The sequence below is a fragment of the Dermacentor albipictus genome, chromosome 5 (genome assembly GCF_038994185.2).
Source record: "Dermacentor albipictus isolate Rhodes 1998 colony chromosome 5, USDA_Dalb.pri_finalv2, whole genome shotgun sequence".
Taxonomy (NCBI): Eukaryota; Metazoa; Arthropoda; class Arachnida; order Ixodida; family Ixodidae; genus Dermacentor; species Dermacentor albipictus.
This window is the reverse complement of record NC_091825.1, coordinates 52113698-52235593: the sequence shown is the minus strand read 5'-3', so window position 1 is coordinate 52235593 and position 121896 is coordinate 52113698. Positions and strand designations below refer to the sequence as shown.

General features: G+C 47.4%; 1 protein-coding gene and 1 long non-coding RNA gene across 5 annotated transcripts; one reads left to right on the top strand and one right to left on the bottom strand.

Annotated features, from left to right (window-relative positions):
• Nucleotides 1–619: 619 nt before the first annotated feature.
• Nucleotides 620–3592, bottom strand: LOC135899212 (uncharacterized). Of its 2 annotated transcripts, XR_010563561.1 has the most exons (4): nt 3507–3592; nt 3126–3375; nt 1066–1140; nt 620–1001 (listed from the first exon to the last, which is right to left on the bottom strand). It is a non-coding gene; the product is annotated as an uncharacterized lncRNA (long non-coding RNA). The 2 variants fall into 2 exon arrangements; XR_010563560.2 differs by having other exon boundaries at nt 3126–3581.
• Nucleotides 3593–16738: 13146 nt separating this feature from the next.
• On the top strand, nt 16739–58911 carry LOC135899213 (proteoglycan 4-like). Of its 3 annotated transcripts, XM_070538381.1 has the most exons (6): nt 16739–17095; nt 24026–24822; nt 27520–27701; nt 35863–36385; nt 38971–39366; nt 57966–58911. In XM_070538381.1, exons 1-4 carry the CDS (start codon nt 16830–16832, stop codon nt 36139–36141), a joined length of 1524 nt encoding a protein of 507 aa, XP_070394482.1. In that variant the 5' UTR covers nt 16739–16829; the 3' UTR covers nt 36142–36385; nt 38971–39366; nt 57966–58911. The 3 variants fall into 3 exon arrangements, with proteins under 3 accessions (XP_070394482.1, XP_065284541.1, XP_070394483.1); XM_065428469.1 differs by lacking the exon at nt 38971–39366 and having other exon boundaries at nt 27520–27650; XM_070538382.1 differs by lacking the exon at nt 38971–39366.
• Nucleotides 58912–121896: the final 62985 nt, after the last annotated feature.

The following is a 121896-nucleotide window of genomic DNA, read 5'->3' as shown; positions in this document are numbered from 1 at the left end:
GCATCATGACAAATGTAGCTCGCGTCGCCTGGCGTCTGTAGTAATATCAGAGTTGGTTGTATGAACTTTATGCATAATACGCTTTGTTACGGTACCTTAACGGAATGGGTCTAGAGGACGGTGTTGGTACATTTTTTCGTACCGCCCTAATCCTATACCCCCACTACGAACACACACATACCCCCTTTTTTATGTATACATACAATTCCTTGCCATGACGGATCATAGCCTCCTTTATTTTTGAAAAATAGAGGCGGCTATGGACCGATTGACCAGTTCAAGTTGTCAACTTCTCAGTAACTGTCGTAGGAATCACTGTAATAAACATAATTCCACGATCGGATTGTTTACTTTCATTTTTTGTTGTAACACTGAGGACTACATAGAACTTTATTTTGTATATGTGAGAGAAGTATGTGGATATCACGAGCTTAAGCCAATGTGCGATACACAGACAAAGCAGCTGCTACAACATGAACTGCATTGAGGGCCACACAACACATACGTAATTAAAGGTGCAAAATATAGGGGGAAGCTTCAAAATACGCTCTGTAGCACTGCAAAGTATAACATGTATTGTATGTGTACAATAAATGTTCAAAAATACAATGCATCAATGTCCCATTTGCCTTCAAGTTTATTATGAAGTTCAGGTTTACTGAAGTTTATTATGAGCATATGTACAACAGGAATCTACTGACACAGCCGCAGTCAAGGTGGCTGTTCGAGGTGTGCTGGCTGCCTCAGTGCAAGAAAAAGAAATTGGGTAAATGTCGACACCAGTGCCACTGCTTCTTGCCTCTGACCTGCACGTGCCTCTGCGGCATCTTTGTGCACAAGTGTGCTGGCGTGGTGAGGCGTAGGAGTCATCCGAGAGAAAGAGTATTGTTTACATGGAGAAGTGGCTGTTCACATTGCCTGTCACTTTCCCTCAAATGTTTCCTTGGCGACTAGGGTGACACACCCGCAGTCAAGGTGGCTGTTCGAGGTGTGCTGGCTGCCTAAATGAAATAAAAAGAAATTAGATGAATGTCGATACCAGTGCTATTGCTTATTGTCTCTTACCTGCATTTGCCTCCACGGCCTCTTGGTTTGTGGAGTCTGTATGAGGGAGCTGCTGTGGCTAGGCGTAGGCATTGTCTAAGCAAAAAGAAAAGGCCATTTAAATGGGGAATTATGGAATTAAATGCAGTTATGTCTGCTTCTTGCACTCTTCTTGCCTAAAAGTTTTCAAACATAGTGTCCAGAACACACCAGCACTTTGACTGCTTCTGCTTTTTACCTGCAGGTGTTGTTGCGAGATCCTTAGTATGGCTGCATGCAGCATTGTAACACTTGGTGGATGCATTTGAAGTGGTAGCCAAAAATATAAAGAATCATCCTTGTCTGCACGAATGCTTTCAATTTGTAAATGCAGTGGTAACTATCACTATTGGTGCAAGGCCACCCCACATCTATGCGGCAAGTGCCATAGCTCGAAACTGAATTATTCCTTTAGTGTTTCACAAGGCATCTGATATGTCCACATTAGATGTGATGTGTTTGTTTTTATTTATCCCAGTGTGGAGAGAGCATCATTAAATGGCTGAAGTACTATAGTGCCAAACAGACGACACACGGACGAGCGCTTATGTTCGTGCCTCTTCTTGTGTCGTCTGTATGGCGCTATAGTACTTCAGTAATATGCACCAACTAGCCCAACAAAAAGTTCTGCTGGAATATCATTAAATGGTTTTTTTATTTTTGGGTGTCTTGTTTTTTGGTTTATTTCTGAATTTATCATGATGCTAAAGTGACTTATGCAATGGCAATCAGCTTTTGTTTTGCAGAAAAACAATGCATTTCCTGACCCATTGTTCGAAATCCCCTCACTCGCATAATTTTGCAGAGTATTCTACCTATATTGACTTGCTTGACCTCCACTAAAGAGTCTTGCATTTTCAAATACGACTCTTTCCTTAAAATCATTCGACACTTCTCATCATTTCTGTACCTTGGGCTTCTGATACTCTGCAGTCACCATTTTTGCTTGTTTCTGACTAGAAATATCTTATTTAATTTAGAGCTTAAATTTTACTTTTGGAACACATGGAAGGGCTTGCCATTGCATATCTGCATAAAAGGGAAACATGTTTCATTAAACATTTGCAAAATCCAATCGAAGATTGATGAATGCAGCTTGCAGTGTGATATGACTGAATGAGCCATAAAAGTAACTCATCTCACTTGGTAAATGAAAGCACATATTAGTGTGATGCACAAGATACGTTACACTAACGTGGTGGGTTCTCTTGCTTATACAGCAAAATAATCGGTTCGCAAGAAAAAAATTATTTTTGCATAACCCTTGTATACACTGACTTAAGGAAAATGAGCTGGAGCTGTCCACATGATGTACTTATTTTACCTGCGAGTATGGTCAACAAAAATGTGTCCCAGCTGCTTAGTGGTATTTGAGATTATGTCAGTATTGCATATGTGCCTGTTGTCTATAATAATTGAATTTTGAAAATGCTCGCAGGGATCTGGGGTGCGATCTTGTACGCGTTCCGAACTCGAACGGAGGCGGTCCGTTCTTTCCGTCGCGAAATTGGCAGTCCGTTCCGTTGCGTTTGTCCGGTAGCAGACAACACGGAATGATTGACAGCAGATATCACTTCGCAATTGACGTCCTGGCGTTCTTCACCTTTCAAACTGACCAACCATGTGCGGCTCGGTGGAACGGACCGCCTCCGTTCTATTTTGGAACGCGTACAAGATCGCACCCCCAGATGTGCACATCTGCAGTTTATGGATACATGTAAAAGACTCAGCATCAAGTGCAAGTGAACGGTCCAACAGGCCCGGAGTCGATCATGCAAATAGATTCGCTGCACAAATTTGTGACCAGAAAAGATATTCCACATGAAATGGCATGCAAGGAAGTGTTGAAAATATTGCACAGTTAACAAAATGCCTACGCTATTAATATGTGGGTTGATGCACTCGTTATGCAAAACGGAGGTGAGGCGTGCAGACAGGACACAAGAGTAGAGTATTTAGTAAACAACACGAGCGCCGCCCACTTCTCTACTCTTGTGTCCTGTCTGCACGCCTCACCTCTGTTTTGCATAATGAATCCTTACCAACTAGCTCAGCTTTCTGTCGTTCTAAGTCTCGATGCACTCGATTTCGTCCGCATTAGGCACTCGCCTCTTGATTACTTCGTGGCACAGAAATACTCGGCATCAGGCTGTTGATCTGCTGTGGCCTTTGTAGAAGCATGATTGTTCAAAGTGCAACAATTAAACAGATTCTTTGAGTTGCTTGTGGCTTCGCCAGTACAATTCCGGTGCGCTGGTCCGCCTGTCCAGCAATTTCCTACTGAAGGGAAACCTGCAAATAAAAACACCGCTCCGGATGCAGAAAAATGCTCTACTGTGACGCTTCTCAAACGATTGTGATGTACCACAAGAGCTGCCTACTCGCGTGATATTCTCAACAAGGAGATACATTCGTTTACTTACATGTGAAGGTATATGCCAGACCACTTCGGGGCTTCGGTGGCACATAAGGCACGAGTGTGCCATAGCGTCCGATGTCGACGCGCGATCGCATATGTCAAACCTAAACGAAACTACTACGCATCCAAAAAACAGATTCGAAACCGAAATTCGCGTCATCTTTTATTGCATGAATGCGTACATCGTGATTTTCATAAGTCACGGACTTAGCGATCGCTTTCTGTAAACTTAATATTAACGTACCGCCTTCATAAAGCCATCAGGTATGCGTTTTTAGATGACAAAGCATAAGGTGAACTGTACTTGTTCTCAGCTTTTTCAATAGTAATTGCGCTGGCCACATTGACCAGTAGCAACAGGGCGGCGCCCTAGAGGTTCCCACTTTTCCGGCCCAGCTTTTCCTCTAGAGTTGTTCTACTAACTCTATGGGTATAAGAACAAGAAAGTGGGTTAACCAAGTGGCCCGATTTTTTTTAATCATATCATAAGAAGCCAACGAACAAAGGCACCAAGGACAACACAGGGGAAATTACTAGTACTTGCTAATTGAAATAGAGAAATTATAAATTAGTGAAATTGAAAGTAGATGAAAAAACAACTTGCCGCAGGTGAGGAATGATCGATGCGAAGATGTGGGATCGTTCCCCACTTGTGGCAAGTTGTTTTTGCATTCACTTTAAATTTCATTAATGTATAATTTCTTTATTTCAATTAGTAAGTACAAGTAATTTCCCCTGTGTTATCTGCAGTGTTTTTGTTTGTTGGCTTTTTATGAAATGGGTATAAGAGACATATGTAAGGAGCTCTTATCGATTAGCAGCACATGAAAAGGTAAGAAGACGCTGCTGGGAGTAGCTTATACATGTTTTTTTTTTTATTATATTAGCACCCAGTTTGTGGCCTATTTCCCACAGTGGGCTTGTGCCATTACATAAGACATCATTGTCAACATCATCATATGGACAGTAGAGTGATAGCAGAGAACAAAATAAAGAATGAGTGCTGCATCAGAGGTAATATCAATGAGCAGAATATCAGGGTGGGTGGAAGTAGTATAGGAGATATGAGTGCACTCATGATGAATCCATATCGATATACCGTTTCCAATGGTTGTCTATGCCAAATCTCTGTGACGCACAACGTTTTAATAGTAAACAGGAAGACTAAGTGTCCTGGATAGGTAATGTGCCAATGCGAAAATAGGCACTCGTGTCTCTAGTACACCGTCGTCTGAGAAATGGTTTAGGAAGATTTGACCTAATGACGTTAGACGAAGATTGAAAACATACAAGCAGCGATTATGAACGTATAACCTGAAACTTTGGGGAAAATACTGGAGCAAGACAGGAAGCAACAGCAGCGTAATATTTAGGAATAAATGACCAGCAAATAGTAGATATTGCAAGAAGGCACGTACAGAGGAAAATGTAGAGGCCCTTCCTGAAGTGGTCTGTGATCAGAAATAGCTCGTCGATGTCATGTAGCAGGAGATAAGAGAAACAAGGCTAAAAATTATTGAAGTGAACCGATGAAAAAAAAAAATTCTTCGATGCATGAGCATGGAAATAAAAATTTATGGACAATTACAAAGATGGCCAAAAATAGATCTATAGAGAAAATGTATGGCAACGCAAAAATTTTCCCTGCTGTTTGAAGCCCTAGACGGCTGCCTGAGCCCCAACTAAAATGAAAAATAATGTTCTGGTTTTGCCCTCCTCCTAGAAGAAAAATTGCAGTGCCATTTGTCACCGCGCCTTCTATCGCCGCACGGCAAAACAAGCCAAGCGGTGACGGATGGCGCCACCGTTTCATTGCAGAGAAATCGGCTTCCTTTGGGCCGTGTCACCGCAAACGACGTTACACGTCGACTGCAAATGGCGTATGCTGCCCGAAGCAACCTCTTGGATAGGCGTTGCTTCGGGCAGCATACGTCAGCATGTCGGCCGCGAGATGGAGTGGAGTCACCGGCCCTCTTGCGGACACTGGCTGGAGCACGATAGTGTGGTTGGCGCGTCACGTCGTCTGCTAGCCGCTACTTGCTTAAATGCGCGCGTACGGCACACATATCCTTTAAAGTCAGTTTGTTCCGTGGTTGTAGCGCAGTCGTAAATGTTGGTATGCACATTTCTGATGTAGCGACTCATTGGCTTTGCGATATAGTCCTTGCGCGGCAATAAAATCGGTGACTGCACGTGTCGAGCGCGCGATGCGTCATCGACGCGCGGCCCCTCCGTTAGCCAGAATCATTCGAATTTTATGGTCGCATGATTCAAGCACATTCAAGCATCGTGAAACATCAGCGAGGGCCGTGATATCACTCAGGAGTAGGAATGGAAACCTTTAAAAGGGGCTTTGAACCAGGCTTGGTGAAAAGACGCAGTCCGCGGTTGGCATATACGCTGCTGTGAACATCTCAGCTGAATTTTCCAGTCGTGCGCAGTGCGTTGAGCTCGCAAGCTGAGCACAGTCACCTTTCTCTCGAACGCTCTCTTTTCAACAGAAGCCTCACTCTTTTCTGAACGTACCCTTTATTTCGTAACGTAGCCCAATACCGTACGCGGATATTGACCAATAGGTAGCATCAATCAAGAAGGGGGTTTGAATCAGTGCGCTTCTTCCCTACTGTTATTGTGTAGGCTCAAATAAGCGAAAATCTGCTTTAGAATTTCGACAATAATTTCGTGCTTCCGGGAGAAGCCGACAATCGTCTGCTCACGTACGCTCGGCCGCGACCGCCCGCGTAGGAATTAAACCCTGTCTTTCGGCGTTGTCGGGTATCGCTAATTTCGACTAGTTTAGAACGCCTAACTTGCCTTAAACCACGCGAAAATTAAGTTCAGACCACACGCACGCTTGCCAGCGTGCGCTCACTCCTGCAGCCACTCCTGTTAATACGCCATGGCGGACTTCGCTTCGTAATGCGATTTTTTATCAGCGACAACTTGGAAAACGATCGTTCGGTCTCACAGTTTGCCACGGGTATGCTTAAGTACATTCGCAAAGCAATAGAAAGGTGTTCGGAAACACATCAATAAGCTTTCTTTCGTGCAGTGCAACTTCATTATTCACAGGGGACTCGTGTCCTGGTACACAGATTTGTGCAGAAAGTTCGCAAACTGAACGATTTCAGCGGAAAATGCTGGCTCCAAATCATTTTTGTAGGTTTTCGCCAACTTCTCAGCCTGCTGTGCCAGAGAGGCCTCGCTCCGAACTTCTGTTAGCAATTTTAAGAATCCGTACCTTTCGCAGAGTTCAGTTAGGCAGCCTTTCGCACTTGCAAAGCAGAGCCTAGACTGTAAAGTACAACATTGTAGGTATCTACGATAAACTTTTTTCTACATTGTAGCACTATCACTTTTTCCGTCCGGGTGCTTACTCAAAACGATGCGTTTGCCCTCGTCCTGATAAGATTGATCGGTACTTAGCGTGCGTGCTCTCTCTTCAAAGGTATCAAAGAGAGGTTGTAAAGAATTAACAAAGCCTTCTAGAGAGCTCAGCAGGTCTACAGCAGTTGAAATGTCTAGGCCTGGTTTCTGAAGTGCGACGCTCGTTTTGTCAAAGCGCTCCAAGATTTCACTCCAGAAAATCGCCATGAATGCAGTCTCTAGTTTTGTCATTTTCTTGAAGAGAGAGTGCGCTTCGTTCCTAGTGTCACCGTTTTCTTCCTCGTTCATTGATTAGCTTCAAGGCAACACAATTAGACTGCATTGAATTTTTTAAGAATGGCCTTACATGATTCAGCCTGTCTGGACCACCTGGTCTCAGAGAGACTTTTCAAAACAAGCTGGCCAGTTCCGCCCATGCTGTCCAGAAGATACCTCCATCGCTTAGGTGAGGCAGCAAATAACACATAACCTCTGAATTACAGTGAAAAATTGGCTGCCTCAAGGCAACTGTCAACGCTACACATGCCAACTAAGTTCAGTGAATGACCAACACACGGGACGTAGACTGCCAATTCGTTCAGGTGTTTGATTTGAGCATGCAGTCCTTTGTATTTTCCTGACATATCACTCGCATTATCATAAGCTTGGCCCCTACAATCATCAAGTGAGATGCCATTGGTCGTCAAGAGGGACATCACGGTATCGAAAAGATACAAGCCGGTATTCGATTCAATTGGAACAAATCCAAGAAAGCGTTTGTACACTTTCCCAATTAAATAGTATCGTAAAACAACTGACAGCTGATCAACGTAAGGTCTGGAGTCGAATCAACAATTAAAGAGAAGTATTTTGCGCGTTTCACTTCGTCAACGAGGCGTTAATTTCTTGACAGCATTTACCATATGCTCGATAAATTCATCACAAATGGTTTTTGACAGATACGATTGGTGACTTTTTCTTTTGTTCCCGTAGCGTTTGATGTGCTCCTCTAGATAGGGATCAAGCTTGGCAATGGCCTCAAGCACTCCCACATAATTGCCATTTCTTGGTGAACCAAAAATCTCCTCACTGCCCCTAAACGCTAGGTTGCGCTCAGCTAGAAGCTTAACTACAACGACTACGCGCTTCAACACCTCTGTCCAGTAAGCGGTCTCAGTCACAAGATGCTTAACCAGCTCCTTGTCAATTGTGCTGCTCGAGTTAGAGCGGGCGAGTCATGCTGCCACGTAGTTCCTGTGCTCGACGCTATTTTCATGTGCGCAAACATTTCCTTCTGCTCTTTTCTAATCAGAAAAGCCGTGCGTGGTGAAAGCACTGGGATTGCTTGAAATCGAAAATAGTTTGCACATGGAACAGTAAACGGAATCTTTGCACTCCGAGTACATTAACCGGTGTCGCTCGTATGCCTCCCCATTTACAGCCTTTGGCACGAAAAATATGAGGTGACATATAGCGTTTCTGAGTTTTGTATTGCCTTTCGGAAGACGGAAAACGTTCTTCCCGATTTTGAAAATACAATGGTCATTTCTCAAAGCATACACTCCAAAAGCTGTCAGTAATAACGTCCGGTCACTTAGCCATTAGAAAGAATCGAGAACTTCGGAGAATCTCGCAACGAACGAGAAGCCGTCTCATTCGTCCTCTCGAGGCACACTTTGTGGGTGGGAATATGATTATTTGAAGCCAAACTAACAGGAAGCAAGTGAGTCCGTTCTTGGAGCGTTGTTTCCTGGCGCTCGTCAGTAGAAGGAGACTCATTGGGGAGGTTTGGCACCAGTTGATGAGCAGTAGTAGAAATCGGGCGTGGCGGACCGGACACCTGGAGCTCTGTGGCAGGGGCCCGGCCGAGTAGCATAGACGTTGCTGACTCAGGAACAGGACAGGGCTCGGTTATCGTCGGTTGCTCAGAAATATGGACGACCGAGGTTGGCACCGTTTTCACAGGATACAGGCAACCAAGATGAGTCAAACCTTGCTTCTTGTCAGGAAACCGTGGTGATTGAGTTGGCAAGTCCTCCACAGAAGCACAGTCGGTACTACTGGGAGTTTGACACGGACTCTGGGTACAGCGATCATACTTGTCCACGGAAGCTGCATTCAGTAGGTACTTTGTCATCGTTCGTAGCTTCTTTTCACGCTCTTCTCTTTCTAACTTCGCCTTTCCTTTAGAAGCTCCACTTTGATGCTTCCGACCGAGCATTTTCGCATGAATGGATGCTAATTGTTCACCGCGCACTTCGTCAGTCCGACACGACCGCAGGTATCCAACGGCGGCCGTCCCGATGACTGGCGCACGCTGCCTGCATGGCCCGTGGCTGGCCGAGTGTGGTGTGTCCCCCGGAAGCTCCTCAGCGTGCGGGCTTATGCGAGCTTAAACCGGCAGCTCGGGGATGAATCGCAGCCCGCGATCAACTTCTTTTTATAGACGCGCGCCGCGTCTGTCTGTTACTAGCGCCAAAGCAGGCGTTCACATACGCATAGAGTTCCTATGTACAAAGTCCCTCCTGCGTACAAACTCACTCCTTCTCCCGTTCCGGTCTCGCCTTCCTATTGGCTAGGAGTAATCGTCTGTTCTGGGAGCTAGGTTCTCAATTTTTCTTTCGCCCCATCGACGCCGAACGCGAGAACGAAGGGGAGAGGGCGACTCCTAGCGCGGGCGAAGTTACGCGCCCTCCCTCGCCTCTGAGTCATATTTTTCTACTTATTTCTGGAAAGTTCTGCGGCCAGTCTGACCTACTTTTTCCGTCGAGCGCGCGCGAGGGTGCGGAGCCACTAGGCAGGAATGGGCCCTGGAGACAGGCCTCTGTGTCCAGCTCTCCAACATCCCCCTTCACTCTTCCACAACTCTAGCCCGAACAGTGAACATTCCATGCCCCACGGCACGCGGACAAAATCACGTGTGACGTCTTTCCTTTCCTGGCTAGACTCTACCATCAGACTCATCATCATCTGCTATCGGACTCATCCTCCCCCCCCCCCAAATTACCATCACGGTAAAGAAAAATCGAATGGGAGGCTAGGGTACTGCAGCACATCCTTTCCATGAGGACGGCGGCGGAACTATTTGAGAGGTGGAGGGTGGCGCGGTGGTGACGAGGGGCAAGGAAGATTTAGGTCCTCATCCTGCTTCACATGTTTTAGGTGTTTCCCCCTTGCCCCTCCTCTCCAGGCAGCACTTGACAGAGGGACTGACAGGAAACTACGAAAACTCTTCCAAGCAAACGCGCCTCGCTTCGTAAGAAAGATGGCCCCGCCGGTGTGGCGGGGGATTCCTGTTTTTGCAGCTCGACAAGCTCTCCCCAAATCATCAGGTTAAACGCATGCTGTTACATTAGGCGGGGGACTCCGTCTGCTCGTTCTGGTTTTCTCGCTTCAAACATGTCGCTCGAAGTTCCGTTGCCCATGGTTCCATATAATAAGCAGGTTAGAATAAATGGGCCCTCTTCTGCTACTGTCCGAGGTGAGGCCCTGGGCTGCAGCCCCCTTAACACCACCCCCCTCCCCCACGTAATCCAGCACTGCGTGCCTCGTAACCACATCGTGGTTTTGGCACGTAAAACCCTATAATTTTGATTTTTCTTTGGTTTTGCGGTGGAAGTTTTGCGCTGGTTAACATTTCTTGGGTTAGATGGTGTATACATACATAAATACCCGAGACTGCATGGACGTGGGAACTGTCGTTGTCGCCGTATCACAATTTGCAGTGCAACGCGCGCGTAATGGTTGTGGATTCGGCTCTCACTGTCAGCAAATTGAGTTTTACTCCATTTCCCATTAGCTTCTCATTTTCGCACTTCAATTAGAGACTGCAAATAATTTATCCTATGCTTTCCGTTTCTTCATTATATGTTATTTTCATATGGTTCTAACAAATACGTGCGAGCGTTCTTATTAAATCGGGCCCTTCGGATCCCCTTCTTTTCGTCCAATACTTGACATTCGGCTATATTGTGCTTATGGCCTACCAACCTATGATACCACTTATGGCCTACCTGAAGTAGAATCAGAGTAACTTGCTACTGTAACTTCGCTGTGAAGGAATACAGACGTTTTTATAGCCTGCGCCAAAATAGGAGAAAGTTTATTTGTTGGACAGCAGCACCAGCAGAATAGGGTGAACGGAAGCCGCATACAAACAAAAAGCACCATGAATGTACCGGAACAGAATTAACGTTTTGCGCTCCTTTCACGCATAGTAGGAACGTTCCGTGCGTTTTGCTCCAAAACGTGGCATTGGATGACAATATATTGGCGGCAAGCTCCACCACTGGAAAAGCTGGCGCTGCCATCGGCGTGGCGTGGTATGAGGAATCACGTGGACACAGTGGCCGCGTCGGCTGCTCCGGAAGAGCCGAGGCAAACTGGAAACGAAAGTTTAAAGTCCCACCTACGCTGTGGCTCCGATTGAGTGGAGATGTTGTTGTCCGGCTGCCAAAGCCAATGTCAACGAGACATTTGCATGAAGAGATCGGATTTCCGTGCTATCGCCAGCGTCTATAGCACACAGATAGCCACTAAGCAGCCAAAAGGGTTCAACCTCGGTAGCTCAAGCTCTTCCCTTGTTCCGTCGATGAGACTGCAGAGTAAGGGTGCGAAGATGGCATACATATCCATGATCAGGCTGCCCTTTTTTGCTATAGTTCATGAGTGCCGCACTTTTATTCTTGTTGTCAGATTTCAAAGAGCGTCGTCAGCAGGCACTCTCCGATTTTACTTCGCGCAGACAATACAGGACCCGCGTATTGTAATATGCGAATTCGTGCTACATTGTTTTTATCACGCGACGCGCCGTGAGTCAGATCGCAATGATAATGGCAGCGTGGCGGCGTGCATGCCAGTCATGTCCAAGCCGACCAAGGACAAAGGGGAAAAAAAAGGAAAATTAATATTGTAACGCCTTCGTTGAGTACCCAGAAACTCCACCACAAAACTGTTACGGACGAGGCGTGTTTATTTACAAGTGATGGATGAAATGGATGAGTCCAGGAAAAGCAGTCCAGCATTGGTTTCATTCTGCGCTCCCCACCAAAAAGATCCATTGTCCTCTTCCTCTCCCCTCAACGAAGGTGTTACAATATGTTACGTTAGCAAAGGTTCCTTATAAGAGTCAGTTCAGGGTTCTGCGCTCGCTGCTTTGAAAGTGCGCGCAGTGCATGCCTGGTGCGTGCATCGTGCAATCTCCTGGTAGCAGACGACATGGCGCTGGGTTCTGGCAACCCAGTTACGCTTGCGACACCACCTGTCGGTTTATAATGAATATAATTATATAATTAATTACTTCAAACATTGCGTTAACGCCCGGCACCGCACGATTATACATTAAAACTTGCAAGACAATATTTAATGATGCTTCATATTTAATAAGCAAGCAGGACTAGCGCGCAATATGATGACGAGAAGTTCAGAGAGGGCGTCACCATAGAGAAAGAAATTTCAACAAGAGCGGACACTCCCATAGAGCCCAGCGGCCGAATTGACTGTAGCACACCAAGCGGATGTTGTTGACTCCTTCCGGTTTCGGTTTTGGGCGCGCGCGTTTTGAACACCAGTTGGTACACGCCGCGCCGGCTCCGCTGCTCGGCGCTGCATTCATTTTTTTTTTCGCTTCTGCTGAGCCTCGCGTGGCCTTGGCGTGGAATCGTTTCATTATTAAGTAGAAATTATTGCGATTGACCTTTACAAGACTGCGCCGAATCTGTCAGGTGCAATTTCATAAAGAAAACGAAAAACGTCTTCTGAAATGATGAAATGCTTATTTTGCACTATATAAATGCTCGTTCCGGGCTTCTTCTGCATTCATCCAAAGTTGTGGCACCAGGTAAGCAGCAGTCGTTGCCGTACCATGCTCCACCGGATGCCATCAGCTGAAAGAAAGTAAATTACAAGCATGTATCGTTTCGGTATATTGACCTAACAGGAGTATTGCGTGTAGAGGCGAAACGTGCATAAGTGGTGAATGAGCGGCATTACAAATAAATTCACTTTTACGTACATTTCGCAGCAAAGAATCCTCCCAAACAATGCCATAAAATCTGAACATACGATCTTCAAGCACCCCTCCTTTCCCGGGCATTATTTCCTGCACTTTAAGTGCACAAATACACGGGTGACTGCGCGTTTCCAAAACAACTTGGCCTCAGTAGACACTATGGTATGCCAAGTACACAAAGGTGGCTACAACACAGGCTCAGCCAGACCATGTTACACGCTCGCAGAATACCTTCTATTCGCACTCAAGTCAGACTCGTGGGTGCAAAGCCTGTTTTCAGTCGCTCAAAATACATAAATGTCATGTTCTTGAGCTCCTCCGTGTTATCTTTTACGCGTCCTGCCGGCGCATGCAACACTTCCGTGTTATCACTCTCGGCAATCGCTCGTCGCGTTTTCGGGAAGCGTGAGTACTGAAAGAAGGTATATGTTGTTGCAGGGCTATAAAATGCGTCACAAGCTTGTCCCACTAAAATTCAGTACACGCAAAACTAACTCACTATGGCCGGCCTGCTTTCTTGCTAACAGCTTCACAACACCAGGCGCGGCGAGCAAGCCTCAAGATATCCCAAAAAGTTACCAAATAAATTACAATACTTTTTTCGGGTCAGGGAATGCGTCACGAACTTCTACCAGTAAGATTCAGTACACGCGAAACTAACTGCGGCACACAGCCGAGCTGCTTTTCGCTAACTGCGTCAATAAGCCGGACGCGGCAACCGTGCTTCTAAACTACCCCAAATATAACAACGTAGTTACAATAGTGTTGGGGGCCACAGAATGCGCGAAAACGTGTCTGTCTTAGGCGCTACGACGTAGTACACGCACGTACACGCGCAAATGCGTCACACGGCTGAGCCGGTTTTCGCTTACTGCGTCAATAAACCGGGCACGGCAAGCGTGTCCAAAAACTACCGAAATAAGTTACAGTAATGTTGGGGCTCATAGAAATCGTCGCAAACATCTCCCAGGACGAGGCAGTAACTCAAATTAACTGCGCCAGGACGGCGCCACTCGAACTAAGCCTAAATGTGATTAAAAGTGCGCCGCACACTGTCAAACACAATGGGCGCGTTAAGTTAGCGCGCTCCGAACTGCAAAGGAGCACGCTCGAGTGCGCTCGAGTGCGACGCCTTCGGAGCTTAACTTAACGGCCATTTTCGCCGACTGGGCTTCTTCGATTTTACACTTCTGGCTACCCGCGGGCTGCCAGAGCCAGCCAGAGCGTCTTCGTTTTTCTCGGGTTGCTCCGCCCACCGCGCTACGCACTTCCGCCGGGCGTTCGTTTTGCTCGCGCTGGACGGTTCTGGCTACCCGCGGGCTGCCAGAACCTGCCAGGACGATTTTGGTCTGGCTGCTCTCTGGAAGTTCTCTGGCTAGCAGACGACTAAAAGAGGCGATGTGCGCTCGCCGCCATCTTTACGGGGACTTCACGGATTTCAACGCGGGCGCTTGAGGACTTAAATTTATCTCGCTCAGCCAACTGTATACGGTCATCTCCGGATTTCCTTACTTCTAGCGTTATCTTTTTAGGTGCTAACGCTCCGTTCCGCATCGCGAAGCGGTGTGATGCGAGCCGTGGTGAACCGCTTGAAGCTTTTGTGTGTGTGTGTCCCCCGATTGCTTCTTCGCGGCGGTGAACAGCGCGCCGCGCTCTCATGCGTGCATGTTATCTGCATCGTGTTCCACGCAAGTTGTAGACGCTCATTCACACATTGCGGTACATCTTAGTTTCGTCTTTCTCTGGTGGCGTTCCTTTTCACATATTTCGTGTATGTATATCTCTCCTATCTCTGCAGTTAGCGAAGGCTTTGCAGTTAGCCCGTGTTCGCTCCGTCTCTCCGTCGTATGCTTAGGTGGCAGCTCGAAACCGATATGTGTTCGAACTGCAGGCCGTTGATCTAAGAATACACTGATTGCACTCGGTACATTTAGACACACATACATTGCATGGCTTATTGCTCTAATGATTGCGACCAATGTTGTTTTTCGTGTAAAACGTTTCGCTGGTCACAGGCGACGTGCATTTTCACGCGCCAGCCGCGTCCAGCCCCTTAAATGAGAAGCACCATCAGCCACAACAAACTTTCTGAAATCGAAGCCCAAGCAGGTCGGCGCGAAATTTTATGCGTATGAGACGTACCCGATAACCTGCTTTCTCATGTCTTGTGATGATACAGCGCCAACTCATCAATGTCGCCGGTGGGCGACGTGATCGCTGCGAAAAGGGATCTTCCAGCTATCGCTTTCGAGTATACAATCACGATTTCGCGTCTTGTCATCTGCCGCGTCGGAGGCCACCTGTTGCGCTGCGCAAGGCGAGCTTGGCCCAGTACGCGTCCTGCGACGAGTCGCGCGAAATCGCGCGAAAGCGATCGTATTCCTGAATGCAACTATACATTTTCAAGGTGGCAACGCATAAATGGGCCGACTACGCCGAGCGCGCGTCGGCCTCGACGGGCGCTGCCATGCTGGTAGCATGTTTACATTTGGCCAGCTGTACCGGCGTTCGATTTTGCAAACTTCGGGCAGGTTCGGGTTGTCTTGGGATCCCAGCCCACGTGACTTCCTGTCAGAACCGGAACTAGCTGGCTGCCGTCTGGCTACCAGCGGGCTGCCAGAACTGCGAAAATCGAAGAGGCCCACTGTTTTCTGGCGAATGTTATGTTGCTTCCGCATCCGCTATTGCACTTCGCGCGCTTTTCGAATATGGCCCCGCCGACCGTACTTCTGCAGTCCTTGTTAGACGATGAAGAGGTAGAAGAACTTGACGCGCGGCGACGGAGGCAGCAGCAGCGACTTACGATGCGATGCAAGCTCAAAGCACGCCTACACGTTGCCGATCTCGCCTGACAGCAGCTTCAGACGCCCGGCAGCGCGGCGGCGAGAGGAACGAGTGGGCAAGGAGAACGGACTTGCATTGGTGGAAAGAGTAGGAAACACGTCATTTTTCCGGAAGCCGTAGCAGGCGCGCGCTCCCGCGCACCGTTTCCAGGATGGTGCGCGTAGAGCGCGCTCCGCAATCACGCACCGGAAGTCGCTTTTTAGCCGTTAAGCTTAAAAGAGCGCGCTCTGCTGGCTAGAGCGCGCTCGAGCGCCTTAACTTAACGCGCCCAATTTCTCACCTTGCTGTAGTCCAGTGCCGTGTCGAAATGCAGACGACACGCAAGAGAAGCATACAGAAGGCCGGGAGCCCAATAAAATGGGCTATATCCAAAACAGACGGGTCGCCGAGCACGCAAGCTTCGCACGTACAACCGCCCTCGCTCACTCCTGCGGCTTGTCTGGCGCATGACGTATGCACGCGCGTCTGGCGTGCCGCTAGCTTGTTGCTAGGCAACGCAACCAAAAGTTGCAAAGTATAAGTTCATTTACACTCAAAACGTTTTCACTTTTAGTGGGAAGGAATAAAAAAAATAAAACGTTGTCTGAAAGTTTGTTTCACATTCTTTTTTTCTGATGCTCGCGTCAACTAACGGATGTTGTTGAAACTAGGCGTGACGTGTTTCCTGTTGCCAGTTTTTGAAGAGTGTGGCCCTCTTGTTGAATTTCTTTCTCTATGGCGTCACCCTCTCGTTTATTGGCCGCGTCCTGCCCTTCTTCCACCTTCGGCTTGAGAGCATGGAATAAGGCGTCATGGACGCAAGCTGTAAAATAAATCGTTCGCTTTCCGAACCGTTATAAGAATCCCTTCCTGCATCTTCTACGGAATACTAAATAATAAAGGCGAAATAAACGTCATTCCTCCTGCTACTTTTCTGAAGAATAGAGGGACCAAGTGACGCCCTCTTGTTTCCGCTGTCCCGGTGGGCAATGTCACGAGCAGTTATGACCTGTGTTATTACGATCGAGGAGCGCCCGTGAAAAGGCCACAGGAGGAGAGAAAGAAGAGGAAGCGTGAAAGCGGAATAGGCATCACAGGCTACAACAACGACAACAACAACAATAGGCCATGTCCAAAAAGGCATCGTCGGAAAACCGACGGAACTCCGACGCGACGGTAGCTGCGGCTTCCACTGCCGCGGCAACGCTGCCACCGGAGGCACCGGTACCCGGCGCGACGCACCGGTCACGCTCCAGCCGCGGCCATCAGGCGGCCCCTGAGTGGGGTGCAATACCTCGTCGCCGCTCTGTGCCGGTGGTGGTGCCAACTGACGCCACGGCGCCTAGACGAGGACGTAGAGGCTCCTGCACGATGATATCCTCGTCTGCCACTGGGTAAGCCTCCTTGCGGTTGGCGCGATACGTTAGGCGTGCACTAGTACCAAAGTCACTGAAGCGTAAAGCATGCGCAAACACACACACACACACACACACGCACACACACACACACACACACACACACACACACACACACACACACACACACACACACACACACACACACACACACACAAACACAAACACAAACACAAACACACACACACACAAACACACACACACACACACACACACAGTTGAACGCACCCGTGCGTCCATCGTGGACGTCCACTGTATCTGAAGATACATTGGACACAAGTCAAGGCAACCCTGTACCGTCGACGTCGGGTGAACGGCGGGGCTCCTTGGATCGCAAAAAAGAGGAGAGGCCTCGAATCAGGGGTCCTGAAAACATAACCGAGATCTTCTCTGACTCCATACACATAATACAAAATGGCTTTCATACACTGGAATTGCAGGGGGCTTTTACATAACTTAAATGACATAAAAACATACTAGTCACACTTTAACCTGTGGTCCTGTGTTTACAAGAAACAAACTTAGGCTCTAAACGTGAAAACATACTCAAAATGTATAAAGTCTCTAAAGTAAAAGTAGCGAGCAGGCTATCAGGTGGCGTTGCTATTATAGGTAAAACTAGGATCGTAGCTAAAGAATATCACCTTAAAACTAAATTAGAATCCGTAGCAGCCATCCTACACACATTTAAAACAATTACACCATGCTGCGCATACCTGGGGCTACATCTTGGAATAACTATACATGAATTGCAAGACCTTATAGAACAGTTACCAGAGCCGTGTATGATAGTCGGAGGTTTTAACGAGCACTCCAGCTTTTGGGGTAGTGACAAAACCGATACAAGAGGCCAAGTTACTGACTATCTTATACTCAGTGATAACCTCTGTCTCAGTGATAACCTCTTTGAGGTTATACTCAGTGATAACCTCTGTTCACATAGCCCAGGAAAAGTGAGCTGTTGTGATTTATCGTTTGGGTCACCCCCTATTTTTACAGACCTAAAATGGGATGTCCTAGACAACCCATGTGGAAGCGATCACCTACCTGTGCTGATCAGCTTAACATCCTCACGGGAAGTAATCCCAAGAAAATCATGACGGTAGAAGCTCCATTTAGCCGACTGGGCGCTGTTTCAGGAAAAGCCTAGCCTAGAAAAAATAGTATCAAATAATCTCAGCATAGACGAACTTAATGAGGCTTTCACAAATTATTATTGACGCTGCACACCTAGCTATACCTCAATCCTCCGGTATAGTAAAACAACATCAGAAAACTTGGTATACGCAACAATGTATAGAAGCAAAAACAAAGAACAAAATGAAATCCCGGGGAACTTTTCACAGATTACCAACAGCAGAAAATTTGATTAAAAGAAAGCGTGAGTGAAAGCCATATATGTCAGCCGTAGTGACGAAAAGTTCGTTGCAAAGGTATGCTTCCTCTATAAACAGCTGAAGCACATCAAAACAAATATGGGAGAAGGTACGAAAGCTAAATAACAGCTACTCCCCATTCACAGTTCCACTTCTCACAGCCCCCGGTATACAGAGAAGTACAAAGAACAGGCCGACATATTGGGTGAATATTTCTCGGTAGCTTCCAATACATCGGACTATACAGAATATTTTCTAAAATGCAAAAATGCGGCTTGGAAACAAGGACTACTGATAAATGGCATTAGAAATGAACCTTACAATACTTTAATTACAGTCGAAGAAATACACGGAGTACTGTCCGCTGGTGAACTAACTGCGCCTGGCCCCGATAAAATATATTATCAAAAGCCATCTCTCTGAACCTGCCGTAAAAGCCATTTAAGATTGTTTGACAAAGTTTAGGTATCAGGGAAAATAGCCGAAGCCTGGAAGAAAGCTAATATCGTTCCATTTTTGAAACCCAGAAAAACACCAACCAGCCCCAGTAGCTATAGGCATATAGCCCTCACCAGCTGTCTTGCGAAGTCCCTTGAAATTGTCTTGAATATTAGATTAACCTTTGTGCTAAAAGCCCGTGAACTTCTTGATATTCGTCAATGTAGTTTTAAAGAGGGATCCTCCACTAATGACCATCTACTTCGTCTTGAAAATACGGTCAGAGAAGCTTTTATACACAAACAACACTGTCTTGCTGCCTTTTTCGATTTAGAGAAGGCATGTGATGACACAGCCTGGAGGTTCGGGATTCTTAGAGACCTGGTCGAGCTTGGCATCCATGGCAGGATGTTGAACTGCCTAAAAGGCTTCTTGTCTAGCCGTTTGTTCCATGTACACCTAGGCTCAACCCTTTCGAAGAATTTCTTTCAGGAAAATTGAATACCTCAGGGGTGTATTTTGAGCACAACGCTCTTTGTTATAAAAATGAATTCTATTGGCAAAATAATCGCAAAATTCATTATGCATTCTGTCTACGTCGACGATCTTCAGATTGCCTGCATGTCATCCAACATATCCACGTGCGAAAGATAAGTACAGCTAACAATAAATAAACTAGCAACGTGGGCAGACAGAAATGGTTTCCGCTTTTCTCCAAAGAAAACAGTGGCCATTCTTTTCTCACTCAAACGAGGCGTACAGATATACCCCAACCTACGCCTGAACTAAACCGAATTACCGGTCCAAAACGAGCACAAATTTCTAGGTATAACTTTTGACAAGAAACTCCCCTTCCTTCCGCACATCAACACGCTGAAAAAAAATTACCGACGATTACGTTACTTCCTAATGCGAAATTTGAGCGCAGCAAATAAGCTGTTTCACCTTTTCGATAGATTGAGGCAAAGAAATCGAGCAACACATGTATGCGCTATCACAGAATTCTTTTTTTTATTTTTCACACGTATTCCTTTAACAAAGACTGCACTAACAGTTCTTGACAGTCATGAAGGAAGCTTTGTGGTCGGAGAAATAGACTGATATATGTTCGACTTGGTACACCAATGCTTGATTCTCAAAGACGAGATCTATACAAGTGCCTCGCGAGGTTGTCACAGCCGTGGGACGCGTTACGAGCGAGAGGAACGGGATGTTCTCCCGCATAAGTGTTAGGAAATTGCTGTTTGTCTTTATGTCAACATTAAAGTCCCCCACTACTAACATCGGTGTGGATCGATGGACGGTTAATGCGAGTTGCAGGAAGTGCACGACGTCTTTCGTGAGTGCGGTAGCGGACTCACGAAAGCGGTATCAGTCGGTCGCTGCTAGCGCTGGGGGGATGAAAGGGGGGCGGAGCTGGTTACGAGGCCGACGACAACGCCGACGCGAAACCCAGGAACGGGCGCCAAAGAGCCATGTGTGTAGCCAGCCCTCCTCCACAGTCTCTCCTCCTCCCTTCCATCATCCTCCCTCGCCCGGAGAGCCGACAGCGCGCATGCGCGGCGGCGGCGGAGCAGATTCGTCGGCGAGCTGGTTACGAGGCCGACGACAACGCCGACAACGACGACGCGAAACCCAGGAACGGACGCCAAAGAGCTGAGCTCTAAAAAAGCATCTTGATCTATGAACATACTTAAAGTCGTTTCACGCAAACACTGGGGTTCTGATAGGGAATGCCTTCTCCAATTTTATCGTTCTGTTATACGCTCCTGCTTAGACTATGGGCCTAGAGTGTATGGTTCAGCAAGGAAGTCATACTTGAACAGCCTGGACGCAGTACACAATTTAGGTTTACTTCTTTCAACTGGTGCATACAGGATGTCACCTATAAACAGTCTGTGTGCAGAAACCAGTGAACCACCACTTTCAGACAGAAGAACCATGCTTACATGCTCATACATCCTAAAAATTCGTTCACTGCTGAAACATATGTTACCCAATAGTTACAAGGTGCCCGTCACGAACGCTCTTTACCAGCAAACACCAAGCAATAAGACCACTCCTTCCCCGCTTTGAAGAGAGATGCAAAGAATTAGACATAACGGACACATTGCCTCAGATAGCCCGGAAGCACGGTCAACTCCAACCTTGGTATTGCCAACCTTCAGTGTGCGATTTCACATTAACACTTATTCAGAAAAAGCAAACACCACATAAGCATATTACAAAAATAGCCCTTGACTATTTTTATAGTTATTACGTCTGCTGTGACATCAAACAAAAGCTGTTGGTATGCTTGTGTTAAATCAAGCTTGAAAGAATGCGACCCTTGCCTAAGTTTGCGACTATTCCTTGACTTGGGCATGAAGGGCAAATGTTGCCTGTTACTGCTTGATTGACCGTGCATCGGTAGACGTCGAAGATTCTAAGCCGCCCATTCTTACTACGGGCTGCAATAATAGGGGTAGCCAACCCTGAGTATTGCGCTTGTTCCAGAATTGGCTGAAGTTGCAGCTTTGCCAGCTCCGCAATTACATCGTCTTTCAGTGCCAAGGGACCGCTTTGACAGTTCCAAGAATTTCGGCTGGGCATCTGGCTTGAATTCAACGTGAACGTAGTGGCAATAGAAAAAATATTCCTTTGAACTTGGCTGGCACCATAGCGTTCCCGGTGTTATCACGTCCTTCCATTATTAATTTAGAATTCCATTATAATATCTCCTCCTACTCGCTTACGTACAGCTTCTATTGCTTCTGTTTCAACACTTGGGGATGACTGCCACTGCAAATGTACTCGGCGACCCAGCTATGTGAGTGGCTAGTGTGCTACTTGCATAAATAAATTTCCCTGAGACCGATGTTGTTATTGTTCATATAAATGTTGGTTGTGTGCCAGCACGACCAACGTTTAAAACTCTCATGAATTTTGAGTGTGCTGACGACACTTCTATTTTTGCAAAACTTCCGTCATGTTTTGACGATCCCGTGTCTTGTAGGGAGCATTGTTGATACGTTGACTAAGCAATTTTACAGTGTAGTTATTGAGTGGATAGCGTAGTTTGTTCCTCAAAAGTGTATAAAACGTCATTCTACACAGCCAGGGTATACAAGGCCAGTTATACAGCTCAAACGTCGCATTAAGCGCCTGCGGAAACGACGGAATGCACACGGTAATCACGGGGAGTCCCTAAATAACTTACTTAAATCTGAATTAAACGCCAGTGAAGATAGAAAGTGATGTTTTAACACCACATTAATCTCTTCTATTAAAAATAATCAAATTAGGTTTTGCGAACCATCAATCTTACTAAAACCTGCCCGTCATCTTTCGTAATAGATGATGTGTCCTGTTCCAACTCTCAGTTATTTCAAATCTGTATTTGGAGATGACAATGGTACCACCCCTGACATTGGTATTAACCAGGAAATGGCTCCGTTTCCAGGAATTGAAATTAGTTATACCATCATTCATAACGTCTTCTTGAGCATCGGCACTACTAATGGTGCCGGACCGGACGGCATACCAAACAAGTTTTTGAAGCGTTATGCTTAATGGAACGCTTGTACCATAATTTTTCGTAAATACTTAGAGCTGTACCGGCCATTTGGAAAATCGCCAATGTAATTCCTGTGTTTAACGCAGGTAATAAGCAACTCATTTCCAACTACAGGCCTATTTCATTAACGTGTACCTGTTGTAAGCTCTTAGAGCACATAATTCATAAACATATCCTTCACTATCTCATTGATAATAACATAATGTCGAAGAATCAGCATGGTTCCCGCTCTGGTTTTTCTACAACTACTCAACTCATTGAATTCACTCACGACATCCCTTCGTCTCTGAATAATCGAAGTCAGGCTGATGCCATATTCATAGACCATAGCAAAGCATTTGATGTGGTGCGCCACCGAAAACTTATTAGGCTGAGCGAAATTATTAACGATGACAAAATACTCGGCTGGATAGCTGATTGGCTACGTTTCAGGACTCAATTTGTTGGTTTTAATCACGCACAGTCATTGTCAGCCACAGTCACTTCAGGGGTATCGCAGGGCTCGGTCCTTGGGCCCCTGTTGTTCATTATTTACATTAATGATCTCACACTGGTCATTGGAGACACACCAGCGAAACTGCGATTGCAGACTGATGACTGCGTACCTTATACTAGTGTTAATAACAGACGTGATCAAGAGGTTCTTAAGAATGTATTTTCGTTCTTTTCTGGTTGGAGCGCGACGTGGCAAATGCGTATTATTTATCAAAAACTGTACAAATGACCTTTACTAAAAAAAGCAGCCGCTAAGTTTCAGTTACAGTTACAATGGCCACTACTTGAATTCTGCGCTACGTTGAAATATCTAGGAGTTACCTTCACTAGGGCACTTAGGAAACTGGAATACTTAAAACGAACCCTCAAGGACTGCAAATTAACCGCTTAAAATACCCTCGTCAGACCATTACTAGAGTATGCTTCAATGGTATGGTCACCCTACACTGCATTTGACGTAAAAAAGCTCGAGGCCATACAGAAGAAAGCAATATAGTTCATTTTCCGCCGATATGACCGCAATTTTTCTCCCTCATCTCACGCATGCGCGTTATCGATAGAACCCCCCGCCCATTGACGCATGCTTGGGCGTATCACTTGCTACATAAAATTGTACACGGCGACAGTTGCATTCAAGCACCGATTTTATTCAGTCATTCCACTGGGCGTGCCAGGCGCCGATACCACCCACTTAATATTGCTCCTTATATTGTTCCTTTCCAGCCATTTGTAAATTCTTTGAAGTATTCTTTTTTTCCAAACGTTGTCGACATTCGGAACAACCTAGATGGTTCCTTGCGGGAAAAAACCAAGTGAACAGTTTGTGAAAGAATTGCCTAACCACATTTTGTAATACATTTCAAATGCATTGTATTTGTTGTTTGATTTACCGTCTGGTGTACCCACTCCTGCTATGTCTCGTGTATTGAGAGAGCAGTATCTGTAAATAAACAATTAAGTAAATAAATAAATGCCGGGCGCGTAGCTTTTGTGTTCATCTGTTTTTAGTTCTCAGATCACAGAGTCCCCAACCTTTCTTCCCAGGCAAGTTAATTTGGTCGCAACGGAACAGCAACAGGAAGAGGTGACGACCACGACGGACACCGAGGCATCGTCACCACTCTTCAGCCAAAGCAAGTCGTCGCGCGGCTGGCAAGGCCGCAAGAGGTCGTCGGGGCCGAAGAAAGCCAAGTCAGCGGAAGCGCAAGGGTCTGCGCTAGTAGCGGCCAACTTTGTGGCACCCGCGCAGGAAGCCATCGTGGCGAAGCCATCGAAGCACCACTCAAGCACAGCCAAGCCGAGCTCGGTGCCAGACCCATCTCCGGTGCAGCCGCCACCGCCAAGCGCGCCGCCGCCAGAGTCAAAAGTCGTCACGAGCGACCGCTCCAGCGTAGTTAAGCGACATCAGCACGTTCCGTCCGCCCCGGTCCAGTCACCAGAGACGGGTGGTGACGGCTGCCTACTACGCAGCACGACGCCGGCCGTCGTAGCCGCCGAACAACCGTCTACCACTCCGAACAAGAAGGTGTCGAACCACATTGCGGCCGAGTCAACAGAAGCCCCGCCATCCGAGGCAAAGGGTGCCGCTAGCGATCGCCCGAAATCAACCAAGTCGCACCGTCATCTTCCCGCCGCCCCTGCTCAGTCACCCGAGACTCCCGACCTCGCAACCGGTAACCCGCCGTCGGACGCCGTGCCATCCCAAGGGCCGCCTACCTCACCGAAGATGCCCGAGCAGCCCGCACCGGCTGCGAGTGAACGAGTGCCGGAGACGCAGCCTCAGCACAGCGCTCCCAATCCGATAAACGTCCCTGCATCTGAACCGGCGCAGCTCTTCACATGTAAGATAACTGTCGGCGTGCTCGTGGTAGTCGATTCTCGCAAAATCTGAAAGTTCACGCAGGATCTGCTATTGTATACACAGCGCGGCGCGAATGAAATAATTTGCTATAATTTAGGAGGTAGCTTAGCGGATACGGGGCTCCTCTACCGAGAACCCGCTCATTCGACCCGTCTTTCCTCCTGGTACGAACACGTTCTTACAATACAGGAACGCAAGAACACCCGCGTGTTCTTTTGGCACATGCTTAAGAAATCCTCGGTCAACGTTCTTCGGGAGGCACCTTGTACTATCTCGTGCAGCGATTTGGATTTAGAACGGCACATTTCTGTTTGTCAAGAGTTTGCTGGCAGCACGGCTGTGCCAGTAGAACATAATTACGCTCACTGTATGAAGTGACAAGTCAAGAATGCGGCGGCAAGTGTTCATTGTACGCGTATGCAGGGTGTCCCGGGTGACTTTAGCCAAGCTGTTCAATGAAAAGAAATGCTAAAGAAAAACCCGATGCAAGATAAAATTTTAACACGGTGTTCCGTAGTCAGGCCTCTGAAGACCGTACGCTATGTGTCTTGCACCTTGTGTCTTGCACCTTGTGTCTTTCTCAGTCTTTTTTTTTAACAGCTTGGCTAAAGTTAGCTGGGACACCCCATATACCGGGTGTCCCACGGAACTTGAGCCAAATTCGAATAATATGTAAATTCCACGTAGCTCGACAGACCCAAGGTAATGTTTGCGGTGGCTTGGACATAGTTTACTTTTTGGATTCCGCCTGATTGCATATTGCAGTAATTAACTTGCAATGATTATTATTGCAATTAGATGAAAAGTGTCAATGAGAAAATTGTTGAGCAAAATGAAAAACTCTCTATACATATTTCTGTTGCCCAATACGCGCTACATAAAAGGGCTTTTCCAAGCATGAGAGAGTGCCTGTGGTGCGTGACCCATTGGTTCTTAACAGGCAGGCCACAACCTGAGGAAGACGCCGCTTGAAAGCCGGGGAAATATAGGGCGTGCGCACCAGGCTATTATGAGAAGAGATTCTCCGCCATTTTTGACTTGTCACTGACTATGCGTGTTCTATTGCTCGTGCTCTACGCTCGCATCAGTATACTGGGTGTCGCAGCCAATTTAGCCAAGCTGTCGAAGGCAAAAAATAATAAAAATAAACAAGAACACAGTGCAAGGTACAATGATAAGACTTACGGTGTTCAGTCGTCAGACCTCTGATAACGGGACACCGTAGGTCTTATAATTGTATCTTGCACTGTGTTTTTGTATATTACTTTTTTCGTTGAACAATTTAGCTGAAATTAGCTGGGACGCCCTATGTGGATGAATGGATGGATATTATGAGCGTCTCCTTTGAAAGAGGGTAGCAGCGGATACCAATATCGGCACTTTTACTTTTCTTCAGCGGCTATTTTCAGTCTTTCGGATTGAAAATAACGAACCGTTGCGCCCGAAAGAAATCAAACTTTCCAAGGTCTATTTTTTATGTTCCCTACTTTTGCGTCATCAATACTCCAGTCGTCGTTCGCTATCCTCCTGCGCTGATTCGTTAAGCTTTCTTTTGTTTTCCCATACACTCACTGCGTCGGGCAGCGCGACTACGTCTTCATTGATCTCTAGATGAATGCTGCGAGACGCTAGAAAAGTATTCTCTAACATAGTCAAGTGTTCGACGAAAACTCGTCTGGCGAGGAAACATAATGGTGCCAAAAAACGTGCACTCGCCAAAAATGAAATAAAAATAAAAAGAAAGAACAGATGTTTCGGGCCCCGTACGGGTCCCTTGATCACAATGAAGATGTAAGCATGGGCGCGCGGCTATTTATGGGTGAGGTGGCGCAGTGTTCGTGTGTATATCTCGGGAAGATTACCCCGCGTCCTGTTTATCGTGTGTCTAGTTGATTGGATGTGAAATGATTCTAAAAGCAAACGGGCAGATACGTGTTTTTCTTTTGCGATGATGGCTGCCGAGTCCCAGTCAATGATGTGTCCGGTTAGTTCGTGATGCTCCGCCAGGGCGTTCGCGGCTGTGTGGCCCTTGGCGACGTCATTCATGTGTTGTCTCAAGCGCCGTTTTAAATTTCCGCTCTCGCCGATATACGACACGTCGCACTCCTTGCAGGGTATTTTGTATATCACTCCCGGGTAGTCCGCGTGTTGCAAAGGGTCTTTTGCGCGTACCAGCTGTTGGCCAAGTTTTCGGGAAGGCACGTGGGCGATCTGAACACCGTAGCCCTTAAAAATTCGTGCCAGGGCTTCGCTTGTTCCCACTGTGTAGGGTACCGCTGCGCGCTTCCCTGTTTCTTTCACCGTTTCACGGCGGGGCTTCGCTGCTTTGCGCTCCTGCGTTCCTGCGATTTGACTGCGATTTATGACTACATAAATCGCTCCTGCGATTTATGTAGTCAGCAACGACAAAAAAAAATATTTGTAAACTGTGTAAATAACCGCAGTATTAGCAACGTAAAACCACATGGCTGAAATACGCTAATGAAAACAGAGTTAGCATTATCAGAGTGAATGTATAATGATGATAGGGTTAACCCTAAAATCGGGTGCATCATTTGAATACAACCATTCAAACAAACACACAGGTGCCGATCGATTTCTTGCCAGTGCCTTCTTGCTCCTATCGCTCTGTTGTTTACTACTGCTTGAAGGCGTTTTTCTTTCTTTTTTTCCCTAGCCACTACCCCTTTCGCAGCCACGGATGCGTCCACTGATCATTGGCTCGTGCCATTTGCGGGTTCACTTCCGGCGATCGGCGAGTCTTCCAATTGTGCCTCGGGGCCAGGATCAGCGAACGCGCCACTCGAGGTGGGCGTCGCGCCTCCTCCGAACCGTGTCGCCCAACAGCAACCACAGGAGGCGAGTTGTGCCGACGCGTATAGGGGGCGCTCACACTGGCTAATCGCGCGAACATGTCGGTTGCTTTTGTCGCAAAGCGAATCTTTTGGGCCGGTCGCTATAGGAAGGAGTGGGGGGTGGGGGTGGGGGACATTCACCTGATTCGTTTAACTTTGCGACAGTAATCGAATAGCTCTGGAAAAAAAAAAAGGGGTCGTCGGAGCAGTATCTCAGAATATTTGGATGCTTTTTTTCACGCGTGATTTTATACGAACGGATCTGCTATATTGCGTACAATATCCTGAGTACTATATGCAGGGTGTTTCCTTTTACAGCGAACCCAATTTGGAAAAGATAACCTGCGTCATGCAGCACAGTTCAATCGTTCAGCTGGATTACTCTAAGAAGCGGGCATTACTCCCGCGTGAAATCTAAATGCGTAATTGACGAGTTACTAAAATTCCCGAACTAGATATAAAATCATCGGTTAAAGGCCCATAATGCAATTTCCGAATATAAGCAGGTGAGTTCGCGAGACATATGCACGTAGAACAAATTCCGGGGCTGGTATACCTGCTTGGAAATCTCAGTTTCAGAAAAAAAAAAAATCTGCGGGGAGCCTGAGCATAAAAAAAAAAGTGAACATCAACGAAAGGCACTGCATGCACGTGGCTGCACGAATTACGGCGTGCTAGCGGGTGCCGATCCACGTGTGGGTTGGATGACTTGAGATTTATATTATGGAAGAACACTATGCGGAAAGCTCACATAGCTCTTGTTGGTGTCTTTCATTTATCTTGCTTTTTTAATCACGAAGACGCAAAGTCGTTAGATGCGAAATCCGCCTCGAGTTCGCGAACAGCGCCGATCCTGAGAACTGGTGTCGCGCTCACCGCAGATGGCGCTTGCAGGCGGAAATATCGCTCGAAGCATGTCCCAGCTTCATCGAATCATCGAAAAAAGGTCGCAGTTTTACCCGGAAGCGATAGTATTGAATGCGATGGCAAAGTGTTCGCCTATTACGCGAAATTAGGTTCGTAGTTTTATCGGCCGTATAGCTAGTAAACATTCCATTGCTAACAGACAAGCATGATTTCAAGCGCGCACTAACAAAAATCACTACATCTCACTCGATGACCGCTAGCAATCGCTTCACACAAATGCTGGTGTCGTGATGAGCACCGGCAGCGGGGATCGCCGGGTGCTCGGAGGAAAGCCAGGGCACCATGCTGCCGCTCGCTTGACCGTTTCAACTGTGCCGCGCCTCCGGAACACATATTACGCGACGTCAAACGCTTGGCGTGCTGGAAGGCAGCGCACGCGAATCAACCGGCTGACCAGTCATCTCAGGAACTAATTCGAACATGCGGCGCGCGGGCCGCGCATTCGCTCAGACGTGCGGACAACCACGCGCCATCGCGGCGGGGCTAGACAATGATAGGCGCGCTCAATCACGTGACCTCCAACATTGGGCGCGCGCAAAGACGGCGCGCATCAAGCCACCACCCATTACGGCCCACCCTCGCTCACTTGCCCTCGCACCCCAAGCGTACGTCACGCGGGCCGGTCTTGCTTATCGTACTTGGACTCCATAGGAACCATCACCGCGACGGCCTAAATTAGCCTGTTTTTTAGAGCGCAGCTCTTTGGCGTCCGTTCCTGGGTTTCGCGTCGTCGTCGGCGTTGTCGTCGGCCTCGTAACCAGCTCGCCGACGAATCTGCTCCGCCGTCGCGCATGCGCGCTGTCGGCTCTCCGGGCGAGGGAGGATGATGGAAGGGAGGAGGAGAGACTGTGGAGGAGGGCTGGCTACACAAATGGCTCTTTGGCGTCCGTTCCTGGGTTTCGCGTCGGCGTTGTCGTCGGCCTCGTAACCAGCTCCGCCCCCCTTTCATCCCCCCAGCGCTAGCAGCGACCGACTGATACCGCTTTCGTGAGTCCGCTACCGCACTCACGAAAGACGTCGTGCACTTCCTGCAACTCGCATTAACCGTCCATCGATCCACACCGATGTTAGTAGTGGGGGACTTTAATGTTGACATAAAGACAAACAGCAATTTCCTAACACTTATGCGGGAGAACATCCCGTTCCTCTCGCTCGTAACGCGTCCCACGGCTGTGACAACCTCGCGAGGCACTTGTATAGATCTCGTCTTTGAGAATAAAGCATTGGTGTACCAAGTCGAACATATATCAGTCTATTTCTCCGACCACAAAGCTTCCTTCATGACTGTCAAGAACTGTTAGTGGAGTCTTTGTTAAAGGAATACGTGTGAAAAATAAAAAAAAATTCTGTGATAGCGCATACATGTGTTGCTCGATTTCTTTGCCTCAATCTATCGAAAAGGTGAAACAGCTTATTTGCTGCGCTCAAATTTCGCATTAGGAAGTAACGTAATCGTCGGTAATTTTTTCCATGTAAATGCTGCAGCACTTGCATTTCCTGACTTTACCGCATTTTTACCTTAAGCCCCTGAACCGCCGGAATTGGCTGGTGTCGGTCAAGTGGTCTCTCCATTTTGGAAAAGTGCTCAGGTGTAGTGCAATGAAAAAAAGAGAGTAAAAAATGCAGCACATCCAATGAGTTGGAATTTACATACAGCGAAGCATTGTGCATGCGCAATCCAAAGACAAACACACGCACGCTTGCACGCACACACATGCACGCGCACGCGCGCGCGTGCACTCAAACAGCTATACCGAGCCTTTCGTTTGGCGGAGTTGCTGACCACTAGCGAGTACGACGGACGCCTTGAACGCGTCGTAGTTTCAGAGGCAGCATGCGCATACGTGCGTAGTGCAATTCGCACCCATTCTGCCCGCAAGAAGCGTTCACTTCCTCATTACCATGCAGCTGCGGATGCGCGAAGACGAGCATTCTGAACCTTTTTTTTTCTCTGTCCCTCGTACGACCGGCGCTGCGGTGATGATGACTATGATGATGATTTATTAACATCCCCTTTGCAACGTGCCGGTGCCAAATAGTCACTTAGCCTGCTTCATTTAATCAGGTATACTGTACACGTTTTTTCATTCGAGCATTTTTGTATAAATCTCCATGATTTTTCTTTTCCCTCAAAACTTCTCTACCTACCTTGGATCACATTAAGTATGCCTGAAACGGATCCGGTCGTACCAATTTATTACCAGATTTTTTTCCACCAGTGCTCTAAATGTCGCTTGCTTATATCGACTGCTGAAAGGTTGACGCTTCCGTCCACTTTAGATGCAAATACTTCTGGAAGGTGTACGTTACCTCCTGGTCTCACTCGGTGAATTTCATCGCATTCCATTAGGATGTGCTGAATGGTCTGCAAATTTTTTGCTGAAGCATACACATGCCTTATCTTGTCGCGAGTATTGGCACCGGTGTTTTTTTATTCTTGGTCAATAAGCTCGAGCCTCGAATAGCAAGGCACTGCCCTCTGTGCTATGTAAAGATTTTCCCTTCTAGTTTCTTTCTTTCCATTCTTGTAAATCTCCATAGTGCTCTTTGTATCCATTCTTTGATCTTACCCTGTACTTGATTACTTTCTTGATCTCTTCTTCCGTCGTGTGTCCACACTTTTCAGGTAGCGATAGTTGTGCACTTTAGCTGCCCATTTATTTTGATCCATGTTCCTGAGTCTTCAAAACTATCTCTGCTCTGCAATTCTCTGACTTCAGAAGAGCCCCAACCAATGTCACCCTGCATTGTCTCATCTGTGGTTTTCCCGTGGGCTCGGTTGATGTTTGGTTGATGTCCGAGCGTAAAATTCATTGCCTGAGCTAGCGTCCAAATTTCCCTGTTTACTGCAAGCAATGCATGCCCTTTCAATTGCCTACCCCTGCCTTTCAACCTCTGGCACCGTGCAGACTGTGATTTGAACTTTCTTAAACATTCGGCAGATCGTTCACCCCGTTAGCTATTTTCTTGGCAATTCCTGTCCCTCGTCCTTCCCGTACGTCAATCACTCTGCCCATTATCCCCACTAGGTGCTTCTCCTTACTGTGTCACAAAATCAGTTTTGAAGAAAGACTCAGGAACATGGATCAAATAAATGGGCGGCCAAAGTGCACAAATATCTCTATGTGGAAAGCCTGGACACATAATGGAGGAAGAGGTCAAGGAAGTTGGAAACGAAGTGAAGCGTAATTGAAAGTGCGAATCGACAACCAGGAGTCATCAGAAAAACGGTGAGAGAAACGGAGACAGCGAACTAGATGCAGATAATAGAAACAAAGAAGACTATGGAGATTTACAAGAATGTGAAGCCAGAAATGAGAAGGCAAAATCTGTACGCTAACGCGAAGGGTAACGCGAACACCTTGCTATTTGAGGCTTGAGCAGGTTGCCTAAGGACAAAAACGGAGCGCCGCAAATACTGGCAACTAGATGAGGCATGTGTATGCTGCAACGAAAATACTAGGACCAGTCAGCACATCCTAATACAATGCGAAGTACTTAGATTTAGGTGCACGTTAAAGAACCCCAGGTGGTCGAAATTTCCGGAATCCCCCACTACGGCGTGCCTCATAATCAGAAAGTGGTTTTGGCACGTAAAACCCCATAATTTAATTTTTTTAATACAATTCGAAGGATCACCCAGTGAGACCCGTAGGCAACGTGAACCTCCCAAAAGCTGTTGAATTGGAAGTGCACGGAAGTATCGAGCCGTGAGCAGTCGATATAACCAAGAGACGCTCAGAGTATTGGTGAAGAAAAAAAGCAGGGAAGAGATTGATACGGCCGGATCCGGTACAGGCATAGGCAACGCTACACGGTAGGTAGAGAAGTTTTTAGAAAGGAAAATAGATGTGTACAAAATTCAAGAATGAACAGCGCGTATAGCATACCTGAGTAACTCAAGCTCTCTAGGTGACTATTTGTTACCGCCCCGTTTCAAAGGGGATGTCCACAAGTTATCATCATCACCACATGCGTTCCTTGACATTCACTATCACTTCCCTAATCAATTTTCCCAGAAGCACGCTAATCTGGAGTCGCTCGCCTGCACCGACCCTCTCTATTATAACCCCTTCTACATTACGCATGTTTGAATTCCCAACAAGGGCAACTCGACGCCTTTCCGCCTCCTCGCCGCCGAAAACTTCACCTGAGGCTGCGATTCCCTGCGTTTCTGCCTTATCATCACCCTTCGGTTTGTTGTCTTGTTCCGCGGCTGGCACGTGAGTGTAGCGCCTTCGTGAGAACTACTGACGTATCCATCACTGCTGTCCAGCCCGTGGTGGTTTCGACTGTCTTACCTACTCTCGCTCCGCAGACAGCCCCGTTCGCGGCATTCGTATCGCCATTGCGTGGCGGGGTGGTGGCCCTCAGCTTCATTTCTACGTTATCTAGCTTATCTTCTACCACCCTCCTCTGCTTCGTCTCGCTCTTGAGCTCCTTTTCTAGCTTCCGAATCGGCTTAGCTAGCTTATCATTCTCCTGCATTAGATGGTCTAGTCGCGACCCTAACACACAAATCCTAAATTTGAAAACTGCCCATTTACTTCGCGTAGTGACTCAAACCGCGTTTTTTTTTTCAAACACGCAAGAACGCTCACACTCAGAACACCGCACGCGTGAATTCCTCCTAGTAACCGACTGTCATCTTGCACTAACAAGGCGTAGTAAAAAAGTATCCCTACTTGTAGAGAGAAAATTAAAAAAATACAATTATTTGTTACCGACTCATATCTAACCAAACAGACCAAGAAACTGAAAAGCAGAAAAAATAATATATATAAATTGCTCGGTTAACCCAACACTTCTAACAACCAAATGAACGGAACAAATCGAATAACAAAAACCGTTTTCGCGTGATGCTCCTGCTGCGCTGAGAAGACCCTTAAAGTTGGCACGTCTGTTCCCTTCGGCGTCACTCAAAAAAGTGACGCGGATGCGCGGAGGCGAGCGCCATCTGGTGGGTCTGCGAGCAAACCCAGCGGTGAGCGTGCTCTTCTCTGATTGGTTGGCCTATTAGGCAATGGAACAGCCAGGCCGCAACTCTCACGTTCACGAAACCCGGCGAGGTATAAAAAATTGGGAGGGAGCATGACATGCAGCTTTTGCAAGTCGATCTCCTCTAAAGTCGTCCTGTCCTTGTTTTCACTTGAGGAGTTCTGCTAAGCCCAATTGCGCACTTCGCGGATTGAATCCTGAGAATAGAATGCCGTATGTCGGTGATTGGTAGTAGGCAAGGCTGGACTGTATCGAAGTGTATATTGCATATTACTTTAAAATACTCTTGGATATTTTGTTAATGCATGGTGATATATACGGCAATATTTGTGTCAGTATCTGTATTTTAGATACATAAGGCAAGGTATCGGCCATCTTAAGATGCAGCATACACATATGGCAAAGTCCACAGTGACACCCAGAATTACTAATGGCCGTTAATGTTTGCTCCAAGAGACGACACTTCTATGCTAACTCATTTTTCTAACAACTATAGTCGGATACAACTTTAGAAAAAAGGGGAGGCCCCGCCCAGATGACCGAAGCGGCGAAGTCACCGGCCGTCCGGCGCATGAAGTCGGTCCAGAGTGCGCGCCCATTGGTGGATAATTGTGTGCATCCGCCTCGGAGGAGTAAACGCCCCCTTTTTTCTAAAGTTGTATCCGACTGTAGACATTACCTATAAAATTAAATGCAGTGCGGCACTAGATTTTCTACTGAATATTGTATTACTAATTACAGTCATTACGAATTACAAAAATGGGTAAAATGTACCAGCCGCAGAATGGAAGTAAAGCCGGTGCTCATGGCATACCGTTCGGCTAGAAACTTTGTGCTGGGAAACATACAGTTTCGAGAGAATACATTTTGTGTGTTTGGCAAAGTGTATTCCTCTAGGCGCAATAGTGAAGAATATGTGTTATCGACAAATGTTCTGTATAACACCGCGATCATAGAATAAAACTTCTTTCGTTCGATTTCATTTTTCGATGTTCGATATAGTTCCGTAGCTGTCTGCTTCTCCGTCGCCTTTATCCACTGTGCTGTTTTCCGTCTCCGAATGTAAATTTAACATCCTTTATTCTGCTTCGATCGACGCTTCCATTAATGTAATATTTACTGGTTATTCTCGTGTCACGACTTTTTTTTTAGAAAGCTGTGAACCTTTTTCCAATTTTTTCAACGCCCTCTCCGAGAATATGAAAGACCAGACTGTTGCCAAATGCGGGGGTAGTAGAGATTTCCCGTACATGTTCAAGAGCTTATATTCTGGGCGTTTACTAATGAACTTAGCGCTGATAATAATAGTCGACATGCCGTCTTATATGGAAGAATGTCTGCCGTTATATGGTTTACTGATTCTTAGTCTGGCGGGTTTAAAGTGAAATTGAATGCACATTTTCCTAAGCCATCATCAGCAGTGCGTACTACTCCACTTTGAACTTCAACGTTCGCATAAAGTTACTCACACATTGAACATTGGTGCAAACCAATGATTATTATTATGATGATGATATGATGACAGTGATGGTGATGTGAGCATCTATTTCGAAACGGAGTCATGACATGTACTAAGCTCGTTCTTTTAACTTTCTGATGTGTCTAAGTATGAAAGTATTGACTCATTCAAAAAGAAAAAACTACATAAATATTCTGTCCATAGAACATGTGCAACATATTCAGTGCATAATATGCAGATTACACACGAAACATTCATGAGAAACAATTACGAATTATCACTTACGAACACACAACAATGTAACACACTGATCCGCATAATGAGTTTACTGCAAAGCCGTGCACCGTGCCGATGATGAAGACACGGCAAGAAAATTGAGGAATACACAATGTATTTGCTATGATCTGCTTCAAGTGCGGTCGATCGCGCCTTAAATCAGCCATTAATGACGTCTAAAGTCCTTCGTTGTTAAGGTCACTTAGTTGTGGAGGCGTGTACAATGCGTAAAAAAGAAAGGAATTTCGCCGATACCGTATAAACCATAAGTTGTACAGGTCATTTTGTTGTAAAGGCGTTCGATGTAGGGGCGTTCAACCGCACATATAACATCTGGATGGGCTGAAACTTGCTCTTGCTACCAGTTCTCGCATAAGAACTCCATCGCGAATACGGTCCGAGATTGCCAGAGGTGAATGATGTCTCATTTAAGTGGCTTGTTGCCCTCTTACATTTGCGCTCATCATTTTTGTGTGCTTAGACTGCCAATTATATATGCATGCAGGCAGCTTCTGGAGGTTTGCACTCGATGGAGGCGGCTACTCGATGCAGCTCCTGGAGGCTGCTACTCGGTGGCATACGCCATGACTCGATGCTATCTGCCAAAAGTGGTGTCGGAAGCAGCACCATGGAGGCAACCGGATTCCGGCGTGGCCTAATCATAGGGATAATCATTGGCTGTTTGATTCTGCTCCTGCTATTCGTGCTGCCGCTGGGACCTTCGCGGCCCAAGATTTCTTCGACCGCACCGGTAGGGCCGCCTTCGTCGTCGCCGCTGCCATGACATCCCAGGGCGTCGTTAGAGGGGGTGCTCTGAACTGCGCACCAGTATGACCTGGTTCGTGGCGATGTGACTCAGGCCTACGCGTCGTCTCACTGGCAGCAGCATGACCTGGCTAGGAGATGTGCGGCGGCACCAGCCACGTTGAATCAGCAGCTAACCTGATGGCGGAAGAGCAGCGGCGTCGTGTCGGGAGAGTGGCCTTCCAGCACGAGCTTTGAACGCGGCACGAAGGATGCTTTGACAGGTACGTCACCACAGTAGTTAATATGCTCGGACGGTGGCTTAAGGCTCTGCACGGAGCCAGCACGCCGTGCAGTGAACGCGCAGAACTCGCATCCACCGACAGCTTCGCTGACCCAGCGGACGAACATGGAAACGAGGCGATGTTTGAAGTAGGCAGCATACTAGCGTAAGAATTGGGGACAGAATCTCGATATTTTATTTAAAGCATTAAATGTCTTTTACAGCCGTTTGCGCACAACGTGTATGAATACAGACATTAACACGGGACCTTTTCGCTTTGCCTGTATAGCCCCCAAACAACTAAGCCTGTGACAGCAGCTGTGACTGTGTCTCGCGGTGGGTGTCTTGTAGTCTTGCTAATGCTCCAAACTACAAGCACCCTAGTTCACATTTCTTACCATAATTTCGGAGCGACGGGAACATACCACATGTCCAACTGTGCGTCTTGAAATCGACATAGTCAAGATATAGGGCCCTCGACTATTTTCACGAATGACAGTGCAGATTAAATGTTTTGCCTGCCTTAAAATTATCCGCCCACTCTGCAATGCACATGCCACGTTCGATTATCAGATAAGTACCTCAGACATAACAAAGACGCATCCTTACAACCAAAGCAGTTTTTTTTCTATTGCCGGCAAAACAGGCTTATTGAAGGGATTTGAAACACAATAGTCTCAGATTTTTTGGTGGACGTGAAAACATTTGGCCAAAACATAATATAAAATGTCTGGGAGAAGTATGGGAGATGCCTTTGCCCTGCAGTGGGCGTAGCCCGGCTGCTGCTGCTGCTGATAAATATAAAAAGCTTTTGGACAAGTATCGGTGTTTTCTTGGTGCACAGAAAGTGTTAAGAGGTCGTGACACGCGTAAAACGCTATGTGCACTGCACACTCAACGCGAAATTCTCACATCATACGCTTTGCACATCCATGTAAAAGAGATTTAAGCCCGGCGAGCGGCAGGAAACTGGACCTAAAGCTTGGTTTGAAAAGCACCTACCTGTGCCGCACGCCGCCACATTACGATGGGCGCTGCAAAGTGCGCTCTACAGAGCGACTTCTGGCTTCCAACTGTGAGCCTGACTTAGTTCTTCAAAAACAAGAAAGGGGCTGGCAGATGGAATGGCACACTGTGGTATAAAATTTTTTAAACAGGGTTGAAGTACCTCAGACAGGCTGGCCAACGTTTCGATAGGTGGACCTATCTTCGTCAAAGGCGGCCTCGTCATCCTCGGCGTGTTAGTTTTAAAGGGTTAGTGCAGTGACGTCACGTGCGGGTGTTGTCGCTGGCGGCTGGTTTTAAAGAGAGAGATTACAAGAGGGAACAGGCGCTGTCGTCCGACGTCTGTGAGCCTCATTCTCAAGACGAAGGGACAAGAGCGTGAGAGTGGGCACGCGGGGAGGAAAGAAAAGAAATAGAAGCAGAAAAAAGGGGGAAAAAAGGAAAAAAAAAAGAAAAAAGGAGGGGGGAGCCAGGGCCGTACCAAGACACAACAAAGGGGGGGGGGTGAAAGAAAAAGAAAGAGAAAAATGAAATCTTTAAGAAATACGGGGGCTTGGGAGCGTGTTGGGGATGCGAAAGGTTAAGAGGTATTCAGGGAGAGTCGTTGGCGGCATGTTTTTGAGGCATTAGAACGGCCGGTCAAGCAATAGGTCGAGTAATTTTGAAATAGTTAAGGTGGCGACGAGGAGTCTGCGGTGCAATGTGTGGGGTGACTGAAAGGCAGCGGAATGGTCTTTCAAGGGGCACTGCCCCACGCGCTTAACGTAGGTGTCGTTACGGCGGCATCCAGAAGGCGATACTCTGTGTTGAGGCGCCGAATAAGGCATATTGACTTCGGAATGGGTTGTCGAGGGGTCTTCAAAAAAAAAGACTAAAAAAGGGGGGCAGGGGGAAGGGGGGGGCGAAATCGGTATAGCAAACAGGAGGGTGACGCGTGCAGAAGCGGGCGCGGGCAAGTGTACATGGAAGAAGGGGATCGTACAGTTGGTATAGACGTAAAATCCTGAAAGAGTACATTAAATTGAGTAGTAGGCAGGAAATTTTTTTTCTTTTTTTTCCCTTCCTCCTTTTCCCTTTTCCCTTTTCCTCCGAAATGAAAGAGTAGGTGAGGTTAAGAATTAAAGTTGGCTGGTGGCCTAATGTGTTTTGTGTATTGGTTGATGATATGAGAGTTTCAGATTTAAGTTACAGCTTTTAAAGATTCTAAGTTGCCGCGTGCCAAATTAATTCCTGTCGGGTGTAGGCAATTAAACTTGTGTATGAGGTATGATTTCGTGTACTTCCTTTCGCGAGGGGAACGGAAATTTGTTTGTAGTATATAGAGCCTTGCTTTGTCAAACATATGTCCATGTTCATTAAAGTGGCTGGCTACTGCTTTGTGGTAAATTGTGTTTTGTGTCCGCGCGGTGACCATTGAGTCTTGTATTGATTTGTTGTGCGGTCTCACCTATGTATTGTGTGCTACAAGCGGCGCATTCTAGACAGTAGACTACATTGCTTGATGTAGTCTACTGTTTGCTCTGCGGTGGTGGTGGCGAACGGCATCGCAGAAAGCGTAACCAAGTTCTTCGATACTTGCAGTTGCGGCTATCCTTCCGTGGAAACATCGCCCACGTGGCACCGGCGCTGACAAAGGAATCCTTCCACGATTACATCCAGCAGTGACGTCATCGAGCTACTTAAAAGAACAAGGCTCCCCTGGCATCGGTGCATTTGCTCTGCGGTGGTGGTGGCGAACGGCATCGCAGAAAGCGTAACCAAGTTCTTCGATACTTGCAGTTGCGGCTATCCTTCCGTGGAAACATCGCCCACGTGGCACCGGCGCTGACAAAGGAATCCTTCCACGATTACATCCAGCAGTGACGTCATCGAGCTACTTAAAAGAACAAGGCTCCCCTGGCATCGGTGCATTTGCTCTGCGGTGGTGGTGGCGAACGGCATCGCAGAAAGCGTAACCAAGTTCTTCGATACTTGCAGGTTGGTGCTGGTGCAAACTGTACCTTTTAGTAGAAGTCTTGCTTGCTCCCTGCCACCACCACTGCTGCTTCTAATGTTACTCTGATGCCCTTTTATTGATTAGAAATGCCTCTGTCTGTACTTTGTCTAGTCTGCAATGACAACCTTCCAGAATCAGGCTCGTACCCTATGTGCACAGAATGCGGCTTTGGTTACCACCTCGGCACATGCTCAGGCGTGACTAAGTCCGCGTTTAAGGCACAAGATGACGTGACGAAGAATAATTGGAAATGTCAGACGTGTGTTGTATTAGCAGCCCGACTCGCCGCTGACGTGCGAAAAGAGAAACACGAGCAAGCTTCAGGAGTTGAACGGATGTTGTCTGAAATTAACAAGCAGTTGATGCAACTACCGGCCATTATGAACAAAGTTGAAGAACTCATGCAGCTAAAGCACACAGTAGGCAAATTAGAGCAAACTGTGCAGCATTTCTCGGATGTGTACGATCACGTGCTGGCTACAATGAAAACACATTTTTCAGAGATAGCTGCTTTGAAAAAAAAGGTCGAAGAAGCTGAGGTAAACAATGGTAAAGAAGAAATTTCTAAACTGCGACAGCAAGTTAACCAACTTGAGCAGTATAGTAGGCAGCACAATTTGGAAATTCATGGTATTCCGCACAGTGACAATGAAGTACTGCTTGACAAAGTAAACAACTTAGCGAAAACACTGCAACTTGCCGAACTGTCTCGTGCAGATGTTGAACGTATGCATAGGCTTCCACCCAAACCAGGCAAAGAACCTGTAGTACTCGCCCGTTTTGTATCCCGTGTCACGCGGGACGAATGAATGACAAAAAAGAATGATTTGAAAGCAAGGGAATCGAATGTTTACTTCCTTGATAATCTGACACCAGAAAACAAGAAGCTTCTGTGGGAAATGAAGCTACGATGTCAGGAGAAGCATTACCAATTCGCTTGGCATAGGGACGGCAAACTGTTCGTGCGCAGGGCTCAGGGCGATCGCGCAATCCATATTGCATGCGAAGCTGATTTATCTCTGATACGCTGATTTTCTCGTGGCTTCTGGGCGTTACAGAATACTTCTTCTCATGGCGAGTACATGCGCATCAGCGTACTATGACAGTTCTTTATTTACTTCTGCCGTAAATGCTCCATTTTTTCTAAAAGATAACAAGCTATCTATCTTTCATTTAAATGCTAGGAGCCTGAAAAATAAATATATGGAAACGGAAGCTTATTTGGAATCCTTAGAACATAAATTCGAAGTCCTAGCTTTTACCGAGACATGGTTCACAAGCGCGGATGATATTATTCAATTTCATGGTTATAAATGTGAAGGTGTTTATCGTAAACACCGCCGTGGTGGAGGTACTTCACTTTATTTGAAAAAACGATCTGTCCTACGAGCTGCTGTGCGAATTCTCATGCGTTACCGATTCCTATGAGTGTATTGCTGTAAAATGTTGTAAATATTTTATTGCTTCAGTGTACCGTCCTCCTTCAGGTGATCTTGATGATTTCATTGAATTCATTACCAAAATATTGGAATATGCTTCTGATCTGAGTCTCCCGGTTGTTTTGGTTGGCGATATGAACATTAACTTATTATTACCTACTGCTCACACTCAACAATTCATTGACGTACTACATTCTTATAATTGCACTAACACAATTTGTTCGCCAACCAGAATAACGCCAGATTCTGAATCATTAATTGATATATGTATAACGAACCACGATCCAAATGATGTTTTTTCGGGAATTCTCACCTCTGATCTAAGTGATCATTTGCCAGTATTTTGTTTTTTGCCACGACATGTAAACAAAAAAAGGCGTTTTCGAAGTCAACTTTCTTTCTGTCGCCACTTTAGCGATGAAAATATGAGTTCCTTTCGCTCCATGATAGAGAATACAGACTGGTCTACAGTGTATGGCGAAAATGATCCGAATATTTCGTATGATACGTTTATTCAGATAATAAAATCGTGTTATGATGCTGCTTTCCCACTACAACAAATAAAAACCTACAAGAAAGCTAGGAAGCCGTGGGTAACTCGAGATATGTATAGAAGAATGCAGAAACGTGACAAACTATTTGATACATTTATTCGGTGCAGGGATCTTGCGATACTAAATGAATAAAAGAAAATAAGAAACAAGTTGACTTCAGACCTCAAAAAAGCTAGAAACAGGTATTACGAACATATGTTTTCTACGGTATCAAACAATCCAAAGAAATTATGGAATGCAGTTCGCAGGTTAAAAGGAACCCAGCATAACACAAACCCGAATACTCTAACGTTTGATGACACTGAATACAGTGAAACTTCCTTGGCTAATAAATTCAACGATCATTTTTTACTTGGTGGTGGGTCATCCTACTCTAGTGGTTCATTACTGCCACCTGAAAGATTTCTAAACCACGAGACTTCCAATTCTATCTTCCTATCACCCTGCACTGAAATGGAAGTGTATACCGTTATTAAGGCTTTAAAAAAAGATACTGCAGCAGGGACTGATGACATAAAAGCAGGACCAATCATATCAGTTGCTGATGTTGTCTCGGCTCCATTATGCCATATCTGTAACAGCGCTTTCGTGAATGGCATTTTCCCCGATTCTATGAAAATTGCCAAAGTGATTGTATTGCATAAGGGAGGCTTTGTCACTGATTTAAACAACTATAGACCGATATCCATACTACCTCTTTTCTCAAAAGTGTTGGAACGACTCGTAAAGTGCAGACTAACTAAATTTCTAGATAAAAACCACGCCCTTGTGGACCAACAGTTTGGCTTCCGTGAACACAGATCTACTGAAATGGCACTTGTTAAGATCAAAGAAAAACTCCTCAGTAACATCGAGAACAAACTATATACGGTTGGTCTTTTCCTGGATATTAGAAAAGCTTTCGACTCCATTGAACACACCATCCTATTTAATAAACTGACATACTACGGAGTTCGCGGTGTGGCCCTGAAACTGATTCAAGATTACTTCACTACCAGACAGCAATACACGTGTTATAATGGGTTTTGTTCATACAAGAAAGAAATTGCACTCGGTGTCCCTCAAGGGTCAATTTTGGGTCCCCTGTTCTTTATTCTATACGTAAACGATATTGTAAACATACCGCTTACTCCAGACATAGTCTTGTATGCTGACGACACAAGTTTGTTTTTCTCAGGTGACAGTTTACGAGTGCTAGAAACTACAGCTAATAATTGGTTAGATCAACTTTCAGTTTGGTTATCAGCAAACCACCTGCAGTTAAACGTCAATAAAACAAAATACGTGGTTTTTAAGCCTAGAAATAGGCCTGATGACTGTGCTTTTTGTGTGAAGTTCAATAGTTGTGTAATCGAGCGGACTTCAGCTTTTAAATTTTTAGGTGTGCTTTTTGATGAGAACCTGAGTTTTACACCTCATGTAACGAAGATTCATTCTAGCATTTGTAAGTCAATAGGCATATTGTTTAAAATTAGATACTTTGTTCCTACTTGGTTGAAACTCCGCCTGTATTATGCTTTAATTCAGTCTCATCTTAGCTATTGCCTGTTGGTATGGGGGACTACATTCCAACCAAACTTGGATCGATTGATATGTCTCCAAAACGAGCAGTTCGCTGTGTTGAGAACCTTGGACCCCGCGATCACACGGCACCTTTCTTCATAAAGCATGCACTTTTAAGAATTAATCAACTGTACGAACTTAAGCTCGCTATACACATACGAGGTGAACTCGAGAAAAATTCACTCATCTTTTATCAAAACCACCTCTCAAGTTACACCCAATACAATTTCAGGCATGACCATATTAGAGTTCCATTTTGCAGGACGAACTACGGTAAAAAACAATTAGCATACTTAGTCCCATCCTTCATAAATGCACATCCTAACACGATCACTATCGCGCAAAACTTCAGATCATTAAACTGCTTTAAAAGTGCCATGAAAAAATATTTGCTTTCCCTTTCTGATTGACATTGTGCTAATTGGTTTTTTGTGTGTCTTATGTACAATTATTTTAAGTGCGTTTCATTTTGTGCTTGTATATATGTGTGTGTGTGTGTGTGTGTGTGTGTGTGTGTGTGTATATATATATATATATATATATATATATATATTATGTATATAGTTTTTTTGTGCTTATGTTACTCTGTTGATCCTAAACGGTTTCTGCTTAGAAAGTTGTATAGTTATTGTTGTATTTAATGCACGTATGTTTGCAATGTATGCTATGTACAGTCGACCAAAAAAGTTTACGGACCACGGGATCTCAGAAAATTCAAAATATACCAGTAGCCTTTAAAAGCAGCCACTAAAATTGTGCATCACAATGTTGTTCGCATATGCCACAAAAGGCTGGAAATGGGAATAACAGGCTGCGTCTTGAGACTGAGGAGATATTCAGCTTTTTGTGAGATCTCTTGGTGCGTAAACTTTTTTGGTCGACTGTACGTCTAATCCACGCTATTGATATGTGTGTATACTATCTGTATGTTATATGCTACCACACTGTTGAGCAATGTATGGGTGACAGGGCCTTAGTCAGGCAGACAATGTACTGCCTTTAGCCTTGCCATCCAAGACCTTCACTGTGTCTGAATCAATGCTGAATAAAAAAAAATGTGCAGGTGAAAGCCGAAGTTACCTTGTGTGTGTAATTCGACGCTGTACTTTTTACTGTAGTAGTGGATTGAATGTGTTTGCATGTAGAGCACCTGGGGCGACCACAGGCATTGGTTCCCAACTTCTTCTTTTTCTGTAGTTTGGCGTGCACAAGAACATCTTTAAAATTAGTGTTGCGTCTGTAGGCCACTCTGGGAGGGTCGGGAAAAATCTTCTTAAGTTTCTGGTTGCTGGTGAGAATCGGGTAGTATTTACTTAGGATGTTATTCACGTTTGGGAGTGCGTTTGAGAATTTAGTAGTAAGAAGAGGCGTTGTTGTTCTTGTGATCTTCGGGCGGGGCTTGAGGACCTCGGCTCGATCAAGTTTGGTTGCAGCGATGTAAGCAGTTTGAAGGTCACTGTTTGGGTGGTTCCTGTTTGATAGCGTTTCTTTAAGGTGATCGAGTCTATCTATGTAGTCTTGGTTTTCAACGCAAATGCGACGTAGTCGTGTGGCTTGGCCTTTAAAGATGCCTTGTTTGCAATGTCTGGGATGGTGACTGGTATATTCTAGGTACTGTTGTTTGTCGAAAGGTTTCCTATACAGCGTTGTCTTTAGTTCACCATTGTCAATGTATATTGTTGTGTCCAGAAAGTTTATGCGCTCAGTTGAGGATTCTGATGTGAATATTATTGTTGGGTGAACAGAATTTAGAAAGGATACATATTTATCTAGACTGTCTTGGCCATGTCCCCAGATTATGAGTATGTCGTCTATGTATCGTAGGTATGTGTGGGGCTTGGTAGTGCAGCGCGACAGGAAATCTGTTTCTAGAATCCCCATAAATATGTTCGCGTAGGTTGGTGCAAAAGGCGTACCCATGCTTGTACCATGTATCTGTAGGTAGTAACTCTCTTCAAATTCGAAGTAGTTATGTGTGAGAACTAATTCAAGGAGAGACAGGTAAACTTCAGTAGAGTGTTGTGCACTGTGTTTAGACAGCGTTTGTTTTATCGAAGATAAACCATCGGGGATTGGAATGTTGGTGTACAGCGCCGTCACGTCTAGTGTTGCGAGAATTGTGTTGTGGGGTAGTGTGCCTTTAGTATTAATGTCTTCTATAATTCTCAGCAGGTGGGGCGTATCTTGTACAAATGACGGAAGTGTTTTCGGCAAGTTACCAAGGTAGTGGTTAAGGAATGTGGAGATGCTCTCTGTCGGGGTGTTGTTGTTTGATACTATCGGACGGCCTGGGATAATAGCAGTGTATAGTTCAGCGGATGGAATTTTATGAATTTTCGGAAGGAGGTAAAAACGTCCGGCAGTTTTGTTGCTTGGTTTAAGAAATTTGTATTCTGATGGTGTTATCAATTCATCAGCCAAAAGTGATTTCAGCCTGTTGGTAATTGTCACTGTATAGGACAATGTCGGATCGTTATCTAGTTTGCGGTAATGTTCTGGGTTGTTTAGTTGTCTGTAAGCCTCGTGCTTGTATTTTTCTATTGGCCAAATAACTATACTTCCACCCTTATCTGCTTCCTTAATAACAATGTCATTCCGGCAGCTCAGATTTGAAATGATATGACTCTCCGACGCAGTTATGTTTTTAGGTCACTTAGATGTCTTGGATTGGCTTATAATTTCTTTAGTGATAGTTTTAAGGTATATGTCAAGTTCTATGGCTTGTTCTGGTTCGGGAGTCCAAGTGGATTGGGCTCTAAGTGGTGTCGTCCCGGTGTCTGGTGTGTCTGCAAAAAAGTGTCGGATACGCATTCGTCGGGAGAATTCTGAGAGGTCCTTGTGAAGCTCGAATTCATTTATTGTGTTGTTCGTGGGGCAAAAGTTTAAGCCCTTGCTGAGTACGGCTATTTCTTTTTGACTTAATGTTTTAGAAATGTCTATAACATTGGAGCGGTTTAGTTCTGTGGAAATTTCCTTACTGTCTGGTCCTTCTAAGCTCGAGGTCCCTCTTGTCTGGGTGTGGTGGCTGTTTGGCTGGAAGGTTGTTTTTTGATTAAAATTTGCTTTTTTCCTTTGTTTTTGAACCAATTTTCTAGATTGTTTTTCGCCGTAATGTTCTAAATCTCTCTTCTCATCTGGTGTCAGGGTTATGTTCCTAAGTCTGTGGTTAAAAGTTTCGATTTGCTCTTGGCAGTGTTCTTTGAGGATATTCAAAAGTGAAAGTGAGGTATTATGTAATGTTGTTTGCCAGTTGTGTTATAGCGCACTTTCTGCACTATGTGAACGGCGAAATCGGCCAAGAAGCGCCAGTCTTAGCCTCTTTGTCTCCATGTTTTGAGTCTCGTGTCGCTGTTCTCGCCGAGTGGACGCAGCGGGGGTTATCGCGCAGCGGTCGCGGTTGCTTCGAAGTGGTGGGGAGAGGAACAGCTGCGTCGAGGTCCAGAGAGTCCTGGGGAGAGAGGCAAGAACTTTTGCCGTAGTGTTTTTTTGCACGAATAACGGCTGTGTGTTAGCGCAGAGGAGAGTAAGCACTTGCGTAGTGGAGCTAGTTCGAACATCAGAAATGGTGTTCGTATACACAATCCGTTTAATCCAGTGCACCGCCATTGTGGGCGCTCAGTGACATCATCGGTGGGCGTGATTTTTCCACCATGCTGGCTTGGGCGGATGCTGTATTTTGGATGCTTTGCAGTTGCTGGTGCTTGCTTTCGGAGTTCCGTGGCCTGCTTAGTTTGAGGTGACGTCTTCGAAGTTAGTTTATGACTCAACTTGACATCGCCGGTTCTGCTGCTGGTGAGGGCGAGGCCGCAGCACCCAGTGTGACATGTGCGCGAGTGTTTTAGCCCGAGTTCAGCGTTACAGAAAATTAGCGCTGTCACAAATTTCAACGTTCCAGTAACACACAGGAAGACGATGTAAACACGTGAAAACACACACAAACACACATGCACACGCACACGCACACGCACACACACACACACACACACACACACACACACACACACACACACACACAGAGAGAGAGAGAGAGAGAACTCCCGAAATTAGCTGTATGCATAAAAAACAAACTCGACCTCAACTATACACTGTTCTTCGCTTCGACTGAACAAGTGACAGGTAGCCACTATGACTCAAACCTTCCGACAGTCAGCAGTAGTGGCGAACGTCGGCCCGACGTCGTGTTAGACTCGGCCTCCGTAGTTCTGACGCGGCATAGGCGTCGACCTCTGTAGCGAGTGACGGGGTTGTGGCTCTCTGCCGAGACCAGTGTGGCACAGAACGTGGTATTAACCAGTCGGGCGTCGTGCCGCTGACGTGGCCAGGTGGGTGCGTCCGTGGCGCTGGACAGTGGGTGGTGAGGGAAGCGTGGGGCTTGACCGGGCCCTTGTAGCAATACCACGGGGACATAGCCGGAGCTCAGAATCTGGATCTGTTGCCGGCCATCTCAAAGTTGTCCCCTCTGTGATCTGGCTGCCCGAAGCAGCTTCTTCCCGTCTCCAAAGCATAGTTGGAGATATGTCTGTCCTGTTCAGCAAATTTCGCCTTCCTTTTTCTTCCTATTCTCTCGCGCTTCACATACCAAGTGCTTCAGTCGCTTTCTTCCTTCTCTTCGTTTACTAAATGCTTTCAACTTAGTTTCGCCGACCGGCGTTGTCAGCTTCTTCACATGCACTTTCACACCTTTGCTCCAGGCATTTAGTCCTGTCATTCGTGACAAAGATCAGCTTTGCATTTCTAAACATTCGTTTAACGAATTTGCCCTTATTACAACATTTGCCCTTCAGTTTAGTGCCCTGTAATGGTCGCCACATATAACGCTTCCCTCTGGGAAGGAGCTATGGGGCGTGTGAAGAATAACACACTTGGCGTTTGGTTCTCAAAGGGTGTGCTTGTCGTCGCACATGCTCCGCTCCTTCGTGGCCTGCCAGCGCTGCCTGACAAGAACGCCACGCGACATGGTGTCAGAAGTGGGGTCCGTTTGAAAAAAATGGCTGTGGCTTAGGTAAGATTAAGCCCAGGATGCGAAGCATACTAGCCTTTATTTTAGTTGTTGAACCACTGTTTAGCCTGGTGAACTGCTGTTGCTTGGCTATATTTGGTTCGGCTAGACGAGAAACAACTCATGCGTTACTCTGCTTCGCCTTCAAGAGTGGAACGCGACAGCGTTCCCGTCGACCCGCCAAGTGGTGTAAGACAATGGGCTATGGCGCAGCGACTACGCGCCCCGCATTGGACGCGGTGTGCGTCGAGCAACGCAGCGTTTGGCGCGGCAACGAAATTTGCGCCTGAGCAAGCGACGCACGCCTGAGCCTTAGAAACAGCTCGTTTCTAAGGCAACACCGCATTCACTAGAGGCGCTTTTGTACCGCTTTGAAGCATCGTACTCGTGGCTCAGTGGTAGCGTCTCCGTCTCACACTCCGGAGACCCTGGTTCGATTCCCACCCAGCCCATCTTGCATGAGTTGAGCCAAAGCCACTTCTCCTGTGTCGTGACGTCACGGTGTCACGTGGTATTGAAGGCGACACCGCCGCGCCTGAGGAGCTGGGTTGAGCTCTCGTAATATGCTTCGCATAAAACTTCCGTCTCTGAACGGCCATCAACGACAGGATGCCCCTCGAAGAAAGCGCCAATCGACTCAGTGGCAGGGCCTCGCTGTTCAGCCACCGGACGCGTTTGACTTCTCTAACCCCACAAGTTGGTCCTCGTGGAAGTCTCGCTTCGAAGATTATGTCGCTGCTTCTGGACTACAGAAAGCTTCGCAAGACGTCCAAGTACGTACGCTGCTTTATTGTTGGGCCCTGATGCTCGTCCGCTCCTGGACACTCTTTCACTCGACGCATACTCGTCAGCGTTCTATGACGCTGTTGCCAAACGCTTCACCGAGCACTTCGTGCACCTTGCTAGCGAACTCTACGAGTCCTCGCGCTTTTATAAGCGTGTACAACTACCTGGCAAAAGCGTCGACACGTTTACGCCGAACTCTGCAAGTTAGTCAGATGCAACTACCCGCCATCGGCGGTGGAAGAACGCTTGGTTCGCGACAGGTTCGTTGTCGGCTTGCGGGATACGCGTCTCTCAGACCAGCTGTGCCGCTCCCCGAAGCACTTTCTCAAAGAAGCTTGGACGCAAGCTTGTCAGTCCGAAGACGCTGATAAGGAACGCTCACTCGCCCAGGCTACTTCGCAAGCCGCGGTCAACACTGATGCCGCAAAAGCTCGAAAGTTCACTTCGCGACAGCGTCTCGACGACAAAGCAGCTCGCTCAATGGATGCCAAGTCGGAACGCTGCCACTGCGAAGGTGCGGTTTGTCCCTTCTGCGGTCGGCGTGCTTCACGCACGCTCAGAGTGCCAAGTACGGAACTCGGTCTGCAATTTTTGTTGCGAGAAAGGTGATTTCGCTGAAGTCTGTCGTTCCAGAAAGTCGAAGCACGCCAAACTCAGTGCCGTCGAGCTGCATGTTCTGGAGTCACCTGGATGCCACAGTCGACAATTACACAACTAAATTCAAAGTAGACTCAGGAGCTGAGGTTTCTGCAGTGCAAAGTGACTTGCCTGAAATGCCGGCTGAGCTCGACAACGTTGATGCAGTCTTGACAAGATCCGGAGGACCTCTCCGTATACAGGGCTCGTATCTTGCACGTCTATTTTCGCAAGGGAAGACAAGCTCTCAGCCTGTTTACGTCATTGAATCCCTGTCTTTACCATTACTGGGTCTACCGGCTATCCAGGCCCTTGAGGTCGTCAAATTCCTTGGTGCCGTGAACACTCCTGAGCCAACACTTCATGCCGAACTGTTTCGTGGCCTCGGCACACATCGAGATGAGTACAAAATTCGTTTGAAGCAAGACGCTGTGCCATTCTCACTCAGTGCTCCTCGACGGTTGCCTATCCCGCTGCGTGAAGTTCTTCGGCAAGAACTGGAGAAACTTGAAGGCGACGGCGTCATTCGTCGTATCGATAAAACAACTCCGTGGTGTGCCGGTTTGGTAGTGGTAACTAAGAAGGATGGAAAGTATCGTCTGTGTGTTGACCTCACTCGATTGAACCAGGTGTTCTCAGAGAGCGTCACATTCTGCCTATAGTTGAACAAGTCCTTGGTGTACTCCGCGATGCAAATGTTTTTTCGAAACTGGTTGCGACTGCAGGCTTTCACGAAGTCAACTTGTCGGAGGATTGTCAAGAACTGACAACTTTTATCACACCTTTTGATCGCTATTGTTTCTGCCGACTGCCCTTCAGTATCACGTCTGCCCTGAGGTATTTTGAAAAACAAATGGCATGAATTCTCGAAGGCCGGGACGGCGTCGTTAATATGAATGATGATGTTCTTGTGTCTGGACGTACCAAGCAGGAACATGATGCAAGGCTTGAGCAAGTGTTGACTCGTCTTGCATCTGCCGGTATCACTTTAAACCAAGATAAGTGTTGCTTTGGGGTCTCCGAAGTCTCATTTCTTGGCGTCATTGTCTCAGCACAAGGCATCAAGCCAGATCCTGGCAAGATCTAAGCAGTCCATGCTATGGCACCTCCCACAGACCTTGCAGGTGTCATACGTCTACTCGTGATGGTAGATCATCTTGCCAGGTTTATACCACGTCTCGGAAAATACTGCACCGATACGCAGTCTCCTAAATAAGAATACTGGTTGGTCTTGGCAGCATGAACAGGAAGCAGCATTCACAAAAATCAAGGAACTTCTGACGTCCGACCGCTGCTTGGCCAAGTGTCACCCATCTTATGCCACAACAGTCTCGGCTGATGCCAGATATTTTGGACTTGGAGCAGTCGTGCTGTGATCACAACCATGTGGTGAACGCAGGTCAGTAACCTTTGCCGCAAGGTCAATGACCACCACAGTACGAAGGTATAACCAAACAGAAAAAGAGGCCTTGGCTACAGCGTGGGCCATCCAGAGGTTTGACGAGTTCATCAGAGCCATCACCTTCACTGTAGAAACTGATCCCCCCCCACCTTCCTATTGTATCATTGTTTGGCAAGATGGAACTTGATGTGCTTGCTCTGAGGGTGCAAATACTCATGCTAAAGACAATGCCCTATCAGTTCAAGATGATGTACGTCCAAGGAAAATTGTTGGCTACGGCTGATGCATTGTCTCGCATCCCTCCCAAGACAGCCAGTGGACACTGTGGAGCTTTTTGCTACAGTAGTCGTAGCTTCCGCCCTAGATGTTCGGCCTGTGAACATACAGGAATGCCAATAGCTGTGATGGAGAGTGCAGCGCGCTGATTTCGTTCTGGCAGCACGGCTGAACAAACAAGTAAAAAAATGCCTCCTCACGTATCAAAGTATGGAACAGTGAAGGATGAACTTTCCGTTTGTGATGGCCTTCTTCTCAAGGGCACGCGTCTCATTCTCCCTTCGTGACTGAGGCCAGCAGTATTTATGCTTCTACACGAAGGACATCAAGGCATAAGTCGTACAAAGGCCCTCACTCGTGAATCTGTATGACAGCCGGGTACAGCGGCTGAGATCACTTCTCTCGTCGCCAGTTGTCAAAAATACGCCCTTACGCAAGTGAATCCAGCGGAACCACTCCTCTCTACCAACCTCCCTGGCCATCCCTAGGAACATCTGGGCCTGCATTTGTTTCACCTTAATGGCTAAACCTTCATAATGGTAGTAGAGTATACTATTCCCTGTTCCCGGAGGTTGTGACACTAAAGAGCACAGCAGCTCAAGTGGAAATTGATGCGCTGAAAAGTCTGTTTGCACGACTCGTGTACCGCAACAAGTAAGGTCACACAATGGTCCACCATTCTCCTCGCTGCATTTGCTGCCTCCTATGGCGTCGACCACATCACCAGTAACCCCCATTACCCACAGTCTAATGGGGAGGCGGAAAGAATGATCCGCACTCTAAAAGACCTTCTCCGGAAGGCGAACGATCCTCACATGGCCCTTCTTAGTTATAGGGACGCACCCGGGTTGAGTGACTTTAGCCCTGCTCAACTTCTCATGGGAAGGCGATTGAGAACTCGAGTCCCAAAGACAGACGAGCACAGAGAGGAGGTAGCAGTCAGAGATCAATCTTACAAGAAAAAAGACTGCTCATCACTTCAACCGACGTCATCGGGCCAGAGATCTGCCGTCACTGCAAGCGGGCGAAGAGGTCTGCATTCGGACAGATCAGGTTCGTGTCGCATTATTGAGCTGTGCTCAACGTCCAAGGTCGTTTGTAGTTGAAACAAAGAATGGAACTGTTCTGCAGCGAAATCGCAGACATCTAGTACCCTTCGTGCTAATGTCTGCCGGGAGCCCATTGCTTCAACCTCATCATCCAACAGAAGTAGCAGCAACGCCTGAGTGACCCCATCCGACGGCAGCGCCTATTCCTTCATGTGATGCTGGTGATAGTGTTGTGAGCACCCGTAGCGGCCGTCTTGTCGTTCCACCCGACCGCTTGAACTTGTCACTTGAGGGAGGGAGATGTAGTGGTCGCCACTAATCAGCTGATCAGTGCTGCCCTCTGGGTAGGACCTATGGGGCGTGCGAAGAATAAAACACTTGGAGTATGGTTCTTAGAGGGCGTGCTTGTTGTCTCGCATGTACCGCTCCTTATTGGACCTGCCAGCGCGGCCTGACAGGAATGCCACGCGACAGTCTAGGTTCTGGTTTAGCAGCATAGTCTAGTTCAAGAAATATACGAAAAGATTGTAACTGCGTGGGTGTTGTTTAGTTTGACGAGAGTTGGAACTATTATTTAAAGATACAAACAAAATGCAGGATAAGAAAGAAGGAAGAAGAAACTGTGTAACTCCACATGTCCACCACTGCGGAGCACCATCCCCCAAAAGTCGATATTGACGGTTTTCTCGAAAGCAGATATCGCTCACGTGTATCTGTAAATGTTTACTCTAAGCGATACCAAAGTAAATATTGCAAAACTTGCTGCGTAGTATAATGTGCCAGTTATCACATCATTGCTTCGCAGTATGGACGAAGATGCAACTTTTTCTGTTTGGTGTCGTTCGACGCATCCTCTTCGACGCACTGACCTCCTTAGCAGAATTCGTGTTCTCAGAAAAAGTTTTTGCATTATTGTTATGCAGTGTCCTTTAGATGTTACCGCTTTATAGGGCAAATAACTAGCTGGTGCTGAAGCACAAACCTACGGTGGTTTGTCAACCTTTGTAATGGCTGTGTTGACCCGTGACCTTGGCCTCGCATAAAAGCCCCAATGCAGACTTAGCATCGAATGCCTGGGAACAGTACCGATGGCGAACGCAAATATGCTAACGAGTGGCGCTTAGCTGCTTGAAGAGGTTGCATTTCGGCCGCCGTACATGCGCGATGTCAGGTGGTGACAAGCTTTTTTTCTATTCTCGCTGTAAATCCACAGACATCGCTGCTCTTCCTCGTATGAGAACCGATGCAAGTGAAATAGTTCACAACTACAACAAATGCGCAGTTTTTAAAGATGCACGGGGCATCTTCGCTTTCTGTCGTTATTGCTGCTGCCGAAGACTACGCGGTGGTTTCTCCGCGACTGTGCATGAGCAGGCATCACTGAGCTACTTCGCGGAACGACCTAACGCATCTCCACATTGTTCTATACCATGCGATGGCAACGCATTCAAACAGCACCGCGCCGCTTCGCACAAAGCAGAAAAAAGGAAAGGCTTGCAGGGCTCTGATTGCCGGGCTTGTTTAGGTTCAATCAAAGCCCGAGAGACATCTACAAACGTCTCAGTTGGAAGGTGCATTTCGCGATGCCTGTTCAAAAGGTGACACGTTAAGCGCCAATTGTTAGGTTTCGTACAGCAGTTATACGTAGTCTTACTTGCAATACCGCCTGTAACCGGAGACCAATAGTGCCTCGTTAACGAGAGTGTGATTGAAGCCAACATGGTTGTGGCTATGTTCCAACATGTAGCAGTGACGATCATTCATTTTGTTGAAGGAATAACGAAGTCAGTTAATCTTGAATTGTAGCAGAGTAGCTGCTTGGGCTGATTGATGAGTCATTCTTTGCATTCGCCTACGAAAAAAAGAATCAATTTTTGTGATTTGGTTCAACGCAAGAAAGGTCGTTACGTGCGTGGCTTAACATATAATTTACTTACCGTCAAGATGGCATGCACATAACACCACTAAACAACGCATTAAGAATTACCACGGGCATCTTTATCATTAAAGCCCATTTCTCCCATCGATTCCCACAGTGCGTGGTAGGCTCGTAACTTAACCTTTTGATTTTTCTATGCACTCCTACCTTTTCGCAACCACTAAAAGATGATCATATTTTGTTCTGTTGTCTGTATAATCTAACTCGCTATATAATAAACAAAATGCTATTTCAGTGTGGCAAATATTGTTGATTCACAATAAATCAAGATGTATGCTCAGTAGCAAATGTCATATGGTAATGCTGAGACATAGTAGGTTATATAAAGCCGCAGGAAAGGAAGATGACCTTTAATGGAAGTGAACATGTTCGGTGCTTGCTCATGGACGTGAAATATTTAGCTCAGGAATTTACTAGTGAATTACGTCATGATTAAAAGAATGTACGTGCCAGGCTCAAGAAGTGTTTGCCGGCCTCTTAGAGCATATATACCAATCCACGTTACTGATACTAAGGCTGTAGTAATGTTGCGAATAATGACCTTCGTGTATTTTGAACATATATGCTGCACTTTGATCACACAGACTATCTGCACATCTCATCATCAGCTTATTATTAGGCCCACTGCTGGACGAAGCCCCCTCCCAGCGATCTCTGATTACACCTGTCTTAATTGCGCTAGCAATTTACAAGTTATACCTGCAAATGTTCACATTTTATCCCACGATATAATTTTCTGTCTACCTTGTCAGCGCTTCCCTTCTCTTGGAATTCATTTTTTAAATGTAAGAAACCGCCGGCTATTTCGTTCACGTATTACGTTATCTGCCGTACGCAATGGACTCTACCCAGCTCCATTTTGCCTTTTCATTTTATCTTTTCCCTTTTAATATACTTGTATAGGTGTGCCAGTCTAAATCGCGGCTTGATTTATACTGACATGCCAGCAAAATTTATTATTCAACTCATAAGCCGTCTTCCTGGCTTTGGTATGCTACCAATAAGTAGCACGCGAAGGTTTTTTAGCCGGGTGTCTGCTCTCCTAAGTTCAAGGTTTACGTGACGCCATCGGGCAAAAAAGGGTGTTTTACATCCGCCCGCCGTGGCTCTGAGTGGCGCTGGCTAACACTCCTAGGGCTAGAACTAGTACACATAAATACCCAAGTTAGTGGACGGATTGAGGGCCGTCGCTGTAGTACAATTAGTAGTGCGTCGCAGGTGTAATGCAACGGTGGTGGGCGCGATCCCCACCAGTGACAAGTTATATTTTCGACCACTTTCATTTCGTCTTCATTATTCTCTACATTTCAGTTTCAACCAAAGCTAATTCCCCCTATGTTTTCCTTAGCTTCACTGTCTGCTGGCTTTATGTGGTCCAGCCCCAGTGTTTCTGTTTTCATCCCTTGTTCATTCGCATTTATTGCACGCAAGCATGCATGCCGATGGCCCTACACAGCCTTTAGAGCAGGCACGCACGCAGGATTTTTTTTTTTTTTTTCAGTGGGGGGGGGGGGGCAACTTAAGGTAACTTTTTTATGCAAATGAGGGGAGGGTACTTTTACTAGTAGAAATATAAATAATACCCACCATTCGCCATAAGGACGCGTAAACCGGCAAAAGAGAATTGAAATAACGTGTATCTCACAGGTACGGCTGTGAGATACACTTCTTTTTTACTTGGAAAACAAAGAACCGCAACGAATGGACTCGCGCATGAAAGATCCGCAGGAATAATCTTGACAAAAACAATAATAGTTAATAATAATAATATTTGGGGTTTTACGTGCCGAAACCACTTTCTGATTATGAGGCACGCCGTAGTGGAGGACTCCGGAAATTTTGACCGCCTGGGGTTCTTTAACGTGCACCTAACTCTAAGCACACGGGTGTTTTCGCATTTCGCCCCCATCGAAATGCGGCCGCCGTGGACAAAAACAAGTTAACCAGGGAGAGTGCAAGATTTCTAGTAGCGTTTTTTGAATTGGCTCTGGAAGAATTATAGAGAAACGTATATTTGCGAAACATTCACAGTTCTTTTGGATCCCTCTTTTACTGCTCTACCAAGTGCGAAAACCGACTCGTGTTGTTATTTGGGAAGTTGCGTAACGATGCATGGTCACCATTCCCGTACAACCACATAGAACGCAGGACGCTGTGGTTCCAGACGTACTGCACCCACCGCGGAAGGTTAGAAAAATACCCCCATTAGCAGTGAAGTAGCTACGTCAGGCGGCTCGATTGATAAGTGTAGAAGAGTCATTCAAAACACACGGAATTATTCTCCACTTCCGGCGGCGTTTTCTCTACTTCCTTTTTTAAATAAAAAGATGTTGATCTATAAATATTTTCACAAGCAATTTTCGCTTTTCCTCCCTGTTTGACTGTTACCTTGGCTTTGTCCCTTAGTAGATCGCTTAATTTCTCATCTCCTTGCGACTGTTGTTTCCAGTTGCCAATTTTGCACGAAAAGTGCTGTACAGTTAGGGAAAAACCAGACGAGGTAAGGGGTGACAGTCACATTGCTTATGGGTTGAACGGTTATTGCAGGGTCTGATGACGGACGCTGTTTCGCAATATTTTACTTTCCAGCTTATCTAAACCATATCGCGGATATACGAGTATGGTTCTGAAGATCTGCCAGCGTCGCGGTGAGCCGTCACTCGAGGAAATAATGAAGTAAAAGGAAAAGTTAATCGCCACTGGCGTTTTCTCCGCCCCCAACTCGTTCCACTAGCGTATATACAGACCATCTGACTATAAACCGAGTTCCTTTCCTGGCCTCTGGATCAGTCTAAACAAAAAGGTTGAACTAACGTCGCAACAGCGATGCGCGTGATGGTTGAATAGATGGTGTCATAAAAATTGTGTTGGACATTATAAAATATTATAATTAAAACGACAAACTACATTCTGCCTGCTGCAATAGATGGTGACAGCTGAATTCATCTTGAGTTAATCGCGCGGACACCGAATGGATGAGAAAACTGGCCTCCCCACCCCACGAGATGCCGATAACTACCGTCATCCAAAAGGAGTGAAAAACTTGACAACCGTTCCACTCTGTGAAGATGGAATGGCAGCGAAAGCTAACGACAGTCACATCTCTCAAACGAAAAGCAAAGTGTTTCACCTCTGCTGCGATCGGCCTGAAGATAGTGCAATATCGGGCCGACCCTCGGCGGAGGTGAAGCAGGCGTTAAGCACTTCGCATACGTGGGCCAATATCGAAAGTAGTGCAACACCGGACCAACCCGCTTGCAAAGGCGAAGCAGGCGTTAAGCACTCCCCCATACGTGGGCCGATCACAAAGATAGTGCGACACCGGGCCGACCCCAGGTGGAGGTGAAGCATGCATTAAGAATTCCCCATACGTAGGCTGATCCCGAAGATATTGCAATACCGGGACCACCCGCGGCGGAGGTGAAGCAGGCGTTAAGCGCTCCCCATACATGGGTCCATGTATGGGTAGCAATTTTGGGGGATGGGGGCCGCCCCCTCCCCTCCCCCCCCCCCCACAGGTACGTGCCTGTAGAGACATTTATTCTGCTCGACATATCAGCGAAATCCTATATGACAAACTGCATGAATATATTTTAACCCAAACCTCCATTTTATTTTAGTGCCATTTTTCCTCCTCTTTGCCCAGTGGAGTTTCGCTCATTGTTGTCTGCTGGGTACTCCACAACTGGCTCCGCACTCATACTCGCAACCTGTTACGCTAGAATTATTCGTAACAAAATTCAGCCAATCCTGATGCTGGAAATATCATTATCGAAGGTGGCTGGGTAATGGTAAAGCGCACTTACGAAGGAAACGCTTTGTGCCCTTGATTTGTCTCATAAGGCTAGATTTATAAATCAGCTAAAACTGATACCCAAGTGGGATCATGAAACCGAATTCACAAAACGTCGTTATTTTTTATTTCTTTTACACGCAGGTGCCACTGCAGTCCATGGTGCCGCTGGCAGTATAACCGTTTTCAGTTCACGGTCAAAGCCGTCCTGGCCGTGCTATCTATGTTGTCCGATCTCAACATTTCTGTCCTCGATTGCTTTAGTGCCTAGCTCAGGAATCTATTGCTAGCTCTTAGCAGTGAAAGTCCTTCAAGACGTCTTTTGCAATAGTCTTTTTAAAAGCGATTCAAGTTGCGCGTTTTGCTAGCATCGCTTGCGCACGTATACTTGACATCTGTGGCTGCGATATCAATGCATTGAGGCTTCCAGTTCTGGTCATTTCGCATAGTTGGCCGAGCCTCCGTGCGTGCGAACTGAATAGACATTTCTCTATCGACAACACGATGGGCGCTGGCTCTGAAGCGCCATGACGTCATGCTAACCAGTAGTGGCTATTGCAAGCGCCACGGCGTTGGAATCTCCAAGACACGAACACCGCCTCGCACGCGGGACATTAGTACCAGCAGGTCAACGGGCTCGTCGCAATTACCCTTGCATTAGACATGCTAAATGTGCCAGTGGAAATTGTGTCCGGACTATGTGTACCACCAAGGAACACTCCCATTGCCGGAAGAAATCGCCACTCAGGGCTACAGTGAAACTGCTGATAGTTCGTAAAAAACTGCTTGCTTCCCAAATTCACGCAACTATCAAGTGAAATTATTCGGTTTGACTTCGCGTCATCTACGTGTATTGCAGTGCTGTACGACCAAGAAAGTAAGCCGTCAGCGTGTCGAGAGCTGTCTGTACAGTGCGCCTCAGTGATTGCTTACGCTGTACAACAGGGAGAAAATTCGATAGTACATTACTGTGTTGACAATCTTTTGATTGGGATATCGCCATTTTTTTGCTCTTTCACCCGCGTGGATTGGCTTGTGCCAACAGCGATCTTCTTTCAAGTGGAAAAAAATTAACGCCATATTTGTGCACAATGAATTCAGTGGTGATCCTTTTGCAATGGCGACACATTTAGAAGGTACCCTGACGGGCTAACGTGTCTGATAACTGTGTCAGCTGCTGAATCCGTTCGCGTCGCTTTCTTGACGCCTTTTCACTGATTCTCATCGGTAGCACTCAAGAAAGTAGATCTTAAAGGATTGTCCTCGTTGGTGGCATACTTGGAAAAATAATGCAGCGATAAAGGAAGCGCTTGTATCCGACGGACAAAATCATTTAACATATGCTGGTACTCCCATTGATTTAAAATATCGTTTGTACTGAACAAAAGGGTCCCGCAATTCCAGCTTAAGTTGTGGATTACGAAAACAATTGTAGATCTAATGAAGCGACAATTGTTTAGTTTAGTTTAGACAATTTAGTTGCAATGTGTGGCTTACGTAGAGTGATGACTGTTGACTACGGCTGTAACCGTATTTCAGAGCGTTTCTAGCACAAGGTCATAAAGGGTGCCGAAGTATAACTGGAATAGCACAAATAGCAGTCGTTTTGTTGTTTAGAGTATGCTTGTTCAGTTGAAAGCAAAGTGAAGCGTGATTTAACGTGGTTTTAAGTCTAATAGTACATTCACAATTCAGGATTGTGAATGTAGGAGAATTGCGCCGTATGAGATTGAGAGCATGCGACGGTGAGTCGAATCGAGCACAAGGGTGGAAAGTGGTAAGGCAGCGGGGGAGGGAGGCTGGACTTTGCGCAGCGGCGCGCTCCGTATCTTGAAAGCGATCTGCAGATGCGACGACTTCGGGATGGGCCGACTCGCAGACGGCCCGCCGGCGCTTGCGTTGCTGCACCGTCCTTCTCGCACGGCGCTCGGCAACTGGATCGCGAAACGGACCCGGTAACTCCATTGCGCGCGCACAACCTGCAGCAACTGCCAGTACAGATTAGCTCAGCGCGCTTCGCCTACCCTCCTCTTCTGTGAAGCTTGGCATCTTTTCTGCTCCCCTGCTTCGCTCAACGCTAGATAGACTTTCCTCTAGATGGCGTTGGTTTTGCGACGCGTTCGTACAAACAGGCGAGTACAGTAGTAGAGGAGCAGCTTCCAGGTTTATTTTATGCGGACGACATTGTGTTGCTAGCTAACAAGCAAAGTGATCTGCAGCGTCTGACTTAATATCTGTGGACAGGAAGGCAAGAATTAAGGTTTGAAGTTTAGTGTTCGAAAATCAGGTGTTATGGTATTCATGGGAAGCAGTGAACAGACAATGACAATACATGGCCAGGAAACACCTCGGGGGAAAGAATATAAATAACTTGGTATATGGAAAAATGAAGCCAATAGATATATGGAAACACAGCAATAAACAATAACTGTAAAGGGGAAGAGAAATGCAGCCCTAATGAAGAACAGAGAATTATGGAGATACAATAGCTACAAGGTGCTCTGGGGTATGTGGTAAGGTGTAATGGCTCCAGCACTTACTTTTGGAAATGCGGTCGTTTGGTTGAAATCAGAGGTACAATCAGGACTCGATGACAACCAAAGGTCAATGGGAGGCCTAGCATTGGGCGCTCACGGGAAGACTACAAATGAAGCTGTGCAGGGTGATGTGGGCTGGACTAGTTTTGAAGTGAGGGACTTTATTATTAAGTGAGGGACAAATAACTTTATTAATGGTCCTGAGGAACCGGCGTTAGGGTACCTCCCTTTTCAGGGAGTCCCCGTAGCCGTTGCGGGCCGCACCCACGTCGGGGTCGGAAGATCATGGTCCTCCGCCCTGTCGCAGGCCCTCTGGACAGCCCGTAGTTGCTCTGAGAGGTCGCCGCTCTTAAAGGCTGCCTCCCACTCGGTTAGAGTGGTTAGCGATGAGCTGCGTAACGCAGGGCATTGCCAGAGCACATGGGACAAGGAGCAGTACGCCTCCCCACAGTCTGGACAGTGGGGTTCTACATTAGGCGCGAAGTGACTGAATCTGCCCCTGGAGGGAGATGACCCCGTTTGAATTAATGCGAGTGCCATAGAGTCAACTGAAACTACGGCATAGTGATCAGAGCACTCGTACTGGGCGGCATCAACGAAACATGCCAGATTCGGAGTGGCAGCAGCCGCTTTTAACAGGGAACGAGCCCTGGCTACCCGGCGCCCTACATTGTATTGAGGGTGGACGTTACGTGGCATGGGATCTACCTTGAACGTATCTCGGACCATGGGTGATAGGGTCACGTTGCGCTCCGTGATTTCCTGGTGACCGCATCCAACGGATTCGAGGATGCGTCTCCCCGCTCGCGATGATGATAGTCGAATTATTTGAGCCACTCGTTGGGCCTCGATCACCTCTGATAGGGTGTTGTGCATGCCTAGTTGCATGAGACGCGCGGTGCTGGTAGTGAGTGGTAAACCCAGCACGCGCTTGATGCTTTTGCGCATGAGGGCGTCGATTTTGGCCTCATCCCCTTTAGACCAGCGCAACGCGGAGGCTACATAGTTAACGTGGCTCATCAGAAACCTGGAGGCTTACGAAAAGGGTTCTACTCAAATTGAGGACGACGCAACGAGCTATGGAAAGAAGAATGATAGGTGTAACGTTAAGGGATAAGAAAAGAGCAGATTGGGTGAGGGAACAAACGCGTGTTAATGACGTCTTAGTTGAAATCAAGAAAAAGAAATGGGCATGGGCAGGACATGTAATGAGGAGGGTAGATAACCGATGGTCATTAAGGGTTACGGACTGGATTCGAAGTGAAGGGAAGCGTAGCAGGGGACGGCAGAAAGTTAGGTGGGCGGATGAGATTAAGAAATTTGCAGGGACGGCATGGCCACAATTAGTACATGACCGGGGTTGTTGGAGCAATATGGGAGAGGCCTTTGCCCTGCAGTGGGCGTAACCAGGCTGATGATGATGATGATGATGATGATCAGAAACGCGTGGTAGAGTCTGAGTAGATTGTTCTCGCTTAAACCCCCTCTGCGGTTCGAGACCCTGAGGATAAGCCGAAGCATATTCTCCGTCTTCGAAGTAATGTGGGCTATAGTCTGTGAGTTGCCCCCGCGAGATTCCAGCAAGAGTCCGAGGACCCTGATGGTATCCACTCTGTGAATTTGTTGTCCGTCCTTCGTATAGAGGTTGTGGGAGTTCCTTCGGTCTACCGGGGCGCAGTCGTTGCTGTGCCTAAGGCTCCGGACTTATTCGCCATTGCGAGGAAAACCTCTCCCAAATGCCTGCCCCTCGACCCGCGCGCCGTTTTCCCCGGGCGCCGCGGCCGCGTCCCGCGGCGTCATGCTACGCGGCCCTGCGATTGGGTCGTGGGGCGTGACGTAGGGAAGAAGCCCCGACTGGGGACGATCGCCGTGCGCGGGGGAGTCGTGCTGCGAGAGGGACGAGCGCCGGTCACGAGAGGCAAGCTGCAAGGTACATGAGCGACCAGCTATTTGTGTCCCCAACGCCCCGGCCTGGGGACGTTCACGTGCTTTGTTAGCTTGCGTAAGTGTGACTTGCTGAGTGGCTTTGCGTTCCGCCCTTGCGGTAGTCGCAGGCGCTCAGTGCGTCACATTTTGCGTGTCCGAACCGTCGCAGACCATTGTCGGTGACGGGAAGCGCTAGGTAGCGTTTGCGAACGCATTTCGGCCCGCTCGCGTAAACCATTGTTCGACGCGGCGTGTAACCCGCCTTCCTCGCCATCGGGAACCGCGGGCGCCGAGTGTACTCCGTGTGTTTGTGTGCAGTCTGGTACATGTTGGCCATTGGTGATCAATAAACGCCTTAACTGTTCTGGACGCCGTGTGTTCCTGGGAGAGCGCCCATGCGTACGGCCAGAGCCGTCCAGGTCTTTCGGCTCGGTGCTCGAACCTGCGGTGGGTCTATCGCCGTGCGCCGTCGTGCCGCGTCGTGAGGCTCCACTTCTCGGGGGCCACTTGGCGACGCCGTGCGCGGAGACGTACTGTGAGCCCACATTTTGCCGCCCAACGTGGGGCCGTAACTGCCTTTGCATTGCTGCGGTGCGTAACGAGCCGGAGACCCGCTTGATCGGCCGGCCGTGCCATGTTTTCCAGCTTCAAGGAGTCGTCATTGTTGACGACTCTCGCGAATGTCGCCCTGTTCGATTACTCAGCCGGTGCTGGTGTCGAGCGTGGAGGCACAGCTCAACTCCCAGAGCACGAAACACGGAGTGCAAGCTTAGTTGGCGCAAACCTACCAGATGCGTGTGATATGTCCACGCCGCTCCACGACGGGCGTGGATCTCTCAATGCAGCGATAAGCAACGATGAGCTTGCCGCCATGGAAGAGGGGAGACTGCCGCAAACCCCACCCGCATTGAGGAGCTTCGCGGCTGTGGCCTCCACCACCGACGGCGAGCGCGGAGGGAGTAGGGGGTTACCGCCTGCCGCGAGCACCGTTGTGCGAGGTGGCGAGGTGGCCTCGAGTCGCGTAGGGTTGAGCGAGGTACCGCTAACCGAAATGAGGGGAGGGTTGCAGGTGCCCCAGACTGCCCAAATCCCGCCTGCAGACGCTCCTGATGAGACGAGCGCACCGGACGCGAGGGCGTTGCTTGGCGAAGCCACGCGACTAATTGAGTCCCTTTCGAGTGCCCTCCGGACTTCCTTGGAGTCGCCAAGGCACTCGCGGCCGGTGGTTAAGCTGGCAGTGCCCACATATCGCGGGTACGCGGATGCGGTTAGTGTCACAGACTTCCTTGACAGTTTGGCGCACTATCAGGCAGCTGTGGGGCTTGATGACCGCGAAATGCTGGCTCGTGTTGTGCCCGTTGCTCTTACAGAGCGAGCAGCACAGTGGTACAGGCTTTCCGGCCACCGCGCAACGACGCTCGAAGATTTCAAGGCGGCTCTCCGCCACGAATTTTTGCCTGTCGACTACTATCGTAGAATGCGGCGCGAGCTCGAGTTGCGGACACAAGCCCCGGACGAATCACTCCTCGAGTATGTGCGAGCGATGGAGGAGCTGTTCCAGATGGCGGAGCCGACGGCCTCCAGCGACGAGAGAGTCGAGAGGGTGATAAGGCAGGCTCACCCAGCCTTTGCGGCCTACCTGCGCGGAAGTCGGTTCCGTGATCTGGAGGACATGGCCGCCGAGGCCAAGCGTATAGAAGGCGACCTGCTGGCCATGCGTGCCTACCGCCCTCCACCGCCCGCAAGCGAGGCGCTAGAGCCGCGCTGTGCATGGACGGGAACTCTTTTCCGTTCACGCCAACAGCAATCGCCCGCGCATTCCACCTTTGCGGTGGGCTTTGAAAACCGGCAAGCTTGGGGAATCAGCGAACGCGCCTTGGATCCTCATGCATACGCGCGGAGCGCGGCCAGTGCGGAGCAAAGGCCCAATCCGCCCCCTCAAATACGCCAAGCAATCCGCAGCAGCGCGCGCCCAGCGGAAGACGCATGTCCCGAACGGCCTGAGGGCAGCGCTGCGGGCGGAGGAGGACGACCGGGGCAGAGTGCTTTCAACCGCAGGAATGCGCGCGGCGGAGCCCGCTGTTTTGAGTGCAGCGAGCTGGGCCACATTGCTCGTTACTGCCCCAGACGCACCCTCCGGCAGGGAAACGGGGATGGGGGTCGGGCGTGAACGCACGTCCGACCGAAGTGATTGTCGCTCCCTCCGTGTGTCGTGCGGGCTTTCCCGCGGATGCATTCGCGCCATTCGTCACTGTCACTATTGCTGGTCGCGAATTTGCCGCGCTCCTCGACACAGGGGCCAGTGCCTCTTTGTTTGGCGACGACGTTTTGACCCTCTTGCAGCAGCGCTTTGTTCGCTTGCGCGAATGCCGAGCAACTTTTAACCTAGCCAGCGGCTCCGTTCCTGCAGGCGGGGCAGCGAGGCTGTCTGTTCGTTGGGATGGTCGAACGAGGCGCCATCGCTTCATTCATTTGCCTGGCTTGACTGTTCCCGTGATTCTGGGTCGTGACTTTCTTCGTAAGACCCGTATAGTGGTAGACATTGCGAACGGAGGCTATAGGGTGGGACCGTTGTGCCCTTTGAGGTTTTTCGCTGACCCTCCGGCATGTGTCGCCGCGGAGCGAGTGGCGGGCCCGCACGGCGCACTAGATAAGGGGGTTGAGCCATTTCTGGCGCAGTATTCTGCGTGCACTACCGCTCAGATAGACGTGCCTGCGCGAGGTGGCTTGTTCCACCCGTTGATCGCGCGTGCGGTAGGGCTGGAGCTCAAACAAAAATCTGACATGTCCGAAGTTCTGTTCAGCTATGACGACCTGTTCACAGCAGACCCAGGTTGCACTGACCTTGTACGCCACAGGATCGAGACTGGGGATACGCGTCCTTTGAAGTGCAACCCCAGGCCGGTTAGCCTGTCCAAGAGACAGGCTATCGATGGTGTGCTTAACGAGATGCTGGCGACCGGTGTCATCAAGCGTTCCGATAGCCCCTGGGCATCTCCTGTCGTCCTGGTTCCAAAAAAGGATGGTAGCTTCCGCCTTTGCGTTGATTACCGTCGACTGAACGCACTTACCCGTAAAGATGCCTATCCGTTGCCAACCATCGAGTCAATTGTGGGCAGCCTAGGTTCAGCGAAGTATTTCACGACTCTGGACGCTGCTAAGGGCTACTTGCAAGTAGAGGTGGAACCCGAGGACAGAGCAAAGACCGCCTTCACGTGCCATCGTGGACTGTTTCAATTTGAGCGAATGCCGTTTGGTCTGTGCAACGCCCCAGCCACATTTCAGAGGCTAATGGATCGGGTTCTGGGCAATGCCAAATGGTCCCATGCCATGTGCTACCTCGACGACATCGTGATCTATTCCGAAACGTTTGAGGAGCACATACGTCACGTTGGGGACATACTTGGGAGGATCAGGTCAGCGGGCATGACGCTAAGTCCGGCAAAGGCACAAGTGGCGCAAACTCGAGTCCACTTGCTGGGGTTCACCCTAGGAGGAGGCTCCATTGAGCCGAATTCGGAGAAGCTCCGGGCTCTCCTGGATTTTCCCGCCCCCAAAGATGTACGCGGCCTCCGCCGCTTCCTCGGAATGGCCAATTTCTACCGGTCATTTATTCCATCTTGTGCGAAACTCCAGGCACCGCTGACAAAGTTGTTGGGGAAGTCTGTGGAGTGGCGTTGGGAACCGGAGCAGGAGCAGGCATTCCGCGGCTTGTCCCGAGCCATCGCCGAGACAGCTCGCCTCAGATTGCCTGACCTGACCAAGAAATTCGTCGTTCAGACGGACGCGAGCGATTTGGGATTGGGGGCGGTCCTCCTTCAGGAATTCGATGGTGTCCTGCACCCTCTGGCTTTTGCTAGTCGGGCGCTGCTCCCTGCGGAGAAGAACTACTCCGTGACGGAAAAAGAGTGCTTAGCGATTGTGTTTGCACTGAGGAGATTTGACGTCTATTTAGACGGCACGAAATTCGTCGTGCAGACGGATCACAGCGCGCTCAGCTGGCTCATGAGGCTTCGAGAACCTGCGGGTCGGTTGGCACGTTGGGCACTTCTAATACAGCACTACGACATTTCGGTGCAGTACCGAAAGGGGAGCACGAACGTCGTCGCAGACGCGCTTTCGCGTGCGCCGCTTCCCCACCCGGCTGATGCCGGAGGCGAGCGGCGAAAGACGGAAGCCGCCGACACGCCCGCCTGTGCGAGCGGTGAAGTGGCCGAGAAAGAGAGGGAACCCGTCTTCGGGTCCCCACCTATTGGCCTCGAGATCGAACAGAGTCGGCTCCTAGCGGCGAGGTGACGAAGCTCCCAAGTGTGGATGCCGGCGGCCCGTCGCGGCTCCAGCCGCAGTGTGCAGCGATCGTAGTTCGCGAAATCACGATGGATGTTGTCGAGGACGGTTTGTGCGATGGTTAGTAACCTCTCAACCTGTTATTCTTTCATTTTTGTTACGGAAATTCGTAAAGTAAATCGCTGTACGTTTTTAGTGTACTGATGCGAAAAGCATTTGCTTAACGCGACCACACCATGTGCGCTCGTCTCCTGTCAACGTGTTGTGAGGTTAACATGCGTTCTTTTTCCGTTTTACAGCACCCTTGCCTCTAAGCACAATTCTCAACCATGTTAGGGACGGTGTCAGGTGTCTCGTCGAAGGCGACCAAGTCGTTGCGGCGGCCCACATCATTGAGTGTAGTGCCGTCGCTTCCGCCTGCTGCTCTGACGGTCCTGTGCACGTTATCGCATTCGTGCTGCAATCGTCCGCGCTTAGTAAAGACCCACACCGAGTCGACCTGAATTTGACCGACGAGACAAAAATAGCAGAATTGAACTGCACATGCCCTGCATGGTAAAGTATTGCCTCAAGTTGTTCGGATGTAGTTGGTCGCGGCGCGTATCGCGATTTGTTTACATTACATCACACTAAGCTGACTCGCTGATTTGCGATGTGTTTACGTTATGCGATAAATTTAGAGAACTTATGTTGCTTTATCAATTTTTGTTTTTAGCCAGACCTACAAAATCACGAGTTAGTTTCAGAGTGTTACTACCATTGTAAGATGTTTTCGAGTCGATTTATAACCAGTTGCAACCGTTACACGAAGCTCAAATAAAGCATGCAACGTATAATTTATGTTGTATCATAATCATTAGATCCCTTTAATTACTTTCGCATGCAGGCACTTGAATTTGCAGTGGTGCTTGAATGCAGTGCATCGGGCTTCAATTTTTTCCGCCCCCTATATAAAAGACGGGAAAAAATATATCAATATGAGCAGTAGCAATAAATTCGCTCGCGCATGTTCGTTCATCGCTTAATGGACCATCCGCTGTTGGCTCGCGAAACGACACTGTTTAATCTGTACGAGATCATGCGTACACACTTGCCGTGTTTCGGTGCTCGTATTTACACTTCTGAACACGGAGAACAGTTCCCGTGGCTGAGGAAAGACAACGAAAAACGTGACAACTAGTCACGCTCGGTGACGGTCGTTTAAACGGACTCGCAGCTGAGCGCGAACCTTGAATTCACTGTGCAGGCGGCGCATGAAGTTTATAGAATAAATTGCATGCGTGGACACGCGGTTAATTTACTTGCGGAAGTATATAAAAGCACAGGCAACTCATTACTGGCATCCCAGGCCACGCCGACACGAACTTTCGCGGACTGCAATGATCTTCACACGCACAGCAACCACACAGCAACTACGCATGCAGCAAACATTAATGCCCAGATTGCCGATTTGGATTCCCAAACGTGATATCATATTGGACTACTCGCCATCCTTTTTCGTCAACGAACGCTTGAACGCACCATCGTCGAAGTGCTTACTGCACACCATCGCATACTCGGAAGGGGCCTTGCCGTTCCGCAGCCTGACGAGCCATTCTCGGCGACGTGCCGCGTCAACGGGATAGTAGTGAAAGCTTATCCCTGGCTCTGAGCAATATGTGCTGCATTGCCGAACCAAACAAAATCTCACGATGGTAAATGAAGCGTTTTCTGCGGGCACGCAGCACAGAATCGCGAAATGAAAACAGTAGCTCCCTACACTTCCACACACCGCACGGGCGACGCATCCACACTAACGGGGCGACGGTGCTGCCACCTATAGGTCGATCTCGCGGCCAATAGAGGAGACTGCGGTAAAAGAGGTTTTCGGCGTTGTACAGCCGGGCGGTGACGAGAGTTCTCCATCAGTGGGGGAAATAGTTGTAAACGAGCCAAAGGGGAGCGTTGTGAATAGATCGACCGGCACTGGTGGTAACTTAACCGTTCATGACTGTGCCTTTAATGAACACGATGTCACCGCGCATGATGTTCTCGCACGGGTGCAGAAGGAGTTAGCCGCAGAAAGACAGCCGCGTACCACGACACCGGAGAACGAGGCCTTTGCAGTATCTCCAAAAGGAAGTAATGGAACCGGCTCTCACTCTGGAGGGACCGCGATTATTTTCAGCCGAGAAGAGCTCCTAAAGGCCCAGCAGGAGGATTCATTTTGCAAGGAAATTGCTGGTAGAGTAGCGGAAACGGAGCGCCGTAACGTTGCTGGTGTTGCAACGAGCGCAGAAGTACCCGGGCCAGCTTTTATTGCTGGTACTTCCGAAGATTCCTACCAGCTGGACCACGATGGGCTCGTGCTTAGATATATCGCTACCGAGGATGAATCAATTAACCCGTTTAAGGCGGTGATACCGAAAAGTCTGAGGCGCGCACTTTTGCACTACGCTCATGATGAACCGCTGGCTGGACACCTCAGTGGCTCTAAGGTCTTTGCAAGACTCAGCCACACTGTCACCTGGCCCGGTATGAAGCGCGACGTTTTCCGTTATTGCCGGACTTGTCACGTCTGTCAGACGGTGAAATCTCGCGGTGGCCGTCCGCCGGGTTTAATGAAGCCGATTGACAGTCAGCGGCCTTGGCAGTTTGCTGCCTGCGACTTAATTGGGCCTTTTCCAAAGAGTAAACAGGGCTTTCAGCATCTTTTGGTAGTGGTCGATCACTTTACAAAGTGGGTGGAGCTATTTCCGCTCCGCAAGGTGACGGCTCGGGCAGTGTTGGATAAGCTAATGGAAGTTTTCACACGCTTTGGATTTCCGGAGCGTTTGATTACTGACAATGCGTCTTACTTCACTTCTCGGGTGTTTCGTGAGACGTGTACATCCCTTCAGATCGAGCATCGCCTCACATCGCCCTACCACCCCCAGGCCAACCTCACGGAACGCTTTAATCGTACTGTGAAGTCGATGCTCACGGCCTTTGCCAGGAGCCAGAAGGATTGGGCAGACCACGTGAACGAACTCGCGTTCGCCATCCGGACGGCGCAAAACCGCTCAACAAGTTTCTCCCCCGCTTTCCTCATTTTTGGCCGTGAACTGGCGAATCCGCTAACCATTGTTACGCAGCGCCGAGCAGGGGTTGAGAATGCGCCAGGGGACCTTTCCTCGTACGCAGCGCAGCTTCGCTCCCGGCTTGCCCGCGCTTTCTCTAGAGCAAGGGCAGCTTGGGAGCCGCCCGAGCCCAGCAGAAAGCTCAGTATGACAAGAGTCATCGCGACGTCTGCTTTCAGGTCGGTGACTTGGTGCTTAAACGCAACCACGCTCTTAGTGACGCCAGCAAAGGGTTTTCCGCCGCGTTGGCTCCTAAATGGCTGGGGCCTTACCGAGTGGAGAAACGACTTTCACCACTTGTGTATGAGCTGACGGATCCTCAGACGGGGAGAACCAGGGGCCGCGTTCACATTGCCGACTTGAAAGCCTACCATTGCAGGCCAGTCGAGCCGGCGCCGGAGCCCAGCGATCTCGGGTGTTCCGGGGAACAGAGCACGTCCGGTGTTTCCGACCGCTTTCGGCCGTCGCATCGATACCCCCTCAGGCGACGACCACCATTGTGAATTCGCCCTCGCGTTGCCAGACCTTTCTGGTAAAAGAAACGCGTTACTCTTGCTTTCTGCCTCTGCGAGCGAGTGTTTCTTTTCTCTCGGGATTTCCCGCATAGAGGCCAGCGCGCCACGGTTCCAGCCCGCCCTAACTAGATGTCAAAAAGTTTGCCCGTTTGTTCAGTGCTTTTATTTCTTCTTGCTTGAATAATAGGTTTAGCCTTCCTCGTGTGCATAGCCTTGTTTTCAAAGTGCCCCGCTTCTTACCCCGCATCGCCATTGTACGTAGCTGTAGAGGGGCGCTTGGTGCCCTCATTCTTTTGTTGTCTCGTCTTTGAGATTCGCCGCGTAAGTGTCCGGAAAGCGGGGGCGTGCGACCATGGGAGCGTCAGATGAGAGTGAGGTTTGAGACATTGGACGCCTCAGACATTGGTGTTGCCTGCGCCCGAATCCGTTGCAAGCCCTAAGGGCACGTGTCGCGGGTGCCTCGTGTGTGCGCGTGCAAAAGGGGACGAAAACCACGTCCAGCTGGCTTCGCGACCCTCCATCCTGTGCCCCCCCATCTCTGCTCGCTCCTTCTGGAAAACGACTGGCGTCAGCATTTACTACTCCTGCTGGCACTGCTGCTGCCGGTGCCCGGAACTGTCTTCCCGCTGTCATTCTCTCTCGACAGTCGCCTTCGTCGGTAGCTTGGAGTTGCAGCGCACTCGCGCTCAAGATGGGCAAGCCGTCTGCCCTTGTCGCCCCTTCGAGCCGCCGCCGCAGCCGACGCCGGCGCTGGGTTCCACAGCCAGGCGCTCCAGCCGCAAGGATACTCCCTGCTCCAACGACTGTCCCGCCTGCCACAGCTACGGAGACCAGTCCGAAAACACGGAGTGTGGCCACCTGGACGTGCCAGGAGGGTGTATCGGCACCCCTCTGGTACGTGTCGGTGAAGGCATGGCCCGCGCAGCGCAGAGTGGAGAGGTGCCAGCACCTCGTGCCCTATCCTTTTAAGGGGCACACGCTCACTCTAACGGAGGCAGCCGCGGACGGCGCCCACCTTCCCCTCCCTGCTGGTGCTGCTACACTACTGCTACACTACACTACACCGGCCGGATGCACCCGGAGGAGAGGAAGAAGAGTGCGGCGGGAGATCCCCCGGTGCCTTTTGGCGCGGCGACGGCGCTGACAGACGGCGAGCTGGCCCAATTGTGCCGGCAGAAGATGCGGGGGGACCCCGGATTCGCAGCGCTCGTTCGGCAGGGAGCTCCAGGCGATGAAGAGGTGGCCCACAGAGAGCGACGGATTAATGCGCCGAAACAAACAAATCCGAACGTGGTGGCCGCCGACCAAGTGCCCGCGACGGCTTTGGTATAAGTCGTTCGGGACTGAGCGCTGAGGCTCCGGGGACGTCTTGCCGTGTTATTTTAACGCGATAGCGTTAAGGAGCTCGTGTCGCAGAAAAGCCGGTGTCGTCGGCGTCGGTGTCGGCGTCGGCGGCGTTGACCGTGAGCGATAAATCACCGCAGGCGCTTCATAAATAAAAAGCAACTTCCAAGATTGGCCCGGTGGGAATCGAACCCGGGTCTCCGGAGTGTGAGACGGAGACGCTACCACTCAGCCACGAGTTCGATGCTTTCAAGCAGTGCAAACGCGCCTCTAGTGAATGCGGTGTTGCCTTCGAAACGAGCCGTGGAAAGTTATACTGCGGTGTATATCGGTAATTATGAACATGTAACGTACAGAAGTCACAATTACACGAGTTGCGAAGTGCGTTTCCGCTGCATTTCTTCTGCGCTTTCCGCACACGCAGAGCCATCTTGCGGCAAACACAGAAGACCCCCTCCTCTCAATGTACGGCGCTGCCCCGACAGGAGGCGCGCCGCGCGCGCATTGGGACCGCTGCCAGGCGCGTCGCGGGACTCCCTCTCCCCTGACGACGCTTCGCCGTGCTCCCGGTTTAGATTACTATCTATCTCTCTGCCCGTGCCGATCACGACGTTTGGCTGGCGTAGATCGTTTCCCCTCCGAGACACCGAGTTCTTTGGTTCGTTTCGTTCGCTCAGGCGCACGTTTCGTTGCCGCGCCGAACGCTGCGTTGCTCGACGCTCACCGCGTGATAGGTGGGCGCTAAGTCCGATGCGGGGCGCATCGTAAGTGATTGCTGTGCCGTAGCGCATTGTCTTATACCCCTTGGCGGGTCGACGGGAACGCTGTCGCGTCCCACTCTTGAAGGCGAAGCTTAAGCGTCCTCCAATTTTTGTTGTACGTTGGGTTCATTAACTTTTTTTTAAATGTTTATTTTTGAGCGTGTGTCTCTGTGCGTGTGTGTGTATGTTTCTGTGTTCGTGTAGCAGACAGTACGTTTATTCTGGGGGGGTATTCTGGGGGTATTCTGGAGCAGTGTGTTGTACAGTTTTCCCTTTGAGTTATATGGTTGTACACGATTTTCACTGGGCTTGTTGTACGTGTTAAATAATTGTGCTATTAATGTATTTGCCCTGGTTGTATCGTTCTCGTTTTCTTTAATATGTGTTTAAGGGCTGGAACGGAGGCAGGAGGTTAGCCGTCCTTGCACTATCTAGTGCTGGCTGATACAGGGGACTTTTCCTTTGTGTTAAATGCCGCCGGCTTATTTCTCAGCTGGTAGGGACATTTAAGGGGAGAGGGATGTGGGAGTTCCTTCGGTCTACCGGGGCGCAGTCGTTGCTGTGCCTAAGGCTCCGGACTTATTCGCCATTGCGAGGAAAACCTCTCCCAAATGCCTGCCCCTCGACCCGCGCGCCGTTTTCCCCGGGCGCCGCGGCCGCGTCCCGCGGCGTCATGCTACGCGGCCCTGCGATTGGGTCGTGGGGCGTGACGTAGGGAAGAAGCCCCGACTGGGGACGATCGCCGTGCGCGGGGGAGTCGTGCTGCGAGAGGGACGAGCGCCGGTCACGAGAGGCAAGCTGCAAGGTACGTGAGCGACCAGCTATTTGTGTCCCCAACGCCCCGGCCTGGGGACGTTCACGTGCTTTGTTAGCTTGCGTAAGTGTGACTTGCTGAGTGGCTTTGCGTTCCGCCCTTGCGGTAGTCGCAGGCGCTCAGTGCGTCACATTTTGCGTGTCCGAACCGTCGCAGACCATTGTCGGTGACGGGAAGCGCTAGGTAGCGTTTGCGAACGCATTTCGGCCCGCTCGCGTAAACCATTGTTCGACGCGGCGTGTAACCCGCCTTCCTCGCCATCGGGAACCGCGGGCGCCGAGTGTACTCCGTGTGTTTGTGTGCAGTCTGGTACATGTTGGCCATTGGTGATCAATAAACGCCTTAACTGTTCTGGACACCGTGTGTTCCTGGGAGAGCGCCCATGCGTACGGCCAGAGCCGTCCAGGTCTTTCGGCTCGGTGCTCGAACCTGCGGTGGGTCTATCGCCGTGCGCCGTCGTGCCGCGTCGTGAGGCTCCACTTCTCGGGGGCCACTTGGCGACGCCGTGCGCGGAGACGTACTGTGAGCCCACAAGGTCTATGGGAACTTGATCTAAGGGTGTGGAGCACCTAACCCCCCGTCGGGTGGGCCTATACAATAGAAGTTCGGACTTGGTTGGTGAGAGACTCAGGCCCGTGTCTAGTAGGAAGTGTTCTGTGATGTTGAGCGCCTCTTGGAGCGCACTCTCAACTGCAGCGTCAGACCCTCCCAAGCACCACACGGTAATATCATCCGCGTAGAGGGCGTGACCCGTTCCTCTTACTGTGGCCAGTCTGTCCGAGAGGCCCTTCATGGCGATGTTAAACAGTACGGGAGAGATGACCAGCTCACAGTAAAATTGATTATCAAGAACAACTGAGGAATATGGAACAAAGTAAATGGGCTGGAGAGTGTTGAGGTATTTGTACAGGAAAAGCATTGATTCACAGTGGAGGAAAAGAACTAGGAAGCGTACGAGCAAGTATGCGGCATTTAGCGTGAGCAACACAGCAACAAAGAACGTCATGCGGAAATTCAGAGAGGCTGAAATAATCTCATAGGTGGAGGCAATGAAAAGAAACCTGCCATGAGTAACTACTTAGGTGGAAAAAATGAAATCAGGAAAAAAAGAATTTATGATAACTGAAAGGGAAGCTCATTACTTTTCGAAGCGAGATCAGGATGCCTTAGAACACGCACCTATAAGGCGAGATATAAGGAAGAAGCATGTGCTTGGCTGCGGTAAAGCTAGGGAAATGAAGGAACATGTTTTGTTAGAATGTGAAGATATCCACCCAGCGGTCGATTTAGGCACCCCTGACCTCCTTGAAGCCCTTGGGTTCAGCGAGAGCAGGGCGAAAGTAAACATGCCCGCAATAGAGACTAGTAATAGCGATTGGAAGATTGGTGGACGAAAAGTAGGGAAACGACAAAAAACGGAGACCTACAAAAACAAAGTTCACAATAAGGGATCAGAAAATTTGGTTTTGGGAGTTCATCGGGTCTTTTTTTCCTTTTCTTTTTTCTTTTTTTTAGCCTGAGTAGCACATAAAGCAGTATAATAGCAAGAGCTTTGTGGCGCATCCCACCGCAAAGGGGACGCTCATAACATCCATCCATCCATCCATCCATCCATCCGTCCATCCATCCATCCATCCATCCATCCATCCATCCATCCATCCATCCATCCATCCATCCATCCATCCGTCCGTCCGTCCGTCCGTCCGTCCGTCCGTCCGTCCATCCATCCATCCATCCATCCATCCATCCATCCATCCATCCATCCATCCATCCATCCATCCATCCATCCATCCATCCATCCATCCATCCATCCATCCATCCATCCATCCATCCATCCTCTAGTGTTCCTGTATATACTCCCGCAGGGAGCAGAGTTGCGCATAACTTTTCCGGCGCCGCTCGCATTGCTATTCGCCGAGCGCTATCACGGAGTGCAAAATGACGTCAAATGCTCAACTGCGCCGCTGCGAAGCTAACTTTACGGGTGCGACGCCGACTCGTCGTTTCCGTCAGTGCCATCGACATTGCAATCGGCGGAGCACCGAGCGTGCGTTGCATTAATCAACTTCGGTTCGCAGGTACGGTATTCGACAATATTAGGTCAAGGATCTTGGTTAACCGATACGAAACACATCATATTGACACTTGCATTCCAGTATGATGGCGTACACTAAACAGCACAAACTGCACAGAATGTGGCAAAGGGTTTCAGCGGTGCCGTGCGGATGGACAGATGTGCGCCGGCAACTGGTATGTCTACTGGGACGCGACCGGCCGGCTCCGAAAGGAACCAGGATATGGGAGGCGCGTTCACCTTGTTTACACTAAAGCAACATTTATCTCGAGTAACACCCCTGTTGACGCTGAGATAAGTTCGCCTGGTATGAGAGGTTGTTCACATGTACAATGTTTGGCGTATATCTGCAGCGCGACACACGCGGGGCAAAGAATGAACGACACGTCTATGTCACGCTGCACATAAACGCCAAGGCGTTTATGTGCAGTTACTTTGTTAACTCACCCAATTCACTGTGTTGCTTGTACGATATTATTTTATTTATTTATTTATTTATTTACATATACTGCCATCTTGCATAGCAAGATATTGCAGAATTAAGTGAGTGCATACATATGTCAGTCAATTGAAAAATACATTTGAGTGGCAAAAAGAAAACAAACAATAGAAAAAGAACAATATCAGGAACAGTTAGTTGATTAATGAACATAATTCGGTAATATGTTGGCAAATACATCACTTGATGACTCGCGCAAGGACCCCTCAAGGCCATTCCAAATCGCAATTGTATGTGGAAAAAAGGAAAACATAAAACAATCAATCGATGCATTCAAAGGAACAATTTCAAGACGATGATTTCTTCTGGTGGGCCGAGAAGAAGGGTTAGTGAAAACAACAGGTGCATTGGAATAAGTTTTCCCATGAGCAATTGTTCTCAATGTGCGGGTCTATACAATGTATTCAAAACAGAATAACTACTAAAAGATACAATTTGCTCGTTGCACCGTGGCTTCTGTCTCTTCTGTTTCTTTATTTAATTTTTTGTCGGCGTTGTAATTTTAGCGTAACGTTGACTGACGTGCTAGTGTTCATTTTTTGTGTGGTAAGCGATAACCTCGCCCGCTACCGCTTATGAGACAGCTGTGATAGCTTCAGCATTTACCGCCCGCAATATCTTGCTTGTTCGATGGGCCTTAGTCGATGTGAGGAATGTGAAATTCTGGCTGCTTGCTTAATAAGCGCCGTTTCATTTAAGCTGACCTGAGTGGTATGAAGAGATCAAGAAAAATGTTTTCTTTCATTACAGTCTTCAATGGGTGAACAATTACTTTTCGAATTTCGCCATGTTGATGTGAATAGTGCAATAAAAGTGACCTGTTATTACTGTAACAGTATGGATAACGGTGCTAGTTGGTTTACTTGCATCTTGAAACTGTAAAAGCGCACAAAGACGAGAACAAAGAGAGTGGAGAGGGCGAGCCGCTTTTGTTACTGTTAATAGCCTGTTGCCTTTCCAGTTGTTTTGAATTCTGCCTCCAAGGCTCCAAGAACCAGCAATCTTGCCCTGCTGACAGCAGCCATTGGTCATCTATTCCCTTGTACAAAATAAATTTGCTCTAGAAGCTCCTGTATCTTGAATGTTTTTCCATTTGCAGATTTGCTGCTACGAAACAGCTATTTAGTCTGAGGTGTGAATGAATCGTAAAAATGAGCTTTGCATAACGTGTGCGCACGTGAACATTTGAAATGCATTGAAATTTACGTGTCTGCACCGCATATATCGAAAACGTGCAGGTGCTGTGGACGACGGTTAGTGATAAATGGCGCTCTATTAACGGTCACTGCCATAACTGCTGGCACGATACTTCTTGTGACGACGGTCATTAATCGGCTGGTTTCGGCAGCAAAAATGCGCTCACATGTCCACCTTACGCGTGTGAAGTTTTCTTTAAGCATCGTTTAAAACACTTCTTGCCTTCCAGCCTCGGCGAGAAAACTTCATATGCATGCTGAAAAACATTGCACCGCTTTTTGTTGCAAGTTTCTGCGTGTTGCACGCGAACATTTGAGCTGTTCGAGCCACGGACATTGTCAGGATTTTATTTCGGGAGATCGAGGGGGGCCCTACCCCCTTTAGTGTGGGCGTCTATTACGCTCGTGTTGCTCATCTCTATGTTATCATCATCATCCTACATTGACCGATCCTCATCTTCAGTTCCGCGTGTGATCATCATCATCGGGTGTGTGCCTTGTTTGGTTCGACGTCGAGTACTCGGGCCAAATAAACGTCGCTCCAATAGAGGCGTCGTACGTGGTGGAGGTGCGGGGTATCGAAGCGCCTATAGTGCATCGACGCCCACACCGCGTGTCTCTAGCCGAGCAGAAAATCACAGAAGAAAACGTCGCGGATATGCTACAACAGAAGGTCATTCGACCCTCAGCTAGCCCTTGGTCATCTGCTGTTGTCTTGGTCTGAAAAAGAGACGGTTCCGTGCGCTTTTGCGTTGATTACCGAGCCCTCAATAACGTTACTCGAAAGGACGTATATTCTATGCCACGCACTGGCGACGTCCCTGATTCGCTACAAGGCGCAGAATACTTTTCAAGCCTCGATCTCCGTTCTAGCTATTGGCAAATTCCCATGCACGAAGATGATAAAGAAAAAAAAAAGCGTTTGCTACCCCCGATGGACTTTACGAATCAAAGTCATGCCTTTCGGGCTATGCAATGCACCTGCGACTTTTGAGCGCATGATTGATACCGTGCTGCGTGGCCTGAAAGGGAAAACTTGCCTCGGCTACCTGGATGATATTGTCGTGTTTTCATCAACATTTCCACAGCACCTACAACGCTTGGATGAAGTCCTAACGTGCCTTACCGACTCTGGTCTTCAGCTAAACATGAAAAAATGCCGTTTCGCCAGCAAATCAATTAAAGTCCTAGAAAACGTCGTGAGCAAGGAAGGCATACGTCCTCACCCTGACAATATTGCTGCGGTCCTTCGCTTTCCTCGCCCTGAAAGGCCTAAAGATTTGCGAAGCTTCCTTGGCCTCGCTTCTTATTTCCGTCGCTTTATACGGGACTTCGTCTCGATCGTTGCGCCACTACACAAGCTACTTGGTTCAGGTGTACCCTTCCTCTGGTCTCAAGGATATGAAGCAGGCTTTAACAGGTTGAAGGGCACCCTCACGTCTGAACCTGTACTTTGCCATTTTGATGACACTGCACCGACTCTCTTGCCCACAGACGCTAGCGGCCGCGGCATCGGTGCCACTATTCCACAAAGCGACAACTCTTCGCGAGAGAGATTGGTGGCGTACGCCAACTGCGTACTCACCGATGCCGAGAAGAACTATGCGATCACTGAACAGGAGTGCCTGGCTGTCATTAGGTCCATACAGAAGTTTCGACCCTATCTGCACGAGCGTCATTTTACAATTTTTACGGACTACCACGTCTTATGCTGGCTCTCTACACTCAAGAACTTGACCGGACACCTGGGTCCCTGGATTCTCAGCCTGCAAGAGTATGACTTTGACATTACTCATAAGTCTGGCAAACTTATGTTTGCCAGACTTATGAGACATAGCAGACATAGGACATAGCACACATAGCAGCTCAGTGATGAGCTGCTATGCGACGGAGTTGTGACTCTTACACCGGTTTCCTCCCTAGCCTCGACAGACTGCCTTTCTGTGGACCACGATTGTATCGCGCTGCGATAAGACATGCGCTGGCATACGCTTGGCAGTCGGCACAAGGCGTGCCCTTTCTCTTTTTTCCCTCACCAGTCTGGCTGGCCTGAGGTTCGAGCAAGCTATAAAAGGTTACTGCATTCTCGCCTTCCTGATGTCGGCCTGTAATTTCATCGTCCACGGAACGACAATACATGGTGTCAGAAGTGGTATCCCGTCTCGACAACGCCCTGAACAGAAGAAAGGCTTGAAAGCCAGGCTGCTGCAATGGATCTCCTGAAGCCGCCAGACCCACTTCGCATCACAGGTGACGTTTATGAAAGCTGGCAGCTATTTAAGCACAAACTAGAGCTGTATTTCACCAGTGTGAAGCCACTTGACAAGCCTTTGAGCGATGCTACAAAGACTGCAATGCTGTTCACTTTGGCCGGTGAAGACGTTATCGAGGTCTTTAATAATTTTACTTTCAGTGAATACGAAAGCAAAGAAGACTATAAGACCGTCTTGAAGGAAGTTGGACAGGTACTGGACCGCCCAGATGAACGAGGTGTATGAACGATACTTGTTTTAGGCGAGAACGCAGGAGTCAGGAGAAACCTTCGAGCTTATTTTCACGTGACGTGAGGGAACAGGCAAGGCACTGCAATTTTGAAGGCTCAACAGACTCCATATTCCGCGACCACATAGTAATAGACCACATAGTTGTCAACAACGACAACCTAAGGACGAAGCTTCTCCAGGATAACCAGCTTACTTTGACCAAAGTGGAACAAATGCGCAAAGCATCCAAGGCAGCAGCTCTTCAGAATGAAGCTTGGAGGCGGAAGGAGAAACAAATCGATCCTTTTAATATGACTGAAGGAACGATACAAGAGCAAAGCAAAATTAAGTGCTCCAAGTGTGGCTAAAAACAAACCACGCAACTGTCCTGCCTATGGGAAGACTGGTAGAGCCTGCCAGGAAAAGAAGCACTTCGCAGCATGCTGCAAGTAAATGGCGCAAACTCAGGGAACTGAGGGATGACCATGATGACTTAGATATCTTAGATGTCTGCGTGGACAGCGTAGGAAGCCAATGGGACTGGGTGGTCAAAGCAAATGTTGGTTTTGTTTAAAGTTGATACGGGATCCCAAGCGAATCTGTACCCTACTCTGTCTACAAAAGCATCAAGCGTATGCCGCCACCCAAAAACCGCAGTTCCACCCTACAATCCTACTGCGGCTGCACAATAAAGCACTTGGGTGTTATTAACCAACAAGTAGATATCGGCAGCCGATGTTGCAACTTGAAGGTTTTTTTTTTTGGCCAAGAAAGGACGCCAGGCGTTACTTGATCTTCAGGCGACTGAACTACTCGGGTTGGTTTCCCGGAAGGTGGATTCAGTGATAACGAAACAGTTACGAAAAACTGCTTGAAGGATATAGCGACATTCTTCAACGTACCGGCTGCGTTCAACGCCAATACAAGATGGTGCTCCGCGAAGGCTCTGTTCCAACCGTTCAAGCCGCTCGGCGTGTACCCTTGGTACTGCGGAAACCACTACGTGGCGAGCTGAAGCGAATGGAAGACGCTTGCATCATAGCCAAGGTCAATGAAGCAACGGACTGGGTGAGCCCTTTAGTGATCGTTAAAAAGAAAGACGGAAAACTAAGAATCTGCATGGATCCGAGATGGATTAATGAATGTATAAAGAGAGAGCAGTATGAAATGCCGCGGAGGGAGGACATACAAGCAGAATAGTCAGGAGCGAAAGTATTCAGCCGTCTTGATCCAAGAGCTGGTTTTCACCAAATACCGCTTGACGATAAGACTTCGTGGATTTGTGCTTTCGCAACCCCCTTTGGAAGGTACCGGTTCTTGAGGCTGCCGTTTGGCATCTCATTTGCGTCTGAAGTCTTTCAAAAGATGCTCGGTGAAATCTTCGAGTCTCTGCTTGGCGTTCATGTATGTGTCAACGACATTTTGGTATGGGGAACGTCGAGGGAGCAGCACGATCAGCGCATAAAATCTATATTTGAAGCCGCAAGGCGGGCGGGCCGGTGTAGCACTCACTGCGGAGGAATGAAAGGTTGGAGTCGAACAGATTGAATTCTTGGGTGATATAATCTCGGCAAGAGGTATTACGCCTAGCCAAGCACTTGTCAAATTCATAACGGATATACCTGTGCCATCCGACAAGCGTGGAGTGCGTCTGCTCGGCGTAGCGAAATATTTTTCGAAATATATTCCTTCCCTTGCAGAAAAAACGTCGCAACTGCGCAGTTTGATCAAGCATGACGTGGTCTTTGAATGGACTCCCAACAAGACAGAAGAGTGGCTAGAAATCTACAAATGCTTGAGCGAAGAGCCACTGCTCGCAATCTTTGATCCTCTCCATGAAACAAAGGTAATGTCAGACGCATTGAATGGCTTGGGTTCCTGGGGAAAACGGGAGTAACTGGGCAGTTAGCCCTAAAAAGGGCGCTTTCGTCCCTCAAAGGAGTAACTGCATCAATGCGCGTGACGTGTGCGAATTTCGGAGAGTAAGTGTTTAGTCCCTGTTCGGAAAGAGAGCAATGGGAGTACGAACGGCAACAGTTACTCCGCATGCGCTGCGCTGTTTTACTCCGTGTCGTGGAGTGATGCGGCAAAACGTATTGTCCATAAATTGTGAATAGTTCTAAGTTCGTGAACTGTCTATTGAACTACATGCAATGGAGCAATTGCGCGAAATTTAAAAGCTGGAATGGGAAGAGTCATGCCCTTCGTGCGCACACCATAAGTGAGCGATAAACATTAAACGTGCAAGCTTTCATTGATAGACTGCCAGATTGTGCTGCTCAACAGTGCCTAAGTTCCTTCCGTTCCAAGGAGATTAAAAACTTAACTGAAGCGATGAGTAGCTCAAATGGGACGCACTAAGCGACAGAGAAATTATCCTTCTCTGTCGGCTTAGGTACCCCGCTTGAGCTGGCTACACGTTTACATCGCGTAGTGCCTCAGTTTTAATCACCCTAAGAATACTTGGGCAGATTTCTTTTCGCACTCGCTTATGGTTGCAAATACAGTCAACGTTGCACTCTCCCCGCACAGCATACACTAAATGCCGAGTCGCTTTTATATTGCCCTACCTGCGTTCCGATGCTTAATTTGTCTCAGTTTTCTGTCCCGTCAACCGATCTGCCGTGGTGCACCCCCCCCCCCCCCCCTTCGAAGCAGACGGTGTTCCGAACGGTCGCAATTTTCATGTTCTCCGCTTCAACGGATTTATCGGCCCTTGGCCGAGGTGCTGCTCAGACTTCAGCCAGCAGCAATGGCTACCGTGTTGTGCTACCTCGTCTTCCTACTGGTAAGCTGGTTGTGGACACCGTTTTCCTGCATGCTGTCTTAAGTGGTCAACCGTACAGAGCCCAAGACTTTAGAGACGCCCTTCGGAACATTATGGACTTGAATGAAATTAGTTTCATCGGTCAATTTCATATGTCGCACGTGTGGATGGTGACGTGCAAACCAGGGATGACAAAATCAAAACTATTCACATGCGGGGAATTATCAGTAAAAGGTAGACGCTGTGTCGTTATTGATCCTGAGCCCACGGAACTTGAAGCTTTTGTGGCTTCCTGAGCGTTTGGAAGACGACTAAATTCGAGATGCGCTCCAGGCTTACGGGAAAGTCAAGTCTATATCAGCAGAAAGCTGGCGAGTACCGGAGATGGAACAAATGCGTACGCTAAGTTGTGACGTGGTGTTGACTCCTGCCGATGGAGTCAGCGTGGTGGACGTTCCACATCTACTACCTGTTTGTGGAGTGCAGAGCCTTGTACTAATTCCAGGCTGGCCCCCGCTTTGTCTGCGCTGTAACAAGGTGGGGCACATTCGTCGAAACTGCAGAACCCCACGTTGTGAAGCCTGCCGGCGCTTTGGCCACACAGCTGAAGAATGTGTCGTAACATACGCCGATAAGTTACGACAGAAAACAAGGCCTCCGGATGAAAGCTTGCAAGGTCACATAATGGAGATTACGGATATTCTCGACGCGACTGGAGACGTTCCCCCTTCCGTGGAGACCAGCTGTGCCAGTAAAGCTCCTCTACATGTTAAAGACAGTGGCATCGCAGAGCTGCCCGTGAAAAAGGAAAGTAGCGAAGAGAAAGATGACCAACCGAAGCAACGAACCGAAGAAGCACCCGCTACCACGGAGCCAGTTGCTGCCCAGCAAGCGAATGAGGTAGCCGGAGATGACTCATCTGATGCACCCAAGCATCTCGTCACGTGCGCTATGCTGGCAGAGGACAGACGAAGTAACACGGATACTTCGATTCCGAAGCTCTGTGCGACTAACATCGGAACCAAGCACGGACAGCGAAACGACTAGTACTACAATAAAAGCACGTCGCCGCAAAACATAGAAACACTGAGAAAAGTGCCGATGATCACGGTCCAGAAGGCCTGGTGGGGGTTGCCCTCTAGGGCCGTTGCCCTCTAGGGCCGATCATATAGATCATTAGGTCCAAATAGTTGGTAGTCACCATGGCCCTGTCCCAGCAACTTCTCTTCGCAACTTTGAACGTACGAGGCTTTAGTTCTTTGCAGAAACAAGCGCAGCTTCGGCGGCTTTTGTTTAGGAAGCGCCTCGACTTCCTCGGCGTGCAGAAAACGAAGATTGAGGGTGATCACGAGACAGAAAGGGCTTTATGAGCTTTTCTGTCTGAGTATAATGTTTGCCTTTCACACGCTCTTGATTTATCCGCGGGCTGTTTCCTGTTTCTGAAAAAGTGCCTAATTTGTTCAGCATCTAGTTACCATGTCGACACTGAACGTCGACGTATGTGTTGTGAATTTATGTTGCAGGTTGTGCCATGGCGAATATAGTCAACGTTTATGCATATAATGACGCTGCAAAATGAATTCTTTTATTTGGTACTGTGTCTACTCTATTGGACTGTGATCAATGCATTGTTTTAATCGGAGATTTCAATTGTGTATGTGATCCGAGCGATCGAAGTGACATTAACACTGAGCGGGACAGGAGTGGTGAAGTTTTGTCTAACCTAATAGAAAATGCAGGGCTCGTTGGTATAGGAGTGTCGGGAAAGGGAGCTCGCTCTTATACACGAATTCAAGGACTTTCATACGCCCGCCTTGATCGGATTTATGTTTCTTCATCACTCCTCTCTCGAGGACTAGCCTGTATTACTATCCCAGTTTCGTTCTCTGATCATTGTATGCTTAACGCAAAGATTGGTGAAAAATCTGTAACTAATTTCCGACCACAGTGGGCACTCTGGAAACTTAACTCTGAGCTCCTAAATGATCAGGAATTTATTAATCGCGTGTGGATGGCCCTAACAAATTCTCTTTCTACTGACATGCAATTATTTGCTGCTTGGGAACTCTTTAAACTAGAGGTTCGTACAGCGGCTATAGAAATTGGATCGGTGAAATCATTCTATAGAAGGAATGAAGAAAAAATGCGTCTTAAGAGCCTGTGTAGCCTTTGTGAGATGGAATGCGAAATACCAGGCACTTACATTGTTTACATGGAAAATCTTAAATGCGGGTTACAAAAGTATGATGCACTGCGTTACAAAGGTGCGCAATTCGATCTCGAAATAGGGGTGCTCTGCAGTCTGAGCAACCAACACGTCCAGCTTTACTTGACGAGCGACGGCACGGTAATTCCAAAGTAATTCCGGAAATATACTCCGAAGGTAGTCTTCTAACAAATACGAATGACATAATTTCGGAATTCGGAACTTACTACACTGCGTTGTTTAGTGCTCCTCCGGACGATCACGATGCAAAAGTTTTAGAGAGTTTTGTATCTCTTGTAGAACCGTCACAGGATGATAACTGTGCAGTCATCATTGGTAACCTTACGATCCAAGAAATTCAGCTAGCTATTGGTCAGCTGCCTTTGTAGAAAACACCCGGCCCCGATGGACTTTCAAGTGAATTTTATAAAGCTTTCAAATCAATTATCAATCCCATATTATTGGACATTTTTATTACAAGTTTAGAGGTGGACGCCCTTCCGCAATCTTTTTGCAAAACTCACACGGTTTTAATTCCCAAAAGTTCAGTTAAAGAGAAAATGTGTTCTGTTGAAAGCTACCGACGAATCACATTTTAAAACATGCATTACAAAATTTTCGAAAAAGTTTTATTTAATTGATTGCAATTTGCGATGTCAATTCTAACTGGTTCCCATCAGACGTGTGGAATTAGGGGCTGATCAATTCGAACCAACATACATATCACCTGAACACTTCTTCAATACTGTTATGGTTCCACTGAGCAGCTTGCAATGCTCCAGGTAGACCTTGCTAAAGCTTTTGATCGTGTCAGTCACTCCTACTTATTTTACCTTCTGGAGCATGCCAATGTAGGCTCCATTGTGCTTACAGGCGTTAGGCTTTGCTACACCTGTTGTACTACTCTTTTAGTTCTTAATGGCCAACTCTCTGGACCCGTTTTTATGCTCATTTGCTCATCAGTAAAACAAGGATGCCCGATGTTCCCACCACTATTCGCCCTTTACCTGGAACCGCTATGCTTAAGCGTAATTCAGTTGGGTTATATCCATGGCTTCAATATACTGGGTAATGAAGTAAAAGTCTTAGCTTACGTAGATGGTCGAGCGTTCTTCTGGACGTATAAGTTCAGTGTTGAAAAGGTAGTATCGACAATAGAAGAATTTGGCAGCGTATCAGAAGCACGGATGAAGTCCTCAAAAAGTTTAGGCTTTATGGTTTGGCTCATGGTGCTATACACCAGAAGAGTTTGCAGGCGTTAGGTGGAATGACGCCCGCCAAAGTTTCTTGGCGTGCCGCTAGACGCATATAAATTAAGCGCACACTATACGAAAGAACGGGTTTCGGCCCTGCAAAGTTACGCCCAGACATTCGTTCCACAACAACTTTCTATTTTTGGGAAAGCCAAAGCCTGCAATAAGTTCTTGGCAACAAAAATTTACTATGTATTGCAAGTTATTCATTGTACTAGGCTATACATCCAACGCTTTCACCGTATCTTTGCAACCTTCGTATGGTCTTCAACTTTTGAGCCCATGAGGCGAGACAATATTTTTAGGCCGGTTAGTGAAGGTGGACTGGGCTTAGTACATCTTTATGTGCGGCAAATGGTGTCTCGGTTCTTCTTTTTTCGCGATACTTCGCATCCTATAATTCGGTCATACATGCGAATCGCACTTGTTCATGCGTTATCTGATTTAGTTATTTCTTCAAATTTTTCTTCGCGTTTACAGTTGTGGAGGTTCATGCAAGAAGTTTACTTGGCGGTTCGTTTCGTGACAGTTCGGTTTTCCAGTGAATACTTGTACTTTGTGTCGCGTAAAGCTTTGCATAAAGATTTAGTGTGCATGCTATTTCCGCCTCCACTTTACCGATCACTATACAGTAAATGCCCAGGCCACGATGTACTAAAGCGAGTTCGCCAAATGTATTTATTCCGTTGCGGCAAGACCATCTTTTATAAACTTCACAGTGAAACCATACCCGTAAAAACATAGCTACAAAAAAAGGGTATCTTTGTCTCTACTGTCCACTGTCGCCTTTGTGATGTATCAGAGACAATTGAACATTGTTTTATTAGCTGCACCGAGGCCATCCTATTTTGGGATGTCCTCCAACGGACTTTAAACAAAGTCTTTGAGATTACCGCTCATAGTGTGCGATACCTGCTGCATGATAATAGTGCACGATATGTTTTTTCTCATGTGAATGAACAGTTTGTGGAAAATGCGTATGATGGACCGAAACGCCGAAACGGTGGTACCTACAAGGGTAAATTTTATCCAAATGACCCTACACCTAAAACATGTTTATGATGGACTCGATATACAACCGGACTGGTAACCTATTTTGGTGAGGTGCTTGTCCTTACCACCCGCCGTGGTTGCTCAGTGGCTATGGTGTTAGGCTGCTGAGCACGAGGTTGCGGGATCGAATCCCGGCCACGGCGGCCGCATTTCGATGGGGCGAAATGCGAAAACACCCGTGTACTTAGATTTAGGTGCACGTTAAAGATCCCCAGGTGGTCGAAATTTCAGGAGCCCTCCACTAAGGCATGCCTCATAATCAGAAAGTGGTTTTGGCACGTAAAACCCCATAATTTAATTTTTTTTGTCCTTACCACCCATCTAAAGTGAAACCAACGTTTCAACTCACAGTTGTAAGCTACGTCACGTTAAAGCGGCTTGCGGGCGCAACTGATAAAGACCAGCCCTACGTGTAGTAAAGGAAGATATGTATGCCTTATCAAGCATACAGGGAGAGCTGAAACCTTTCGCCAGCGAACTTTCTGTAGTGAAAGGTGTTGTCCTAAAAGGCAGCAAATAGTCCCTGCGATCATGCGCAGAGAGATGATAGAACGCATTCATGAAGGCCACATGGGTGTAAATAAATGTAAAGCGAGGGCACGAAGATTTGTGTTATGGCAGGGCATGGGGGGGGGATGCAGAAATCGCTGCTATGATCCAAAAATGCGGGGTATGCACACACCACGCTTACAGCCATTCTGTACAACCACTACTTATGGGACCGGCACCGGACTACCCGTGGTATAGATTCGGCGTCGACTTATTCCACTTCGGGGAAAATTCGAATCTTTCTGTATATAATGCCCTCTTAAATTTTCCATAAATAGAGGAGCTGAACGTCATGTCATCGGCAACAGTAATCGAAAAGCTGGGAGCCATATATGCAAGATATGGTATCCCGGTAGAAGTGTGCACCGAAAATGGACCACACTTCGCAAGTCGAGACTTTCGCCCTTTCGCAAGCATGTACGACTTTCGCAAGCAAGTCCAACAGCTTAGCAGTGAAGGGAGTGCAAATAATCAAGCGGATCAAGAAGAAAACGAAGGAAGCGGATGAATATTTCTCGCTGCGTCTCCTTAGTTACAGGTCGACTTCTCTTGAAGACTTGTTAAAATGAAGACAGCTGAGGTCAAGCTTGCCCAATTTCAACGATCGAACAAAGACGCAAGTACACAAGCATATTCAGACGTATCGTTCAAGAGGTCCACTTTCACCCCTTGAAGAAAGTCAAATTGTCAGGGTGAAGAAAAAAGCATGGTCACAGAAAGCGAAAGTTATTGCCAGGACACTCCCGAGGTCGTACAAGATCCTAACCGAAGGAAGCAAGGTTCTGCGGCGCAACCGGCAACATTTACTACCCACAGGCGAACGTTTCAACCCGGAGGTGTTTAGAAACGATGCCGCTCACGAGGCTAATCACCAGACCACTCCGCCTACATCAGTTCCAGACACTCCGAGCGCCTCTGTTCCTGCTACAACGCAAGCTCCCACTCCTCCCCCGAGACGATCGACCAGGCAGAGCCGACCGTCCCAGTGCCTGCAATGCGAGAGAAACTTTAATCAAATCACTTAAAGCAATTTTTTTCAATAGTAAAAGGATGTATCCCGCTGCAATAAGACATGCGCTCGCATAACCCGCTTAACGCTTGGCGCTCGGCACAAGGCCTGCCCTTTCATTCCTTTCCTTCGCCAGTCTGTCTGGCTGGTCTGGGCTATATAATCGAGCATGGAATAAAGACTGCTGCATTTTCGCCTTCCTGATGTCGGCCTGTCCTTTCGTCGTCCACGGAACGACGATACAACGATCTTACTTTCGCATCTCACCCCATATTTTCGGCGTATGATAAACTACGTCTCTAACGCGTCTGGCCCACCTAACGCGAGGCTTCGACGCCAACTCGCACAATGCAAGCTTTACAATCGCGTGCTGTATCGGCGCAATATGTACCTTCGTACGTGTGCATGTATACGTGCGTGTATATATGTACATACAAACAACAGTTCAGGGTGTTAGAACCCTACCCGTTTCCGACTACGCCAATGGTTCAAGCTCAGCCTGTATTAAAAAGTGCCATCGCGACTGGCAGACAAAAAAGCAAATGGAACACCGCGCGGCATTTGCCTCCTGCGCGCGCAAGGAGTCGCTTCACTGCATAGCAGGAACATACTGGCGGACGTATACGCGCAACTCTGCTCCCTGAGGGGGCACTAGCACGCTCAGCGCGCTCCTTCACACTTTCCCCAGGCTTCACACTTCGCACCTTCACGCTACCCCTCGACGTCCCGCAGTGCGCCCAGCCATTAATGCTTGAACAAAATAAACCTTCGTAAAAGCATGCCGTCAAAGACAGTGAATCTGTATAAGCGACTGCTCGCACCCTCTGTCGGAAGTAAGTACTAGGGGCCTGTTTGGGGGCAGTTCTTAGTTGCGATTCCACACCGTCCAAGCTTGCGAGGCTGTGGGCCAACAGCGCGAGATGCAGGCCGCCGATCTAGGAGAACACAAGCTGTACATAAAAAAATGAACCTTGATGAGCACGTTGTGCAGTTGCTGCCACAATGCCAACTGATGCGGCCTGCACCGAGTGCGGTTTCGTAAGCTCTGCCAGCGCCCTCCCCCTCGATGACAGCGCCGTAGCTAGTAGCGACTGCCTGACTTAGAGGCAACTTTGCGCTATGGCGTCACCGACGTTGTTACCAGGAGGCGTAGTCGATCAAACTGCTACCGAGCTGCAGCTGGTTAAGGCGGTGTCACGAGGACAGTGGCAATGCCCGTTCAAGCTCGGGACACTGTGGGTGTTCAGCTCGGGATGCAAGCCGCGAACATGTCTGCGTAAAATGCTTAGACATAAAGAGGGAGCGTCCATGAACGCATTGTCAGGTTGGTGCCACATGTGGCTGGTGCCATATCTGGTTGTTGACATATCGTGTCACCAACTACCTCTTGGAGATGATCGTCGCGTGTTGATGATGAATACGATTTCCATATTATGGCACGTTCCACAACGGGATGGATAGATGGATGGAAAATTTATTTGGTCGTGCGAGTAGCGATAACTAACCACTAAGTGGGCCGCTCCTACGTCGGGACCGGAAGGCCAAGCCTCACGGCCACGTCGCGAGCTTGCTGGACAGCCCAGAATCGTTCATCCAGGTCCGGGCTGCGAAGTGCAGCCTCCCACCTGGACGCGGCCTTAATCGCCGAGTCTTCAATTCTTTCGCAAGACCAGTGCATGTATTCGAGCGTGGCTAAAACACCACAATCTTGGCAATAAGGCTCTCTATACGTCTCAGGATAAAACATGTTCAGCCTCCGTGGGCAAGGGCAAGTACCAGTCTGTAGTAAACGTAATGTATGTGCCTAAACCCTGTTTAGTTTAGGATGCGGCAAACCGTAATGGGAGATCTGCCAGAGACATGTCTGCGTGATGATTGTGATGACGATGATTTCCATACAATGGCGCTTTCTTACAGCGCGGTATTGGCCATAAAGCGGACGATACATAGCGTGCCAACGCCAACTAGCTCTTTGAGATAATTGCGTTGTGTTAGCTAATTCAAGTTTAATGGCGCATAAGTGACTACGGCCATGCTGCGCCAGTATTTTCCTTGTGTTGGTGATAATTATCAGTTCAATACTATGGGTCATACCAACAACAGGGGATCGGAAAAGAAGCTGCTTATCAATTAAAATAAATAAGAAATGCAAGCCAATATATAATTTCTCACACTGCGTTTCATGGTTGAGCTAGATCATATGCACGATCGAGTCAGTTTTATTTACGTCAAACACGCAAAAATGAAATAGTCAAATTCATACATTTCTTTAACCGCTTAACGAAAGCTTTCTTTCATATAGATTTCAACATGTGCGTTGGATCTAGATAATTTTGTTTAGATTGTTATCTGGCACCTTTGTTCCACCGTTCTCGAACATCTCCTTAAATCTACGACAGCTGGGAAATTCGGTGTTTCCCGCACCAGTGACCCCGTTCCGCTGCGGTTATTAGGGCCTGACATCCATCATATCTTCGCATATATACGCTGCCCACTGCGCGTTCTGCAAGCGCCACTAGCGCACCAGACGCCTTGCTCTTCCACCCACTGGCCAATTCAACCTGTCTAGATACCACCAGAACCATTTTTGCCGTGTCGACGTTGATCTGCTGGGCCCCTACCCCACCTCCGTCTCTGGCAATAAGTGGATTGCCATCGTGACCGGCTAGACTAAGCGACCAGATCGGGCATCACACGAGTCATGCTAAGAACCTGCGCTAGAGACGTCGTCAACTTTCTGCATATCGAGGTCGTTCTTAACGAAGGAGCTCCGCGACCGCTACCTTCTTTAGTTGCCGCTCTTTTCTGGCCAAGTTCCTCAACGCCGTCCTTCGTGCAGAACATGAGCTGGCTACCTCTTATCATCCGCAGCAAAATGTTCCTACGTAGCGGCCTAAGAAAACACTGACGGATATGCTTTACACGTATGTTCCTGTCAATCAGTGTGATCAGTGTTAGTCAGCCGCGCTGTATTGACAGCCTATTATACCATGGAAATGCAGAATCATATCTTTTCTGCTTACCTGTCATCTCCGTGACCATGAGATATCACCACCGTGATTTCACGAAAGCTTTCTTTCATATAGTTTCCAAAATGTTCCACCTACAATAAGTGCACGGTATTGATTACAACGAGACGCAAAGACATGCACACGAAGTACACAGGGTGTCCTAGCTAACTTTAGCCAGCTCAAGAATATGCAAATGCACGTAGTGGGACAGAACAAAGGCAATGTTGTTTGCCGTCGCTTGGAGATACTCAAAGTATATTTTGTTCAGCATAACTAAATATTTAGTCTAAAAAAATATTGAGCTTCTCAACTATTACAAGTAGATGAAAAGTGTCAATGAGAAAATTGTAGAACGACAACAAATGCTCCCGATACAGTTTTGTTCCTCAATACGTGCTACATAAAAGTGTTCTTCCGAACGTGAAGAAAGCCCGCGAATACACGCAGTGTCTCGAGCGATAACTCGCGCGGCAATTTAAGTAGCACGTTAAGCAGCACGTATTGAGCAACAGAAAGCTGCTTCGGGAGTTTTTCATGTCGCTCTCTAAGTTTCTTCATGACACTTTCCATCTAATTATCATATTTTAGAAGTGGAATAATTAATGAGGATTAATTATCTAATTAGGCGAAATGAAAAATACATTTTTGAGTACCTCCAAGGACCCGCCGTGGTTGCTCAGCGGCTATGGTGTTGGGCTGCTGAGCACGAGGTCGCGGGATCGAGTCCCGGCCACGGCGGCCGCATTTCGATGGGGGCGAAATGCGAAAACACCAGTGTGCTTAGATTTAGGTGCACGTTAAAGAACCCCAGGTGGTCAAAATTTCCGGAGTCCTCCACTACGGCGTGCCTCATAATCAGAAAGTGGTTTTGGCACGTAAAACCCCAAATATTATTATTACTATTACCTCCAAGGGACGGCAGAACACATTACCTTTTCTGTCTTCTGTCCAGCTACGTGTCATTAGCATATTTTTAAACTCTGGCTAAAGTTAGCTGCGACACCCTGTGTACTTCCTTTGTTTGTCTTTGCGCCCCGTTGTCATCAATACCGTGCACTTATTGTAGGTGGCCTAGTGAATGCAGTTTGCGCGTCTTGGTCTTGAGCACCCTTGTTCGAGCAATTTCACAGGCTGCTTTTTCTTTATGGAAAAGGCCGTGAATAAAGGAGGTCAGGAAAACAATCACATGCCGGAAACTTCTCGCTATTGCTTCAGGATAGTTACGCAATACCAACGAGAACACCATTTTACGACACGTTATTTTAGAAGCAACACATCAACAGGTTGCAGCGGCCTTTCTAGTCCGAGTACTACCGGCGTCTGCATTGGCAAATATCTTTCATAAAAAGGCTTGGAATTTTCTCTCCAAATCTTTCATTTGTGGTAACGTGGTAGCCAGTGCTTCAGCGGACGAAGAAAGGATGCAAGTAAATATTTTAGCGAAGCAGAAGAGGTTGGTCTGAAAGAGAGTCTTAAGAGAGCCTGAAAGCATATGCGCACGTCGTAAATTGTGTACTAATGACAGTTATTCGCGTTTTACATTAGCATTCTCTCCGCACTTCTTGTGGTCGATACCATATACATTCACTTAAACATCCGCTCTTGCAACGCGCGAGCTTCAATCTCAATGTTTGCTGCGCTGGCTCTTAAGAGCGACAAAACAACTCGGGCTAATGGACCGTGTACTGTCGCCTGAATACTTCCCGCTTCTAGAAACTTCAGGCAAATGGTCAAATCGTAGAGTAGCGGTGCGCATTTCTTGCGATTTCACATCAAATATTCGACACAATATACGCGTATGCAAGATATAAGTCACGAAACGAGTACATCAGTCTCAGGAGACGCTTTGCAATCCAGCGCCATTCTTTCGATTAACCAGGCTGGCTTATGGCCTGGAGAAGTCGCGCATACATTAAAGATTGCCAGTAGCCGCCACGCAGACCCTTGTATACCCAAGGGGAAGCAGCACGAGTGGCATATGTCGTTGCCAAGGGGCAGGCAGCTGAGTGCACTGAGTCCAATCGCAGCTCAGTAGCCTTCGTGCGTTTTTTTTTCGAGGTGGACAACGCCTGGAAATAGCGCTGCAGTGACTCACTGCGTCTTGTATTGAGAAACATGTTTCACCAGGTGGGGTAATGGTAAGAGTGCCTACCGATGTTATAGATTTCAGTTGGTAATGCGCGAAATCTAAGCTAGGTGTGCTGCGTGTGCGCTAGAAGCTTTGTTGTATATGGTGAATGGAGCTTAACTCAATACGCTATATAAGTATCACAGCGATATTTTTTTTGCAAAGTTAGTGTATCGCGTAATACTTACTCAATATATAGTAGCTGTCACAAAGGTGATAGCTTCGAAAGCATAGCGTCTAAATAATAACGCAAGTGGAAACAGTCTTTATAAGACGTAGACACGTGGAAAATTGAAGTTTCTGAGTATTCTGAAGTAGGCAGCATAATACAAAGTGTGAATTCAGGCTTCATTTGTGAAAAAGGGAGCATGCGGTCCTCTTATCTAGCTATGTCGTGTAAAACCGTCAATGATTGATTGTGTAAGCTGAATGATAAGCACTTCTGAACTCTCGCATACGCTGCAAGCTCTGCCCGAGAAATGAGTGCGCCAAAGATGATGGCTGGACAAGTTATCTTTATTGTTCTGTTTGCAGTAGTCCATTCATTGAGCGAAAGTCAACTATGGTCTAAAAATAGCAGAGGAAATGTCTTGAGTGTTCTGCAGTCTTACATTGCAAGGGATGATGCTGTAACAATTGTGACTTGTAAAAAGTACTGGGACTATCTTGACCACTTCTGGTTGGAAGAGATGCCATGGCCGCTTACACAGTGGAAACTGCCCACAAACGATTTTAACACATACATTTCGGCACACGCAGCTTGCGGAATCAAAACAAATGTAGTTGCAATAAGTCTGGGCCGGGATTTGTCGAGCTGTCTGAATGCAACGTTTAACTTTGTGAAATCCTACTACTTAGTTGATTGGATATTGATAAACAGTACCTCTGAAGCAAGCGACGCGTTGAGCTTTTACGTAAGCGACTCCGGAGGCAGAGATTTCGCATGCAGGTTCGTAAATAGCCATGGCAAGCCTGGAACTGGAAATAAAACGCCAAATCATGCTGAAGCCAGCTCCCCCGAACTTTATACGAGGGGTTGCGCGGTGAATACCCGGGTACAAAAGAGTGCGTCAAAGCGCAGCGAGTTGAGGAACACAGTTCTGTATGTTGCATGCGTATTGTCCCCTCCAAGCGGAACCCGTGTACCACGTTGCATCGGCACCTCGTCAAAGGTAATATTGCATGGCTTGTCTGCGTACAACGTGACTCTGAAACGGAGGCCTTACGCCATTGCCAGCGCTCTCGATAAGGATCTTTTCAGAGGATACGTTGATTTGTGCGATTGCGTGATAGCTGTACGCGAGTCATTTTCCATGCATTATGCCACAACAGTGGTTATTCATTTCACGTACGAAACATTCTACGTGAAAATGGGCCAAAGTGCGATGGTATCCGGTTTCCTTATTCTCGTGGAGTCGAAGACCGCATTTTTTGTTCTCGTTTTGGTGCTGGCTTTCGCTTTGCTCGCTTTGGTTGCAGCCGATATTATTGTGAGTATTTACGCTAGTCTGAGTTCTATCACGGATTATTTTTTGTTCCTCTTAGCCTCTTTTTATGGCACCTCAGTCCCTATACCACGGCGAAGGCAACAGGTGCTTGCACGTGGGATCGTGTACGGTGTTTGGGTTGTGGCTATATTTCCACTGTCCAGCTATTTTCGAGGCGAGCTTGTTTCCAGGATCAGTCTTCGCACTCCGGAGGACATCATCGACACGGTCAGTGAGCGTGAGCAAGCGCTTGACAAACAGAAGGTCTCTCCCTGCCTCTTGAGAAATACACTAACACATTTGATTGTGACAAGCAATTACCCTATGGGTAGTATTTTTCGTAAGATGAAGAAAACGCTTAGAAAACGCCGCACAGACAAGCTGATTCATGATGATGCTGAACGTTGCCTGTCATGCGTGCAGAACAAAGGTTACGTCTGCTTTCTGCCCAAGGATGTAGGTTCCTCTTTGAAGCGCTCGTCGTCTACGCTTTCGGAATCGAAGGAACGGCTGAATTTAGTTTTTTTAACTTTTCCTGTTCGCAAGAACTACCCGCATTTACGCGCATTTCGGACATATATGCGGACGTTATTTGAAGCAGGCATGCTTAAGAAAACCAACTGGGCATTTCTGAACAGTCATGAGGAATACTCTCACGTAAAGCCACATGTTGACGCAAGTCATGGCCAGTTGACGGAGCTCCGCTTCTTCTTTCTTGTTTTCATTGTGCTTCTGGCCATCTGTGCCGCAACGCTTGTTATTGAGGTTATCTTTGCAAAATTAAAGCTGCTGCGCTAACAAACACACCTTTAAATCTGGTTCTGCTTTACCGGTTGATTATAGCGCGGAAGGAATTATAAAATAAATTAAATTTATTCGAGTAACGCCTTCAAAACTTTTCCTCTGACTGCCGTTAGTGAGCTTGCATAACATACGCAAAAGCAGGCAGATGGTTCCAGCGACGCCCCAGTTTCGCTCTCTGAATAGCACGTGATCAAATATGAGCAGCAGTGTTAGCAACAGCCAGCGCGTGCGTGATATTCTCTCTAGAGCTGCTTGCAAAAGCAACGTTGCGCAGCGCATTTAAAAACCACAGAGTTACTACGTCCGCGCTAGTTTGATACGCGTCATACGTTAACAAATCAAGCAGGCTTTTGCTGTCATTAGTTAAGGACAACTTGGCATAATAGCATGGTTTGTTTATCGAATACGTTGTGCTATATTCGTCATTCATACTGTTCAACTCGCGCAAGTAAATGTTCAATAATAATAATAATAATAATAATAATAATAATAATAATAATAATAATAATAATAATAATAATAATAATAATCCTGACTACGTCCACTGCACGGCAAAGGCATCTCCCATGGTTCTCCAACTACCCCGGTCATGTCCTAATTCTAGCCATGTTGTCCCTGCAAACTTCTTAATCTCATCGGCCCATGTAACTTTCTGCCGCACCCTTCTACGCTTCCGTTCTCTAGGAATACAGTCCCTAACCCTTAATGACCATCGGCTATCTTCCCTCCTAATTATATGCCCTGCCCATGCCCATTTCTTTTTCTTGATTTCAACTAAGATGTCATTTACTTGCATTTGTTCCCTCACCTGTTCAGCTCTCTTCTTATCCCTTAACGTTACAACCACCCTTCTTCCCACAGCTCGTTGTGTCGTCCTCAATTTAAGTAGCGTAAGCTCGTTGTGTCATCCTCAATTTAAGTAGCGTAAGCCTCCATATTTCTGCCCCGTACGTGAGTACTGGTAAGACACAGCTGTTATACACTTTCTCCTTGAGGGATAATGGCAACCTGCTGTTCATGATCTGAGAATGCCTGTCAAACACATTCCGGCCAATTTTTATCCTTCTGATTATTTCAGTCTCATGATCCGGACCCGCGTTCACTATCTGCCCTAAGTTCATGTATTCCCTTACCACTTCCAGTGCCTCGCTACCTATCGTAAACTGCTGTTCTCCACCTAGACTGTTAAACATTAGCTTTCTGCAGATTAATATTTAGATCCTCCCTTCTGGTTTGCATGTCCACGTCAGTGAGCATGCATTGTAAGTGGTCCCCTTAATTACTAAGCAAGGCAATATCATCAGCGAATCGCAAGTTACTAAGGTACTCTACATTAACTATTATCCCCAATTCTTTCCAATCCAGGGCTCTGAATACTCTCTGTAAACACGCTGTGAATAGCATTGGAGATCGTATCTCCCTGCCTGACGCCCTTCTTTATTGGGATTTTGTTGCTATCTTTATGGAGGACTACGGTGGCTGTGGAGCCGCTACAGATATCTTTCAGTATTTTTACATACGGCTCGTGTACACCCCTCAATGCTTGCATGACTGCTGAGGTTTCGACTGAATCAACGGCTTTCTCGTAATAAATGAAAGCTATATATGTAAGGGTTGGTTATTTACCGCACATTTCTCTATCACTTTATTGATAGTGTAAACATGGTCTATTGGTGGGTAGCCTTTACGAAATCCTACCTGGTCCTTTGGTTGACAGAAGTCTAAGGTGTTCCTGGTTCTGTTTGCGATTAGCTTAGTAAATACTTTGTACCCTTTCTTAAGGATTAAGGTTACGTTGCCGTTCTTTCACGATTCCCATACGTTTGAGGTTATGAGGCATTGCGTATATATTGTGACCAGTTTTTCTAGAACAATCTGCCCACCATCCTTCAACAAATCTGCGGTTACCTGATCCTCCCCAGCAGCCTTCCCGCTTTGCATAGCTCCCAAGGCTTTCTTTGCTTCTTCCGGTGTTACTTGTGGGATTTCAAATCCCTCTAAATTGTTGCCTCTTCCATTATAGTCGTGGGTGCCACTGGTACTGTATACATCTCTATAGAACTCCTCAGTCACTTGAACTATCTTATCTATATGGGTAATGATAATGCTGACTTTGTCTCTTAACGCATACATCTAATTCTCGCCTATTCCTAATTTCTTCTTCACTGCTTCTAGGCTTCCTCCGTTCCTGAGACCATGCTCAATTCTATCCACATTATAGTTCATCACGTCAGCTATCTTACGCTTGCTGATTAACTTGGAAATTTCTGCCAGTGTTGTTCTAGCTGTAGGGTTAGAGGGTTTCATACATTGGCGTTTCTTATTCAGATCTTACGTCTCCTGCGATAGCCTACTGGTATCCTGTCTAACGGAGTTACCAGCGACTTCTATTGCGCACTCCTTAATGATGCCCATAAGATTGTCGCTCATTGCTTCAACACTAAGGTCCTCTTCCTTAGTTAAAGCCGAATACCTGTTCTGTAGCTTGATCTTGAATTCCTCTAGTTTCCATCTTACCGCTAACTCATTGATTGGCTTCTTATGTACCAGTTTATTCCGTTCCCTCCTCAAGTCTCGGCTAATTCGAGTTCTTACCATCCTATGGTCACTGCAGCGCACCTTGCCGAGCACGTCTACATCTTGTATGATGCCAGGGTTAGCGCAGAGCATGAAGTCGATTTCATTTCTAGTCTCACCATTTGGGCTCCTCCACGTCCACTTTCGGCTAACCCGCTTGCGGAAAAAGGTATTCATTATCCGCATATTATTCTGTTCTGCAAACTCTACTAATAACTATCCCCTGCTATTCCTAGAGCCTATGCCATATTCCCCCACTGACTTGTCTACAGCCTGCTTCTTGCCTACACTGACTTTGAAGTCGCCCTATCAGTATAGTATATTTTGTTTTGACTTTACTTATCGCCGATTCCATGTCTTCATAGAAGCTTTCGACTTGCTAGTCATCATGACTGGATGTAGGCGTGTAGACCTGTGCGGCCTTGAATTTGTGCCTCTTATTAACTTTCACAACAAGACCTGTCACCCTCTCGTTAATGCTATGTAATTGCTGTATGTTACCAACTATATCCTAATTAATCAGCAATCCGTATCCTAGTTCTCGTCTCTCCGCTAAGACCCGGTAGCACAGTACGTGCGCGAGTTTTAGCACTGTATATGCTTCATTTGTCCTCTTAACTTCACTGAGCCCTATTATATACAATTTATTGTCCGCTAATTCCAGCAATAGCACTGCTAGGCTCGCCTCACTAGATAACATTTTGGCGTCAAACGTTGCCAGGTTCAGGTTCCAATAGCGACCTGTCCGGATCCAGAGATTCTTAGCACCCTCTGCTGCGGCACAGGTCTGACCGCCGCCGTGGTCAGTTGCTTCGCAGCTGCTGGGGACTGAGGACTGGGGTTTGATTGTTGTATTCATATGGGAGGTTGTGGCCAAGTACTGCACCAGGGTGGCCAATCCTGCTCTGATGAGGGAGTGCGGTACCGGTTCTCATAACCGGTGTCAGGCCACCCTCTAGGCCAGTGTGTACAATTTTATCAAGACGCGGATTTTATTTTAATCCGGTGGAAAATTGCGCGGCGTGCGCGGCATCGGGATTTGAGCCACGGTCCTTTTGCATGCGAGGCGGATGCTCTTCCTCTACGCCATTGCTGCATCCTCAATGAGATTGCTAGTGCAATTATTGACGTGAATAGCTCGCAATAATCGGGTTAAAATGCTTCGTCCATGGCTAGAGGCCATTTGGTAGAATGGCTTATACTTTTTGATGGCATACAAGCGTGCTTAGATTGCAAAACGTGGTTCTTCATAACCCTTGGTTACCTAACAAACAAAGAAGGCAAGATAAAAGAAGAAACACTTGTGTAACAAGAATGTTACGTCCCCTCGGGGACAATCTTCGTTGAAGGACGGCAACGGCGTAACACTGCCAAAAGTGCAGCCATATTTAGAGCCGTATTGTTTGCACTGCTTCCTTGTAATACAACGGTGTTGCTACCAAGGCGCACGGTGAATCCTGTAAATTGGAGTGGGCAATTCTCTACTTTATTACTGCGAAAGTGTTAGCAGTAAATTTTTGATTGAGGAAAGCAATCTTTCTCATAGCGGCAGAGAGGAGAAAAAAAAAAACCCGCATGTGCTGATCTCTAGGACGATTTGGAATCTGTGTGCGAATAATTTGAGCAGTCGGTAACGAAGGGCTTTAAATTTGCCCCCTTTATGCCATCGTTTTTGGTGGAAAGTAATTTTGCGCATGGACGTATGTGCTCTGTCGCAACCCTGCTTCGCCACGTGAAAATAAATATATTGCTGGGTGTTTATTCATCCTTTCTTGTTTCTTTAAAATCTACCGACCTATTCTTGGCCAATCCCTCGAAGTGCGGCTGTGCCTTAGTAAGGAAATAATGACTTTATAAACCCCGATGTTATAAAAGACGAATACTGGTTTCGGGTGAGAAAGCAGGAGTCAGGAGAAACCGAGTAATTTTCACGTGACGCGAGGAAACAGGCAATGCACTGTAATATTGAAGGCTTAACAGACTCAATGGTCTGCGACCACATAGTAATAGACCACATAGTTGTCAACAGCGGCAACCTCAGCACGAAGATTCTCCAGGATAGCCAACTTACTTTGGCCAAAGCGAACAAATGTGCAAAGCATCCGAGGCAGCAGCTCTTCAGAATGAAGCCTGGGGGCGGAAGGAAAAACAAATCGATCCTGTAAAGATGACTCAAGGAGCGATACAACAGCAAAGCAAAATTAAGTGCTCCAAGTATGGGAGAGAACACAAACCACGCAACTGTCCTGCCTATGGAAAGACTTGTAGAGCCTCCCAGGAGAATCACTTCGCAGCATTGTGCAGGAAAACGGCGCAAAGTGAGGGAACTGAGGGATGGCGATGATGACGTCGATATCTTAGATGTATGCGTGGACAGCGTAGGAAGCCAACGGGACTGGGCGGCCAAAGCAAATGTTGGCAATGCGGCTGTTTGGTTGAAAGTTGATACGGGATGCCAAGCGAACTGTACCCTACTCTGTCTACAGAAGGATCAAGCCTATTCCACCGCTCAAAAACAGCAGTTCCACCCTACGATCCTACAGTGGATGCACAATCAAGCACTTAGGCGTTATTAAGCAACGAGTAGCCATCGGCAGCCGATGTTGCTACTTGAAGTTTTTCGTGGTGAAGAAAGGACCCCAGGCGTTACTTGGTCTTCAGGTGACTGAACTACTCAGGTTGGTTTCCCGGAAGGTGGATTCAGTGATAACGAACAGTTACGAAAAACTGCTTAAAGAATATAACGACATTTTTCAAGGTACCGGCTGCGTTCAACGCCAGGACAAGATGGAGCTCCGCGAAGGCTTTGTTCCAGCTGTTCAAGCCGCTCGGCGTGTACCCTTGGTACTGCGGAAACCACTGCGCGACGAGCTGAAGCGAATGGAAGACGCTTGCATCATAGCCAAGGCCAACGAACCAACAGACTGGGTGAGCCCGTTAGTGATCGTTAAAAAGAAAGACGGAAAAGTAAGAATTTGCATGGATCCGGGAAGGATTAATGCATGTATAAAGAGAGTGCATTACGAAATGTCGCGGAGGGAGGACATACAAGCAGAATTGTCAGAAGCGGAAGTATTCAGCCGTCTTGACGCAAAAGCTGGTTTTCACCAAATACCGCTTGACGATAAGACTTCGTGGATTTGTACTTTCGCAACCACCTTTGGAAGGTTTTGGTTCTTGAGGCTGCCGTTTGGCATCTCATTCGCGTCTGAAGTCTTTCAAAAGATACCTGGTGAAATCTTTGAGTCTCTGCCGGGCGTTCATGTAAATGTCGACGACATTTTGGTATGGGGAACGTTGAGGCAGCAGCACAATCAGCGCCTAAAACCCGTATTTGAAGCCGCCAGGCGGGCCCGGTTTAGCACTCTATGCGGAGGAGTGCAAGGTTGGAGTCGAAGAGATTGAATTCTTGGGTGATATAATCTCGACAAAAGGTATAACGCCTAGCTAAACACTTGTCAAACCCATAACGGATGTACCTGTTCCATCCGACAAGCGTGGTGTGCAACGTCTGCTTGGCGTAGCGAATTATTTTTCGAAATATATTCCTTCCCTGGCAGTAAAGACGCCGCAACTGCGCAGTTTGATGGACCGCCAGCAATACAGAAGAGTGGCTAGAAATCTGCAAACGCTTGAGCGAAGAGACACTACTCGCAATCTTCTATCCTCTCAAAGAAACAAAGGTAGCGTCATACGCATCACTGAATGGATTGGGTTCCAGGGGAAAACGGGAGTAACAGGGCAGTTAGTCCTAAAAAGGGCGCTTTCGTCCCTCAAGGGAGTAACTGCACGAATGTGCATGCCATGTGCAAATTTCTGAGAGTAAGTGTTTAGTCCCTGCTCGGATAGAGAGCAACGGGAGGACTAACGTCAACAGTTGCTCCTCATGCGCTCCGCTATTTTCGTCCGTGTCGTGGAGTGATGCGGCAAAGGTGGTATTGTCTATAAATTGTGAATAGCTTGAAGTTCGTGCAATGTCTATTGAAATACATGCAATGCAATGCTTTGCCTATTCGTGAGAAAATTGCGTGAAATTTAAAAGCAGGAGTGTGAACAGCCATGCCCTTCGTGCGCACGCCGTAAGTGAGCGATACACCTTAAACGCGCAAGTCATTGATAGACTGCCAGATTTTGCTGGTCAATAGTACATAGGTTCCTTCTCTTCGAAGGAGATTACGAACTTAACTGAAGCGATGGGTAGCTTAAGTGGGACCCATTAATGGACAGAGAAATTGTCGTTCTCTGTCGTCTTAGGTACCCTGCTTGAGCTGGCTACACGTTTACATCGCGTAGTGCCTCAGTTTAAATCACCCTAAGAATACTCGGGCAGATTTCGCTCTCGCTTATGGTTGCAAATACACCCAACGTTACACTCTCCCCGCACAGCATACACAAAATGCCGAGTCGCTTTTATATTGCCGCACCTGCGTTCCGATGCTTAATTTGTCTCAATTTCCTGCCCCGTCAAGCGATCTGCCGTGGTGCACTACCCCCCCTCCCCCCCCCCCCTCCCCCCAGCAAGACGGCGTTCCAAACGGTCGCTTTTTTCATGTTCTCCACCTAAAAGAATTTATCGGCCCTTGGCCGAGGTGCTGCTCAGGCTTCAGCCAGCAGCAATGACTGTCCTGTTGTGCTGCCTCGTCTTTCTACCGGTATATAAGCTGGTTGTGGAATCCGTTTTCGTGCACCCTGACTTAAGTGGTCGATCGTAAAGAACCCAAGACTTCAGAGACGCCCTTCGGAACGTTATCGACCTGAAGGAAATAAGTTCTATTGGTGAATTTCAGATGTCGCACGTGTGGATGGTGACGCGCAAATCAGGGATAACAAAATCAAAGCTAGTCACATGCGAGGAATTATCAGTAAAAGGTAAACGCTGCGTCGTTATTGACCCTGAGCCCACGAAAGTTAAAATGAAGTTTTTGTGGCTTCCTGAGCGTTTGGAAGACGACTACATTCGAGATGCGCTCCAGGCTTACGGGAAAGTCAAGTCTATATCAGCAGAAAGCTGGCGAGTATCGGAGATGGAACAAATGCATACGCTAAATCGTGACGTGGTGTTGACTCTTGCCAATGGAGTCAGCGTGGGGGACATTCCACATCTACTACCTGTTTGTGGAGTGCAGAGCCCAGTGTTAATTCCAGGCCGGACCCCGCTAAGTGTGTGCTGTAACAAGGTGGGACACATTCGTCGAAACAGGAGAACCTCACGTTGTGAAGCCTGCCGGCGCTTTGGCCACGCAGCTGAAGAATGTGTCGTTACATACGCCAAGTTACGACAAAGAACAAGGCCTCCGGATGATAGCTTGCAGGATCACATAATGGATATTACGGAGGTTCTCGACGCGACTGGAGACTCTCCCTCTTCCGCGGAGACCAACTGTGCCAGTAAAGCCCCTCTACATGTTAAAGACAATGGTATCGCAGAACTGCCCGTGAAAAAGGAAAGTAGCGAAGAGAAAGATGACCAACCGAAGCAACAAACCGAAGAAGCACCCGCTACCACGGAGCCAGTTCCTGCCCAGCAAGTGAATGAGGGAGCCGGAGATGACTCATCTGATGCACCCAAGCATCTCGGCACGTACGCTATGCTGGCAGAGGACAGACGAAGTAATGCGGATACTTCAATTCCGAAGCGCCGCGCGACTAACAGATCAGAACCAAGCACGGACAGCGAGACGACTAGTACCACAAGAAAAGCACGTCGCCGCAAAACATCGAAATACTGAGAAAAGTGCCGATGATCACGGTCCAGAAGGCCTGGTGGGGGTTCGGAGGGAGCCTCACCGTTGCCCTCTAGGGCCGATCATATAGATCATTAGGTCCAAATAGTTGGTAGTCACCATGGCCCTGTCCCAGCAAGTTCTCTTCGCAACTTTGAACGTACGAGGCTTTAGTTCTTTGCAGAAACAAGCGCAGCTTCGGCGGCTTTTGTCTAGGAAGCGCCTCGACTTCGTCGCCGTGCAGAAAACGAAGATTGAGAGTGATCACGAGACAGAAAGGGCTTTACGAGCTTTTCTTTCTGAGTATGATGTTTGCCTTTCACACGCTCTTGATTTATCCGCGGGCTGTTTCCTGCTTCTGAAAAAGTGCCTAATTTGTTCAGCATTTAGTTACCATGTCGACACTGTATGTCGATTTGTGTTTTGAATTTGTGTTGCAGGATGTGCCATGGCGAATAGTCAACGTCTGTGCATATAATGACGCTGCAAAATGAATTCTTTTATTTGATATGATGTCTACTCTATTGTACTGTGATCGTTGCATTGTTTTAATCGGAGATTTCAATTGTGTATGTGATCCGAGCGATCGAAGTGACGTTAAAACTCAGCGGGACAGAAGTGGTGGAGTTTTGTCTAACATAACAGAAAATGCAGGGCTCGTTGATATAGGAGTGTCGGGACAGGGAGCTCGCTCTTATACACGAATTCAAGGACTTTCATACGCCCACCTTGATCGGATTTATGTTTCTTCATCACTCCTCTCTCGAGGACTATCCTGTATTACTATCCCACTTTCGTTCTCCGATCATTGTATGGTTATCGCAAAGATTGGTGAAAAATATGTAACTAAATTCCGACCACAGTGGGCACTCTGGAAGCTCAACTCTGAGCTCCTAAATGATCAGGAATTTATTAAGTGCTTGTGGATGGCCCTAACGAATTCCCTTTCTACTGATTTGCCATTATTTGCTGCTTGGGAACTCTTTAAACTCGAGGTTCGTACAGTGGCTATAGAAATTGGATCGGTGAAATCATTCTATAGAAGGAATGAAGAAAAAAATGCTTCTTAACAGCCTGTGTAGCCTTTATGAGATGGAATGCGAAATACCAGGCACTTACATTGTTGACATAGAAAATCTTAAATGCGAGTTACAAAAGTATGATGCACTGCGTAACAGAGGTGCGCAATTGGATCTCGAAATAGGCGTGCTCTGCAGTCTGAGCAACCAACACGTCCAGCTTTACTTGACGAGCGACGGCACGGTATTTCCAATGTAATTCCGGAAATATACTCCGGAGCTAGTGTTCTAACAAATACGAATGACATAATTTCTGAGTTCGAAACTCACTGCACTGTGCTGTTTAGTGCCCCTCCGGACGATCACGATGCAAAAGTTTTAGAGAGTTTTGTATCTCTTGTAGAACCGTCACAGGATGATGACTGTGCAGTCATCATTGGTAGCCTTACGATCCAAGAAATTCAGCTAGCTATTGATCAGCTGCCTTTGTCGAAAACACCCGGCCCCGATGGACTTTCAAGTGAATTTTATAAAGCTTTCAAATCAATTATCAATCCCATATTATTGGACACTTTTGTTACATGTTTAGAGGTGGACGCCCTTCCGCAATCGTTTCGCAAAACCCACATGGTTTTAATTCCCAAAAGTTCAGATAAAGAGAAACTGCGTTCTGTTGAAAGCTACCGACGAATTACATTTTAAAATATGCATTACAAAATTTTTGCAAAAGTTTTATTTAATAGATTGCAATTTGCGATGTCAATTCTAATTGGTTCCCATCAGACGTGAGGAATTAGGGGCCGATCAATTCGAACCAACATACATATCGCCCGTACACTTTTTCAATACTGTTATGGTTCCACTGAGCAGCTTGCAATGCTCCAGGTAGACCTTGCTAAAGCTTTTGATCGTGTCAGTCACTCCTATTTATTTTATCTTCTGGAGCATGCCAATGTCGGCTCCATTGCGCTTACAGGTGTTAGACTTTGCTCTGTTGTACTACTCGTTTAGTTATTAATGGCCAAATCTCTGGACCCGTTTCTATGCTCCTTTGCTCATCAGTGAAACAAGGATGCCCGATGTCCCCACTACTATTCGCCCTTTATCTGGAACCGGCGTGCTTAAGCGTAATTCAGTTGGGTTACATCCATAGCTTCAATATACTGGGTAATGAAGTAAAAGTCTTAGCTTATGTAGGTGATCTAGCGTACTTATGCACGGATAAGTTCAGTGTTGAAAAGGTAGTATCGACAATAGAAGAATTTGGCAGCGTATCAGGAGCACGGATGAAGTCCTCAAAAAGTTTAGGCTTTATGGTTTGGCTCATGGTGCCATACATCAGAACAGTTTTCAGGCGTTAAGTGGACTGATGTCCCGCCAAAGTATCTTGGCGCGCCGCTAAAGGCATATAAATTAAGCGCACACTATTGGAAAGAACGGGTTTCGGCCCTGAAAAGTAACGCCCACACATTCGTTCCACAACGACTTTCTATTTGTGAGAAAGCCGAAGGCTTCAAAATGTTCTTGGCAACAAAAATTTACTATGTATTCATTGTACTAGGCTATACATCCAACGCTTTCACCCTATCTTTGCAACCTTCGTATGGTTTTCAACTTTTGAGCCCATGAGGCGAGACAATATTTTTATGCCGGTTAGTGAAGGTGGACTGGGCTTAGTACATCTTTATGCGCGGCAAATAGTGTCTCGGTTCTTCTTTTTTCGCGATACTTCGCATTCTATAATTCGGTCATACATGCAAATCGCACTTGTTCATGCGTTATCTGATTTCGTTATTTCTTCAAATTTTTCTTCGCGTTTACAGTTGTGGAGGTTTATGCAAGAAGTTTACTTGGCGGTTCGTTTCGTGACAGTTTGGTTTTCCAGTGAATACTTGTACTTTGTGTCGCGTAAAGCTTTGCATAAAGATTTAGTGTGCATGCTATTTCCGCCTCCACTTTACCGATCACTATACAGTAAATGCCCAGGCCACGATGTACTAAAGCGAGTTCGCAAAATGTATTTATTCCGTTGCGGCAAGACCATCTTTTATAAACTTCACATTGAAACCATACCCGTAAAAACATAGCTACAAAAAAAAGGTATCTTTGTCTCTACTGACAACTGTCGCCTTTGTGATGTATCAGAGACAATTGAACATTGTTTTATTAGCTGCACCGAGGCCATCCTATTTTGGGATGTCCTCCAACGGACTTTAAAGAAAGTCTTTGAGATTACCGCTCATACTGTGCGATACCTGCTGCATGATAATAGTGCACTTTTCGATATGTTTTTTCTCATGTGATTGAACAGTTTGTGGAAAATGCGTATGATGGACCGAAACGCCGAAACGGTGGTACCTACAAGGGTAAATTTTATCCAAATGACCCTACACCTAAAACATGTTTATGATGGACTCGATATACAACCGGACTGGTAACCTATTTTGGTGAGGTGCTTGTCCTTACCACCCGCCGTGGTTGCTCAGTGGCTATGGTGTTAGGCTGGTGAGCACGAGGTTGCGGGATCGAATCCCGGCCACGGCGGCCGCATTTCGATGGGGCGAAATGCGAAAACACCCGTGTACTTAGATTTAGGTGCACGTTAAAGATCCCCAGGTGGTCGAAATTTCAGGAGCCCTCCACTACGGCATGCCTCATAATCAGAAAGTGGTTTTGGCACGTAAAACCCCATAATTTAATTTTTTTTGTCCTTACCACCCATCTAAAGTGAAACCAACGTTTCAACTCACAGTTGTAAGCTACGTCACGTTAATGCGGCTTGCGGGCGCAACTGATAAAGACCAGCCCTACGTGTAGTAAAGGAAGATGTGTATGCCTTATCAAGCATACAGGGAGAGCTGAAACCTTTCGCCAGCGAACTTTCTGTAGTGAAAGGTGTTGTCCTAAAAGGCAGCAAATAGTCCCTGCGATCATGCGCAGAGAGATGATAGAACGCATTCATGAAGGCCACATGGGTGTAAATAAATGTAAAGCGAGGCCACGAAGATTTGTGTTTTGGCAGGGCATGGGGGGGGGATGCAGAAATCGCTGCTATGATCCAAAAATGCGGGGTATGCACACGCCACGCTTACAGCCAACCTGTACAACCACTACTTATGGGACTGGCACCGGACTACCCGTGGTATAGATTCGGCGTCGACTTATTCCACTTCGGGGAAAATTCAAATCTTTCTGTTTATAATGCCCTCTTAAATTTTCCAGAAATCGAGGAGCTGAACGTCATGTCATCGGCAACAGTAATCGAAAAGCTGGGAGCCATATATGCAAGATATGGTATCCCGGTAGAAATGTGCACCGAAAATGGACCACAGTTCGCAAGTCGAGACTTTCGCCCTTTCGCAAGCATGTACGACTTTCGCAAGCAAGTCCAACAGCTTAGCAGTGAAGGGAGTGCAAATAATCAAGCGGATCAAGAAGAAAACGAAGGAAGCGGATGAATATTTCTCGCTGCGTCTCCTTAGTTACAGGTCGACTTCTCTTGAAGACTTGTTAAAATGAAGACAGCTGAGGTCAAGCTTGCCCGATTTCAACGATCGAACAAAGACGCAAGCACACAAGCATATTCAGACGTATCGTTCAAGAGGTCGACTTTCACCCCTTGAAGAAAGTCAAATTGTCAGGGTGAAGAAAAAAGCATGGTCACAGAAAGCGAAAGTTATTGCCAGGACACTCCCGAGGTCGTACAAGATCCTAACCGAAGGAAGCAAGGTTCTTCGGCGCAACCGGCAACATTTACTACCCACAGGCGAACGTTTCAACCCGGAGGTGTTTAGAAACGATGCCGCTCACGAGGCTAATCACCAGACCACTCCGCCTACATCAGTTCCATACCCTCCGAGCGCCTCTATTCCTGCTACAACATAAGCTCCCACTCCTCCCCCGAGACGATCGAGCAGGCAGAACCGACCGTCCCAGTGCCTGCGATACGAGAGCAACTTTAATCAAATCACTTAAAGCAATTTTTTTCAATAGTAAAAGGATGTATCCCGCTGCAATAAGACATGCGCTCGCATAACCCGCGTAACGCTTGGCGCTCGGCACAAGGCCTGCCCTTTCATTTCTTTCCTTCGCCAGTCTGTCTGGCTGGTCTGGGCTATATAATCGAGCATGGAATAAAGACTGCTGCATTTTCGCCTTCCTGATGTCGGCCTGTCCTTTCGTCGTTCACGGAACGACGATACAACGATCTTACTTTCGCATCTCACCCCATATTGTCGGCGTATGATAAACTGCGTCTCTGACGCGTCTGGCCCACCTAACGCGAGGCTTCGACGCCAACACGCACAATGCAAGCTTTACAATCGCGTGCTGTATCGGCGCATTATGTACAGTCAACCAAAAAAGTTTGCGGACCAAGAGATCTGACGAAAATCTGAATATCTCCGCAGCCTCAAAACGCAGCCTGGTATTCTCATTCATAGCCTTTACTGGTATATGTGAACAACATGGTGATGTATGGTTTTACTGGCTACTTCTAAAGGCTGCTCGTATATTTAGCATTTTCTGAGACCCCGTGGTCCGTAAACTTTTTTGGTCGACTGTACCTTCGTACGTGTGCATGTATACGTGCGTGTATATATGTACATACAAACAACAGTTCAGGGTGTTAGAACCCTACCCGTTTCCGACTACGCCAATGGTTCAGGCTTAGCCTGTATTAAAAAGTGCCATCGCGACTGGCAGACAAAAAAGCAAATGGAACACCGCGCGGCATTTGCCTCCTGCGCGCGCAAGGAGTCGCTTCACTGCATAGCAGGAACCTACTGGCGGACGTATACGCGCAACTCTGCTCCCTGAGGGGGCACTAGCACGCTCAGCGCGCTCCTTCGCACTTTCCCCAGGCTTCACACTTCGTGCCTTCACGCTACCCCTCGACGTCCCGCAGTGCGCCCAGCCATTTACGCTTGCGCACAATAAACCTTCGTAAAAGCATGCCGTCAAAGACAGTGAATCTGTATAAGCGACTTCTCGCACCCTCTGTCGGAAGTAAGTACTAGGGGCCTGTTTGGGGGCAGTTCTTAGTTGCGATTCCACACCGTCCAAGCGAAAGTTATTAGCGGCCTGCATCTCGCGCTGTTGGCTGTGGGCCAACAGCGCGAGATGCAGGCCGCCGATCTAGGAGAACACAAGCTGCACATAAAAAAAGGAACCTTGATGAGCACGTTGTGCAGTTGCTGCCACAATTCCAACTGATGCGGCCTGCACCGAGTGCGGTTTCGTAAGCTCTGCCAGCGCCCTCCCCCTCGATGACAGCGCCGTAGATCGAAGCGACTGCCTCACTTAGAGGCAACTTTGCGCTATGGCGTCACCGACGTTGGTACCAGGAGGCGTAGTCGATCAAACTGCTACCGAGCTGGAGCTGGTTAAGGCGGTGTCACGAGGACAGTGACAATGCCCGTTCAAGCTCGGGACACTGTGGGTGATCAGCTCGGGATGCAAGCCGCGAACATGTCTGCGTAAAATGCTTAGACATAAAGAGGGAGCGTCCATGAACGCATTGTCAGGTTGGTGCCACATCTGGCTGGTGCCATATCTGGTTGTTGACATATCGTGTCACCAACTACCTCTTGGAGATCATCGTCGCGTGTTGATGATGAATACGATTTCCATATTATGGCACGTTCCACAACGGGATGGATAGATGGATGGAAAATTTATTTGGTCGTGCGAGTAGCGATAATTATCCACTAAGTGGGCCGCTCCTACGTCGGGACCGGAAGGCCAAGCCTCACGGCCACGTCGTGAGCTTGCTGGACAGCCCAGAATTGTTCATCCAGGTCCGGGCTGCGAAGTGCAGCCTCCCACCTGGACGCGGCCTTAATCGCCGAGTCTTCAATTCTTTCGCAAGACCAGTGCATGTATTCGAGCGTGGCTAAAACACCACAATCTTGGCAATAAGGCTCTCTATACGTCTCAGGATAAAACATGTTCAGCCTCCGTGGGCAAGGGCAAGTACCAGTCTGTAGTAAACGTAATGTATGTGCCTAAACCCTGTTTAGTTTAGGATGCGGCAAACCGTAATGGGAGATCTGCCAGAGACATGTCTGCGTGATGATTGTGATGATGATGATCTCCATACAATGGCACCTTCTTATAGCGCGGTATTGGCCATAAAGCGGGCGATACATAGCGTGCGAACGCCAACTAGCTCTTTGAGATCATTGCGTTGTGTTAGCTAATTCAAGTTTAATGGCGCATAAGTGACTACGGCCATGCTGCGCCAGTATTTTCCTTGTGTTGGTGATAATTATCAGTTCAATACTATGGGTCATACCAACAACAGGGGATCGGAAAAGAAGCTGCTTATCCATTAAAATAAATAAGAAATGCAAGCCAATATATAATTTCTCACACTGCGTTTCATGGTTGAGCTAGATCATATGCACGATCGAGTCAGTTTTATTTACGTCAAACACGCAAAAATGAAATAGTCAAATTCATACATTTATTTAACCGCTTAACGAAAGCTTTCTTTCATATAGATTCCAACATGTGCGTTGGATCTAGATAATTTTGTTTAGATTGTTATCTGGCACCTTTGTTCCACCGTTCTCGAACATCTCCTTGAATTTACGACAGCTGGGAAATTCGGTGTTTCCCGCACCAGTGAACTCGTTCCGCTGCGATTATTAGGGCCTGACATCCATCATATCTTCGCATATATACGCTGCCCACTGCGCGTTCTGCAAGCGCCACTAGCGCACCAGACGCCTTGCTCTTCCACCCACTGGCCAATTCAACCTCTCTAGATACCACCAGAACCATTTTTGCCGTGTCGACGTTGATCTGCTGGGCCCCTACCCCACCTCCGTCTCTGGCAATAAGTGGATTGCAATCGTGACCGGCTAGACTAAGCGACCAGATCGGCCATCACATGAGTCATGCTAAGAACCTGCGCTAGAGACGTCGTCAACTTTCTGCATATCGACGTCGTTCTTAACGAAGGAGCTCAGCGACCGCTACCTTCTTTAGTTGCCGCTCTTTTCTGGCCAAGTTCCTCAACGCCGTCCTTCGTGCAGAACATGAGCTGGCTACCTCTTAGCAAAATGGCTACCTCGCAGCAAAATGTTCCTACCTAGCGGCCTAAGAAAACACTGACGGATATGCTATACACGTATGTTCCTGTCAATCAGTGTGATCGGGATGGCAGCCTCCCTATACGTTGACTTCCCGTACAATTATTCCTAGCACAATACCGCTGAATAATCCTCGTTTTTCGTTGTGTATGGCCGTAATCTTACATTGCTATTCGAAAAAGTGCTCTATTCTGCTACGTGCTCCTCCACAGCCTATGCCTGGGACGTCATTGTCTATAGAGCGCGATGGCTTCTCTGCTCACTGACAATAGGCTTCGCGCGCCGCAGAAGAGGAGGAAGAAGATGCTGCGCGAGTGGTTTGTCAGCCGCGCTGTATTGACAGCCTATTATACCATGGAAATGCAGAATCATATCTTTTCTGCTTACCTGTCATCTCCATGACCATGAGATATCACCACCGTGATTTCACGAAAGCTTTCTTTCATATAGTTTCCAACATGTTCCACCTACAATAAGTGCACGGTATTGATTACAACGAGGCGCAAAGACATGCACACGAAGTACACAGGGTGTCCTAGCTAACTTTAGCCAGCTCAAGAATATGCAAATGCACGTAGTGGGACAGAACAAAGGTAATGTTGTTTGCCGTCGCTTGGAGATACTCAAAGTATATTTCGTTCAGCATAACTAAATATTTAGTCTTAAATAATTATTGAGCTTCTCAACTATTACAAGTAGATGAAAAGTGTCAATGAGAAAATTGTAGAACGACAATAAATGCTCCCGATACAGTTTTGTTCCTCAATACGTGCTACATAAAAGTGTTCTTCCGAGCGTGAAGAAAGCCCGCGAATACACGCAGTGTCTCGAGCGATAACTCGCGCGGCAATTTAAGTAGCACGTTCAGCAGCACGTATTGAGCAACAGAAAGCTGCTTCGGGAGTTTTTCATGTCGCTCTCTAAGTTTCTTCATGACACTTTCCATCTAATTATCATATTTTAGAAGTGGAATAATTAATGAGGATTAATTATCTAATTAGGCGAAAAGAAAAATACATTTTTGAGTACCTCCAAGGGACGGCAGAACACATTACCTTTTCTGTCTTCTGTCCAGCTACGTGTCATTAGCATATTTTTAAACTCTCGCTAAGTTAGCTGCGACACCCTGTGTACTTCCTTTGTTTGTCTTTGCGCCCCGTTGTCATCAATACCGTGCACTTATTGTAGGTGGCCTAGTGAATGCAGTTTGCGCGTCTTGGTCTTGAGCACCCTTGTTCGAGCAAATTCACAGGCTGCTTCTTCTTTATGGAAAAGGCCGTGAATAAAGGAGGTCAGGAAAACTATCACATGCCGGAAAGTTCTCGCTATTGCTTCAGGATAGTTACGCAATACCAACGAGAACACCATTTTACGACACGTTATTTTAGAAGCAACACATCAACAGGTTGCAGCGGCCTTTCTAGTCCGAGTACTACCGGCGTCTGCGTTGGCAAATATCTTTCATCAAAAGGCTTGGAATTTTCTCTCCAAATCTTTCATTTGTGGTAACGTGGTAGCCAGTGCTTCAGCGGACGAATAAAGGATGCAAGTAAATATTTTAGTGAAGCAGAAGAGGTTGGTCTGAAAGAGAGTCTTAAGAGAGCCTGAAAGCATATGCGCACGTCGTAAATTGTGTACTAATGACAGTTACTCGCGTTTTACATTAGCATTCTCTCCGCACTTCTTGTGGTCGATACCATATACATTCACTTAAACATCCGCTCTTGCAACGCGCGAGCTTCAATCTCAATGTTTGCTGCGCTGGCTCTTAAGAGCGACAAAACAACTCGGGCTAATGGACCGTACTGTCGCCTGAATACTTCCCGCTTCTAGAAACTTCAGGCAAATGGTCAAATCGTAGAGTAGCGGTGCGCATTTCTTGCGATTTCACATCAAATATTCGACACAATATACGCGTATGCAAGATATAAGTCACGAAACGAGTACATCAGTCTCAGGAGATGCTTTGCAATCCAGCGCCATTCTTTCGATTAACCAGGCTGGCTTATGGCCTGGAGAAGTCGCGCATACATTAAAGATTGCCAGTAGCCGCCACGCAGACCCTTGTATACCCAAGGGGAAGCAGCAAGAGTGGCACATGTCGTTGCCAAGGGGCAGGCAGCTGAGTGCACTGAGTTTTTTTTTTCGAGGTGGGCAACGCCTGGAAATAGCGCTGCAGTGACTCACTGCGACTTGTATTGAGAAACATGTTTCACCAGGTGGGGTAATGGTAAGAGTGCCTACCGATGTGATAGATTTCAGTTGGTAATGCGCGAAATCTAAGCTAGGTGTGCTGCGTGTGCGCTAGAAGCTTTGTTGTATATGGTGAATGGAGCTTAACTCAATACGGTATATAAGTATCACAGCGATATTTTTTTTGCAAAGTTAGTGTATCGCGTAATACTTACTCAATATATAGTAGCTGCCACAAAGGTGATAGCTTCGAAAGCATAGCGTCTAAATAATAACGCAAGTGGAAACAGTCTTTATAAGACGTAGACACGTATTCTGAGTATTCTGAAGACGGCAGCATAATACAAAGTGTGAATTCAGGCTTCATTTGTGAAAAAGGAAGCATGCGGTCCTCTTGTCTAGCTATGTCGTGTAAAACCGTCAATGATTGATTGTGTGAGCTGAATGATAAGCACTTCTGAACTCTCGCATACGCTGCAAGCTCTGCCCGAGAAATGAGTGCGCCAAAGATGATGGCTGGACAAGTTATCTTTATTGTTTTGTTTGCAGTAGTCCATTCATTGAGCGAAAGTCAACTATGGTCTAAAAATAGCAGAGGAAATGTCTTGAGTGTTCTGCAGTCTCACATTGCAAGGGATGATGCTGTAACAATTGTGACTTGTAAAAAGTACTGGGACTATCTTGACCACTTCTGGTTGGAAGAGATGCCATGGCCGCTTACACAGTGGAAACTGCCCACAAACGATCTTAACACATACATTTCGGCACACGCAGCTTGCGGAATCAAAACAAATGTACTTGCAATAAGTCTGGGCCGGGATTTGTCGAGCTGTCTGAATGCAACGTTTAACTTTGTGAAATCCTACTACTTAGTTGATTGGATATTGATAAACAGTACCTCCGAAGCAAGCGACGCGTTGAGCTTTTACTTAAGCGACTCTGGAGGCAGAAATTTCGCATGCAGGTTCGTAAATAGCCATGGCAAGCCTGGAACTGGAAATAAAACGCCAAATCATGCTGAAGCCAGCTCCCCCGAACTTTATACGAGGGGTTGCGCGGTGAATACCCGGGTACAAAAGAGCCCGTCAAAGCGCAGCGAGTTGAGGAACACAGTTATGTATGTTGCATGCGTATTGTCCCCTCCAAGCGGAACCCGTGTACCACGTTGCATCGGCACCTCGTCAAAGGTAATATTGCATGGCTTGTCTGCGTACAACGTGACTCTGAAACGGAGGCCTTACGCCATGGCCAGCGCTCTCGATAAGGATCTTTTCAGAGGATACGTTGATTTGTGCGATTGCGTGATAGCTGTACGCGAGTCATTTTCCATGCATTATGCCACAACAGTGGTTATTCATTTCACGTACGAAACATTCTACGTGAAAATGGGCCAAAGTGCGATGGTATCCGGTTTCCTTATTCTCGTGGAGTCGAAGACCGCATTTTTTGTTCTCGTTTTGATGCTGGCTTTCGCTTTGCTCGCTTTGGTTGCAGCGGATATTATTGTGAGTAATTACGCTAGTCTGAGTTCTATCACGGATTATTTCTTGTTCCTCTTAGCCTCTTTTTATGGCACCTCAGTCCCTATACCACGGCGAAGGCAACAGGTGCTTGCACGTGGGATCGTGTACGGTGTTTGGGTTGTAGCTATATTTCCACTGTCCAGCTATTTTCGAGGCGAGCTTGTTTCCAGGATCAGTCTTCGCACTCCGGAGGACATCATCGACACGGTCAGTGAGCTTGAGCAAGCGCTTGACAAACAGGAGGTCTCTCCCTGCCTCTTGAGAAATACACTAACACATTTGATTGTGACAAGCAATTACCCTATGGGTAGTATTTTTCGTAAGATGAAGAATACGCTTAGAAAACGCCGCACAGACAAGCTGATTCATGATGATGCTGAACGTTGCCTGTCATGCGTGCAGAACAAAGGTTACGTCTGCTTTCTGCCCAAGGATGTAGGTTCCTCTTTGAAGCGCTCGTCGTCTACGCTTTCGGAATCGAAGGAACGGCTGAATTTAGTTTTTTTAACTTTTCCTGTTCGCAAGAACTACCCGCATTTACGCGGATTTCGGACATATATGCGGACGTTATTTGAAGCAGGCATGCTTAAGAAAACCAACTGGGCATTTCTGAACAGTCATGAGGAATACTCTCACGTAAAGCCACATGTTGACGCAAGTCATGGCCAGTTGACGGAGCTCCGCTTCTTCTTTCTTGTTTTCATTGTGCTACTGGCCATCTGTGCCGCAACGCTTGTTATTGAGGTTATCTTTGCAAAATTAAAGCTGCTGCGCTAACAAACACACCTTTAAATCTGGTTCTGCTTTACCGGTTGATTATAGCGCGGAAGGAATTATAAAATAAATTTAAATTTATTCGAGTAACGCCTTCAAAACTCTTCCTCTCACTGCCGTTAATGAGCTTGCATAAGATACGCAAAAGAAGGCAGATGGTTCCAGCGACGCCCCAGTTTCGCTTTCTGAATAGCACGTGATCAAATATGAGCAGCAGTGTTAGCAACAGCCAGCGCGTGCGTGATATTCTCTCTAGAGCTGCTTGCAAAAACAAATTTGCGCAGCGCATTTCAAAACCACAGAGTTACTACGTCCGCGCTAGCTTGATACGCGTCATACGTTCGCAAATCAAGCAGGCTTTCGCTGTCATTAATTAAGGACAACTTCGCATAATAGCATGGTTTGTTTATCGAATACGTTGTGCTATATTCGTCATTCATACGGTTCAACTCGTGCAAGTAAATGTTCAATGATAATCATCATCATCATCATCATCATCATCATCATCCTGACGACGTCCACTGCAGGGCAAAGGCATCTCCCATGCTTCTCCAACTACCCGGGTCATGTCCTAATTGTAGCCATGTTGTGCCTGCAAACTTCTTAATCTCATCCGCCCACCTAACTTTCTGCCGCACCCTGCTACGCTTCCCTTCTTTAGGAATACAGTCCGTAACCCTTAATGACCATCGGCTATCTTCCCTCCTAATTACATGCCCTGCCCATGCCCATTTCTTTTTCTTGATTTCAACTAAGATGTCATTTACTTGCATTTGTTCCCTCACCTATTCAGCTCTCTTCTTATCCCTTAACGTTACAACCACTCTTCTTTCCACAGCTCGTTGTGTCGTCCTCAATTTAAATAGCATAAGCCTCCATGTTTCTGCCCCGTACGTGAGTACTGGTAAGACACAGCTGTTATACACTTTCTTCTTGAGGGATAATGGCAACCTGCTGTTCATGATCTGAGAATGCCTGCCAAACACACCCCGGCTTATTTTTATTCTTCTGATTATTTCAGTCTCATGATCCGGATCCGCGTTCACTATCTACCCTAAGTTTATGTATTCCCTTACCACTTCCAGTGCCTCGCTACCTGTCGTAAACTGCTGTTCTTCTCCTAGACTGTTAAACATTAGCTTTCCGCAGATTAATATTTAGACCGTCCCTTCTGCTTTGCATGTCCACGTCAGTGAGCATGCATTGTAATTGGTCCCCTTAATTACTAAGCAAGGCAATATCATCAGAGAATCGCAAGTTACCAAAGTACTCTACTTTAACTATTATCCCCAATTCTTTCCAATCCAGGGCTCTGAATACTCTCTGTAAACACGCTGTGAATAGCATTGGAGATCGTATCTCCCTGCCTGACGCCCTTCTTTAATGGGATTTTGTTGCTATCTTTATGGAGGACTACGGTGGCTGTGGAGCCGCTACAGATATCTTTCAGTATTTTTACATACGGCTCGTCTACACCCTGATTCAGTAATGCCTGCATGACTGCTGAGGTTTCGACTGAATCAAAGGCTTTCTCATAATAAGTGAAAGCTATACATGTAAGGGTTGGTTATATACCGCACATTTCTCTATCACTTGATTGATAGTGTAAACATGGTCTATTTTTGGGTAGCCTTTACGAAATCCTACCTGGTCCTTTGGTTGACAGAAGTCTAAGGTGTTCCTGGTTCTGTATGCGATTAGCTTAGTAAATACTTTGTACCCTTTCTTATGGATTAAGATTACGTTGCCGTTCTTCCATGATTCCCATACGTTTGAGGTTATGAGGCATTGCGTATATATGGTGACCAGTTTTTCTAGAACAATTTTCCCACCATCCTTCAACAAATCTGCTGTTACCTGATCCTCCCCAGCAGCCTTCCCGCTTTGCATAGCTCTCAAGGGTTTCTTTGCTTCTTCCGGCGTTACTTGTGGGATTTCAAATTCCTCTAAATTGTTGCCTCTTCCATTATAGTCGGGGGTGCCACTGGTACTGTATACATCTCTATAGAACTCCTTAGTCACTTGAACTATCTCATTTATATTGGTAATGATAACGTTGGCTTTGTCTCTCAACGCATACATTTGATTCTCGCCTATTCCCAATTTCTTCTTTACTGCTTCTAGGCTTCCTCCTTCCTGAGACCATGCTCAATTTTATCCACATTAAACTTCCTCACGTCAGCTATCTTACGCTTGTTGATTAACTTGGAAAGTTCTGCCAGTGTTATTCTAGCTGTAGGGTTAGAGGCTTTCATACATTGGCGTTTCTTATTCAGATCTTACGTCTCCTGCGATAGCCTACTGGTATCGTGTCTAACGGAGCTACCACCGACTTCTATTGCGCACTCCTTAATGATGCCCATAAGATTGTCGCTCATTGCTTCAACACTTAGGTCCTCTTCCTGAGTTAAAGCCGAATACCTGTTCTGTAGCTTGATCCGGAATTCCTCTAGTTTCCCTCTTACCGCAAACTCATTGATTGGCTTCTTATGTACCAGTTTATTCCGTTCCCTCCTCAAGTCTAGGCTAATTCGAGTTCTTACCATCCTATGGTCACTGCAGCGCACCTTGCCGAGCACGTCTACATCTTGTATGATGCCAGGGTTAGCGCAGAGCATGAAGTCGATTTCCTTTCTAGTCTCACCATTTGGGCTCCTCGACGTCCACTTTCGGCTAACCCGCTTGCGGAAAAAGGTATTCATTATCCGCATATTATTCTGTTCTGCAAACTCTACTAATAACTATCCCCTGCTATGCCTAGAGCCTATGCCATATTCCCCCACTGACTTGTCTCCAGCCTGCTTCTTGCCTACACTGGCTTTGAAGTCGCCCCATCAGTATAGTATATTTTGTTTTGACTTTAGTTATCGCCGATTCCATGTCTTCATAGAAGCTTTCGACTTGGTAGTCATCATGACTGGATGTAGGCGTGTTGACCTGTGCGGCCTTGAATTTGTGCCTCTTATTAACTTTCACAGCAAGACCTGCAACCACTCGTTAATGCTATATAATTCCTGTATGTTACCAGCTATATCCTAATTAATCAGGAATCCGTATCCTAGTTCTCGTCTCTCCGCTAAGACCCGGTAGCACAGTACGTGCGCGATTTTTAGCACTGTATATGCTTCATTTGTCCTCTTAACCTCACTGAGCCCTATTATATACAATTTATTGTCCGCTAGTTCCTGCAATAGCACTGCTAGGCTCGCCTCACTAGATTACATTTTTGCGTCAAACGTTGCTAGGTTCAGGTTCCAATAGCGACCTGTCCGGATCCAGAGATTCTTAGCACCCTCTGCTGCGGCACATGTCTGACCGCCGCCGTGGTCAGTTGCTTCGCAGCTGCTGGGGACTGAGGACTGGGGTTTGATTGTTGTATTCATGTGGGAGGTTGTGGCCAAGTACTGCACCAGGGTGGCCAATCCTGCTCTGGTGAGAGAGTGCGTTACCGGTTCTGATAACCGGTGTGAGGCCACCCTCTAGGCCAGTGTGTACAATTTTATCAAGACGCGGATTTTATTTTATTCGGGTGGAAAATTGCGCGGCGTGCGCGGCGTCGGGATTTGAGGCACGGTCGTTTTGCATGCGAGGCGGATGCTCTTCCTCTATGCCATTGCTGCATCCTCAATGAGATTGCAAGTCAATTATTGACGTGAATAGCTCGCAATAATCGGTTTAAAATGCTTTATCCATGGCCATTTGGCAGAACGGCTTATACTTTTTGATGGCATACAAGCGTGTTAAGATTGCAAAACGTGGTTCCTCAAAACCCTTGGTTACCTAACAAACAAAGAAGGCCAGAGAAAAGAAGAAACACTTGTGTAACAAGAATGTTACGTCCCCTCGGGCACAATCTTCGTTGAAGGACGGCAACGGCGTAACACTGCCAAAAGTGCAGCCATACTTAGAGCCGTATTGTTTGCAATGCTTTCTTGTAATACAACGGTGTTGCTACCAAGGCGCATGGTGAATCTTGCACATTGGAGTGGACAATTCTCTACTTTATTACTGCGAAAGTGTTAGCAGTTAGTTTTTGATTGAGGAAAGCAATCTTTCTCATTGCGGCGGAGAGGAGAAAAAAAAACCCGCATGTGCTGATCCCTAGGACAATTTGGAATCTGTGTGCGAGTAATTCGAGCAGTCGGTAAAGAAGGGCTTTAAATTTGCCCCCTTTATGCCGTCGTTTTTGGTGAAAAGTAATTTTGCGCATGGACGTATGTGCTCTGTCGCACCCCTGCTTCGCCACGTGAAAATGAATATATTGCTGGGTGTTTATTCATCCTTTCCTGCTTGTTTAAAATATACCGACCTATTCTTGGCCAATCCCTCGAAGTGGGACTGTGCATTAGCGTGGAAATAATGACTTTATAAACCCCGATCATATAAAAGACGAATATAGCTTGCCTTGACAGGATAGAGACATACGTGTAGGTGTGCCGTAATGGTTCGGAAAGTCAGCACATAAATGTTGGAAACATTTGCTTCGTAAATGGCTTGTACTGTCAATTACATCTATATATTTGAATGAGAATAACTGGGTGTCAAATGTTCTGTCACGAAATAATTCCGTAGGAAATTAGGCCTGCAACCTGTTATGGCCCTAGAGATGGCGCTGCTGTCATGCATGTCAGTTATTCGGCAAGATATGAGCAGCAGCGCCCATCTAGCAAGCAGTCACGGACAGGAATGTCCGGGAGGGCCCGCAAACCAAGCCTTGCTCTAAAGTGCTGTGCATTAGCGAAAAAAAGGCGGAGACGTTTGGTATGTGGTGAAATACGGTGGCTTCGCTGAACGGGGGGAGCTTTCGATGAATCACGTGTGAAGACACATTTTTTGCAAGACAGTTTAAAACAGGCTGGCGTTTTAATACTACCGAAGTGATGTGGATGTGTCAGTAATACTATGAGAAGCTTGAAAAAGAAAAAGAAAGCAGCTCCTTGGTGGATCAATTTGTCTTGAGAGTCATAGCAAGGGACAGTAACCACTCTGAGCCGTCCCAAAAAATGCAATGGCTTTTGCTGACATTTAGTGGCTTCCTTTGTACACAGCCGAGCCTCATTATTATGGACAATTTAGTTACCAGCTAATATTATCCGAAAAGCGGGTCGTCCCTGAACACGAGTTTAGATGAAAAAATAAAGAAGAAATCACTAAAACATTTATTTCTAGAAACAAATGGCCGTTGTAGAGGTCCTAGTGTTCGCTATGCAAAGCGCGAACGCTTCAGTAAGCACGCGGCTACTGAAGATGTCACGTGGCCGCGTCGTCGTAAGAAACCCGGACGCGCATGCGCTCTCACTGTCAGCAGCGCGTGTAGTCGCCCCCGGCGAGGCGCGGGCGTTTCGCCGCCATTTGCGAGCGGTGGTTT

Excerpts from the sequence above, each read along its gene's own strand:
- LOC135899213 (XM_070538382.1), top strand. The coding sequence starts at position 16,830 with ATGTCCAAAAAGGCATCGTCGGAAAACCGACGGAACTCCGACGCGACG. Across the intron at positions 24,823-27,519 it reads ACCGGCGCAGCTCTTCACAT|CCACTACCCCTTTCGCAGCC; the intron begins GTAAGATAACTG and ends TTTTTTCCCTAG. Across the intron at positions 27,702-35,862 it reads CCCAACAGCAACCACAGGAG|GCAGCTTCTGGAGGTTTGCA; the intron begins GCGAGTTGTGCC and ends ATATGCATGCAG.